The sequence below is a fragment of the Phoca vitulina genome, unplaced genomic scaffold, assembly GCF_004348235.1.
Source record: "Phoca vitulina isolate PV1807 unplaced genomic scaffold, GSC_HSeal_1.0 scaffold22, whole genome shotgun sequence".
NCBI classification, from domain to species: Eukaryota; Metazoa; Chordata; class Mammalia; order Carnivora; family Phocidae; genus Phoca; species Phoca vitulina.
Genome location: NW_022589725.1, coordinates 10,149,490 through 10,288,548, shown reverse-complemented (window position 1 = coordinate 10,288,548; position 139,059 = coordinate 10,149,490). Strand labels below are relative to the sequence as shown.

The window sequence follows — 139,059 nt, the reverse complement described above, 5'->3', positions numbered from 1 at the left end:
AGCTCGTGTTCCTTAGAAACTTTTCTAAGGCCTAAGAACTTTTCATTTTCTAAGGCCTCAGAATCCTTTTAGGCCTAAGGTGAAGGAGTTTTTCTTCAGAAGATTTGCTTGCACTTCTGTTAGGAATTTCCTAGAATAAGAGGAGGACACTGTTGTTATCCCCATTTTTATAGATGAGGAAATTGAGGCATAGAAATATGATAGAAATTAACTCAGGTCACTTATACTAGTAGTGTTGGATTAAAGGTTCTAGCATCCCAGAACTACCTTAAAATAAAATTTTAAAATAAAATGAAGTAAAATTTCTGTTGAAAGTGTTTGGGGTCACATTTAGGCCCTGCACCCACATGAAGACCAGGTTGTGGTTGACTTCTTGAGGGAGATTTTTTTTTTTTTTACCCTGTGCCAAGGTTGAAACAAACAAATGTTCTTGCTGTTTCCTTCTGTGGGGTTTATTGTTTTGTTTTCTCTCCTACTTTCTCTCCCCTTTTCTTCCCCATTTCTCTCCTCTTTCATCTCTCTCTCTCTCAAGTTTATCCTTCTACTGAGAGCACTATAGCCCAGAGATAGGCAAGTTTTTTGTAAAGGACCACATACTAGGCTTTGTGGACCTTATGGTCTCTGCTGTTGTACAAAAGCAGCCGTAGACAATATGTAAGCAAATGAGCATGTTTGTGTTCAAATAAAACTTTAAGTGTGGACACTGAAACTTGAATTCCATATAATTTTCACATGTCACAAAGTCTTTTTTTTTTTTTTTTCCACTTCTTTTTAACCATTAAAAATGTAAAAACCACTATTAGCTCACAGGCCATGCAGCAACAGGAGGCTGGCCAGATTTGGCCCACATGCCATAGTTTGTTGACCTGGGTTAGCCCTTCGGGGGTCCAGCTTTATGTGGGAATCTTCTACTGGACTCCCCACCCTTGTCTTCTGTTTTCTTTTCCCCACGTAGCATTAAGGTGAATTTTCAAGGTTATTAGGTATAGCAGATGCCTCCAGGAGAAACCCAGTTCTGTGCTCATTTACCTCTTTGGGTCACAAGTCTTGCTTTGATTTTTAACTCCTATGAAATTCCTGCTGGCTCACTTATACATTAAAACATATATTTAATATTTTATCCAGTATTTTTTGCCATTTTGCAGCCAGAGGGTTCAGAGATCTTGTTTGTCAAGTTTCTGGAAATGGAAGTTGACTTGTGCCTTGTGCGTATTTGTGAATTGACTCTTATTACAAGGCAGACTTGCTGGAAAGATGGCAGCCGGAAGTTTGCTTGTTTGGGAATTATGTGCCTAAAGTAGGGGAGAATGGGCAGCAGAGAACCAATCTGCTTCCTCAGTTCATAGTTAGAACATCAACTGTGGTGTGGTTGATTTAAAATAACAGATATTTGTAACTTATATTAGGGAGAATTGCACTTTAGAAAAGACTTTTTAATGTATCATTTGATTTTTTTTTATAAATCTCATTTGATTCTCATGACATTTGATGGGATAGGTAAGGCAGGAGTTAGCAACCTCACTTTATCGATGGGGAGACAGGCCAAGAGAGGTACCAAAGACTCAGCTGGGGAGTGTGGACCTTCTCTGCTCCAGCCCCCCTCCTGCCTCTTCTCCTCACCCACCGGGTTCTAACAGTGCTTCCTTCACGTGACCAGGAGAAGGAGCGCTCCTGGCACCAGCAGGAACTGGATAAGGCCCTGGAGAGCCTAAAGAGGGAGAAAACAGAGCTGGAAATGAGGCTGCGGGAACAGCGGGCAGAAGCCGAGGCCATCCGGACGCAGAGGGAGGAAGAACGGGCGGAGGCGGAGAGCGCCCTCTGCCAGGTGGGAAGCTGGGGAGATTGGAGCTGCGACTCCCTGTACCTCTGACCACTTCCTTTTCCACTCCCAGGGGTGCTGCTGCAGGGGGCTTCCAGAAGAGAAGTGCCTGCTCCCTTTGCTGCTAGTGAACAGGGTGGCCCCCGCGTTAGCTGCAGGGCAGACAGCATGTCACACTTCCTGAGGGAGGGCCGGTGCTCGCCACATCCTGTCAGCTCACAAACCAGGGACAATCTTGGCACTTCCTGGTTCTTAACAAGCAGGTCCAGACCTTCTTTGGCCCTCACCACCCTCCCCATTTGCTGGAGGAACCCAGAGCAGCTAGAATGTGCTTGCGGCCTAGTGGGTGAGCATGGTGACCCCGGAGGCAGCAAGCCCTTGCCTCCCTGCCCCTCCACAGATGCAGCTCGAAACAGAGAAGGAGAGGGTGTCCCTCCTGGAGACGCTGCTGCAGACCCAGAAGGAGCTGGCAGATGCCAGCCAACAGCTGGAGCGGCTGAGGCAGGACATGAAGGTTCAGAAGTTAAAGGAGCAGGTATGGAGGGCGGTCCTGGGCAGGGAGGAAGGGCGGCGTGACCAGCCCTCTGGTGCTTCTGTGCACCAGGTTCTGGGCGAGGTGCCACGCCAGGACAAACATCAAGGTGCGCACAGCAGTGAACGGGACACCCGTGGTCCCTGTCCCCAGAGAGCCCATGTTCTAGTGGCAGAGCAGACGAAAACGCGCAGATAGAGAATACATGAGCTAATCGCAGGTGGTAAGAGGTGCTGTGAGGGAGATGGGTAGGGTGAAGTAATTGAGAGTGAGTCACAGGAGGCCACTTTGAACAAGGTGGTCGGGGGTGGGGCTCACTGAGAAAGTGACATTTGGGCCGAGACATGAAGGTTGACGAGCCAGCTGCAGGCAGCAGTAGAGATGAGCTCTGACAGCATTATGCTTCAACGGGTGAGTTGTGTGATACTTGAACTGTATCTCAGTAAAGCCCTTTTATTTTTATTTTTTTAAGATTTATTTGAGAGAGACAGCATGAGCGGGGCATGGGGGGCAGAGGGAGAAAGAGAAGCAGACTCCTCACTGAGCGGGGAGCCCGATGTGGGGCTGGATCCTAGGACCCTGGGATCATGACCTGAGCCAAAGGCAGATGTTTAACCAACTGAGCCTCCCAGGTGCCCCTTAGGAAAGCCCTTTAAAAAAAAAAAAAAGAAACCAGCTCTTTGAAGAACAGTTTCAGCAGGGGAAATAGCCATCATAAGGGCAGTGGGACAGACAGAAGGGGCTCGGGGAGTGCCAGGACAGAAAGGAGGCTACATGGCTCCAGCGTGATAGGCTCAGGGGTGAGTGGAGAGGGATGCAGGAGCCCAGGAGCCCTTGGTCAGCCATGGGAGGAGCTTGGAATTTGTTCTAAGGGCATTGGGAAACTGTTGGATGGTATTTAAAAAGCAGAGTGGGACATGATTTACTACATGTATTTTAAAAAATACTTTAGCTGCTGAGTGGAGAAGTGTGTGTGTTGGGGGGGCATGCGTGCAGGGGCTGGTGGCATGGAGTGGGAATAGGGATACGCAATGGGAGCCTGCTGCAGTGGTCTGGGTGAGGGACTGCTACTCAGGGGCCCTGTTGGAGAGAGCCGGGGTGAGCCAGCACGCTTTGTGAGGGAGGAGATGGAATAGGAGGTGAGGGTTGAGGTGGCATCGTGGAAACGGGGTGGATTGCTGGGTCCTGCCTCAGCTTTTGCCGCCAACCCAGTTGAAAAGCCAGTATTTACATGCCAGAGACTTTAAGATGCAGGCCCTAGTGGGAGCATTCTTCTGCTCACTGTGGTCTTCTCCCTTTGCAGGAGACCACCGACATGCTGCAGACCCAGCTCCGGGAGGCTCGGCGGGAGCTGGAGCAGGCAGGCCAGCGGAACAGAGACGCCCTTGCTGCCCTCCAAGAAGAGTGCAGGGCCCTGCAGCAGGCTAAGATGGACCTGCAGGAGCAGGTGCCTCCTTCTCTCTCCCAGCCCTGCAGCCCTCCCCGCAGCATAGCCAGGCTCTCCCACTCCTTCTGTAGGAAAGGGGAGCCCTGGCCCTGCTTGGGAAGGAGAGGAAAACGGAAGGGTGGTTAGAGTAGAGCACATGCCCTTGGAGCCCCAGGATAGTTATCTCTCCCTGTGTGACCACAGAACGTAGATTTTTCTTAGGCAGCCCCAGTGCCCATCATTCTTCCCACCCTCCCCAGAGATCCAGTATTTTAATATACCAGGTTGCTTTTCCTACTCTCATTGCTTTTCCTTCTCAGAATCCCATATCAGCTGGTGTTCTGATTGTTTTTTTTTTTAAGATTTTATTTATTTATTTGACAGAAAGAGAGAGCACAAGCAGGGGGAGCAGCAGGCAAAGGGAAAAGCAGGCTCCCCGCTGAGCAGGGAACCCAATGCGGGGCTCGATCCCAGGACCCTAGGATCATGACCTGAGCTGAACACAGACGTTCGACCGACTGAGCCCCCCAGGCGCCCCTCTGATTGTTTATTTTAAAAAATACAATTACTATCCACTTGCCCGTCACTTATCACTTTGCCTTTGGGTGGTTATATTCAGCCAAGATATTGATTTGTGCCTGCCTTTACACAGCAGGCGTGAGGCTGGGAGACAAGGGTGAGGCTGAATGGTACTGGGGACGGGGTGCTAAGAATAGTGTGTAAGCGTTGGCAGAAACCCCCGGAGCATTGGAAATGGGCCAGTGACTGGGACCTCAAAGGACCCTGGAGCCCTGGGTGAGAAGCCTCCCCGCCGTGGGCCCCCTGTCCTTGACCCTTGTGTGTTATCTTTCCAGGTGGAGGACTTGAAGTCTCAGCTGGTTTCCAGGGATGAATCCAGGAGGCTGGTGGAGCAGGAGGTTCAGGAGAAGCTGAGGGAGGCTCAGGAGTATAGCCGAATGCAGAAGGAGCTGGAGAGAGAGAAAGCCAGGTAGGCTGGACAGGCCGTGGAGTAGGCTTTTGCCTGTCTAGCTACTGTGGTCACTGTGAGGTGGACAGTTCTTTGCTTAGGTAACCAAGCCTCTCATGTCTCCAGCCCTGGACAGTACAGGTGGCTGTGTGGAGAGGATGTGGTCCCGTAGCTTACACTTCATCCATGTAGTATATAAATACTTAGAGAACACATGTTAGGCACCAGGCAGTATGCCAGGGGTTGGGGATGGTCCCCCCGCCTTGGCAGAACTTACGGTTTTGTGGGAAAGACATTAATTAAGTAATCCCCCAGAGAAATCATTGCAGGTTATGTTACATGGTGTGGAGGGAAGAAACAGAATGCTGAAGTCAAAATGCAGGGTGGGGTTGTACTTTATTTTTATTTGTTTTTTTTAAAGATTTTATTCATTTGTCAGAGAGAGAGAGGAAGAGAGAGAGCACAAGCAGGGGGAGGGGCAGAGGGAGAAGCAGGCTCCCCGCTGAGCAAGGAGCCCGATGCAGGACTCGATCCCAGGACTCTGGGATCATAACCTGAGCCAAAGGCAGACACTTAACTGACTGAGCCACCCAGGCATCCCATGGGGTTGTACTTTAGATAAGATTTTAGGGAAGGCCTTCCTCAAGGAGGTTGCATTTAAACTGATCACTGAAGATAAACTGGAACCAGCCAGGCAAAGGGGTGAGGGAGAGCTCTGTGGCAGGAGCAGGAATCTCAGTGGGCCAGAGGCGGATCAGAACTCAGGGTATTTGGGGACACTGGAAGCACTGTGTGACCGGAGCCTGGTGAATGAGGACGGGTGCGTGACATGGCCAAGTCTGTGTCATTCAGGATTTGTGGGGCATGGCCAGGAGTACGTAGTTTAGTTTAGGTTTAGTAGGAAACCACTGGAGGGTTTTAAGCAGGGAAATTGACACGATCCAGTTTATGATGTATCAGAAGAGGTAGTCATGGGCAAGAAACCTCAGGAGTGAGATACGGCCATCCAGGTGAAGCATGGCGTGTCTTCTCAGTGATGTAAGAGCTTAAAGAGGGACAGATCCTCTTGTTGATGCAACCATAGGCAACAAGACATGTTAGGAGGTGGGTGCAGTTGTCTGCCTGAGAAATACTAAGGCTGCACCAGGGTAGGGGGAGGAGGGAAGGAGCTCAAGGGAAGGAGCTCAAGGGACGTTGAAGGAGTTGGAGTCTATTATATATGTCATCACTGATTGGACATAGGTGGGATAAAGGGAGAACTCTGTGATGTGGTCAAGGCTGCCAAGTTGGAGCACTGGGTGGATAAGGGTGCCGTTCGCTGAGCTAGGGAGCATAGTAGTGATGGCTAGGGGGAGGGAGGAGCAGAAGGGATGGGAAGCATTGGACACGTTGAATTTGAGGTATTGCATAGGTATTCTGGACTCTGCCAGAGAAGAAGAAACTGAAGCTGAAAGGAGGTATCACGTGCATGAAGTACCTGGGAGCACTTTTATTGTTATGCTGTCATGTTATTTTACTATTTCTCTCTTAAGTATTAATGCAGTGTTTAGCACAGTCAGATGAGAAAGTAGTTCTTCATTCCCTGAGAGAATGACCTTAGCCCTCTGGCCTCTCTTTAGCCTGACTCAGTCGCTGATGGAAAAGGAACAGAGGCTCCTTGTTTTACAAGAAGCTGACTCTGTTCGACAACAAGAGCTGAGCTCCCTGCGCCAGGACATGCAGGAGGCCCAGGGAGGGCAGAAAGAGCTCAGTGCCCAGGTACTCCCCGCGCCGCTCATGGGCCCTGTTCCTCGGTGGAAGCCTGCTCCTGGAGTGGAGAAGCCGGTTGCTCAGGATCCTCCCGTAAAGAGGACCGTTCTCTTATTGCGTATTAAAGGGTGTGCTGGGGCTTCAGCAGCCCTGGCAGGAGGCGCAAGTCAGAACTGGGTGGGGTGGGGGCTTGGGAACCTGACCCAGAGTTGAGAACAGCCCCTGTGAGGGGCCTGACAGCCCAGAACATGGTGCCTAGAGGGGCGGAGCTCACACGGGTCTGGGTCAAGCATGGCCACGTCTAAGTGTGCTTGGTCAGCCTGGCAAGACACAGCAGCGGGACAGGTCCTTACACAGATCAGGTAGGCAGCAGCAAGAAAACTTCAGGACCCCGTCTGCTCACAGCAGGACCCCAGACCTTGGGCACAGGAAAGCCGGAATCGGGAGGGGCAGAGAGAGCCGGTCAGAGCTGGAAGGGAGACTGGTGTGAAGGACCAGGTGCGGTCATTAGACAGTGCTGGATTTGGCTCCCAGCAGTCCCGCTTCCAGGTTGCATGAGCATCAGTTTCTTCATCCATAAGACAAGGATGACAGTTCTTAGCCATTATAGGAACATATAAAGTGTCAGAACACAGCAGGTATTCTCTATATGGTAGCCATTATCGTGACGGGTCTTACACAGGCTCAGTGTCAGGGTTTCGATTTCTGAGTTCGAGTTCTGATGGAAGCAGGGGGCTGGCATTGCTGCCAGGGGGACTAGGGCTACAGCCCATTTGCATCTCCTAGGCCCACGTGACAGGAGTCAGTTGGTGGGCATGCAGGTCAGATTGAGGGTAACACTCCTTCCAGAGCCCTCCTTTCTTTTTTAAAGATTTTATTTATTTGACAGAGAGAGACACAGCGAGAGAGGGAACACAAGCAGGGGGGGTGGGAGAGGGAGAAGCAGGCCTCCCGCCGAGCAGGGAGCCCGATGCAGGGCTCGATCCCAGGACTCTGGGACCATGACCTGAGCCGAAGGCAGACGACCAACGACTAAGCCACCCAGGTGCCCCCTTCCAGAGCCCTCCTTACCCGCTAGAGAGCTGAGCCTCCCGGCCCTGATCAAGATGGGCCCAGGGCTTGATTGGGGTGAGGCCGGGGAGGGTCCGATGAGAAGGTGTCCACTCCCGGCTCGGAATGACAACACCCCCTTCCCGGCAGGTGGAGGTCCTGAAGCAGGAGGTGAAGGAGAAGGAGGCTGACTTTCTGGCTCAGGAAGCACAGCTGCTGGAGGAGCTGGAGGCGTCTCGAGTAATAGAGCAGGAGCTGCGAGCTTCCCTGCGGGCCCTGGAAGCCAGGGCAGCCCAAGTCCAGCTCCGACTGCACAGCACAGAGAAGCAGCTAGAGGCGCTGGTGGCAGAGCGGCGGTCCGGGCACCAGGCCCAGGCCCAGCTGGCCAGCCTCTGTTCTGTCCTGCAGCAGGCCTTGGGGTTCGCTTGGTACAGCCAGCCTGAGCTGCGCGGCGGGGGAGACTCTGCTTCCCTCTGGGGCCCGGAGCCAGGTACGGCGGCCACCCATGGACTCGGGCCTTTGGGCCGAAGCCAGGCCTGGCTCCCTCGGGGGGAGAAGGTGGGGGCCCGTGGGGACTAGGGATTATTGCCTCAAGGCTAACGCCACAGACCCTGGAATTAATTCAGTCCTCTCTGAGCTTGATTTTTTGTTCTTAGAAAGAAAGAGCGTGCATGCACAAGCAGGGGAAGGGCAGAGAGAAAGGGAGAGGGAATCTTAAGCAGACTCCCCACTGAGCGCGGAGCCTGACATGGGGCTCGATCTCATGACCCTGAGATCACGCCCTGAGCTGAAATCAAGAGTGAGACGCTTAACCAACTGAGCCACCCAGGTGCCTCATCTCTCAGGATTTTTCTAAGGAATTAATGAGATTACATAAGTAAAATAGGTCACACAGTTCCTGGCATTTACTAAATGCCTAACAAATGACAGCTAGTATTACCTAATGCCCGCCATAGCTCCTGGCACATAGGAATGCAGAAAGTTCATGACGAATGAACTGCTCAGAAGGGGTTCTTTGGGGAGAGGAGGGATCCGTGGGAAGGCCAAGGCCATATCTGGGGAGGTTTGGCTATTTCCTTTCATAGTGCAGCCAAGTGAGGAGGTGTTTCCTCATTTTTTCAGACCAGAATGGAGCTAGGCTCCTCCTTAAGAAAGGGCCCCTCCTGACAGCCCTGTCAGCTGAGACGGTGGCATCTGCCCTCCAGAAGCTTCACCAAGACCTGTGCAAGACTCAGCAGGCCCGGGTACGATGCTCTGCTCTCCTTCCTTGAACTCTTCACTCCCCGGAAGAGGACTCATGAAGCAGTTTGAGCTGTTTTATTCCCAAGTTGGGATGAGTTCCATCCCCATCCTTTCCTACCTGGGCAAGCATGAGCACAGCATTTGGTTTCTTAGGCCTGGGTTTCACTAGTCAACTGAGGCAAACCATGCCTGCCTTGGGGCTGTGAGGATTGAGTGGGCGAGGGATTCGAGTGGGCTCTGAACTAGAGAAGCCTGCACAGATGGGGGATATTGTTTTGTACCGTTTTCCTCTCAGCTGCGAACTACTTATCCTTGGTGCCCATACCGCCAAGAACAACCCGACAAACAGGGACCACTGAGATGTGAGGTTGCCATTTATGAGAACATTCCAGGCCTAAGACTGAGCTAAATATCCCATAAATTGCACCTCTCGGTGTACCTATCATTCAATAAAAATTGAACACCACCTCTATGCCAGCCACTGTGAGCGGATGGTAGAGAAGGGAGAAAGACCAGATCTCCACCCTCGAGAAGGCTGAGGAAGGAAACTGCATTCTCAAATAAGCAGAACTGATAGAATTAATTGGATCAGTAACAGATGCAACTGATAATAGGAGGAAGGGACAGTTCATTCCTCCTTGGGGAGGGTCACAGGGAAGGAAGAAGGGACCTTTGAGTTGATCTTTGAAGTAGGAGTTTGGGCAGAGGAGAGGTGACCCCGGGCTAAGACTCTAGCAAGTCGTGTTTCAAAAGGCATACAGGGGTCAGACAGGGACTCTAGGCTCCAGTCAGTTGGAGCAGAGCGTGTCATGGTTCTGGGGAGCGATCGGGGAGTAGATCCGCAGGGACAGACCCCACAGAGGCTGAGAGGAAGTGGGAGGGGTGGCGCTTGGGTCTGGGGCCGGGATAGCTTTGTGGAAGATGAGGAGGTTGGAGTTTAGCCTCACCCTTGCTTTCCCAGGACGACCTGAGCGAGCAGGCTCTGAAGCTGGAACAGCGTCTCGCTGATGCAGAGGCCGAAAAAAGTCAGGTCTGCACAGAATTGCAGGATTTGCAGAGACAGCTCTCCCAGAACCAGGAAGGTGAGAAGCGCAAGGCAGGTAGGGAGATTGGAGGGAAGAGAGAGGAGAGGCCAGAAGCCCAGAAGGGGCAGCCACTCTTCACTGCTCACTCCCAACTATAGGTAGCTACCTAGAGACCTCTCCAAAGGGGTGATGACCCCTGTGAACTGTTTTTCTGCTTTGCTTGGCCTTTGAGGGCCATCCTAGAAGAAGGAATTCAGGGGGACAGAGTGGGTGAACCGAGAGAAGTTCCTGCCTAGGCTTCCCCCTTCTCTGTCTGTGTATTAAAAAACTGGCAATCTAGGGCCAGGACTGTGAGAATGTTATAAAATTCTGTGTCTTTTGTCATTTATCCACGTTACTTATTTTTGTCATCTCCAGCTATGTTGTCAAAATTATTCACCTTCAACAGCAGAAGGATCATGGGCTTGTTTGGGAGACAGCAAAGTGGGGGGACCTGGGGAAAATGCCCACCCCGCCACAGCCAAGGGCATGGGTGGTGACTACTTGGAAAAGAAAGGAGAGGGCGGGTCTTGGGGGCCAAGGCTCTGTGGTAGAAGAGAAGAGGACAACTTGGGGAGGGGGATCTGGGTCTTGAAAGTATCCCAGAGGGCTCCCTGAGAGCCACACGCACAGAGCTGGGTTCTGGTGCATTTTGCAGAAATGGGAGGCAGCCAGCAGAGCAACAGTGGTCTCTGGGAACCTCTGCAAGCCATAGAATTAGAGACTAGAAAGGCCCTCCAGCGTCATCTGGCTCCCCCCGGTCGGGAATCCGGGGTTGGAGATCTCCATGTGGTCAGGATGGGGCAGTGTTGGGAGGACAGTCAGGCAAGTGCGAGCACCGGGCGGCGGCTCCGGACGGGAGTGTGGGAGTTGCAGGAGCCCCGACAACCAGGAATAGTTGGCAGATGGGTGGCGTGGCTGTGAGACTGGATGTAATTCTCTCCTTCCTGGCCTTCTTCCCCTTTGATTCTGTTCCTCACCCTCCATCTGCCTCCATGTCCCTCTTTTCCTCCGCCCTCCACCCTGGGCCTCACTCTGCCACCTCCCCTCTTCCCAAAGAGAAATGCAAGTGGGAAGGAAAGCAGAACTCGCTGGAATCCGAGCTGACGGAGCTGCACGAAGCTGTGGCATCATTGCAGGGTCGTCTGCGGCAAGCAGAGCTGCAGGGACTGGAGGCCCAGGTGAGGTGGCCCTGCTCTGGGGCAGGAGGAGGAGGCCTCAGGGCCCAGGCTGTAACTCCAAAGCCACCTGGGCCTGTGGTCATACCCCATCCACGGGTAGTGCCCAACATCCTTCAGCAAGGGGCTGTTTCCCTGGCTGTCTCGCTGTCCTTGAGGGCCATTAGGAAGGCCCCAGTGAGTTTTCCTGAAGGGAGGCAGAAAAGTTTGTCCCTTGCCCTGAAGTACCGGAGTCTGGGATTTCTCATTTGTCTCAGGCTTTCTCCTCTGGGCCCTAGTGGAGCCGTGGAACGCGGTAGGGACGATCTTTTACTGGATCAGCTTAAGTGGAAGGAACCAGTTCTCTTTGTCCCTCCTTGACGGGGCTGGGGCTACTGAAGGGCCTGCACTGGGGTGATAGTATCCGGGAAGTGTAGCCTAAGGTGGTTTTTCGTCTTCTTTTCCAGAAGGAGCAAGGGCTCCTGCAGGCAGCCAAGGAGAACCTGACAGCACAGGTGGAACGTCTGCAGGCATCTGTGGCGGAAGCCAGGGCTCAGGCCAATGCCGCCGGGGCTCTGGAGGAGGACCTGAGAACCGCTCGCTCAGCCCTGAAACTCAAGAGCGAGGAAGCGGAGACTGAGCGTGAGCGAGCCCAGGCTCTGCAGGAACAGGGCGAGCTGAAGGTGGCCCATGGGAAGGCTCTGCAGGAGAATTTAGCTATCCTGGCCCAGACCCTATCCGAAAGGGAAGGGGAGATGGAGGCTCTGCGGGGAAATATCCAGGAACTGGAGAAGCAACGGGAGATGCAGAAGGCTGCTTTGGAAGTGCTATCTCTGGACCTGAAGAAGAGGAACCAGGAGGTGGGCGTGCAACAAGAAAAGATCCAGGAGCTGGAGAAGTGCAGGTCCGTCTTAGAGCACCTGCCCCTGGCCGTCCAAGAGCGGGAACAGAAGCTGGTCGTGCAGAGGGAGCAAATCAAAGAGCTCGAGAAGGATCGAGAGACCCAGAGGAGCATCTTGGAGCATCAGCTTCTCGAACTTGAGAAGAAGGCCCAAGTGATAGAGTCCCAGAAAGGACAGATTCAGGATCTGAAGAAGCAGCTGGTTACTCTGGAATGCCTGGCCCTGGAACTGGAGGAAAACCATCACCAAATGGAGTGCCAACAAAAGGCCATCGAGGAGCTGGAGGGCCAGAGGGAAATGCAGAGGGTGGCTCTGACCCACCTGACGCTGGACCTGGAGGAGAGGAGCCAGGAGCTGCAGGCCCAGAGCAGCCAGATCGACGAGCTGGAGAGCCACAGCACCCTGCTGGCACGAGAGCTGCAGGACAAGGACCAGGAGCTGAAGTGCCAGCGACAACAGATCGAGGAGCTGCAGAGGCAGAAGGAGCGTCTGGCTCAGGACCTGGAGAGGAGGGACCAGGACATGCTGCTCCAGACGGAGAGGATTCGGGCCCTGGAAGACCAGAGGACGCTGCAGACCAAGATCCTGGAGGAGGACCTGGGACAGATCAAGCTGTCGTTGAGGGAGCGAGGCCGGGAGCTGGCCTCCCAGAGGCCGCCAACGCCGGAGCGGGCAGAGGAGGGGAAGGGCCCGGGTAAAGCACAGCGCGGAAGCCTCGAGCACATGAAGCTGATCCTGCGGGATAAGGAGAAGGAAGTGGAGTGCCAGCAGGAGCGCCTCGGAGAGCTGAGGGAGCGCAAGGACCAGCTGGAGCAGGAGCTCCAGGACCTACACAGGAAGGCGGGTGAGACCAGCGTCCTCCTGAGCCAGCGAGAGCGGGAGCTGGTGGTCGTGCAGCGGCATCTGCAGGACGCCAGGGAACGGGCGGAGCTGAAAGAGCAGTCGCTTCAGGGTCACCTGGAAGAGGCGCAGAGGGCCCTGGCTCAGAGGGACCAGGAGCTCGAGGCCCTGCGGCACCAGCAGCAGCAGGCTCGGGAGCAAGAGGAGACGACGAAGGAGCAGGCAAGCGCGCTGCGGAGCGCCCTGGAGCGGGCCCACGCCGACCTGCAGGAGCGCCAGGGAGAGCTCGAGGGCCACAGGGAGCATGTGCGAAGGCTCCAGGACCAGCTGGCCGTGGAGGGACAGCGCGGGCAGGCCCTGGAGGAGGTGTTGGGTGCCCTCAGGGCTGAGTCTCGGGAGCAGGGGGAGGATCTGCTGGCCCTCCAGCAGCAGTGTGCCGAGCGGGCCCAGGAGCACGAGGCGGAGGTCAGGGGCCTGCGGGACCGCCTGCTGCGGGCGGAGGCCACGCTCAAGGAACGGGACCAGGAGCTGGAGGCCCTGCAGGCAGCCGGCCGCTCCTCCCAGCGGCGGGAGGAGACTGCCCGGGACCAGGCCAAGGCTCTGCAGGAGGCCCTGAGCAAGGCTCAGGCCGCCCTGCAGGAGAAGGAGCAGCGGCTGCTGGGGCAGGCGGAATTGAGCCGCAGCCTGGAGGCCAGCACGGCCACTTTGCAGGCTGCCCTGGACTCCTGCCAGGCGCAGGCCCGGCAGCTGGAGGAGGCCCTGCGGAGGCGGGAAGGCGAGATCCAGGACCGGGATCTCCAGCACCAGGAGGCCGTGCAGCAGCTCCAGTGGGCACTGGCCCAGAGGGACGAAGAGCTGAGCCATCAGAAGAGGCAGGGGCAGTTGCTAGAGCAGTCTCTGGCCCAGAGGGCCCGAGAAGATGCCATCCAAGAGAAACAGGCTCTGGGCCAGGAGAGAGAAGAGGAAGAGATGCGGGGCCTTCGCGAAAGCCTGAGGGAGTTGCAGCTGACTCTAGCCCAAAAGGAAGAGGAGATTGTGGGGCTGAGGGAGGCCCAGCAAAGGAAGAATCTGGAGGACTCACCCCACAACCACACAGCCTCCCCAGCGGAGGAGCCCTCTACAAACTTTGACACTTTAGGACCCCGGCTGCAGCACGAGCTGGAGCGACTCCAGGCAGCACTGAGGCAGACAGAGGCCAGGGAGATCGAGTGGAGGGAGAAGGCCCAGGACTTGGCGCTGTCCCTGGCCCAGAGCAAGGCTAGCGTCAGCAGCCTGCAGGAGATAGCCATGTTCTTACAGGCCTCTGTTCTGGAGCGGGACTCAGAACAGCAGAAGCTGCAGGTGAGTCACTCCACGGGTAGTACCGGCCAAGGGGGGCAGAGCCTGTCTGGCTGAGCTCAGGGGCCTCGTGCCACCCTGGGCTTGTGACGCCTCAGGGTGCCAGAGGGCGGAGATAGGTGGAATCCAGGGTATTGTGCTGATCTGAGGAGATATGGAGAGAATAAGACAGCTACAGTTCCTGCCCTCATAAAGCTTATAGTCTAGCAGATAAGCAATTAGAGTGCAGTGTCTGGTTCTAATTAGAGCCTCATTAGGGAAGTTTAGTGTGCTCTGAGCACAGAGAGGGCACCCAGCCGGCCTTTCCTAGTAGTAAATCCTGGAAGCCTTCCCAGTAAAAGCAGGGTTTAAGATTAGATCTGATTCGACCAGTAAGGAATTAGCCAAGCCCAAGTCTGGGAGGAGCTTTCTGGGGAAGAGGAAAGAGGGAGGAGAGCACGGGGCATCTGTACAAGGACTTCGGGCTGAATGGGACACAGAGGGGCAATTGGCAACAGACAAGGCAGCAGGGGCCCCATCGTTCAGGGCTTCTGAGTCGTGTCAAGGACCTGGGTGACCAGTGGGACCTGGATGAAGTGTTTGGGGCAGTGGGGGAGGGTGACACATCCGATGCAACAGTAGATCTGGGGAGACCAACAAGGACGCAGTCATCGAAGTCCCGGGACAGATGGTGACCTAAGACAGCAAGGGTGGACGGTGACGTGGGGGTAGGCCTAGAAGCTCACAGGACTCCTGGCAGTTGACTGGCTAAGAGACAGGGGAGTGAAGAAAGGGCAGAAGGAAACCAAACCCCCAGGTTTCTGCTCAATGGCAGGTTTCGGGAATACTATGGAATGGCAGTGGAGTGAGGGGCTTATGGGACCTGCAGGGGGTGACGTCCAGGGGGCAGGTCTGTAAAGTAATCTAAAGGAGAAGGATGATGCTAGGGATAGAGACTTGGGGTCCTCAGCAGTTAAGGACAGGTGCACTCCTCTAGGCGGAATATCGAGTGAGAAGAGAAGTGGACCTTAGGGTGCAGCGTTCAACCTTAAGGTCAGGGGCCATGTGTTAGTCCCTTTGCTTCTCCAGCACTGGGCACAAGGCCTGCACAGAGTAGGCAGTCAGGAAAGCAAGGTTGACTTTTGGCCATAGAGAGGCATTGTCTCTTTTGCCGAGAGGAACCCAGCCCATTTTTCCCAGGAAACTGACTCCACATCATGGGGCCTTGACCAGGGTTGAGCCCCAGAGAACCCCCTCCGTCATCTGAGACACACAGTGCTGCAGGGACTTACCTTCTGGGAGCAATATGCAGAGAAGGGGATCCATGAGTGAACTTTGGAGTCAAGTTCCTGGGTTTACAATACCATCCTACAGTCTATGGGCTGTGTGACCCTAGATAAGTGCCTTCACTTCTCTGACTCTTGGTTTCCTCTTCCATAAAATAGGGAATGACAGTACCAGCCCCATAGGGCCATTTGAGTATGAAATGAGATAATACATATAAAGTGCATAGGAAGGAAGCATTCGATAAGTAGAATTCCTTTCCTATTTCTAGGCTCATTCTTATAGGCACAGAACAAGTAAGGTCTGTTGCTGGGCAGGAGGGTTACCAAGCAGTATCGTAGCTCGGGTCAAGGTCCCCCTGCACTCCCCCCCAAACACTCAAGAACATCTTTCAGATGCAGCCCTTCATCACAGTGCTATCATTTCTTATTTTAAGCATTTTCCCTGCCATGCACGGTTACTCTTGCTTCCTTCCACAACAACCCTGAGAAGTAGGAATTATTATCTCCAGTTTATAGTTCAGAGAGGCCAAGTAATTTGTCCAAGGTCATACGGCCAGTCAGTGGCAGAACTAGATCTAGGGAGTCTGACTCCAGAACACAGCCTGTTGACTGCTGGGCGCTCCCTGTCTCCCAGATGACCTAAACCCATGTACACTCCCTTCCTCTTATCTGTCTCTTTTCTTGACCATTATCATTTATGAGACATACGGTGCCTAGAAAATATCTAGCACTGGGGTCCCCACTCATCAGGAGGGATTTAACCCCGGAGGCTTGATCTGTGCTTCATGGAGCATGTGGTCATTTTACAAATGAGGAAATTAGGTTTTGGAGCGAGCTCATATCTTCACCCAGGTCATATAGCCGGTAAGTAGTGACAGAATGCCCAGCTCTATGTGATCCCAGAGTCCATGCTCTTTCTACAACACCTCAGTGCTCCAGGTTGATGCTTAGCTTATGGAAGATCTCAAACGAGCCAGGTTTTAGTCCTAGCCCACCATGTATTTTTGAATAGACCCCTCTCTGCTTCTTTGCTTTGTCCATCTGTAAAATAAAGATTCTGCACTAGAATAGCTCAGAGTATCCAGGAACAATGACTATAACCTGATGAGAAAATTAACTGATTTTTATGAGGATGGAAGGTAGTGTGGGTCTGGATATGAGGTTGCCATGGTGTGATTTGCTCCACACCTTGATATCCCAGGATGAGTTGGAGCTCACCAAGCAGGCTCTAGAGAAGGAGCGGCTCCTCAGCCCTAGCTCAACCAGCAGAGCGGAACGGGGGCCCAGAGAAGAGGTAGGTGCACAGCTGGAAGAGGTGACCTGGGGGCCTGGTGGGAACCGTGGCCAGAAGGAAGCTTCTTTCCAGGGGCTTGTTCCCCTCCTTTGGGAATTGGGTCCCTGAAGCTCAGACCTGCCAGATTGGTCCCTTTGTCCTCTATCGGTTCCCCATCCGTCTAAGGGGCTGGCCAGGTGAGAGTCCCAGGTCTGTCCTGCAGGTGTCAGGAGTAGAGGCTGAGCCTGGTCTCGGCACGGAGGAGAGGCAGCTCTGGGGACAAAGGCTGGAACACCTGCAGGAAGCCGTGGCGCAGCTGGAGATTGACCGGAGCAGGCTCCAGCGCCACAACGTCCAGCTGCGGGTCACCTTGGAGCAGGTGAGTCCTCTCTCCTGTCCCCAGCTCCCACGTCTGGGGTCCGGTGCGCGGCACCTCCACTTCTCGTGTAGCCCCCAGGGCAGAGTGCTAACCTGTAGCCCGGGGGCCACATCCAGCACTGCCTTTTGCTGAAAAGCAGTGTTCGTGAGAGACTGCAACGGTGCAGTTGAGTAGTTGTGCCAGAGATCTGGTGGCCTGCAAAGCCCAAAATACTACAGAAAGCATTTGCTACGCCTGCTCGGAAGGCCTGAGAGGTGGGCCCTACCTCTTCGCCCCAGCAGCGTCTCTGCTCTCAGGGCTGCTCTGGCCTGCGCCCTCCTCCTCCCAGTTTAGCTTCTCGTGTTGCTGTCCCCTGCTCACACCTACACCCACAGCCGAGCACACACCGGCCTTCTCTCGCAAAAGGCAGTTCTGCTCCAGCCCCAGAGCCAAGCCAAACCCTGACTTCTCACCTGCATCCCGGCAGGTGGAGCGCGAGCGCAGGAAGCTGAAGAGGGACTCCATGCGCGCATCGAGGCCCAGCGTCCCGGAGGTCGGGGAAGCCACAGCTTCACCCCCCACACAGCAGGTTTGCCTCTTTTGCTTGATTGTAGCCTCCAGAGAGCCCACATCCGGCCACCAGAAACAGCCCCCTGCAGTGCCTGTCCCAGGCTACCCCACAGGGGGAGACGGCCATGTGAGCCGATCCGGGGAGCCCCCTCCTGGCTGGCTTCTGCGAAGCTCAGTCTGTCCCTGACCCAGGAAGGAGGCCCATCCTCAGTGGGTGGGGATGGAGTCACGGCTTGCAGCCCTACCTTCTCAGGAGCTCAGAAGGCCTTCCCTGATGTGTAACCTTCCTGCTTCCAGACCAGGGCCTCAGGCTCATCCAGGAGCGGGGCTCATCGGGCTTCTGGTCAGAATCCCAGGCGAATGGGTGTCGGATGGTGCTTGCCAGAACCTAATGTGCCTACGATCCTGATAGCAGCTTTGTGGGCCTCTCGGATCTCCTCCCTTGTAGTACTGAATTTACAAGATTAGAGTCCATGGTATTTCCTGGGACTAGACTCCCTTTTTGGGGTAAGGAATTGGGGGAAGACTCCCCAAACCAGCACTCTTTTAGCTGGGTTATGCCCATCAATAAACAGTGCTGCAGCCTGTCTGGGAGAGACTGCTTCTGGTGGCTGAGCATCTCCCAGCTCTCCGTTCCCCTTCCTTTATGAAAGCTTCCCAAGGGCAGGCACCTTGTCTTACTTCCTTTCTGCATCCCTAGCTCACAGCCCAGGGCTGGCACAGGCAGATGCGTGGCATACTTCTGTAAATGAAAAGGTGACTCAAAGAAGCCAATGCCAAAAGCCAAGCCTTTTGGATGTTCAGCATCAGGTCTCCATGGGCGTCATCCACTAGGCTGGCTTGGGCCCTCCTGGGCTTCCTTGCCCAAGGGTCAAGGTACCCTATGGAGTCCAGTCTGGTTTCGGGCACTTCTGGCCCATAGCCCTTACCTTGGCCCCCAGGATTGGGATGAGCTGGCTGAAGATGCCTATAGAACCCCCAGGGCGGGAAGGCCTATTCCAATAGGAATGGCATTTGTCTTCCATAGGATGGAAGGGGAGGACAGAAGGGCTCCTCAGATGCCAAGCACATCGCTGAACTGCAGAAAGAGGTATGTTCTAGAAGGATCAGCTTTCTAAGCCCCTTTTCCCTCCCTTGCAGTCAGGCAATAAGGCGTGAGTGTCTGCTGTGTGCTTGACCCTTTGTGCCCTTCCAGCGGGGAGACGGGAAATAGTTCCTCCCTCAGAGAACTTCAGTCTGTGTGGGAGGCAAGAAGAGCCCAGTCCCAACTCAACCTCCCATCTGCTTAGGGTGGGAGCGGGGAAGAAAGCATGCTTTAGACCCCCAGACTGCCAGGTTCCTACCTAGGAAGGAAAAGGAGAAGGAAGAGGGTTGAGGGGCAGACGGAAGATTCTGGGAGGCCAGAGGAAAGCAGACACAAGCATCCGGCCTCCTCTGCCCTCACATGCACCCTGCACGCAGGACTGTTGCCAGCACACCAGGCAGGGTAGCCGGGCACCAGCACCAAGATCCGTACCTCAGAGCTCGGCTCCAGCCGCCCCCCCCGAGAAAGCCAGGATCAAGGGCCTTCTTGCCTCATAGGCCGCACCTGAAGGCTCACCCTGTCTCTCAAGGCCCGGGAGTCATAAGAACTGTGGAATTTCTATTTCTGAGCCCGTTTCAGAAACTGACAGTCATTACTGGCAGAGCCTGACTATGCAGCTAGACCCGGCTATTAATTTGGATTCATACGAAGCAGCCCTGAGACGGGGCCCGGACTAGGGTGAGGCAAGGGAGGCACACAGGGTGAGAATTTAAGGAGATGCTCGCTGTCGACCTGGAGTCCCTCCTTCAATTTTACACCCCAGGTTCCTCTCTGCCTCACTTTAGTCCTGGCCCTGCCCTGAGCGCCCAGTAACCACCTCCTGGTAGTCTCAGTGTACTCATCCAAGAAACAAGGGCTCGTCACTGATTCTCAACCCTGGCTGCACATGAGAACCACCTGGGGAGCTTTGAAAAAATACTGATGCCCAGGGCTCACCGCAGTCTAATTAAGTCAGAGTATTTATCAAAAGCTCCCAAAGGGGCACAGTAGAGCTTCCTGCAGTGATTAAAATATTCTGTATCTTGATCGGAATAGCGGTTATAAGTGTGTATGTACATGATCAAACTCATCACAATGTGCACTTGAAATCCCGGCATTTTATTACATATAAATGATCCCTCAATAAAGTGGATGAGTAGTTCTGTTGTTGCTGTTGTTTTTAAGGTCCCTACTTGAGTCTCCTATGCAGCCAGGGTGGAGAATCACTGGATTTCCAGTGACTCCCAAGGGCCCTCGCCCCAAACACCCTAGAGCCTGATCCTGAGATTTGTGTGTGGTAGTTGATTCAAATGCTCTCTCCCAAGAGCCCCAAGAGCGGAGCAGGGGGGGACTTGGGGCAGCTTCAAGGCCCTTAATTACTCTTTCCCTCTTGGTTCCCCCCCCCCCCCAGGTGGCCCTGCTGCGAGCCCAGCTGGCCTTGGAGCGGAAGCAGAGGCAGGACTACATTGCTCGCTCGGTGCAGACCAGCCGTGAACTAGCGGGCCTGCACCACAGCCTCTCCCACTCACTGCTGGCCGTGGCCCAGGCCCCTGAGGCCACCGTCCTGGAAGCCGAGACCCGCAAGTTGGACGAGTCCCTGACTCAAAGTCTGACATCCCCAGGGCCAGTCCCGCTGTGCCCCAGCCCCGGCACTACCCAAGCCATCTCCAGATAGCAGCCACAGTGAGGGCAGGATCCGGGCCAGCCTGGGACTACACGGACGGACAAATGCTTGTCGTAGCCCAAGGAGGAGGGAAGGAAACCTGCAAGGCTGGGGAAAGGCCCCGGCTCACATGGGAATGAGGCAAGTCACAGCTGCCTGTGGCCCACAGAGTCACCTAGAGGAGTTTCGCTCTGGCCAAGGGGCGTCTGCTGCCTCTTGTCTCGAATATATTATCCCAGCACCTCACCGAATCTTTCTCCTCCCCGCCAACAATAAACCCCGCGTCTCTGCCTTTGTTCCCTGCTGCTGTCTCCACTTCGTCACTGGGCCGCCGCAGCACAGCAGGGCATCTGCGAAGGAAGGATTTGCTAAAGATTCCTGTCAGGTGGCATGAATTTGCTGTCTGCCTGCATTCTGACAGAAGGCAACAAGACAAAGCCCCCGTCCACAGGGAGCTTGAGTCCAGTTGGCAAGAACACTCATCGATGAGTCACAGACCATTCTCTGTGCTGACAAGAAGTGCATAGAAATTCCGGGGACCGAGGAAGGAAGGCATGAGCTGACCCTTGAAGGATGGAGGAGTCCGGCGGGGTTGCTAACCTTGCTGGTGAGATGGGTCGGCCTGTGGCAGAGCGTGCTGGGGCTGAGGTTGGATGGGGAGGCAGGGAGATTATAGAGGGCCTTGGAATCTAGATTTGAACTCATGGATAATGAGAACCATCATATGTTCTTGACTTAAAACAAGTTCTAGGGCTTCAAAAACACTGAGCTGACCTTTGGCTAGTCGGTCTCTGGAGTTCAGACACTCCATCTGGCCTCATCCCCCTTCTGCTCTGGGTGAATGCCCTTGGCGTCCCTTCCTGGGCATACCAACGGGGACCAACTCTGGTCCCCTGTAATCCAGCCACGTGTCAAGCCAATAAAGAGGATAGACAATGGCAGAATTCGTCACTTATGGACTGACCCTGGTGGAGGTACCCTGGACTGAACCTCGTTCACTGGCTTAAGACATGGTTGGCGACTTCTTCGAAGCCTAAGAGAACAGTTTTCTTTAAAGAAGCTGGGCTTGGCCTTCCTCTGGCCCTTCAACTGTAATCTGGAATCTCCTAAGCCTGAGGATGGAGCTAAGGCCCAGTTCAGAATGTGGGGGTTTGAGAGCAGCACTCCACTCCCCCAAACCTACTTACTCAGGGGTCAGGCCCCTCGTATTCCACTGCATCACACAGAGCGGATGGGGGGGCTGTTCACCACAGCCGAAGCTTTGTTCCAAAAACTCATGGTATGGGACTCCGCAACAGATGCTTAGTAAAAAGTTGCAGTTTAGAACCCCCTCCCCCAGAACTAGATCTGGGGCCCCAGAGATGCTGGGCTCTGGGCGCCACCTCTAGTCAGTTTCCCTGTGACTGAGAATCCTCACCTGGCCTTTTCTGTGCTCGGAGTTCTCAGGGACAAACAGGACTTCTCTTGGTTCCTTACTTTTTGGTCCTTCGCTTCCAGTTCTTTAGCTTAGAGAAGAGTGTGGACCTTCCAGACAGGACCCAACCTTGCCTAAGGGCATCGGGCCAAAGCTTCCTCTCCTTCTCCTCATCACATGCCACAGCGAGTCGGTGGTTGGGAAATGTCCCTGACCAACTAGGTCTTGTGGATGTACTTGAGGACGGTGAAGTTGGTCACTAGAACCCTGAGGGAAAAGGTCAGAGCTGAGCGCAGAGGTCTCCTTTCACAAAATTTTCTCCTCCCACCTTCTCCTCATCTGTTTTGCTAGAGGCTGGTACAGGCCAGAAAGTCCTGAGAGTAGGAGGGGACAAGAGCTGAGCCAGAGTCTGGGCCACGTTCTTGTTCCTGGGGAGTGCCTGGGTCTGGTGGGTGCAGCACCCCATTCTCTCAACAAGTCTCCGAACTTGGCGTGTTAAAACAAGGATCACCAGAGCACAACCTAATTACCTTGCCTCCTCTGCTTCCCTACTTGGGACTAACAGCAGCTTAAAGGTAGAAAAGCTGCCTAGCATGAGGTAGGGAAGGAAAAACTGGTTATATGTTAGCAAGGAGGGTGGGGAGCGCACAATCACAGGCGGTAGAGTGACGGCAAGATCAACATTTACACCAAAAAGCCAAGGGCTGTCCGCTCCAGGCCTGGCCTCCGCCAATCACACCACCTGATGAAAGTTGCCCTTGTCCGCCTTGGCTCAAGACCCCTGCAGTCCACACTACATCTGGAGGCTTCAGCAGCGCCTGGATATTCTTGCCAGCTCACGGACGTTCTCGGGTCCTTTATGTGCCCGTAGGCTCTGTTTGTTGCCCGTGTTCCCTGAACCTAAAAACGGGGCCTGGTTCATTCTGCAGAGATAGGAAGTCAGGAGGGCACTGGGGCTCACAGGCCAGCCCTGCTCACCACCCTCACCCCCCCACCCCGGGACACAGTGTGGTGCTCATCGGTGGAGGTCCCATGGCTCGAAGACTGCAGACTCCCCGAGTCCCGCGCTGTTCAGTGCAGGACTGGCGTGGGCAGGTCTTGGAGTTTTGCTGCGGCCTGGGGATCAGCTGAAATAGTTCCTCCTTGGCCTGCTGGCCTGGGTGGGGTCTCCCAGCATCGGTGCCTACGGAGAAGAGCACAGACCACTAGCCGCTTGACCTCCATGTTCTCACACAGAGGAGGCTGGACTTCATCGGAGTAGAGAAAGGAGTCAGGGAGGAGATAGAGCCCAGGAGCTCTGGGGATGGTGGTCTCCAGCTTCATGAGGAGCTTCGGGGCCCATCTGGAAGCACTGGTCAAACGAGGCAGACAGCCTGCCGGTGAAAGCGGGCTATGCAGATGCAGCGCCATGGTGAGCAACCTCAGAGCCTCTCCAGCTCTGGGGCCGTGAGAAGTACCTGTGGGCCTGGGGATACTTCACCCACAAAAGCATCAGGGCAACTCCCAGGCTAAGACTTTGCATGCAGGCCTCCTCTGAGCCCATGAACAGGTCCCTTTTCAGCCAGCTGGTTGTTGAATTGGTCTTTGGACAGGGGACACCTTCATGCGTTGTGTCCCCCCACCCCCAGCCCGCAATACCTCACCTCCTACCCCGTGACCCACTGACCACCTGTTCACTCCCCAGGCCCGGGGAAGGGAGCAGCTGAGCTCCGTGCAAACGCTAGCCCTGAAGAGCGGGGGTCTGTGGCACAAGGAGGCAGGGGCCCGGAAGAGCAGGGACAGTGGCGCACGGAGGCGGGGGGCCGGAAGAGCGGGGGCAGTGGAGCGCGGGGGTGAGGGGTCGGAAGAGCAGGGGCAGTGGCGCGTGGAGGCGGGGGGTCGGAAGAGCAGGGGCAGTGGCGGGCGGGGGCGAGGGGTCGAAAGAGCAGGGGCAGTGGCGCGCGGAGGCGGGGGATCGGAAGAACAGGCAGGGGGTGGGAAGAGCAAGGGCAGTGGCGCACCGAGGCTGGGGGCCGGAAGAGCCGGGGCTGTCAGTGTGCCGCAAGCAGCGACGTCCCCTGTGTGATCCTCCAGCACAGTGGGGAAGGAGTGCAAGCTCAGCTCTGCTCACCACACTTAGAAAGTAGACAAGGGAACATGAAGAACATAGGGTCTTATTTGGGGCCCTGGAATTTCCTCCCATCTACCCTGCTGGAACCCGGGTTTGCCTAGACCCCAATGGAGGTGAGGCTCAGAAGGGAGGCTCCTCCAGAGAAGGTAGAGCTGTACTCCCGGGTCCCATGGGTCTCACCCAGTTCGTTTATATGGGTAATCTGTCACGATGTGGACATGGTGACCTTCCTTCTTAGTCCTTTGTTAACCAATGTTAGCAGCTTCTTATATGCCTTCGTGAGGCCCGAAGCTTGACACAGGTGGGAAGGCTTGGAGGTAAAAAGGTGAATGAGTCAGGGGTCCGAGGAGAGTGCGTTTCCCCGCTAGCGGGGTGCATCGTGTCCCACTGAGAGTGGCTGCTCTCTGATCTCAGCACATGGCCTTGTGTGTGGAGGCGGGGAGGGAGATGAGAACTTGTATTCAAATTTGGTTCTTCCTAATTACCGCTAGTTGTTGAGGTGAGGGGATCAGGGAAGGCTTTTATCCGGTGCCTGATAATCCATACATCACTCTTATACCTCCTATCTTGGTTTCCTGTCATAATCTCTCCTAGATCTGAGTATTCCAGCCCTACCCGGCAGCTCCAAGAGTCTAAGGCTCGTGGCAGGCCAAGACTAGCCTCACATTCTAGCTGGCTGATTCCCTGGCCTTCTGGTGTCGCACTGTGGCTTAACAAGTTGTACTGGAGTGGATGTAACTCCCTTCTCTGTGTAAGGGCCCACCTCTTGTCTGCCCAACTCCAAATATAGAAACCTTGTGGAGAAAATGGGCTGCTTGCTGCCCCTGCCCCTAATCCAGCTCTTCATTCTCTTGGCAAATACTCATTAAACCTGCGTGTCACAAAGCTGCACAATGAGCACTGAAAAGAAGAGCTCTTCTCCAGGGAAGGCACGCCTGGACATATACAAACACTCGCAGAATGACCTGGAGGTCCAGAAGAGACTCACTGGCCGCTCGTTGAAGCCAGAGAAAGTGTCACAGAACATCTTGGTGGACGAGAGGGCTGGAGAGCCCTTTCAAAGTGTTTCCAAGCTGATTGGATGGATACCCTGGGTTTATGGGGTCCAGGGGTGCGCCTGTGGGTCCCAAGAACAATGGCAGGCTCTTGGAGCTCTAACCAGCTAAACCACTCAAGTCAGACCTTCCTGACCAGAGCAGAAGCATCAGCCACAGGTGAACATCAAGGCAGCCCATGAGCCTAAAATCCACCATGAAGGCTTCATTACTGTCCCACGCTCATGGCCAAGTGGCCAGCTGACTCAGACACCAAACACTGGGAAAGGTAGGAAGCTGTGGTCACCGACTTCACCAGCACCCCACTGTGCTGGCCACCTCCTTCACGGTCACCTGCTAAGCTCTACAGGATTCGCCCCTAGAGGCTGAGGGGAGGGAGGGGAGAGGCAACATTTGGTGTATCCTGTGGCCTCCCTGGAGGAGAAGGGGCTGATGCCCCATGGGGTTCTTCATGCCAGCCCGGTATCAGGGACCCCAACACAAAAGTCACATTGTGAATTCCTGCATGGAGGCCTTGTGGATAACCGCCTTCCCCTTGGCATTCAGCCCAGGGCCCCTCAGACAAGGGAGGGCTTGGAAATCAAGTGTAATGGGGACGGGAATAAAACAGGCAAGACTGTGTGGCAAGGCCGGTGTGGGGCACCTCTCTGAGATGGGGGCCTCTCTTGGCGCTGCAGCATTGCTGGGCAGGAGGCAGACAGGGGAAAGGAAGAGCCTCCTGGCCCCTCGTGAGAAAAGAATCTACAGGAAAACTTCGTGATGTGGTTAAAAGTACATTTCTGTCCACTCAAACTTTTTTTTTCTCCACAGATTTTGGTTTCATTTATTTAAAATGAAACCAGTGCATGCACCTGGTTACAAAATTAAGTAGAAAAGAAGGTAGCAGTTTCCCATCCAATTATTTTCCAACCTCTCTCCGGGGACAGCCAATGCTTGAAGACTCTATTTTTGTAGTGGATAATGTTATTCCTCTAAATAATATGTTTATATGATGTCATGATGGGTCCAGTACCTAGAATAACATGACGATGGGCTGGGGCACTGCTCACACCTTTGGGGATTTTTGGACTCTGGCTCCACGCTAGACCAGCCGGTATGCTGCCGCGACCTTGGGGAGGCGGGTACGTGTGCGCCTGGTCATATGAGGGTGTATGCATTTTGTTCGTGTGTGTGTGCTTATTGGGCAGACAGGGAGGTCGAATGTAGTGGATATTTGTTTTACACACCCAGCAACCGCACACCCTCATTGACTGAGGCTATTTAGTTGCCTTGAACCACCGTTTCTACAAAGAAAGCAGGACAAATGCTTCCCCCTCCCCAGTTGATGTAATAGTCTCCGCCAACAAATTGTTTTTATTTCTGAGTCTCATTATGGACTCGGGATTTTTTATGTATTCCCTGTGAGTCCATCACGACAAGTGCTATTTTTGATGTTCAGATCTTCCCAACTTTGAGGTCTGGGTTTTCCTTCTACTTTTCCTGTCCAGACTTGGAATCTTTCCACGGGAAAGAAGTGTTTAGAAAACAAAATCTGAGTTCCGGGATTGATCATTGCTACTGGTATGTTCAGGCTTTTAGACCGTTCAGATGCCAGAGCAGAAAATGTATTTGGAAAATCGTGAGTTCACGGTGGTGTTGGTTTCACAACAGTGTGTACTTAATGCCCTGGAACTGCACGCTTTAAAATGGTTAAAATGGCAAATGTTATGTATATTTTGTCACAATAAAAAATAACTTAAAAATTGAGTTTATAATGATATTTCCAGTTTGAATTTAATGTCACAGGGTTTTTACTCTACCTGTCTGACTTTGTATTTGGTTCCTAATAATATTAATATAATTACTTATTTACTTTATTCCACGATAGTCATCATACAGTTTCAAAAATAATACCAATATTATAATAAATCTACTGAATGACGTTTAAAATTTCTTTGTAGGCCTTTTTGTACACAGAATATATCCTGCAAAGGATACACAGTGTACTGAGTTCCAAAGGAACTTGAAATAATTCTTTTCTCTGGTGCTTGTGTTATTAATTTGATATACGGTTAGATCCATTTGATTTGTTCTCAACTTTAGGGTTTGCTTGTTTCCCCTTTTCATTTGATTATATTTATTGGTTATATATATATTTATTGGTGATATATATATATATATAGTGCTCTTAAGAATCTGGAATAGAATGTAGCCCTCTAATACCACCAGGAATCCAATGAGAGAAATAAGCTATAGTTTTATTTAGCAGCAGATCTGTATCTGGGGTCCCCTTTCTGACGCTCCATGGTCCCCTTGACTACCTGTCAGCTCCAGGGGGCTGAAGAGGTTGGAAAACATGCCAGCAGTAGATAACAACCTTCCCCTCACACTGCAGCTTGAGGATGACCTTCTGTTCTTCTTTGAAACTGTGCATGTTATTCTCGAACCAATATTTATCATACCAGTAATGGGACCACCTCATGAGCTGGTCTGTCCCCAAACCAAATAAGGCACCTGGGAAAGAGGATAAGACAGGAGAGAGCCACAGGGTCACAGGCTGGATCCTGTCCTGCCCCCATGTCCGCCAGTCACCCTTCAGCACTCATTTAACATCTAGTGTGATAGGCTTCCTCTTAGAGCTGGGAGAGCAGAGCTCACCTTCTCCAGGGAAGACACACTCTGAACACACAGTGTGACCCCGGAGCCCAGCAAAGAGAGCATCAACTAGCTGCTCCTCCTCATATTGGAGGAAGAGAGGACTCCCCAGGGAGACAAGAGAAGGGCATTCCAGGCTGAGGCAGCAGTGTGTGAGAAGCAGGAGGCAGCTGGTGTTTGGGGAACACCAAGAAGCCCAGTGTGTGAGCCTGGGAGAGAGGAGGGGAGGGGAGGGGGTCAGATGATGCAGGGTCTTGAAATTTTTAGACTCTATACCTCTATGAGAAATAGACCAGAATCTTTCCTAACCTGGTCACGGGTGTGCAAGGCACAGAACAGAGCCATGAGCCCCAGGAATGTGTACTGACCCTGATCAGCCAGCCAGTTGCCCTGGTTATACCTGAGGAAGGTGGGGCTGATCACCAGGAGGTGGGGAAGAAGGGAGAGGGGGCCAACCTGGGCCCCGCAGCCCACAGCCCCGTCTTACTCCCTCCTGTCCCCTTACCTGGTCTTTTCTGCCTTCCATTCCACTAGGGAACAGGACCACCTTCCAGAATCTAAGAGAATTGGGAGGTGGGGGAGTTTCAGCAGTCTGAGACCTGCGAAGGTTCTGCAGGTGCCCCTAATAAGCCAGCAGAGGGTCTCCCTGGAGCCCCTCTGTCCTCCCCTGCAGTGCCCTCCCCTGACCCCCGCACCAAGAACGTCTGGGTTCCCAGACCATCACCTCCTCACTCGGGGCATCTGAAGTCCACGCCAGACCAGAAAGCTTCAGCAGCAGCAGCACCAGCTGTCTCCAGGAGCCCCGGATGCTGGTGTTCCAGGAATAGACGAAGCGTCCTGTGGTTTGGTTCCCCGCCGTCTCAAAGCCCTGGGCACGGCCCTGGCTCATCCTGGGAGGGAGAGCAGGAACTGCCAGCACTCTGAGGGCAGCCCTGACCTTCCCATGCCCTGCCCTCTCCCCAGCACCCACCTGAAGGCTGCGGTGCACTGGTTGACGTTGTGGCTGAGGCCAGAGGCCCGCAGGGTCGTGGGGTACCCCACCAAAGCACAAGTCCCACAGTAGAGATGGAAATGGCTCACTGAGGGCCTGGGAATCACCTTGAACAGCTTCTCCCACATTTGGCCAAGCCCACTTGCTGAGTTCATGCCCTGGAAACAGCAGAAGGGAGATTGGGGGCTGGGACCTGGGTATCACCTGGTAGCGGGCGAGGCCCCGTGCTGGCGGTCAGGGGTCGAGGCCATGTAGATGAGAGGTGCGCTAAGCCAGGGCCAAGGGCAGGGGCTTGGGTGGGAAAGTGGGACATGGGCTAGGCCTTGGAAGGACAAGGGGTGGGACTGGGCTCGGGGTTCACCACTGACCAACCACCAGAGCACAGGGGTCAGGGACTCTGTCGCCCCAGTCAGGTACTCCACGGTCTTCCCATAGCATGCAGCAAACCCGTTCCCCTCTCCAACTCTGTGGTGCCGGAGGGAGGAGTTTAGCATCTCAGATGGGCAGCCACTTGTCCTGAGTTTGAGCCAAGGGCGGTTGCAGTGCAGTGGTACCAAGACCATCAGTTTCTCCTGGGGGGCCGATTCAGGTCTAGGATCCAGACACGGGGCCATCAGCCACAAGAGGAGCACCCAGAAGACCCACAGGACAAAAATCTGCCACAAGTGCTTCACGTTCGGCCACATGATGGGTCCCGTGGCAGGCAGCACACCGACTTCTCTACCTGGGACTGGGAAGGAGGAGGAACTGAGGCCCCAGCATCTCTCTGTCCCATCGGCCCCCAGGGCTCCCGAACCCTCCACACCACACCACCTCCCAGCCCATCATCTCCTGCCTCCCTATCCACTTGCTCACCTCCAAAGAGGACTGTGGCTGGCCCTGGGATGGAAGGTGCTAGGGCAGAGAGATAACATATGGTGGGTCCTGTATCCTCCCCACAGGAGGACGGCTTAGCCCTCAGGGTGCTCCTCCGCCAGTTATACCATAGACCTCATCACAAAGTACACATTGTGACCTCCATCCTGTAGCCTGCCTGGGCATAGCCGCCACCCTATCCGGTCTGCGATACACCAGCATCTACACTGAATTTAAGACCCATGAGGACAGGCACGAACCCGTCTGTCTTTTTTAGGTCTGCATCCCTAAGACTTAGAATCATTTAGTAAGTATGTATGGGATACACGAGCAGAGTTGAGAGGGAACTTAAATACTAGTTAGTGTAAGTGTGATGCCCCCTCTCCAATGGTGTGACTTCGGCTCAGACCTCTCTTCTGTTCTCCAGACCTCATACCCAACAACCTAGTGGTCTTCCGCTTAGATGTCTCAGAGACCTCTCCTGCGGAACAAGCCTGAGGCTAAACTCATGATTTTCCCTTTAAACCAATCCCTTCCCAAGACTCCTCCATCTCAATAAATGTCCCGCCAGTCACCAAGTTGCTGAAGCCAGAAACCCACGTGCTCTCCTGGAGTTCTCCTTCTCCTAGGATTTCCAAAACCATTTTCCATCCAGTTGTTTCTGTCTCCACCTTCTTCTTACCACCTTCTTCATCTCCACTGCCACCCGCTTAATTTAGTCTTCACCGGCGGAAGATACTAAAAAACAAAATGACAGGGATCCTGGGTGGCTCAGTTGGTTGAGCGTCCGACTCTTGATTTCAGCTCAGGGCATGATCTCAGGGCCATGAGATCAAGCTCCACGTCGGGCTCCATGCCCAGCTTAAGATTCTCTCTCTCCCTCTCCTTCTGCCCCTCCCTCCTCTCTCTCTCTCAAAAAAAAAAAAAAAAAGGCAAATTTTGAGTTGTTTTTAAGGTTTTAGAAAAAAAAGTTCAGAAACCATTTTTTTTTTTTTAATCAAAATGTTTTCTTCCATGGGATGAGAACAACAAAACAGTTCAATCTCAACTAATGGAAATCTGCACTGGGTATTTTATAACTTTTAAAACAATTCATCAAAAAATTTTGAGTAAGGCCTGTAGTTTAATTAATTGTATTGTACCAATGCCAGTTTCCTGGTTTGGACAATGTACTGCTGGTACAATATGGTAAGATGCTACCATTAAGGGAAACTGGGTGACAGGTACATAGGACCTCTCCTATTTTTGCAATTTCTTATGTGCCTATAGTTATGTAAAAATAAAAAGTTGTGGTTTTTTTTTTTTAAGATTTATTTATTTATTTTAGAGAGACAGAGACAGACAGCGGGGGAGGGGCAGAGGGAGAGAAAGTCCTAAGCCAACTCCTCGCTGAGTGCAGAGCCAGACTCGGGCTGGATCTCACAACCCTGAGATCATGACCTGAGTCAAAACCAAGTCGGACACTCAACCGACTGCGCCACCCAGGCGCCCCTCAAGATGAAAAGTTTTTTAAAACCCTCCAGAAAAAGATGCATAGTAAGCTTTATTGCAGTTTCCTTTATAACCAGTCATAGCTTCTTTATTCTGCTAAAACATTCAAAAAATTACCTTTGCAACCCTTTTAAAGCGTACAGTTCCGTGACATTTAGTACATTCCCAGTGCTGTACAGCCACCACCTCCATCTAGTTCTAGAACGTACTCATCCCCACAAAAGGCAGCTCCATTCCCATTAAGCAATCAATCCCCATTTTCCTCTTCTCCAGCTGCTAGCAAGGTAGGACTTTTTTAAAAGTTAAAACATCTTGGACCATTAGCTTTGCTTCTCTTTTTAACAACTTTGTTGAGGCACAATTTACGTGTCATAAAATTCACACATTTTAAGTTCAATGATTTTCTAGTAAATTTGTACAGTTGTGCAAGCATCACCACAACCCGGTTTAAAACATTTCCATCAGAGACACCTCATTCACATTTACTGTCAATCCCGCTCCTCATTCCAAGCAACCTCTCACCCACTTCCTCTATAGATTTGCCTTGTTTGATCATCTCATATAAATAGAATCACACAGTGTGTAGTTTCTTAGATCTGACTTCTTTTTCTAGCATAATGTTTTTGAGGTTTATATTGTAGCAATATTGCCTATCATTAATTCTGGCTAATTCTTAGCCATACATTTCAAATACTGCCTCTCCTTCCTTCCTTCTTACTACTTTCTCCTACTGGAACTCCTATTAGTCAGATGCTGTATTTCTTCAGTCTGAATCTCTCATAGTTATGATTTCATTTCTCTATACTATATTCAGCTCTTTCAGTTTAATATTCCTCTCTTCGACTGTCTAATTGGCTGTTTAACTCTCCCCCTGATTTTCTAACTTAAATTACTGTATTTTTCATTTCTAGAAATTCTTTTAAATTTTAATTTCTTTTCCTGTTTTTGTTTGTTTGTTTGTTTGTTTGTTTGTTTGTTTTTAAGAGAAGTGGGAGAGGGGCAGAGGGAGAGAATCTGAAGCACGCTCCATGCCAGCACGGAGCGTGATGTGGGGCTCAATCTTACAACCCTGAAATCATGACCTGAGCTGAAATCAAGAGTCAGACACTTAACCGACTGAGCCACCCAGGTGCCCCAAATTTTAATTTATTTTCAAGTCTTCCTGGTGTGATACCATTTTTACATCTTTATTGTTTCTTATATGTTGTTAATTATTCTAAACATAGTGGGGGTTTTTTTTTGTTTTTGTGGTTTGGGTTTTTTGGGGTTTTTCTGTCAGAGAGAGAGAGAGAGAGCACAAGCAGGGGGAATAGGCAGAGGGAGAAGCAGGCCCCACCCCCTGCTGAGCAAAGAGCTAGATGTAGGACTTGAGCCCAGGACCCTGAGATCATGACCTGAGCTGAAGGCAGACGCTTAACTGACTGAGCCAGCTAGGCGTCCCTCTAAACATGGTTTTTATCTGAAAGATCCATTATCTCAAGTTCACAGGAGTCTAATCATGCTGATGATGGTGTCTATTGACTCTTGCTCATGAGGGATTGTGTCCTTATATATTTTGGAAGATTAGGTCAGTTGCTCATCTTTAGCCGAGTTTTATCCTTGAGAATGCTATGTGGCTTAGGTTGAGGTGTGTTTCCTCAAAGCAGTTTCATGCGTGCTTCTGCCAGACACCCTCAACTATAAGTTGATTTCTCCACTTTGAAGCTTCCAGACTAAGCAGAGAAAATAAATCCAAACCCCAAACTTACATATGAGGACAGGCCTGTGATTACAATGTCCCAGCAATACTTTGTTTTTATGTTTTTGCCTTCCTATCAAGGACAGAAGTTGAAACAACCTCAAGCATTCTCTTTCTCTTCCTGTACAAATGGATGCTTTGTTTTGTTTTTTCTGGCCTACCCTTTTTCTATGGGCCTAGCTCTGTTAAGAAGCCATTTTTTATTGGGGCCTGGAGGTATCATCTCCTTTCCCTATATAGGTATTTATAGCCAATACCCAAAAAGGACATCCCCCATCTATTTTTGACAATGATTGTAAAGCAAGTACAATATGGTCATGGGAAGTTCAGGCCACACTGACTAAAAAATATTTTATGAAACCGTTATCTTCCCATCTATTTGATTCCAATAAAAAATATTCAGTTCCTTCCAAAGCCTTCCTAAATTAATGTAGCATCTTACCACATGATAGCTACCAACACATTACTCTCCAATGTATAAGATCTTTTGTATGAAAGTGCTTTGTGAGCTGTAAATGTCTATGTTACTATGAATTATTATGTGCTAAGAACAAAAGAAGAAAACCCAAGCTTGTAGATTACTGACACCCGGTCCCTTAGCCTCTCCCTGTCCCATCCCCCGATTCATAAAGTCAGCTCACAAGTTTATTGCTTTTTTCAACTCTTTCACTTCTAGCCCCTGGGAATTTCTCTTACTTTTTCATGAGTCAGCTGTATGTTCCAAAGGATAACTGTTATTTAGCATTTCAAGATGTTTTTCAGCAGGAAGGTTTCCAGGATTAAGTCTACATATTATTGGAACTAGAATCTTTATAATTAGCTTGCTCACTGGTCATTGTTTTATGATTTATGTAATTATTTTTTTAAGATTTTATTTATTTATTTGAGAGAGAGAGATAGCACAAGCTGGGGGAGGAGCACAGGGAGAGGGAGAAGCAGACTCCCCGCTGACTGAGCGCTGACCTGACCGACTGAGCCACCCAGGCACCCCTGCTTTATGTAATTACTTAAATGTTTTACAAACATTGAAAGAAGATCCTTCCTTATGTGGGTTGCACCACAGTGCATATAAAAAGTATTTGCTTGAGACTCTTAGCCCAGTGCTTTCCAAACAAGAGTATGCCTCAGAATCACCTGGAAAGCTTAATAAAAGAACGCTGAGCCTCATCCCCAGAGTTTCTGACTTTGTTTTTCTGGCGTGTGCCTGAGAATTGGCATTTCTAACAAGTTCTCAGGTGATGACAATGCTGTTGGTCCAGGGGACCACACTTTAAGAACCACTGTCTTGGCTTAATAGATCTATCACGAAAAGGATTTTACAGAAAAAAAAAAATGATTCCTTCATAGGGGACGCCTGGGTGGCTCAGTCAGTTAAGCGCCTGCCTTAGGCTCAGGTCATGATCCTGGGGTCCTGGGATCGAGCCCCACTTTGGGCTCCCTGCTCAGCAGGGAGTCTGCTTCTCCCTCTCCCTGCTGCTCAGCCTGCTTGTGCTCTCTCTCTCTCTCTCTCTCTCTCTCTGTGTCAAATAAATAAATAAATCTTTTAAAAAAATGATTCCTTGATTAAAATGGAAGCTCATATTCTAATTATATTTTTGCTTTCTAAAGAGAAGCTTATGTTTTCCTTCCACAACCTGCAATAGCATCCTAACTGGTATATCTACTTCTGTTCTACCCATCCCTTATCCGTTCTTCACCTAGCAACTGGCATGATCTTAAATTAATTTCCTGCTTAAATCCTTAAAATGGAATCCCATTGCATGCAGAATAAAATCCAAAATCCTCACTCATCTCACATTTTCCAGCCATTCTGGCTTTTCCTTGTTCCTAGAACTTTCCAAGTTCTATCTTGCCCCAGGACCTTTGCACTTGTAATTCCTCTTCCTAGAACACATTATTCCCTCCCACTCAGTACTTCACCTCTCTGGTTCCTTCCTTTTCTTCAAGTGTCATTTTAAATATCATTTAAATGGACCTTGGGGTCCATTCCCTGACCCTAGTATTATCAAAGTCTGTAAGAAGCTCTCTTAATTGGACTCTGAGACACACTGACACAGTTGTGTTATGATTCTTCCTTCTCAGGGGAAGCAGTGGGATTTCTACACTGTGACTATTGTTTTCAAACCAGATACACCAAGGTCTCCATATTTCTCCCAAGAGAAAAATGGTCGATCTGCACTGGGGAAGGAGAACATGTAATAACATCTGCAAATGCATTTATTTATTTAACAATTAGGAAAAGTTCATTTATCAGTGTGAAAATAAAGCGAAAGAAGACTGTGACGGGGCAGAAGGAGCCAACAAAAGGGACTGAAACCCTCTTCTCTGGCTGGGCTTGTAAGCTGCAGCTACAGGGACCAGTGACCCCCTCTGCTGGCAGCCCCATGTGCAGAGTGAACCAGTCCTGTGCACGCCCCACCTGCACAAAGGTTGAAGGATCCCACCCTGGCGGAGAAGGTTGAAGCATTGGTATAAAGCCTGACATTATGAAGAATGAAGTCTCTAACTAGTAAGCGTCTTGGTCTCCTGTCATGGCCACCTAAAAGAATTCTGGAAAGGGAAGGACCATCTAATTCTGGAATTCCTAAAACAGAAAGTCCCCCACCCCTATTGTCACTGTTACAGTTCCCTGATTATTTGCTTCACAGCACAAGGCACATTCTGCTGTTTACTTTCTTTCTTTTTCTTTCTTTCCTTTCCTTCTTTCTTTCTTTCCTTTTCTTTTTTTTCTTTCTTTCTTTTCTTTTTCTTTCTCTCTTTCTTTCTTTCTCTCTCTCTTTCTTTCTTTCTTTTCTTTCTTCTTTCTTTCTTTCTTTTTTAGTAAGCTCCATGCCCAGCGTGGAGTCCAATGCAGGACTTGAACTCACGACCCTGAGATCAAGACCTGAGCTGACATCAAGAGTCAGATGCTTGGGGCGCCTGGCTGGCTCAGTTGTTAAGCGTCTGCCTTTGGCTCAAGTCATGGTCCCAGGGTCCTGGGATCCAGCCCCACATCGGGCTCCCTGCTTGGCGGGAGGGAGAAGCCTGCTTCTCCCTCTCGCACTCCCCCTGCTTGTGTTCCCTCTCTTACTATGTCTCTATCGTCAAATAAATAAATAAAATCTTTAAAAAAAAAAAAAAAGAATCAGATGCTTAACTGACTGAGCCACCCAGGCGCCCCTGCTTTTTAATTATTTTTTTCCCAATTGTGTATATGGTAAAATACACATAACATAAAATTTAACATCTTAACCATTTTTAAGTGGAATATATATACATTTCTTGTTTACCTCTTTCTCTTTCTACCCCATACTAAAAGCTTTTTGAGGGTAGACATGAGCCCAGTCTGTTTTATTCACCATGGTATTCCCATAACCCAGGGGAGATATGAGAAACAATAAATATGTGTTGAAGGAGTGAATGGGGTCATTAAGCCTGGAGCTCCTCTAAGTAGAGAGGGTTAGGAAGAGCACCAACTGGGCACAGGCCAGAGAGTAGAGGACAATTTCAGCTAACTTTCCTGGGCGACACCAAGAATACATGCTACTCACACTTGGTGGTGGTAGCGAAAGTGCAGAAAGGACCCAGGCTCTGGAGCCAGAAAAACCAGGCCTTGAACCCCAGCTTTGCCCCATTAACCTTAGGCAAAGTCAATTCACTTCTTGGCTTCCTCATCTATAAGTGGGGTTTGAAATAGCACATACCTCCCAGGGTAGAATGGATTACAGCAGTTGGCATATTGTCAGTTTCCAGTTAACATGAGCTCGTTCTTTCTTTCCCCCACATCCCTAGCAAACTGCAGCCTGAGGGCAAAAGGGGGACTCTGACATCACTCAGCTTCTCCAGAGTCACACCGCCACAGGTCACCCAGCTCCAGTGTCCCTTCTCTTCCTGGAAGGCTTCCCTAACCCAGCACATCCATTTCTCCTACAGACTACAACAGTCCTCTGTGCCACCTTTTATCAAAGTTCTGGTCTTACATCCCTGAAATGATTTGAGCCAAGCACCTTCATGAGCCATGCTCAGAAGCACTGAGAGGCTCCCAGGGTACTTTGAGGTCCAGAAGAAATGGGCTGGAATCAACCCAACCACAACCCAGGGTATAACAGAGCAGAGTCAAGGTTGATTCCAAGGTTTTGGCCTAAGCAAACGAATGACTTGCAATAGGCATGACTAGAGAGGAGAAAGAGGATTTGTGTGTGTGAAAGACAGGAATATTATGTATCTGCTGCTGTGTTAACAAATTATCCTCAAAATTAATGGCTTAATAGAACAAAAATTTGTTTTTTCAGTTTCTGTGGGTTAGAAATTCAAGAGTGGTGTGGTGGGGTTGCCCTGCCATTAACTGGCTGTGATCTAGGGCAAGTTACTTAGCTTCTCCAGGGCAGTTTCTCTTTCAGAAAATGGAGATAAAAGTCCCACATACTTTCTACAGCAGTGATTCTCAAACTAACTGCAGGGAATCACCTGGGACCAACCCTAGAGTTTCTGATTCAGCAGGTCTGTGGTGGGGCCCAATACGCATTTTTAACCAAGTGCCCAGGTGATGACGAGCTTGCTAGTTGGAAGACACTTTGAAAGCCACTGTGCTAGGAGGTTCCATGTTGTTCCAGGCCTCTGAGGTGAAACTCTTGGCGCAGCTCCTAGGTCAAGGCAAGCGAATGCCCCGCAGAGTCGTCTCCGGGCGCCCTGTCCACAAGACAAGACCGCCCGGGCTGAGAGAGCGGTTCCCGCCACGGTGTTTACACTCTGCAGTCCTCAGCACCCGTGGGCGCGGGGGCCGGAGTGAGAATGCGAGCGCGGGGAGGGGCCAAGCGTGCGCATGGCTGCGCCTGCGTGCGGACGGGAGGGCGTGGCTCAAGCGCCGAGCCGGAAGCAGGAGGCTGCAGGGGCGGGGCGGCTGGCGTCCCCTTTCCGGCTGGTCCCCATGGAGGCGCTGGGGAAGCTCAAGCAGTTCGATGCCTACCCCAAGACTCTGGAGGACTTCCGGGTCAAGACCTGCGGGGGCGCCACGGGTAGGCCGCGGCGGGGCCGGGGTCGCGGGGGCATGGGTGTCTGAGAGCTTGGCTGGGGCGCCTGGACCCTGCCGGGCCTACGGGGGGTTGAGAGAGTGGAGCAGAGGCCCTTCTGACCCTCGCTCCCTTCCCCGCAGTGACCATTGTCAGTGGCCTTCTCATGCTGCTACTGTTTCTGTCTGAGCTGCAGTATTACCTCACCACTGAGGTAAGGGGCGGAGCCTAGTACGTGGGCGGGGCTCGGCATTCTAGGGATGGGAGTGGGGAATGAGAGGCATAGGGCCCAGGTCTTACTGAGGTGGCGCTGCTCCAGGTGCATCCTGAACTCTACGTGGACAAGTCACGGGGAGATAAACTGAAGATCAACATCGACGTATTTTTTCCGCACATGCCTTGTGCCTGTGAGTACCCACTAGGGGTGGGAGTTGCAGGTTCTCAGGTGGGCTTCCAGATTCACACCTCCAGCCTTAGGTTCTGGTCGGACCCCAGGACAGCCTCTTTCCCCTAGTCCACTGCTGCCCCAGACAATCCCAGCATCCCCTCACCCTCCAAAACCCAGATTCTCCCCTTGCCCGTAGGTTCCCAGTACCTTACCCTGACTTCCTGCTTCCAGATCTGAGCATCGATGCCATGGATGTGGCTGGGGAGCAGCAGCTGGATGTGGAACACAACCTGTTTAAGCAACGGCTAGATAAGGATGGCATCCCCGTGAGCTCAGAGGCGGAGCGTCATGGTAACTGTGGGGAGGAGGCCAGATCTCAGATCCCAGAGCTGGACATGCCCAAGCCCTTCCTTCTGGCAAGTGGGATGTGGCTGGCCAAATGACAAATGAAGCAGCTAAGACCCAGAGAAGTCAAGTAGCTTGCTTAGGGTCCCCCAGTTATTAAGAATCAGAGTGGTCTGAAATCCAGGCTTCTGGCCTATGTATTGAGTAGAGTACTCTAGTTGGCTATCATTCTCAGAGGTCTCCAATCCCTGCCTATCACAGATGAGTAACAGAAGTTTGAGGATGGGACTTATGTGCTGTTGCCTTGGCAGAACTCCTCTAGATGGACCCACATTTCTCTGGATGTTTGCTTCCCCGTCCCGTTAGCTGAATTCAGCCCTAGTGCTCTTCCCCTTTGGAATGCAGGGTGGCTTAAGGTTAAGAGTTTACATTCTTGAGTTAGATTGCCTGAATTCAGATGTAACTCTGTCTCTTGCAGTCTACGACCTCAGCTATAGAGTGGTGATAAACAGTAGTACCCACCACATGGAATTACAGGATCAAATGAAGTCTTATGTGTATGATGCCTGGTGCAGAGTGGCTGTTCACCCTAACTCCGTTTCCTGTCCCTAGGCGGCCTCCCAGTGCTTACATTAACTGTTTCCCACCATAGCAAAACCCTCCTCAAAGCTATGATTTCTCACACCTTAGAGATTGCTGTTTTCTGAGCTTTATCAGTTGTTTGTTCAACAGCTATATGTTGAACACCAGTAAAACCAGAGAATTTGCTGTAGGATTGGATATAGGGTATAAGAGAGCAGAGTCAAGGTTGATTCCAAGGTTTTGGGCCTGAGCAAATAAATGACTTGCAATAGGCATGACTAGAGAGGAGAAAAAGGATTTGTGTGTGTGAGAGACAGGGGAATATTATATATTTGCTGCTGTGTAATAGATTATCCTCAAAATTAGTGGCTTAATAGAACAAAAAATTTTTTTCAGTTTCTGTGAGTTAGGAATTCAAGAGTGGTGTGGTTGGGTGGTTCTGGCTTAGGGTCTCTCATGAGATTGCAGTCAAGCTGTTGGCTGAGGCTGCAGTCATCTGAAGGCTTGACTGGAGCTGGAGGATCTGCTTCTAAGATAGCTCACACGTATGGCTGTTGGCAGGATGCCTCAGTGCCTTCACCACATGGGCCTCTCAGTAGAGCTGCTTGAGTGTCCTCACAGCATGGCATCTGGCTTCTCCCTGTGCATGTGATCTGGGAGAACACAAGGTAGAAACTACAGCATCTTTTATGACCTAGCCTCAGAAGTTGGACACCATCATTTCTGCATTATACAAGTGGTTACACAGATCAGCCCTATTCATTATGGGAGGTGGGGACTACATAGGATGTGAATACCAGGAGGTGGTGATCACTGGGGACTTGGGGACTTGTCCCACAAGGAAGGATGAGGATTGGGAAATAGATCTCAGGTTTGAGGCATGTTAAACTTGGGATGCCCATTTTATACCCTAATGATGTTAAGGAGGCAGTTAGATGTACCAGTCTAGACATTAGAGAAGGACTGGAGATATAAATGTAGAAGTTATCAGCATGCAGATGGCATTAAAGCCATTGGACTAAAAGGGAAAACCTAGGGAGTAACTGTAAGTAGAGGAGAGGTCTAGGAACTATACCCTGAGCTCCTCCAATATTTAGAAGTCAGGAAATGAGGATCCAGGAAGGAAGATTGAGAACCATTAAGGTAGAAGAGAAACGGGAGATGTTGCAAAAGCCAAGTGGAGGAAGAGTTTCAAGAAGAGAGAGTGAGCAACTGTCAAAAGCCACTGATGGTCCTGTAAAATGAGTAAGAGTTGACCATTGCAGTTGGCAGCATGGAGGCCACTGGGGACTTTACAAAATAGTTCCGATACTGTTGAGGATGAAAATCTGATTAAAGAACAGAAAAAGAAAGAGAGAGGGGCGCCTGGGTGGCTCAGTCGTTAAGCGTCTGCCTTCGGCTCAGGTCATGATCCCAGAGTCCTGGGATCGAGTCCCGCATCGGGCTCCCTGCTCCGCGGGAAGCCTGCTTCTCCCTCTCCCACTCCCCCGCTTGTGTTCCCTCTCTCGCTGTGTCTCTCTCTGTCAAATAAATAAATAAAATCTTTAAAAAAAAAAAAAAAAAGAAAAGAAAAAGAAAGAGAGACATTGAGTGAAAATAACGCTTTCAGGTGTTTTGCCATAAGAGAGAGCAGAGAAGGGGGGTGAGGGCTGGCGGAGAATGCAGGTGGTGTGGTGGATTTGGTGGGGAGATTAAGTGCGCTCCGTTGCTTTTCTGTTCTTCGTGGAAATTGAAAGCAGGGTCATTAGCAAAGAGTGAAGAAAGGGAAGGGGATTTTGGGAGCCTAAGATGAGAGGAAAAACTATAAATTAGTCATCTCAGGGGGCACCTGGGTGGCTCAGTTGGTTAAGCATCTGCCTTCGGCTCAGGTCATGATCCCAGGGTCCTGGGATCGAGTCCTGCATGGGGCTCCCTGCTCGGCGGGGAGTCTGCTTCTCCCTCTGACCCTCCCCCCTCTCATGCTCTCTCTCTCTGTAATAAATAAATAAAATCTTAAAAAAAATTTTTTTTTTTTAATAAGTCATCTCAGAGAATAGGAAATTGAGCTGATTAGTGAAATGAAGTAGGATTGCCAGTCTTAAGGGAGGCACAGGCAAGAAGTAGGCGCAGGGAGTTGAATTTCACCAGGGTTTGGGTTTTGCTAGGCTTGTACAACAAAGAGAGCAAGGAATAGATGGGTTCTGGTTATGTGCAAGAGAATAATTAGAGCAGTGGACCGTGGAATTTATTTTCCAGCTTTGTCAAGATATAATTGAAATATAACATTATGGGGGCGCCTGGGTGGTTCAGTTGGTTAAGTATCCGACTCTTGGTCTCAGCTCAGGCCATTATCTCAGGGTTGTGGGTTCAGGTCCCACGTTGGGCTCCATGCTGGATGTGGAGCCTACTTAAAAAAAAAAAGAAAGTAGAACATTGTGTAAATTTAAGGTGTATCATGTGATGATTTGATTACATATGTGTTAGGAAATGATTACCACAACATGGTTAGCTAACAGATCCATCACTTTACATACTTACCTTGTGTGTGTGTGGTGAGAACATTTAAGATCTACTCTCTTAGCAACTTTCAAGTATACAATACAGTATTGTTAACTATAGTCACCGTCCTATACATTAGATCCCAGAACTTATTCATCTTATAACTGGAAGTTTGTACGCTTTGACCAACATCTCCCCATTTCCCCCACCTCCCTGCCCTTGGCAACCACCATTCTATTCTCTGTTTCTATGAATTAGGCTTTTTTAGATTCCACATATAAGATCATAAAGTTGTCTTTCTCTGACTTATTTTACTTGGCATAATGTCCTCAAGGTTTATCCATGTTGTTGCAAATAAAGGATTTCTTTCTTTTTATGGCTGAATGATACTCCAGTATGTATATATACACCATATTTTCTTTATCCATTCATGTGTTGACGGACACTTAGATTTGTTTCCATGTCTTGGCTTGTAAGTAATGCTGCAAAGAACATGGGACTGCAGATACCTATACGAGATGCGATTTTTTTGGGGGGGGGGATATATACCCAGAAGTGGGATTGCTAGAACATATGGTAGTTCTCTTTTTAATTTTTCAAGGAACTTCCATACTGTTCCATAGTGGCACCAATTTACATTCCCACCAGCAGTGCACAAGGGTTCTCTTTTCTCGACATTTTTGTCAATACTAGTTATTTCTTGTTCATTTTTTTTTTAAGTAGGCCCTACACCTAATGTAGGGATCAAATTCACAACCCCGAGATCAAGAGTTGCATTCTCTACTGACTGAGTCAGCCAGGCACCCCAATACTAGTTATTTCTTGTTTGTACTTTTTATTTCTGAATGGTAATAGCCATTCTAACAGGTGTGAGGTGATATGGTTTTGATTTGCATTTCCCTGATGATTAATGATGTTGAGCTCTTTTCCATTTACCTGTTGGTCATTTGTATGTGTTCTTTTGAAAAATGTTTATTCAGGTCCTTTGTCCATTTTTAATTAGATCGTTTGCATGTTTGTTTGTTTTGCTATTGAGTTGTATGAGTTACTTACATATTTTGGCTGTTAACCCCTTATCAGACATATTATTTGTGAGTATTTTCTTGTATTCCATAGGTTGCCCTGTCATTTTGTTAATTGTTCCTTTTGCTGTGCAGAAGCCTTTTATTGTGATGTAGTCCCACTTGTTTATTTTTGCTTTTGTTGCCTGTACTTTTGGTGTCGTAACCAAAAAACTGTTGCCAAGACCAATGTCAGGGAGCTCTTTCCTTATTTTCTTTTAGGAGTTTTACAGGATTAAGTCTTACATTTAAGTCTTTAATCATTTTGAGTTAATTTTGGTGAGTTGTGTAAGCTAGGGGTCCACTTTCATTTTTTGCATATGAATATCCAGTTTTCCCAGCAGCATTTATTGAAGACCGACAGTCCCTTCCCCATTTGGACCATGGAACTTAAATAAGGAGGGAAGCGAGGGCATGAGGGAGTGATAGTGTTAGTGTTGTCAAAGAATTGGTGGTTTCTGGGTACCAGAGATATTTCCCAGATGAGCTGGGAAAATAAGGATAAGTACTTGAGATTGGGATACTCGAAACTGTGGAAGGTTTGCGGTCATTGGAAATAAGGTCTAGGAGTGTGTGTGGAAATGAAGTGGGATGAGGCTGAGATGAGATGATAAAATACAACTGTGGGAAGACAGGAGGTCGGGTATTAAATATTGAAGTCTGGGGGCGCCTGGGTGGCTCAGTCGTTAAGCGTCTGCCTTCGGCTCAGGTCATGATCCCAGGGTCCTGGGATCGAGCCCCGCATTGGGCTCTCTGCTCTACGGGAAGCCTGCTTCTCCCTCTCCCACTCCCCCTGCTTGTGTTCCCTCTCTTGCTGTGTCTCTCCCTGTCAAGTAAATAAATAAAATCTTTAAAAATAAATAAATAAATAAATAAATAATAAATAAATAAATAAATATTGAAGTCTGCGGTTAGGAGGAGGTAGTTACAGGCAGGGAATCGGGCGCGGAGAGAGAGGCCTGAGCTGTAGCTTCAAGGTGAGGGGGTTAAAGGCACACACTTTGGAACTGGGGCTGAAATCTGCTGCTTACTGTGTCGCATTGGACAGAGCCACTTCTCATCTCTGAGTCTCTGAGTCTTTGCAAGTATGATGTGGATAATAATAATCCCCGCCTTCCTAGGGTCCGCGTGCAGGTGAGACATTCTGTGCATGGTGACCTATAGTCGGCTAACATTTAGCATTTGTGGTTATTGTTTCATTACTAGTACTTTTATTTAAAGAAATAATAGATGTGTGGAAGTGCTTAGCGCCTGACACATAGTGTGCACCACATAAATATTGGCTATTTTTTTTAAGATTTTATTGGAGAGAGAGGGAACGAGTGAGGGGGAGGGACAGAGGGAGAGGGACAAGCAGACTCCCCACTGAGCAAGGATCCTAACGCGGGGCTCGATCCCAGAACCCTGGGATCATGACCTGAGCCAAAGGCAGATGCTTAACCAACTGAGCCACCCAGGCGTCCCAGTATGAGCTATTATTATAGCTTTTATTATTCCCAGGCCACAGGCCAAAGGGCCTGTGAGGGGGCCAGGGGTGCAGATTTCACTCTCTCTGCTCCCAGCTGATGCCCCGGCCTCTGTCCTCCCCTTAGAGCTCGGGAAGGTGGAGGTAAAGGTGTTTGACCCTGACTCCCTGGACCCTGATCGCTGTGAGAGTTGTTACGGTGCCGAGACGGAAGACATCAGGTGAGCCGGAGCCAGGGGGCTGGGTGGGGGGCTCCCGCCGGGCACTCCGTGTCAGCCATCCTCAGCCTGTGTCGGACTCCGCAGCAGGTGGGTGAAGTTGGACCAAGAGTTGAGTGGGGATGGGGTGCGTGCCTCAGTCACTGCTCCTGCTGCAGGTGACTGGGGCTCTGTGGCCAGGCCCTGCGTGGGGCCACAGCGGGGGGCGAGGCTGGAGTGGTGCCCGCTCTGGTTCAGAAGTGGCCTCTGGAGTCCAGCTGCCTGGGTTCCACCCCTGTGTCCTTGAGCAAAGCCACATAACCTGTCTGGTGAAGGGGGTGATGGGAACACGTTTCCCGTAAACAGTCACATCAGGATTAGATGTATCCTGTATAAAAAGCACTGAGATTAAAGGCCCAGCCCAGGTAATTAGGCCTGTGATATGTGGCCACTGCTCTTATGTTCCTCGGGCCCTGGCCCCTGAGAAGCTGATTCGGCGGGTCTAGGGTAGGGCCTGGGGATACGTATTTAATATTTTTTGCACTGTGGTAAAATATATGTAACTTTTAAAACTTACCGTTTTAACCGTTTTCTCGTGTACCATTCAGTGTTGTGCAGCCGTCACTGCTCTCTGTCATCCCAAACAGAAGGGAAATACGTATTTTTAAGTCGTGCTGCCTCTGAGGGAACAGAGTTTGGGAACAGTTGGTGGCCAGGGATGAGGCCGGCAGAGGCGACGTTAGTGGACAGAACTGCTCTGTCCCCTAAGCTGCGAGCTCTGGGTCCGTGCTGTGTTGCTCTCGCCCCGCACCCCCTCTCCCGCAGGTGCTGTAACACCTGTGAGGATGTGCGGGAGGCCTACCGCCGCCGGGGCTGGGCCTTCAAGAACCCAGACACTATTGAGCAGTGCCGGCGAGAAGGCTTCAGCCAGAAGATGCAGGAGCAGAAGAACGAAGGCTGCCAAGTATACGGCTTCTTAGAAGTCAACAAGGTACGGGAGGGACTGAGGTGAGCAGGAGCAGCCCCGCTCCACGGTGAACCGAGGGCCCACTCAGGCCCTCAGGAGACCAGAGGAAGGGAGGAGACGGCTGGAGAATGAGACGGAATATCCCCTACAGGTGGCCGGAAACTTCCACTTTGCTCCCGGGAAGAGCTTCCAGCAGTCCCACGTGCACGGTGAGTGGGCCTACGTCTGCCAGGGAGTTTAGACCCCAGATGCCCTGGCGAGTTTGAGCGCCCCTCCACCTGCCCAGGGGAGCCCCCCATCTCGGGGCAGCAGTTCGGTCCGCGGTTAAGAGCATGGGCTGGGGAGCCAGACTGCCTGGGTTCAGAGTTCAGTGTCACACCTTACTGGCTGTGTGAAACTTGGAGGAACTCTCTTAATCTTTTTGGGCTCATTTCCTCCTTTATAAAATGGAGAGGCTAGTCCTTCTGTCCTAGGGGGCTTGTGCAGGTGAAGCCCGCAGCACAGAGCCCGGCTGTCTAACAGGTGAGCCGCGTGGGAGGCTCTGGGGTCAGCAGAGCTGGTTTGGAACGCAGGTTCGGCCCCTCCTGAGTTGTGTCAGATTTGGGGACTTCGGAGCCCCACTCAGTTTCTTCTCCTGTAAAATGGGGCTGCAGATGCTAGGACCTCCCTCACACGGTTGTTCCCAGGGATGAATAGATGGGATTTATTTTCATTCATGCATTCATTCACGCATCCGCTAGATATTTAGTAGTCACTGCGTGCCCCCTTCTAGTCTGGGTGCTAACAGTACAGCACCGAGCAAAACAGAGTCCTTGTCCTCAGCGTTCTAGTAAAGCAGCAGACCGTAAACAAGTATGTAAAATATATGGACTACCAGATGCTATTAAGTACTACGAACCCAAGAAAGGCAGGATAAAGATGACAGAGGCGAAGGGCTCTAGGGAGATGGTACGTGTGTGCTGTTGGGTATTGGGCAGGTGGGGAAGGCCTGATGGGGCAGCATTTGAGTAAAGACCTGAAGAAGGTGAAGGAGCTGGCCATAAGGGTGTCCGGGCAAAGGGTTTGAAGCAGAGAGAAGAGCAAATGCAAATCTCTGAGCCTAGAATGGGCTTGGCGAGTTGGAGGTGCGGTAAGAAAGCGGGGGGCTGGAGCACAGCGAGCGGGGTGGTGTGGTTAGAGATAAGGTGAGCCAGGTAACCGGCTTGGGAGGGCACCACAGGGACAAGGACTCTTACTCTGCATGAGACACAAAGCCATCGTAGGGCTCTGAGGAGGTGCTACATGATGTGACTTGACTTTGCAGAGTGGGCAGTGCTCTGCTCCGGACAAGACCGTGGGGGCAGGACAGAACCAGAGAAGCCGATGGGAGGCCGTGGCCGTGATCCATCCGGGCACAGGATGGTGGGGGCCGGGCCAGAGTGGTGGTGGAGGGGCAAGCAGGGATTGCTGATGTTTGAGGGTAATGCCGATGGGCGAGGTCAAGGACGACTCAGATGTTTTGTGGCTTAGGAGTGAGAAGGATGAAGTTGCCATTTAGGGAGAGGAGAAGATTCAGATGAACGGGTTTAGATGGCTGGACGAATAAAGCAGGAATTCGGCATCTGACATGTTCTGACCGGTGGGCTCTGGGTGTCCTTTTAGACAGCCTAGATGCAAGTAAGCAGCTGGCTGTTGGATCTGGAGGTCAGGGGAGAGGTGCGGCCCCGAGATGCATATGTGGGCGTCCTCGGATATGTAAAACCGTGGAACGGGATGTGGTCGCCCTGGAGGTGAGGGTGGGCGGGGAGGAGGAGAGCCCCACCGTCAGAGGACACGGGCGTCGGGAGAAAGCGGCGCTCATCAGACGAGAAGCCAGCCGAGAGGTGGTGTCCTGAATGCCCGGGGAGGGAGGCGTTTCCAAACCCAGACCAGATGTTTCTGAGCGTGGGGTAAGAGTTGCCCATCGGGTGTATGACCTTGACAGCTGTTTCCGTGAAGCGATAGGGAGCACCCACTGCAGGCTCAGGAAGGAAAGGGAGAAGAGTTGGAGCCAGTGAGTAAGGACCGCTCTTCTGTGGAGTTTGCTCGAAAGGGAGGAGAGTGGGCTGGAGCTGGAGGGAAAGTTTGGACTCAAGGGGGGGGGGGGGTTGCAAGATGTGTGAGGTAGCTGTTGGTTTTATGCGGAGGGGACAGTCTGCTGCAGAGCTGGCCAGTCATGCTCCGGGGCGGGTGGGACCGTTGCTGGAGTGAGGGCCTGAGAAGGAAGAAGAAGACAGAACTGAGTGCCCTAGAAGTGTAGAAAGCCCAAACTTGGCGAAAGGCAGATGAAGTCAAGACAGGTAGGATGGCAGCTGGGTGATGGGGAGATCATCGGGAAGGGCGACAGGGTTGTGGAGGAGAGAGCTGCGGCCAGAGGCTAGAGCCATTCAGTGGGGGCGTGGAAGGGCCAACCTGCGCTTCTGTGGGGATCTCGAAGTGACTGAGACAAGTAGGGAGAGTTGGTGTCGTCTGCCACGAGCTGCAAAGCTGGGGACTTTTAGGGCGGCTCTAGGGGCCGTGGTCTGGAAGTGGCATTAAGGAGCAAGGCCTCACTTCAGGCCATGGAGGAGGCTAAGTGGGGGGGAGAAATTGTCACCCCGAGGGGGCTGCGGGGAAAAGTACCTTCGAGGGAGGGCCCAGCCGCGGTTGGAACGAGACGGTGAGTGGCATGTGTAGCGGCGGAAGATGTAGGGGTTTCACTGATGAGTAACAGGGGCCCCTGGGAGGGTCTGGGAGGGATAGGAGTCAGGATCATATTAGGGGATGTACGGAGCCACAGTGTGACCGGAGTCCGGGGGTGAGAGATGAGCTGGCGGTCCTGAGCTGCCCAGGGACTGAGGTGAGCAGGAGCAGCAGCTGGCTAGAGGTAGCCCTGCTGGTCTGGAAGGCGGCGTGCGGGGCTGAGGCTGATTGCTGGGCCGGGGCAGGAGGTGGGTCCGGAGCCCCCTCTTCTGGAGGGGCCAGGGGAAGGGTGGTCTCACGGGGATGGTGGGAGACGGTCAGTGCCGAGCTGTTGGCACGGGCCCTGGTGCAGTAGGAGGTCTGGTGGCCCCCGCAGCTGCTCTGTTCCTCCACCTGGGCAGGCAGAGCAAAGGTGCTCTGTATCCCGAGAGGATGTTCAGAACACAAAGCTACAGTTGCCTGAGGCCAGAGATCTGGCTGAATGGAAGGTCTGGGAGCTAGTTTCTGACGTCTTTGTTGCTTTGGGGGGGGGGGGATTATAAAGTTTACCTCGTACTTTTCCATCTTAGATCCTATCTGGTCCTCAGGACAGCCCTTTGTAGAAATCACTGAGGCTCAGAGAGGGCAAGTGACTTGCCCAAGGTCACACAGCTTAGGGAAGTGGCTTATTGGGCTCTAAATCTTTTATTCTTCCTAGGCCACCATACTTCTGCCCCCAAGAACCCTTGCATTCCTCCCTGGCCAGGGAAGAGTTCCCCTAGGGGCGGGACCGGGAGGAGGCTTGTTAGCTGGGTCCAGACCCTGCTGCTGAGGCAGGAATATTCCAGCCTTCCTTTCTACCGTGTGTCTTACTCCGTAGTTCTTGTTGTGAAGCTCTCAATCTTTTTTTTCTTCCTCCCTTCTCTCTCCTGCCCTCCCCCATGCTGCAGTCCATGCTGTGGAGAGTAAGTGGCCCTGCCCCCAGGGAGGCCAAGCCTCTGCTTCTGGGGCAGTCTACCCCTCCCAGGACAGGGGGGAGGTTTGGATGGTCCTGGGATTGGGGTCTTACTTTTCAGGTAGGGTTCCTTGAAGCAGGAGAGATCAGGGCCAGAGGGCAGGAAGCACTGGTTCTGGAATAGACGGTACAGGGTACCCATGGCATTTCCTTTGGGGGCTCTGAGGGTGCGGGGCACAGGGGTCGGGGAAGACCGCCTTCTCAGGGCCCACGTCACCTTGGGGCTCAGCGATTGGCCCTCAGCTGTATTTAGTGAGCGACCAGAGTCAGCGGGGTTTGTTTCCTGAGGTGCAAGCAGGGACTTGGTGGGAGTGGAAACCCGGGAGACGCCCATGGAGGGCTCCCTGTATGTGTCAGGAGGGAATCGGGGTCTGTGTTCTTAAGGCCCAAGGAGGGCGTAGACTCGCACACAGGCCCAAGGCGGGCCTGACCGGGGATGAAGGGTCAGAGGAGCTGGGCAGTCACACTCCAAGAGGGGTGAGGAGGCCTGAGCAAGGACGCTCAGGGAGCCAGGAGGCCAGTCCTCTCCACCTGGTGACATCTTCTCCCTTCTCTCCTAGTCCATGACTTGCAGAGCTTCGGCCTCGACAACGTACGTACCAGCCGGAAGCCATGCAGGGCGGATGGGCGTGGGAGATGGTTGCTACCTTCGTGTTCCGTAGGGATGTCCTGGGATGAGGGAGCAGATAAAAATATACCATATTCTTTTTTTTTTTTTTTTTTTTTTGACAGAGGGGGAGAGCACAAGCAGGGGGAGCGGCAGGCAGAGGGAGAGGGAGAAGCAGGCTCCCCGGGGAGCAGGGAGCCCGATGCGGGGCTTGATCCCAGAACCCTGGGATCATGACCTGAGCCGAAGGCAGATGCTTAACCGACTGAGCCACCCAGGCGCCCCCAAAATATACCATATTCTGCCAGGGGATCAGTCTGAGGGTTAAGACCTGAGGTTTGCACAGGCCGGAGATGGGGGATGGGGCTGGACAGGAGTGTCCTGGGCAGAGGGATCCTCCGGCAACGTCAGGAGGGAGTGGAGCACTTCTCAGAACCCACAGTGGCCGGTGTGGAGGAGGAGGCTGGAGAGGTTGGCTCGGACCGGACCAGACCTCACAAGCCTCAGGCTGAGCAGCGGTTGGGTCTCCCTCCTGTGGGCAGTGGAGGCTATTGACCTTTAACCAGGGTCATGATGTAATCAGATTTGCATGTTTTTAAAAACCCCTCTAATGGCTGAGGTTAATAAAGACTGGAACGGGGCGCCTGGGTGGCTCAGTTGGTTAAGTGACTGCCTTCAGCTCAGGTCATGATCCCGGGGTCCCTGGATGGAGCCCTGGATGGAGCTCTCTCTCTCTCTTAAATAAATAAATAAAATCTTTTAAAAAAAAGTAAAAATAAAGACTGGAACAGGACAGGAGTCAGAGCTGGGACATCTGCCCGCCTCCCCCCTCAGTCCAGGCTCCCCTTGCTTGAGACTTCCAGGCAGAGCAGACACCTGCCAGCCTGTCCGTGCCCAGCCTTTACTTGCTTTGTGCTTGGATGCGGCCAGAACCTCAAACTAGAGGCCCAGAGGCTGTGGACTCTGTGAGAAAGGAGTTCCCGGATGGGGTATGGGGGGGCCTGGGTTGGTCACATTCTCCCAGGCAGGACCTCTCCCTCCCTCCCCCGTCTCCACACATGCCCTCCCCAGACCCGGGCATCCTGTCTGCTGCTGTCCTGAGGACCTTTGATAGGGTGAGGCCTGGTGGGGCCTTGAGTGCTTGAGGCTCAGGGGCTGGGGTTGCTCGCAGATCAACATGACCCATTACATCCGGCACCTGTCATTCGGGGAGGACTACCCTGGCATTGTGAACCCCCTGGACCGCACCAACGTCACCGCACCCCAAGGTACCAGCCTGGGAGGTAGCCCCCAGCTGCCAAAGCCCTGCCCAGCACCCATGCCTGGTGCTCTCCTCTCCCTGCAGCCTCCATGATGTTCCAGTACTTCGTGAAGGTGGTACCCACAGTGTACATGAAGGTAGACGGGGAGGTGAGTCTGCAGGAGCTCAGGTATCAGAGTCCCTCTTGGTGCCAAGCACTTGAGTCCTGCCGACCTGGGAAGTGGGGTGCTGCTCTTATCCCCGTATGATGGATGACAAGCCGGGGCGGGGGGAAGGTGATGTACCCTCACAGCCAGAGTGCAGGGCCCAGGCTGTCAGACTTGAAAGCACTCGCACTTTCTACTTGCCCTCACTGCCTCCATCCGTTCGTCTGGTGCTCACTGTCCCCGCGGTCTGCCCTGGGCTGGGGGCTAACCCTTCCCGGGTCCTCTCCTCCCCTTTCTGCTGTGGCCCGTGGAGCAGCATCTCGGCAGACAGGAAGTCAGGCCTGGCCTTGCCGGGAGCTCATGGTGCGGCCTTGGCGAGGTGCTTCCCATCCCTGAACCCGCGCTGAGAGGATCCACCCCTTGTAGCCGGGATCGGGACCAGAAGCCGGGGCGGTGAGGCTGAGAGTGTGTCTGGGTGGCCCCCGGGCCTTGCGGTGTTCATTAGCAACCTGGGGCCTCGTTTTCTCTCCCACACAGTCCGGGCGCTCCGGACAAGGGCAGGAGCAGGCGTAGGGCTGAGGGGGTTGGGAGCCAGGTCACAGCCTCGGCCCCGGCCCAGACTCCCTTCCTGTCCCAGGTGCTGAGGACAAATCAGTTCTCTGTGACCAGACACGAGAAGGTCGCCAATGGGCTGATGGGCGACCAGGGGCTTCCCGGAGTCTTCGTGCTGTATGAGCTGTCGCCCATGATGGTGAAGCTGACAGAGAAGCACAGGTGAGGGTGGCGGAAGGGAGGGGCCCGGGATTGCGGGGAGGAGGGGTGCCGGCTGACCCCCGCCCCATCCCTCCGCCAGGTCCTTCACGCACTTCCTGACGGGCGTGTGCGCCATCATCGGGGGCATGTTCACAGGTTAGAAGCTCCAGGGCGCCTGTCTGGGGCTGGGGCGTGGCGGGGCATGTGAAGCCCGGGCTCCCTGCCAGAGTTTTAGTTGGGGACGGAGGGGCACCTCAACGGCCAAGGGCAGATGCTGGCCTAGCCGGTTAGGGGACAAGGCTCTGGGGTCCAGCCAAGGGCCCAGCGGGGCCAGTGCCAGCCCTTGTATCTCTCCCCAGTGGCTGGACTCATCGATTCACTCATCTACCACTCGGCTCGAGCCATCCAGAAGAAAATTGATCTCGGGAAGACAACGTAGTTGTCTCCTTCCCCCTCTGTTATTCTCTTCTTCTCCTGTTTCTCTTTGGCCCTGTGGTCATTCCCAGCCTCTTCCCCACCCCACCCCCACTCAGCGCCAGTCTCAGTGCAGGTTGATAAATCTGTTGATTGTGATAGTACTTGCTGGTCTCCATGTGCTTCTTGCGTCTGGCCAGAGCCTAGAAACAACCCCTCATCACAGCTACTTACTGAAGGCAGTCAGGACTGACAGATCGGGCCAGATGCCCTCTGGGAGCCCCACGTGGACATCCCCTGGCTCATAGGGCTTTATTCAAACCAGACAGATGTCCATCCCACAGCCCTGTCCTCAGTCCCTCTTCTGCGGTGGTCTTCGGGCCTTTTGGGTTCAGCACCAGGGCTGAGATGGACCTTTCCCGTATGAGCTTCCTGGAGCCACCATGGCCCTCAGGCTCATGATGGTCTGACCCCAGGGGTGCTAGCCCTGGGTGCAGGCTGGGGCTTGCCACCTCTTCTGGGGCTTCTCCCTGCCACCCTGGGCTCAGTCTACTGAGAGGGGTCCAACCAGGTCGTGTGCAATCTCCTAGGTGGAGGCAGAACTGGAAAATGGAAGGAGGGCAGCAGTGGCCATTCTGGAGCAGGGCTGGCGTCAGACCCCCAGCTCTGGAGCTCATCAGGGCTTCCCATCACAGCCCTTAATATGTGCACAGAGCTAGGCCCAGGACCCCACCGCGGCAGCCCGGGGAAGCAGGGACGTTACGGCTGGTCAGTTCATCCGATCGTTTCTCAGGGAGTGTCTGGGTAAGACAGTAGTAGGGAGGGAAGTAGGACAGGAAGCGAAGTAGGACAATGAGAGCAAGATATCTAGAGGCAGAAAGACCTGAGCTTGAGCTCTGATGGGATCCCTCACGAGTTGTGTGACCTTGGCCAGGTCTCCTCTGTAAGTTGCAGATCAGATTGCCAGTTATAGTGAGCCTTGTTTTTTTGGTCAGCCAGAAACCATTCCTACTTGTCAAGAGTGTCCTGAATTTCCTCTAGGAACCTCCCTGTCTACCTTCTCAGCCTCTGTGTTCGGGAGGAGGTTTGATCTCCCACCCTAAGCTCCAGGGAGGCCCCAATCAGCATAGCCCACCCCCCACCCCACCCTCCCACCCCCAGTGACCCAGTGTGGGCCAGGCTCCTTCAGGACTAGGAAAGCTTTCTCCTGGATGTGAATGTGGGCAGACGTGAGGTTGGTGCTGCCATCCTGCAGTTCTGAGGGGGGACCCTGTCTACAAATGAGCTAGCCCCCAGAGGGCAGCAGAGCTGAGCCCAGAGGCGGAGAACCAGTCCTAGTGACATCGTCTGAACCCTGTGACAAGCTGCCAGCTAAACCCCGGGAATTGCAGCTATGCCGGCTCCCCAGAATCCCTTTTTGCTTAAGCCAGCTTGGGTTGGGATTTCTCTTTGCAACCAAAAGTGTGCTGATGTGCTTACTCTCAGCGTTGAAGAATAAACAAGCTAATGACGTGCGCAAAGTGCTTAGCTGTCACGGAATGGATGGCAGAAGCCATAGCAGGTTAAGTGAAAGGGACCCAGTCATTGTCAGGAGCAGGCGCAACAGGTGGGCTGCTCAGAGGGCATGACAGCTCAGTGGCCAGGACCTCCTCTTCCTTGAACTTCCTGCCAGGTCCCGTTCTTCCTCGGGGCAGCCTCCCACCCCCGGGTGACTCCCCAGCACCTGTCACCCAGGAACATTTCGGTTTTCCGCCCCCTGTATTACCACGTACAGCTACGTCCAGGCGTCAGAGGGGAGGCACAGTCAGGTTTATTCAAGGAAAGCAGTGAACTCAAACAGCTCGTGCCGGTGAGACGGACTCCCCAGGAGCGGGATTTGAGGGGCTGGGGTTCCGGGAAGAGGGTCCAGGGTCGGTTAGGGTCAGGGCCGGTGGAGGGGGCGGGAGATGACCTGGCTGATCTGGCCGGGCATGGTGTAGCCGACCAGGAGGAGGAAGACGGTGAGCAGGGCCAGCACCAGCACCGGCGCCAGATGAGGAAGAGGAAGGTCTTCAGCGGGTTCACAAACCAGCTGAAGGAGGTCTTCGGGCGGCTGCGGGGGGAGAGGGGGGAGAGGGGGGCGTTGGAACTCCGAGGAAGCCCCTGGGCCGCCCCGGCTCGAGCCCCGCCTCCCGTGCCGCCCCCTCACTTGGGCTTGCCCAAGCGCTCGGGCTCCTGCCGCCCCTTCCCCACCGGCCGCTTCTCCGCCTCCTCCGCGGTCGGCAGCTCAAACTCTGCCTCCACCTTCCCCTAGAGAAAGGGGGAACAGAGGCGGCGCTCGGAGGTGGGCTCAGGCCCGGCCCCCCCCCCCCCCCCCCCCCCCCCCCCCCCCCCCCCCCCCCGGGGGCCCGCCCCCCCCCCCCCCCCCCCCGCCGCACCCCCCGTGAGGATGTGGACGTTGCCTCCGGGGTCTGTGAACGCCAAGTCCTCCGGCCGGTCCTTCCTCCTCTTCCTCCGCCTCTTCTTGCCCGCTGGAGCCTCCCGCTGCTCCCTGGGCTCAGCCTCTGGCTCCCGCAGCTTCACCACAGGCCACCAGCCCCGCAAGCGGCGGCAGCGAAAGAGGTTGCACCTAGGCCCGGCCCCGTCGCGGGCCAGCCGCACGGAGCAGAGCTCGGGGCCCTGGGCACCCCCGCACCATGTCTGGCAGCTGCAGCTCCAGGGATCCTGCAAGTCCAGAGCCCCCTGGGTTAGGCGAGAGATCAAGGTGTGTCTGGGCCCCGGGGGAGGAGGCCGCACAGCAGGACTGTGCCTCGGGGCATCAGAAGCACAGCCCACGCGTCAGCAGCTTATCAGAGCCTGGCGAAACGGCCAAGGATGGGGCCAGAATGCCAAAGCAGGGACCACGGTGTCAGAGTCCAAAGTGACCTTGGATTGGGGACTTTGGGTGGGAATGGAGGTCACTGCTCTGGGCTAAGTTCAGTAATGAGGCCAGAAAGCCAAGATTAGCGACCTAGGGTCTGAAACCCAGGATTCAGGGCTGGGTTAGAGTAGGGAACCATGGGCCAGAGGGGCAGGGGCAACGAGGGCAGAAATTGGGGCCCGGGGATGAGGCAGGAGGAAGGCCAAGCCGTACCAAGAAAGTCGTTGGCGGAGACGCGGTCATAGTCCCAGACCTGCAGGACCAGCACCGCGGGCTGCCGGACCTCGGCCTCCTCCAGGGCGAAGGGTCCGGGCCTGCGGCGGACGCTCACCTCCCGCTCCGTGGGCAGGTAGTCGAAGCGGAACACGAAGCGCCAGTTGAAATTCCCCTCCCCAGTCAGAGAGTTGAAGTGAACGTCTGTCTCCTGCTTGTCATGCTCCAGGCCCTTCACCGGGCTGCAACCAGGGGAGAGGGGCAGGCGGAGCGCTGGGCCCGGGGCACAAGGACCCAACCCAGAACCCAGCTCTCCCCCAGCTCCCAGCACCCATCCTGGGCCTAGGAGACAGGGCTCTGGCTCAGCCCAAGGCCCCAGCGCCTGTGATCTCACCTTAGTCCACAGCCATCTGTGTGGGTGGCCCACAGGCTCACCTTGTCACATAGATGTCACTGGACAGCTCTTCAGTGAGTGGGTTCACATCATCCAAAACCACGTCCTCCGTGTTCCAGATGATGACTCTGAGCTCATAGCTGGGGGATGTAGTGGAAAAGAGTTTGCAGACTCTTGAGGGGGTCCTGACAGGGGCTGCAGGAAGCAGGAAGGACCTAGGCCATGGCCATCACGTTCACTGAGCACCTCCATGTGCCCAGCTGGGTGATCAGGATGTTTGTGGGACTTAAGGGGATCACCCCCACCACAGCAGATGGTACCAGGAATGGTCTGTTGACCAAAGCTGGGCTAACTAGTTTCTCCCATAAATTTGGAATCCGGAGCCTGAAAGGTTGAGTAACATCAGACACAGAGTTGGAGCCGCCACCAGCCAGGGTGACATGCAAGCTGCAGTTCTAGGGTACAGGGGAGAGAAAGCCAGTCTGCAGCGACATGTGGGAGGGGAGGGAGACAAAGTGGGGATGAGAGCGAGCAGTCCCTGAGGGGCAGAAGGAGGGGCTCCAGCTTTCCTGTGCTACCCCAAATAGCCCTGTCCTTGGCTGTCATGGGTTTTCCGGGCTATCTCGTTTTCTCTTGCCCACCAGCAATTTCCCCTCATTTGTTGATAGCACCGTGATTTCCTGTTGGTGAGCCCCCCCCCTCTGACCCCCACACTGGCAGTCTGTGTGATTCTAGTGGGGAAGACCCACCTCCCCCTGGCTCCAGAGGCGGCGACACCCCCTAGGCCATCACCCAGGACTGGCCAATCAGCGTATCCCAGCCCCCCAAGCACAAGGATTGGTTAAGGGATCAGCATTCGATGCAGGCTGATCCGAGGAGAGTCAGCCCCGAGACTTTTGCTCTTGCCAGTAAAGACGTGTTTATTTTTCTGCTCAAGGAGTCTAGCTGGTGAGATGTAAGCCTGGCACTGTTAGCGCAGCCACCCTGCCCCCAGACTGCAGAAGCCGCCCTGAGAGTGACAGCAAGGAAAGCGGAGCCCAGAGGGAGAAAGTGACAGATTGCGGACAACATCTGAAGTATGAATCCCCTACGCACAACTCCACTCCGACGAGCTCAAGTCCGAAGGGGGTTTATTGGTATTTAAGCTCTTTTGGTTACAAGTGACAGAGCCCCTCCTCACAATGGCTTATGAGAAGGAAGGGAAATTAATGGCTCACCTAACTGAAAAGCCTGGGTCACCAGCCTGTGCCTGTCCCAGGGGAGGAAGGGTCAGAGCGCTCACCTGATTGGCTGTCGAGGCTTGATGTCAACTGGGGGTGGGGCAGGCACATGGCGGGGGAAGATATCGATCCACATGTGAAGGGATCCCTGGGAACACAGGACCAGGCTGAAGGGTCCCACTGAGGACCCCACCTCCCCTGATAGCCTTGTGGCTAGAGGCTGTTGTCCTGACGGAGGCAAGAGCTGGGGTCAAGAGGGCACAGTCGGGGAGATCCCGGGGTGGCAGGTGGGGGGTGCGGGCGGGAAATGAAGGTAGAGTCTGAAGTGGGGGTTCCAGTGCTGAGGTTAAGGATCAGGCCCTGGAGTGGAAGGTTGAGGTCAAAAGTAAGATCTGGTGTTCCCAAGGTCCAGATCCTAGGGACCTGGTGTTGAGGTCAGATTGGGAGTGCCAGGTCTGAGCCTTGGTGGCCCCGGGGTGGGGGATCCTGCAGGGACAAAGTCAGGGGTGGAGGTATGGAGTCCAGGATGGGGGTCTAAGACTGGAGTGGGAATGCTGGGGACCAGGATCAGGAGCCAGAATCGGAAGTGGTCAGTAGAGGTCTTGGGGAAAGGGCATCCCGAGGGCCCAGGGTCCAGGAGCAGGTGGGAGTCCTGGGGTTCTGGGGTTGGGTGCTGAGCCCTCCCTCGCCTGCAGCAGCCCTGGGCTGCGGGGAGGGTAGAGGGGCCGAGTTTCCACGTGCTCAGGCACCAGCTGGATCCCAAGCTCCGGCCTCTCTTGCAGCACCAGCAGCGCGTGCGCCTCCTCGGGGACCTCCCTGGCCCCCGGGGGCCCCCCCACCTGCAACAAGAGGTACGCAAGCTTGGCTTCTGCACACTTCCCAGCTCGCCTGCCTTCCTCCCCCACCGCTCAACCGAAGTGCATAGCTGAGGGAGCTGCTGGTTGGGACGAAGCCCATGGGCTGGGAGGGCAAGTCCACAAGGCACAGAAAGTGGGGAGATGCTTCTCTAACAACTTTTCCCAGTGAAAAGCCAGCAGTCGAGGGACAGTGGGATTGGAGGGGCCACGGCTTTGCGAAGACTCTTGTTTAGGGACAGACCACCAGCCATTTATGAGGCATGAGCTCAAGTCTGCAGCCATGTCTTGTCATATGGGACCCCCTATGGGCCACCCTATGTTCTGGAAGCTTGATTAGCTATGCCTCTGAGAGGTCTGCTTTGACTCTTTGAGGATCATGCTCACCTACAAAGACCATTTTCTCCCCTCCATCCAAGAACCTCGTCCTTACTCAGCCAAACTCCCTTCCTCTGCTTGCCAAAGGAGACAGGCTTTTCTGGGGACACACTAGAGTAGGCCCCAGGGGCCCCCTGTACCTTGTTTAACCATCTTGCTCCCTCGGGGTTGTCCATCAGAGAGGGGCTGGTACCTGGGGGCAGGGTCTCGGCGGTGTTGGAAGGACTTTGCTGCCCACCTTGACAGCCCCGGCTCAGCACTCAGGGCCGGAGAGGCCACAGCGTTGGCACAGCCCCGCCAGGATCTGCGGAGGCCGGAATGCATCCCGCCAGGCATTGTACCCATCCCTGTGGGCAGAAAGAGAAAAATGCCTCAGTTGGGGTCAGCATATGGACACAGTGGGCACAGGGGCAGGGATGGGGACCCCTGAAGACATGGGATCCAGGAAGCAGATTAGTCCTCCCTTATGGTAACCATGAAAACCGAAGATGTATGCCACATACTCCAATGGAGGAAATACTGGTGTTACCTCCAATTTTGCAGCTGAGGAAACGGAGGCTCAGAGAGATCAAGTGACTTATTATAAGACCCCAAATCCTAAGCCCAGGTTTTGACCCACTATGCTATATGGTCTTGGTCATGGGGAGTTCCCCTTCTATGAAATCAAAGGATCTGGACACACCAATGGGAATGTAAACTTGAATGTCGTTGGTCAGACTCAGAATGGCTCCTGAGGGTCTGTAGGACTCACACGTCATACTGGGAGGCCAGCCCACAGTTCGCCCTGTGGTGGCCATAGAATCGGTTTTCCAGGTCAATGTGGGTCTCCCCAATGAGGTCATTAAAACCCACGAGGTCATGATCAAACACAGCCACAGTCAGCTCTGGCTCGGCAGGGAAAGAGACATCGAGCTCCAGGACCCTGGCCAGGAGGGAGAATGGCTGAGGACACCCCCATGCCCTACGAGGTGGTCTTGTGGGGGCAGGGGCTCCAGGGGTCTCAGCAGCCTCTGTCCATTCCCGCACCATCACCACGCCAGCTGCCTGAGTGGGAGCCCTGGGGCCCCCGGGGTCAGAGGGTAAAGGCGCTCCCATTCCCAAGCCCAGGGCCCAGCCTCACTCTCCAAAGACGGGATTCAGCTGCTTGGGGATGTAGCGTTCCTTGGTGTCCCGCAGCTCTCGGCCAGCACTCACCACCACGTAAGGGTCTGCCTTGCCGTTGAGGTCCGCAGGAGCCAGATTGGTGACCTAGGGCGACAGGAGGTGGGGCTGAGAGAATTGTCATGGTTGTAACCCAAGGTTACCCTTGCTGGACCAAATCTCAGAGTTAAGTGTAAGCAGCAAGTTACCAAGGAGAGATCTCCCACCATGAGGAATTAACTGAGAGGTTCGACATGACTTTTATTTTCTTTTAAATTAATTATGAAATGTTTAATGTGGAAAGATGTATAGGGCTTTAATATTCAAATCATAACTTTATTATTCACTTTTCTTTTTTACAATGATAAAGATATTTTAACTAATATAAAAATAAATCAATGACGTGTGTGCCCGGCTTAATAAAGAAAACACTACCAACAAATGGAATCCCCTTACCTGATTTAATTCCCTCTTCATCCCTGAAGTAGCCAGAACCCTTTACTTGAGGTTTAGGACTCACACAAAAAAAGTGAAAATAGTTTTACTACATGTACACACATCCCTAAGCAATATACAGCACCATTTTGCGTGTTTTTTATGTATTACACTTACTTCTCTGGTTTGATAACTACATCATTTAATAAATACATAACAAATTACTGAAGTATAATTTATATACAGCAATATATTTTTAGTGTTTACACTCCTATCTGCAGTGGTATGAGCATTCCAGTTGCTCCAAATCTTTAGCAACACTTGGTATTGTCAGTCTTTTTTATTTTAACCATTCTAGTGTATGCAGAGTGGTAGCTCACTGTGGTTTAATTTGCATTTCTCTGATGACGAGCCATGTTGAGCATCTTTGCATGTGCTTATTCACTTTGTGTATGATAACTCACTGCCCAGGGCACCTTTCATATGGAAACCCAATCCAGAGCCCATGCTCTGAACCATCTCCTCCATCTGGCTCTTCTACTCCAGGAAGTAAGTTCCTCTGTCCTAATCACTCCAGAGCCAGGTACCAGACAAGAGACAGCGAGACAGCCCCTGTACCCAAGAGCCTGCTGGAATTATTCACACTAACCAATCCTAAGTCTGCTTACCCTGCCTTGCCTTGCTTTTCCTGCAGAAACCACAACAGAGGCTCTGGCCCTTGCATTCTCCTTTGGACTTCCCTGTGTGGCCCTGTACCGCCCAGCCCACCCCCTCCTCTTGAGGACTGAAACAAACAACAGACTATCTTTCTTCTTCTTTTTTTTAGTATTTTATTTATTTGTCAGAGAGAGACAGTGAGTGAGCACACAAGCAGGGGGAGTGGCAGGCAGAGGGAGGAGGAGAAGCAGACTCCCCACTGAGCAGGGAACCCGATGCGGGACTCCATCCCAGGACCCTGGGATCACGACCCGAGCCCAAGGCAGACACCCAACTGATTGAGCCACCCAGGTGTCCCCAGACTATCTTTCAAAGGCAATCACCTCCTGATCTGTTGGCCTTGCCATACATGGATAATAACAAAATCCTGGGTACATGATTTTAAAACAGTTCCTGCTTTTAATTTTTTTCCTCTAAAACCACGTATTTTCTTGGGAAGCTCAGCACTACATTTAAAGAGGTTTTTACATTTTCTCCAGTATTTTTAGCTTTCAGTGAGCAATGCAGGCTTTAACCCTTCAGGTGTGCCCTTCGCCTTTGAGACACAGACGCTGCTGACACTGAGCTCCACTGAGTGATGTCCTCACCCCCTTACACACACACACACACACACACACACACACACACACACACACACAAACTTCAACCACTTGGCTCTTGATAGCTCTTCCAGGCTTCCTGCTGGTTTGCAGCTGTAATTCTTTCCTGATTTCACCATAAGCAGAAGCTGGATTTTTGTTGTTCCCTTTGGTTTTGGATGATTTTCAGGAAGAGAAAGGGGAAATGCCCTGTTGGTGCCAACTTCCACAAACTGGGAATCATCCAATTTGCTTACTTCACCCAAATTTAATTTTTTTAAGTTTTTATTTTAATTCCAGTTAGTTAATATACAACGTTCTGTTAGTTTCAGGTGTACAATATAGTGATTCAACACTTCCATACATTACCCGGTGCTCATCACGACAAGTGCCCTCCTTAATCCCCTTCACCTGTCTCACCCATTCCCCAACCCCCTTGCCCCCCGTAACCATCAGTTTGTTCTCTATAGTCGAGTCTGTTTGTTTCCCTTTGCTCATTTGTTTTGTTTCTTAAATTCCACATATGAGTGAAATCATGGCATTTGTCTTTCTCTGACTGACGTATTTCACTTAACATTATACTCTCTAGCTCCACCCATGAATTCATCCTAATTTGTGTTGGGAGGGGCGCCTGGGTGGCTCAGTCGGTTAGGCTACCTTTGGCTCAGGTCATGATCCCTGGGTCCTGGGATGGAGTCCCGCATCGGGCTCCCTGCTCAGCGGAGAGTCAGCTTCTCCCTCTGCCCCTCCCTCTGCTCATGCTGTGTGTGTGTCTCTCTCTCAAATAAATAAATAAAATTTTTTAAAAACATTTTTTTTGTTACAAATAATGCTAGGATGAGCAATTCTTATGTTTCCTTGTATACATATGTAAGAATTTGCCTGGGATCATATCTAGAAGTATAATTATTAGGTATTGATAATGAAAATCTTCTATTTTCCTAAATATGTCAAATTGTTCTCTCAAGCTGTTATAGCAATTTACATTCTGTGGCAGGCAGAATAGTGCGCCCCCACCACCAAGGATGTCCACCTTCGAATCCCCTGACACGGCAATGGGAACTCTGCAGATGTGGTTAAGAATCACGAGATTGACATTCCATTCTCAACCAAAGCTTCTCTTTAAATAGTTTATTATGGAAAACTGTCACACTAACTTAAAGGAAAGGGTGGGGAGATATGTAAACTGTCTGCTAAACAAGTAAATAGAAATACTGAATGTGAAAAAAAAGAATCATGAGATTATTCTAGTTTATCCAGGTAACCCAACGTAACCACAAATGTCCTTATAAGTGGAGGGGAGACAGGAGAGTCCGAGAGAGATTTGAAATTGCTACCCTGCTGGCTCTGAAGATGGAAGAAGAGGCCGTGAGCCAAGATACACAGGCAGCCCCCAGGAACTCGAAAAGGCAAGGGAATGATTCTCCCCAAGAGTCTCTAGAAGGAATGCAGCCCTGCCAACAACTTGATATAGTCCAGTAGAACGTATTTCGGATTTCTGCCCTTCGGAACTATAAGATAATACATTTCTTGGGGAAGACATTGTTTTCTATTTCCCCCAGTTGAAGCAGAAGCTGAAACAGACCATTTCCCTAAAAGGTTCCTTTCCCAGTGGGTAGACTGCCTCTGGCCCACCTTTCACTATGAGCAGAGCCCTTCCTGGACGCTGCTTCACACAAGGGTCTTGGTTGTGGCTCCCATCTTCAATAGGTTATTAGGAACCAAGGCTCAGGGTCCAGGTGTGGACAAACCTCTCAAGACAACCTGCACTTCAGGGACTGGGATTCCTGCTGCCTCTTCATCCTATGCCCATTGGGAATTCTTATTTTTCCATTCCATTGCCCATTCTTATAAGCTTAGCATTCATTTAAGGTTGTTTATCCAGCAGTTCTAGATGTATTACATCGGGAAGTTATTTCAGACCATCTAGTCTGTGATACTGCTAGAAGCAGAAGATCAAAACGACTCCTACCATCGAATTATGCACTAGGATATGCCACAGAACATTTCTTTAATTTCTGTCTTGCTCAGAATCCTTATATTTAAACCAGATAAAAGCACAGTATCTATTCTGGGGCTGGGATCGAAGGGAACAGAGCAACCCACTCATTCCTCTCAATTCCCTGAGATGCCTTTCAGGAAACTTCAGGGCCCCGCTGAGTGCTGTATGCAAACCACAGCAAGGCAAGGACCTGTATGAAGGTATTGAACAACAAGCGATTGTGAAACTTGAGATTCAGAGCTGCACTCTTCTTGGAGTTATACTCGCCATGCTACGAACTAAGGGTCTAGAACTATGAAAAAGGAGTCAGAAGACCTAAGCTCTAAATCCGGATTGTGCCATGAGCAAGCTCTGTAACCCTGGGGAGTCTCTTCACTTGTGCCTAAGATTCCCCACCTGAAAAATGAAGGAGGTAGACTCTGAGGTTCCTTCCAAATCCTTCAGTCTGTAGCTTTTCTGTATATTACCTTAGCTGGAGTCGGAGGTGGGCTGGGGTGATGGGATGCTCACCTTTACCACATGTACTCTGACCAGGAGCTTGATGGGCCGGTTCTGTGGGACTCCCCGGGAGATCTGGGGCTCAGAGAATGACACTGCCTCTGATTCAGGTAAATAAGGAAGGATCCCTGGATTTGGGGGAGACAGAAAAATCCCTGGGAAGAGAGTCTTCCTCCTACATCCCCACCTGTACTCCTTGCCTCTCTTCTTTCCCCAACATACCTTGAACTTGCCTACAGGACGTCCAGACCCTTCTTCTTCTCCATCTCCATCCTGGCCCCCTTGCCCTCGGTACAGGGGAAACACATTCAGCCAGTCTTCAAAGTGGTTAAACTCTTCCTCCAGGATGCCATTGTAGATCTGAAAGGCAAGGGCCTCAGTGACAGGCCGATGGCCAGAATCCTAGCACAATTCTCTCTCCCAGATACCCACTCACCTTCAGGGTGGCTACTGCTTTCTTCTGGGATATGGAGCCTTTGACTTCAGCCTCACCCTGACCCTGGTCTTGGGCCTCCCCATCCACAGAAATGAGGTTGACCCCGTCTGGGAATAGCAGAAATGCCACAGTTAAAAATACTGGTGTCAGAGGAAGGAGGGAGACAGAGAGCAGGAGCAAGAAAGCCAAATCTCCTACCTGACTGCCCGGGATCATCCATTTCATCCTCCTCAAAGTTGGTCTGAAATCAAAGGGCAAGTCAGAGGTTCTTCCCTTCCCCTCACCTCCTTAATCTACCCCTTGTCCAGGACAGGGAGTTGGGAAACTTCAGTTCAAGGTCCAGCTGTGTGAACCACTTGCATTTTCAAAGCTTCAGTTTGTCTAGTCCTGCGCTGCCCCAGACAGTAACCCCCAGCTATGTGTGTCTAGTGAGCACTTGAATTGAGATGTGCCGTAAGTGTAAAATACACACCAGATTTTAAAGACTTAGTATAAAATAAGAATGTCAAATATCTCATTATTAATTTTGTATAATGGTTCCTTGTTGAAATGGTATTTTAGATATATTAGGTTAAACAAAATATATTAAGATCAATTTTACCTCTTTCCTTTTACTTTTTAAAAAATCTGTCTACCTAAGAAGTTAAAATGACATATGTGGCTCACATAGTTCTGACAGCACAGCTGTAGATAATAGAGTTAGTAATTTTCAGCTTCCAGAACTGTTACAAAGATGAGAAGAGGTATCTAATGAAGAGCTCTGAAAAGCTGTGGAGCATCTCACGCCACATTTCACGAGATCCTTCTTCTTGCCATTTATCCTCCTCAACCTCCAGCTGCAGCCCGGGACCCGCCCCTGCCCCCACCTGCCCCTGGAGCTCCTGCAGCGAGGCGTAGTACTTGGACCACCAGTCAAGCTCTTCAGGATCTGGGATGTCCTCCTCCAGCTCAGGGCCTTGGTTCAGGAGGCTCCCCAAGGGGAGCTTCTTCAGAGGAGCCTAAGGGAGAGAGAACTCAGTGCCCCTAACCCAGCACCACCCTAAGCCCCGTCAGCCCCTTCTCCACCCATCTCCCATACCCCATCACCTTCAGAAGCCGTCTGGACATCCCCACTTCAGCCAAGAAGGGATCCAGGGACTTCTGTCCTGGGAGAGGGGAAATGATACCAGGAGGAGGTCACGTGAGTAGAAGTCAGACTCCCTGGAGCCATCTCAACCAGGAACCAGAGGGGCTTCTGTCTGGTGGCCCCTTACCTTGTGGTCCCTTGAGCACTAGGTCCCCTGTCTCCTCCTCTTCTCCTTCCTCCTCAGGGGGATCCTCATGACCCCAGAGTATGAATCGCACCATGTGGGAGACAATATGGGAACCGACAAGCACGGTGCGGCCAAAGGCCCGGCGCTCAATCACCAGGATGCTGAGCGGGGGCTGCAGGTAAGGCTGCTTGGGCAAGTCCTGGGGTGGGGAGAGAGGAACTGGGTCTCTGAAGGCCTGGAGAGGAGGAGAGGCAGCAGCAGGGTCTGCCTTCTCAGCTCAGCTCTGCCATAGCCTCATCGTGTCATATCTGGCAATGACGGAGCCTGTTTTCCTGGCAAAAAGGGACACAATCCTGGACTCAAAAGACTGGTGTAAATATCAAATGACATAATAGATATAAAACTACTTTGGAGCCTACAAAGCGCTAGCAAAAACATGTGGTGGTGGCGGTTGCTATTATATAAAGGACCAATGTTTAGTTTGGTAATATAGGTTTAGAGCCATAAAAATATGTATGTCCTTTATTTATTTTTTTAAGATTTATTATTATTATTTATTTGAGAGAGAGAGAGCATGAGAGGGGGGAGGGTCAGAGGGAGAAGCAGACTCCCCGCTGAGCAGGGAGCCCCATGCGGGACTCAGTGCTGGGACTCCAGGATCATGACCTGAGCCAAAGGCAGTCACTTAACCAAGTGAGCCACCCAGGCATCTTGTGTATGTCCTTTTTTTTTTTTTTTTTTAAAGATTTTATTTATTTATTTGACAGAGAGAGACACAGTGAGGGAGGGAACACAAGCAGGGGGAGTGGGAGAGGGAGAAGCAGGCTTCCCGCCGAGCAGGGAGCCCCACACAGGGCTCGATCCCAGGACCCTGGGATCATGACCTTAGCTGAAGGCAGACGCTTAACGACTGAGCCACCCAGGCGCCCCTGTGTATGTCCTTTAATACAGGAATTCTATATCTATAAGTGGATCCTAAGTGGGAGGGACAATAATTAAAATACTGTATTGTTAGATTTATTTTATATATGTGTGACAATTATCTCACAAAGGAGGAAGGAAAGAATGGCGCTATGATGGAGAAAAGTTTTACTGGAACGAAATTAGTATTAATCTGAAGTAGATTGTGAAAAATCAATCTGTATACTGCAATCCCTAGAGCAACTACTAAGTGAAAATCAACAAAGGAATTAAAGCAGTACACTAATAAATACCTATTTAATACAAAAGAAGGTGGTAAAGGAGGAACAAAAATATACATGAGACACATAGAAAACAAACAGCAAAATGGCAGATGTAAATCCAACCATTTCAATAATAACGTCAAACGTGACTTTGATGTGAAAACAAAGGCTAAAGAAATGTAGAAATAAATGAAGTTTCCTTTGCAGCCCATTAACAACTACTTAAGACAGGCAGAGTGACCTTCCTCCACACTCAACTAACTGCCTGGTTGCTAATCCTTTGCTAGAGGCAAAAGGCAACCTTAGACTGACATTAGCCTGACCTCCAGGATCCTGTAAATCTTCTTTAACATATAAAAATCCCTCGGGAAACGTCCTTTATCTCTACCTCCCAAGATATATGTTAGCCATCATCAAGCATATAGCCCACTGATACACACCTGAAGGATCTCATGACTGAAGTTGTTGGGGTTTTTTTAAGATTTTTTTTTTGGACAGAGCGAGACAGAGAGAGAGGGAACAAAAGCAGGGAGAGTGGGAGAGGGAGAAGCAGGCTTCCCGCGGAGCAGGGAGCCTGATGCGGGGCTTGATCCCAGGACCCTGGGACCATGACCTGAGCCGAAGGCAGACGCTTAACCGACTGAGCCACTCAGGTGCCCCATGACTGAGGTTGTTATTAAACAGTAATAAATGCCCTTTTCCTACAACAACTAGACCTTCAAATCCTGGAAACCTTGCTTCCGAATTCCTTCGAGATTTATGCTATCCCTAACCCCCTCCCAACTTGAAAGTCTATAATGGGGGCACCTGGGTGGCTCAGTCATTAAGCGTCTGCCTTCGGCTCAGGTCATGATCCCAGGGTCCTGGGATCCAGCCCCGCATCAGGCTCCCTGCTCCGCGGGAAGGCTGCTTCTCCCTCTCCCACTCCCCCTGCTTGTGTTCCCACTCTCACTATCTCTTTCTGTCAAATAGATAGATAAAATCTTTAAAAAAAAGGAAAGTCTATAATGGGCCACTCCTCATGCCCCATTGCAGCTCTTCCTGCCCACAGGTCCTGTCCCCACGCTTTAATAAAACCACCCTTTTCACACTGATGACGTCTCAAGAATTCTTTCTTGACTGTTCACTCCAGGACCCCAACATTTCACATCAACTTTATTAAACACTGCACTCAAAAGGGAGAGATTGTTGGGGTACCTGGGTCGCTCAGTCAGTTAGGTGTCTGACTCTTGTTTTCAGCTCAGATCATCTCAGGGTTGTGAGATCCGCGAGGGGCTCTTCGCTCAGTGTGAACTTTGTCTGAGATTCCCTCCCTCTCCTCTGCCCTTCCCCCCTCACCCCTCTTGGGCATGCCTGCACACTCTCTTTCTCTCAAATAATTTTTTTTTTTTAAAAGGCAGAGATTGTCAACTGGATTTTTTTAAAAAAGATTTTACTTATTTGAGAGAGCAAGAGAGAGAGAGCAAGAGAGAGAGTATGAGTTCAGGGGAGGGGCAGAGGGAGAGGGAAGAAACAGACTCCCTGCTGAGCAGTGAGCTAGACACTGCTCAATCCCAGGACCCTGGGATCATGATCTGACCCGAAGGCAGACGCTTAGCCGACTGAGCCATCCAGGTGCCCCAGATTATTTTTTTAAATAGATGCAACTAGGGGCGCCTGGGTGGCTCAGTCGTTAAGCGTCTGCCTTCAGCTTGGGTCATGATCCCAGGGTCCTGGGATCGAGCCCTACATCGGGCTCCCTGCTCAGCGGAAGGCCTGCTTCTCCCTCTCCCACTCCCCCTGCTTGTATTCCCTCTCTCGCTGTCTCTCTGTCAAATAAATAAATAAAATCTTTATTTAAAAAAAGACATAACTACTGGAACACCTGGGTAGCTCAGCCTGTTAAGTATCTGACTCTTGATTTCATTTCGGCTCAGGTCATGATCTCAGGGTCGAGGGATCAAGCCCAACATCAGACTCCATGCTCAGTGCTGAGTCTGCCTGAGATTCTCTCTCTCCCTCTGCCTGCCACGCTTTCTCTCTCTCAAATAAATAAATCTTTTAAAAAAAGATGCAACTACCTAATGTCTAAGAGACACTCTTCAGAAAGACACATAATATAGGTTGAAAGGAAAAGAATGAGGAAAGATACGTGATGCAAACAGTAACCATAGCGAGCTGGAGTGGCTATACTATCAGGCAAAATAGACTTTTAAGACACAAAATTTACTGGAGGCAAAAAGGGACATTTTATAATGATAAACATCAATTCATAGGAAGTTATAACAATTGTAAGCATATATGCACCTAACAACAGAACCTCAAAATATAAGAAGTAAACTGCAACAAAATTAAAGGGAGAGAAAACAAGTTAACAATAATAGTTGGAGATTTCAATAGCATATTCTCAACAATGGACGGAACTAGTCAGAAAATCCCCAGGAAGGCTTTCTTTAAGGCTTACATAATGTTATCAACCCAGCTTGACCGGACATCTGTAGAGCACTCTACCCAACAACAGAAGAATGCTCAGGCATTCTTTTCAAGTGCACAAACGGAGAGAGGGATATTCCTCCCTTTGCATGACGAGATGGGAAATGAAACACTCCCTAGAAGTTCAGTGAGCAAACTGCTTTCAGCTTCACCCGCTTACAAGCACAATCAAGTTTTCAAACTGAAAACTCCTGCATGTGAAACAGAGTCAAGAAACTGTTAAGGGTTTTGTTGTTTTTGTTCTTTGTTTGTTTGTTCTTGTGGGGTTTTACCCCATTGCAGTCTGGACAACACTTTGTCCCTGTCCCCCAGGCACAGCATTCTTCAGTGTACAAACCCTTTCACCGAGATCCTTTCCCTCACTGGCTCCTCATAGCACTCCTGTAAGGAGGCATTTGGTGTATCACCTTCAATCTTTCTTTCTTTTGTACCTGTTACTCCTTTAAACAAACAAACAAACAAACAACACTAAAACTCAACTAAGACAAGTGATCTGACAAGCTCCGACATGGCATTGTCAGAATTTGAGTCCAAAGTCCACACTATAAGAATTACAAAATACACAAAGCATGAATTTTTCTTCTTAGCCCCTGGTGTCTCAGAGACTAGATAGATTCCTTTTGACTTATACTTCATGACACTTACCTAACCCACTCATTCAACAGAGCCAAGAGAGCACCACCAGCCAGAGATTAGCAAACTATAGCCTGCAAGCCAAATCTGGCCCACTGCCTGTTTTTGTAAATAAAGTTTTATTGGAACACAGTCATACTTATTCATTTACTTGCTGTCTGTGTCTGTTTTCATGCTACTAAGTCAGAGGTGAGTAATTGCAACTGCGACTGTATGGCCTAAAATATTTACTATCTGGCTTTTTATAGAAAGTTTGTTCCCTTGATTAATCTAAGATAACTGGCTGGGAATTCACCATCCCACTGCCCTTTCACTTCTTAGTCCAGCATTTCCTGCTCCCAGCCCACGTCCTCACCACAGTCAGATGCCTGACGAGTTCAGTGAAATCGGGGTTCTCATGGTAACTGGCCAGGACCTCTGACTCCACACGTCACCCAGCCACCTCCAGCGCAACCTGGGGCTGCTCCACCTCAAACAGATGCACACGGCCAAGGCCTCTCAGACCCCAGAACAGCACCTGGGGTCAGGAAGCGAGAAATTCAGCAGCCTGCATCTGACAGAGGGCACCCAGATGTGCGTGTGGCGGGGGTGGGGGGGGAAAAGTGAGTGTGCCCAGCAATACCTCAACACGGAACTCCCTGAGCACTGGACGCACATCAGGTGGCAGGGACAGGCGTCCAGACAGGTGCTCAACCAGTGGTGTCAGGTCTACATCACTTAGCACTGAGGGCTGCAGGGGGCAAGAGATCAGAGATCAAGGAGGAAGCAGCCAAAGGAGGGAGATCTGGGCTCAGGGAGGGGACATTGAGAGCTGCCAGTGAAATCTCAATCCAGAGGAACTGGGCAAGGCTGGATGGGCAGGAAGGGAGCATCCCAGGAAACAGCCAGGTACAGGAAGGGAGGGTGGGCATCTGAGGCACAAGGATCCACCTGCAGTCTCGGGTCTCTAGGGCTGGAAACCTGGCAAGGTGAACCTACAGTGTGTCTGCTTCTAATGTTCCCTGAAGTCAGGAGGTCCAGTGAGGTGACCCCAGGACAGATTTGCAGCCTGCATTCTCTAGGGGCAAAGTACTTGGAGGGGTAACCCCAGGATATGTTCCATAGTCTCTGGAGCTGGACCACCTGAAAGAATAACAAGAGGAGTCCACAGCCTGTGCCGGCTAAGGCAGGGTACTCTGACCTCGAGCCGGCCGCTGTAGTCCAGTTCAATGAGTTCAAAGGTGGCGATGAGCTCTCCGGCTGCCCTGGGCCCCCTCCTTAGGGGGAAGAACTGCAGCTCAGGGCGTTGGTAAGGGTCCTCCATCAGCTTTACCCTTGGGGCAGCCAGTGACCTGCCCAGGAACACAGGGGGGGCCCTGTGGAGAGCAGGACAGTGAAGACAAAAGTAGAAGACACTCAGGAGCCAGGGGAGGGGGGCATCAAGATGAGGAGTGGGGGCACTCAGGGGTGGAAACACAGGTGGGGCCCAGGCCACACTCACAAACTTATTGTGGTCAAAGACATTGACGAGCACTAACGGAGGCTCCTCCCGCAGATGCTCCCTCCTCCCATCTATGATCAACTGATCAAACACCAAGAGCTCATCCCGCAGGGGGCTCAGCGTCTGCTCCAGGACCTTGGGGGCCATGCAGAGAGTGAGTCAAAGGCAGGCATCCAAAGAATCTCCCAACATACATCCCAGGTGAGCATTCTTGCCCTGAAGTAATACTTTAAGCAGCTGTTTATCACAAAAGGAGGGAAAGTGTGATAAAGATGAGAGTGCCCTTCAGACTGGGGTTAGAGCCTGCCCTCCCAGCCTGGTCCCCCTAACTGTAATCTGCCGCCCTTGGGGCGAGTTCTACAGTCAACCCCAGAAAACAATTCCTCACCCTGAAGGCCCTCCAGTTTTATACGACCCCCTAAATCAGGGCAGTCCAAACCAGTATCCTGTCCTGAAAATCCAGGGCAGGAAGAGAGACTTAGGGCCTGAGGAAATGCTCAGCCTTTACCCCACATTGTCTCCCGGAGCCCCCCCAACCCACATCCCAGTTCAGCCCTCACCCGTGTGGTCTGGCACTGGGTAGAGATGAGGACTCGAGCAAAGGGGTCTGAAAGCCGACTGTCATCTGCTGCCAACACCCCTCGGGCCTGGTACAAGTGAGCTCGGAGCTGGAAGTAGCTGAAGTCGGGTGGGGAAAAGACAAAGATGTTTGCTCAGGGGACCACTGGAGTCCCTGACCCCAGACCCCTCCCCACTGCCCCCAGCTGGGCATCTAGCCTCACACCTCGGGCAAATATCGAGCTGGGCCCTGTACTCACCATCCCGGTACAGGTGGTGTGGCAGCCCCTCGGAGGGCTCGGGCAGCAGGTCCCCGGGGGAGCTCTGAGGTGCAGCCTTGGCTTGCTTACCCAGCCCCAGCCACAGAAGGAGCTCCAGCTTGGCACAGACCTCACCAGGAGCTGCCCCAGGTGCCTACTGTAGGGAGGTGGCATGTTAGCGTCTGCCTCTTATTACCCCAGCTAGACCAGCCCCTGCTCCCCCAGGCCATGCCCATACTCTCTGTATCGATAGATCATTCCCCGATGCCAAATCCAAAGAGTACTCCCTGTACCCTACTCTTTCATCCCACTTCCTGCCCTCCATCCAGTACCCCATTACCCTGAACACTCCCATTCCCTAGTCTTCCTGCTCCAACACCGTCACTTCCTATACCAAACCCCACACCCCCAAACTGTGCGCTCCCACACCCCACACTTACCTCCTCGGTCCCCTCCGTCCCAATACATTTAGATTCCCTGTCCCCTACCCCAACAGTCGTCACAGCTCCTCAGCACTAGGGACCCCTGTTGGCATCTATTCCAGGGACACCTCAATTAGAAACATTTTGCCCCAAACCAGCTGTACTTATAAGGAACTGACTAGTCACTCTCCCATCTTCACTACCTGCCCATCTGTTGGAGCCCAGGCAGCCAAATGGCCAGTGTAGGCTCAGAGCTCTCAAAACTTGGTGTTTATCTCACATCAAAGTGGACCTAGGTAAAGGCACAACCTCTTTTGGCTTTTGGGATAACTGAAAAGGTATACTTTTAAAAATTAAAATAAAACATTTTTTAACTTTAAAAAAGTTCTTTTAATTGAAAAAAATTTTAAATAAAGTTTTTTCACTAAAAAAAGACTTTGGGGACCCCTTGTTGGGAACCACAGGCCTCTACCCTGTGCCCCTCACTTCCACCCTCAGAGCCTCACCCCACTCCAGTCTCCAGCAACCCACACCCCCTCACTGTGAGCAGTAGACTCTGGATCTTCCCACAGTCCCGGCCCCGTTCCTCCTCAACCACAGAGAACAGCACATCCTGGGCAGGGATCCGGGCCCAGGCCACGAGGCGCCGCCCACTGAGCATCCAGACCAGCACATCTGGGAAAGGTGGCTGGGGCTGCGGGCAGAGAACGGGGTCATGGAGAGAGCTGAGACCACCTGCTCCCACAGCTTCCACTGGACAGATGGACAAAATACCCAACATAGCCCTGACACAGACCCGTAAACCCCAGATCCATGTGGCCATCTGCCTCCTAGACATCTCTCCCCTGGATGCCCCACAGGCAACCTCAAAGTCCAACCTGACTTCTTTGTGTGTGTGTGTGTGTGTGTGTCTGTGTGTGTGTGTGTGTGTGTGTGTGTGTGATAAAATATGGGTAGCATAAAATTTACCACTGCAACCATTTTTAAGTGTACAGTTCAGTAGTAATTGTTGTGCATCAATCACTGTTGGGCAACCATCACCACCAGGGTATTCAGGGTAGGGAAATGGTGGCCCGGTGTTACCTCCTGGGCCAGGAAGCACAGTTTTGCCAAGAGCTTCTTGGCCAGTGCCACCTTCTCTTACACATTGCCCTGTCTCAGACCCCGTAGAAGCCTCAGTCCTTGCTTTGCCAACAGGTTCTGGAAGGGCATGAAGAAAACATGAGTGGTGGGCCCCAGCTAGGTGCCCCAGGTCCCCCTTCCCCAGACCATACCAGGCTATGCACCAGCAGTTTCCCTCGGCAGCGCTCCAGGGCATTGGGCCAGGTCATTGTCCTGCGCTCAGCACTGTGGCAGAACTGTTTGCAGCGAGCAGGGGCAGGCATGGCAGGTGGGAGTCAAAGGAGGGAACGCGGACCCTTGGGGGCCACCTCCCTCAGAGCAGGCCTCCCACCCACAGACTTCCTCACAGCCCCTCTCTCTCACGTTCCTAAGCCAACCATGGCTTCTGTATGTGGACCACTCCCCAATTCAGAGGCCAGCCTCCCCTTGGAGCCCCAGAATGCACTAGTAGGTAACTATCTACTGCCTGGCTACTCAAGGCTGGCCCAGGACCAACAGCATTACAACCACCTGGTTAGAAACACAGCACCAGCCCCACCCAGACCTGCTGCTAGAACCTGCATGCTTACTCCCTGGCGGATTCCAACGCACACTAAAGGCTCAGAAGGGCTGTGCCTGACAGTCCCCAAATTGACCAGTGGTAGCTCAAACCAAGTGCACGATTTCCAATTACCCCCCAGCCCCCAAAAACCCTGTTTTACTTCAAAACTTCAGAGAAACCCTTCACTGCTTTCTTTCACTCACATTCCACATCAATCCACTGGCATATTATTTAGGCTCTACCTTCAAAATATGTTCAGCATCTGACCACTTTTCTCCTTTCCTAGCACCGCCCGAGTCCAAGCCACCATCATTTCCCACCTAGGACTACTGCAACAGCCTCCTAGCTGTTCTTCCCATGTCTGCCGGCCACTCTTCCCCCCGCCCCCATGCCCGAATAGTCTCAATACAGCATCCAGAGTGATCTTGTCAACACTTTTCCAGACTATTTCACTCCTCTCCAGAGGTTTCTCATCTCAGAGTAAACAACAGAATTCTTCAAAAGGCCCTACATAATCAGGCTCCCTTGACCTCCCTGTCCTCACCAAATACTACTCTCCCCTCATACACAACCCAACCGTCACACAGGCTGTTCTGCTCCTCCAGGAATACACCCAGCCCATCACCACCTCCAGGCCTTTGTATTAGCTGCTCCCTCTGCTAGAATGTTTGGCCCCTGGATCTTTGCATGGCTCACTTCCTGTCTCCATTCAGGCCTCTCCTCAAATGTTACCTCCTCTTAGACCATTCCTGATCATCCCATCTAAACAGCCCCAGCCGGGGCGCCTGGGTGGCTCAGTTGGTAAAGCGACTGCCTTTGGCTCAGGTCATGATCCTGGAGTCCCTGGATCGAGTCCCGCATCGGGCTCCCTGCTCGGCAGGGGGTCTGCTTCTCCCTCTGGCCCTAACCCCTCTCATGCTCTCTGTCTCTCATTCTCTCTCTCTCAAATAAATAAATAAAATCTTTAAAAAATAAATAAATAAATAAAATAAATAAACAGCCCCGGCCACTTTCTCTATCCTCATAGTCTGCTTTATTTGTCTCTCCAAATAAAAGGTAATAGAAAGCCCCTAGGGCAGGGACTTCATTCTGATTACCACTGGACCCTCAGGCCCTGGCACCTAATTGATGCTGAAAAAATATTTCCTGGGTAAAGTAAAATGATTTTTTTAAAGATTTTATTTATTTATTTGAGAGGGAGAGAGCACAAGTAGAGGGGAGGGGCAGAGGGAGAGGGAGAAACTGACTCCCTGTGGAGCAGGGAACCCGATATGGGGCTCGATCTCAGGACCCCGGGATCATGACCTGAGTCAAAGGCAGACACTTAATGGACTGAGCCACCCAGGCACCCCAAATGATTTTTGAGACATAATATTTTGGGCCTTTTATGACCCATGATGATTTCTTAAGTTTTTATTATGGAAATTTTCAAAAATATATAAAATAAATAACTCCAAGGATTTTTCACCTAATACTGCTCCCAGAGCTTACACTTTTAGCTTACTAATGCTCTTTGCTCCCAAGACTTCCATTGGTAGAAATAATCAACAAAATAAACCTTGAGTCAAATCTTACCTTTTTTTTTTTAAAGATTTTATTTATTTATTTGAGAGAGAGAGAATGAGAGACAGAGAGCACGAGAGGGAAGAGGGTCAGAGGGAGAAGCTGACCCCCCGCTGAGCAGGGAGCCCGATGTGGGACTCGATCCCAGGACTCCAGGATCATGACCTGAGCCGAAGGCAGTAGCTTAACCAACTGAGCCACCCAGGAGCCCTGAGTCAAATCTTCTTGATAAGATTTAGATCCGTAAGATTGGATTCATGGAAATTGGATCTGATAGAAATAATAGCCACAAAAGAAAACCACACTGGCCAAAGCTATAAATAGTGAAATATGATATGGACAAATCTTTCATTGAAATTTCCTTGCCAAAGAATAATTTCAGTAATAAAATAATTTTAGTAAAGTGAAAATAGAAACAGTGTAATCGCACTGTATAGAAAATCAAGCAAGGAATTAAACTGGATTAAGGGTGGTTACTCTTTGGGAGATGTAAAGAATGTAGACAGAGAAAAGATACAGTGAAGCCCTGGGACATAATCACACAAACATTTGCAATATGTACAGTACAAGAAGAGAGAGGGAGCCAGCAAAAGAGAAGGAATGGCAAGGGAAGCAGAAGGAAAACCAGGGGCATGGAAGCCAACAGCAGAGTCTTTCAAGAGGAGGGTGGGGTCAACTGCGTCCACTGACACTGAGCAGAAAAGTGTCCACCTACAACCCACCTACAACCAGGCCCTTGACTGAGTCCTCCTTTCACCCTACCTCTGCATGCTGGAGCTCTCCAGGTCCTCAGATTTCTTTTTTCTCTGCTCCCTAGGTAATCTTATCCAGTTCCATCTATGTGTTGAAAGTCTCCCCAGAACTCAACTCATACAGCTAGCTGCCTAGCAGACATGTCTGCTTCTAAGTCTAATAGACATCTCAAAGTTAACATACCCCAAAATGAGCTTCTGATATTCCCTTTGTTCCCATCAGACTTTCTCCCTCTTGTTTTCCATCACTCAGTAAATAGCACCATCTATATAGTTGTGCAAGCCAAGATCTTGAGAGTCATTCATGACTCTGCACATTTTCCTCATCCCCTATACTTTCCATTCACAAGTCCTGAGGTGTCCAAAGTTCAAATTGCTCTTGAATCCATTCATGTCACTTTATGTCCACTGCAACCACCCTAGATTCATCATTATTGGTCACCTGGATTATCACAATGCCCTCTTTAGTAATCTCTTTGCTTCCTCTCTTATATCATCCCTCTGCCACCGACGCTTTTTAAGGATAAGTTAGAGCATATCCCTTCTCTTTTCAAAACCGTCAGTGGCTCCTGATCTAACTCAGAGAAGCCAAGGTCATTACAATGGCCAATGAGGCTTCCACATGCCTCTCCCCACCATCATCTTCCTTTCCCCCCCACACACCCTGCAGCCTCATCTACTCTGCTCACTCTGCTGCAGTCACACTGTTCCCTTCCTTCTCCTCAAACACACCCAGCATGTTTCACCACAGTGCCTTTGCTCATGCTGTCCCTTCTGCCTGGAACACCCTTACAGATACAGCTTGCGCCTTCAGTTTCTTCATGTCAACTTCACAATGGCCTCTCCTCGCCACCCTTTCTAAAATTGCAACACCTCTCTCTAATATTTCCTAGCTTTGTTTTCTCCCTAACACTATCCTTATCATAATTCTTATATGTCTTCCTTGCTGTTTACATGTTTCTTATCTGTTTGCATCCAACTCCCACCCTATCCCCCACCAGAATATAAATTTCAGGATTTTTTGTCGGCAAGAATGCTTTTTCACTGTTATTCCTGTACCTAAAACAGTGTCTGGCATGATAAGTGCCATAAATATTTACTGAATAAATGGATTAATAAATCTTTTGAGAAGAGGATCAGAAAAACACTCAAGTACCTGGAGCAGGTTATAGAATTCAAGGCAGTGAAGGTCAAAGATGGAAGTCACTAGAACAAGTACATGTGGTTACAGTAATGACCTGGTAACTGGGGACCAGTTGATGCTGCAGGAGAGAAAGTGGACAACTGCAGAGCTAATTCCTCCAGTAGGTGAGAGATGAAATCAAGATCACAGCCATGGCTATGGGAGCAGGGACCCTTCCTCTGCTGTAGCAGGAGGGAGAGTGAGCAGATGGATGCAGAGCTGGCAAGGCAGTAGACTGGATGGAGGAAGACGAGGCTCCTATTTTCTCCATGAAGAAGGAGGGGAAGTCAGTAGCTGGAACAAGTGTGGAGAAAAGAAGCAAGGGAGATTCTGAGGGGAGGGCGGGTAAGGGAGCTTAGGTCTCTAGGAGAGGGAGAAAGGGAGCCTACTGGAGGGCAGTGGCCTAACCCCCAATAATTTCCATCAAGTTCCCTTGATATAGATAATCATCTCCTTCTCATTCTTCTGTAAAAGTGCTGAGCAAACGCAGCTTCCAGCCGCCCTTGGCTCCAAACAGCCACCGCGAGCCTCCCTGACCCTGGTATTTGGCGCGGTGACCCGCCGCAGTGAGGCGGAGGCCCCCAGCTCACCTGCTCCCCGCTACCAGCTCTTCCAGCGCCTGTTTCAGCCGTGCGTAGGCGCCAGGCCCCGGCCTGCGCTGCAGAATCTCAACCTCCTGCAGCCCCTGGTCCTGCGCGCAACAGGGCCGAGGGTCAGAGTCACGAGTCCGACCTCTTTTAGAACACCCCCCCACACCCCCACCCCCCACCCCCCCCAGAGCCCGGCCCACTCACGGCCGCACCTCTGGGCCCTTTGCTTCTTTAGCCTCACCCTGTTCGTGGTTCCTTTTTTCTAGCTCTCTGCTGGCTCCACGTCTGGGGGGCTGGACCCCCAGTAGCTTTACCCACGTCCTTCGCCCGGCCCCTTCCTCGGTGTAGCAGCCCTGAAGCCCTGTCTTCCCACAATTTGTGGCCTTCTCAGTTCGCCCAGAGCTGTCCTCTTTGGCTCTCCAGCCTTGCACCTGCGAGGTGCTGGCTCCCCCGTGCTCTACCTATTAGCCTCGCCCCAGAGCTCCCTTCAAAGGCCGCCGTCTTCCCGACACCCCTACGTGCTGGCCTCTCCCTGTGGGCGCCCGCCTCGCCCTCACCAGCCTCTCGGCCACTTTCCGCACGCAGTTAGTGCTCTGCGGGCGCCCCGTGTGATCCTCCCAGCGGCTCCACACGCGCACGCACGGCTTGCGGTGACGCAGGGACAAGCACAAGTAGGGCCTGCGCGGGGCAGAGGAGAGCAGAGGGGGCGAGGGGCAGTCGTGGGCCGCTGGGGACCTCCCAACGCCCTCCTTCCAGCCACCAGGAACACTCACCCGTTGCCATCCATGGGCTCAGGCCGCTGGGCAGGGGTCCCTAGCTCCTCCTCCTCCACTGGCAACCCGAGGGCGGGGTTTGTAGTCTGGGGGCAACAGGTGAGGCTCCGAAGGGAGGGGCCGGCTTGGAGCACAGGTTACCGGGCGTGGCCCGAACTCTAAGCGGAGCGGGGTCTCCGGGGTGGCGTTTGCCGTCGGGCGCGGGACCCAGGGCAGGCCGGGCCAGGCGGAGGCAGCAGGCGCTGGCTAAATGCGCTCACCCGCGCGGCCCGGGTGTGAGATCTGCCTCAGGTCCAGCACGCGCGTGGCGACGGCCGCATCGACCAGGGGCGCGTCGTCCCTCAGCTGCAGACGGAGTCCGCGCGTCGGCGGCGGGAAGAGCTCCACGAAACTCAGCTGCTCGTTCCACTCGGGCGCCGCCGCCTCGCCGCGCACGGACGTCTCGCCCTGAGGGCCGCGGCGAAGGCCGGCGGAGAGGGGTCAGCGCGGGACCAGGGCCCGACGGGAGGGACTTACCTGCTGCCCCACGAAAGACACGCGCACGTAGGGGTCCATGAGGACGCGCTGGTCCTGCAGGGCGCGGGCCGGACTCCGCAGCAGCCCCGGGCGCAGCGCCCGCAGCCCCTCTGCGCGCTCCACGCGCACGCGCAGCCGCGCCCACGGCCTCTGGGCCGGCACCCGGCGCGGCAGGAGCAGGTTCTAGGGGAGCCGGACGCTGAGGCGGGGCGGTGCCGCCGTCTCGGCCCCTCCCCCTCTCTGCCTCCCAGAGGCCACGCCCGGTCCTCCTTTCCCCCCTCCCCCTCCCCACCCGCCCTCACCCCAGCTCACTTCTCGATGTCCGAACTGTGCCCGGGGCCCGGGGCTGGCAGCGGAGTGGGCAGGTCCCCGCGCGCCCGCACGGACAAAGTGACCTTGACGAAGCCTTTGGTCCCGGCACGGGTGTCCCGGGGATCGTGCAGCGGAGCCCATTTCTGGTAGAAGTGGTCATCTGGGGGCGGAGGGGCGAGCCACGGGTCAGGGGAGACCCGCGGGCTGCACGGGGCAGTCGTGGGGCTGCGCTGACCCGGGTTCATGTCCGACTCGGTAGGGAGGAGCGGGAGTGCCTGGAGGTCAGCCTTAGGAAGAGGCTTCTGTCTCCGAAGTTAGTATCTAGGGATCAGGGCCCAGAGGGTCAATTTCCCCTGTCGGTGCAGATGAGTCTAAAGGAGGGGAGGGTTCGGTACCTGGCTGGTCGAAGATAATGCCCAAGTCCATCCTGAAGGTGCCTATCTGGGAGGCCATGAAGGGGATGGTCTGCGAATGGAAAGCCTGGGGGAAGGTGGGGTTAGTTCTGGAACTTCGGCATCCCCCTTTCTCTGGCGGATACCTCTTATTCCTACCCGCCTCACCGTGATCTCCAGCAGCAAGTCTTGGAGGTGAAGCCGGGTCTCATGAAATTCGAACAAGAAGTACTAGGTTGAAGTGGGGTAACAAGAGAGGTGAGAGAAGGTATATGTGAAGGGTTTACGCCAGCTGGCCCCTGCCTCTTGCAAAGAGAACGCCCCCCTCCCCGTCCTGGCGCCCCTTGGCACCCTTTCCCTCACGGAGCCCCTCTTAACCTCAGGCACTTGCTCAGTTCCACCTAGGCCACGCCCCCTCCACAGACAGGGTAAATCCTGGGTCCCACCGGTTCTCTCAGGCCCCACTCTTCCTTAGTCGCACGCACCTCGTTGTAGAAGGGGCAGTTAGTCCCGCACTGCGTGGCGGTCACTCGGCGCTGCTCCCCAACACGCACTGCCACATAGGGGTTAATGTTGACTCCTACCAGCTTCTGGGCCTCGAGCACTGTGACCCCCACCTGAAGGGGGCAGGAGCAAGAGAAAAGGAAGCCATCCCTGCCAAAGTAGGGGGGAAACCCAAGTGTGTGGAGAGTGGGTGGTATTCCCCAAGGGTTCGGGCCCAGAGGGAGAAGGATACCTGGAAGTCCCGAGCTCTGGACACCTGGAAAGGATCCCCTAGGGCCAGGGCCCGAGCTCAGCTGCCTGCAGGAAGGACAAGGTCAGCTCTCACTTCACTTCCTCTCTCGGACCTCCTACACACTCTTGCTCAGCGATACGGATAAGACCTCCTCTCCCTCTGAACTTCTGGATTCTGAGTCCTTTCAGTCTGTCTGGCATCCATCTCAATATACCCAGAATTTGACTCATTCCTGGAGCCCTGAGACCATTCATTCATTCAACAGAGATTTGTTGAACACCTACTATGTGCCAACCCTATTCTAGGCCCTGGGACACTGCAGTGAACAAAAGAGACAAAATTCCTTACCCTCATCAAGCTTTCATCCCCTAAGTGGGCTCCAGAAGCCCCACGTGTGCCAGTGTAACTGTGTGTGTGAATGGGGCAGGGGGTATGTCTAGGAGTAAGTGACCCTTGGCCCCAGGATATCCACTCCTCACCCACACCTTGGGATCATGTGATTGTGAGTGTGGATGAGCACGGGCCTACATGTATAAGCGTGTGAGGTTGACACACTGGTGGGTGTGGGAGCAGGTGTGCAGTGGGTACAAGTTACCTCTTGAGGTGGCTGAACACAACACCAGAAAGCTGCACATCAGGCTCGTCCTCCAGCTCCAGCTCCAGCTCATTGTCTTCATCATCCTGCTGAGCTAGGCCTCGAGCTAGCCTGTGGCCCAATGCCACTGCCCGCCTCTCCAGCCAGGCCTTCCTGGGCCTGATAGGAAAGGCCTTCAAGGGACATGTCTGGAACCTGTCACCCATCTCTGGGCACCCCTTGACTTCCCTGACCCTAGTACTGACTTCTGACCATTAGACTGACCCCTAACCTGGGACCCCTAATTCCAGAATTGACTCCTGATTCTAGGACTGACTTCTCACCCTAAAATTGATTAAATACTGATCACAGACCCTGGGACTGACCCTGTGCCACTGACTCCTAATCCCAAGACTGACTTGGTGATCCGAGATCATCCCCACATACTTATTCCAGCTCCTGGAAGCCCACATTGGGGATGATCAGTTCTGAGCTGGAAGGAGGATAAATGAAAGGAGTGAGGGGCTGTGCGTGACCACAGAGCTGCAGCCTGGGCAGCACAGGTCCGAGGGTCACCACATCCAGCAGATCCAGAGAGGAATTAGGTCCCACTTCTCCCTTCCACGACCTGCCTGGGCTGGGACAATCTGGTCTTGCTTAGATGGCAGGAGGTTGGGGAGGGTACCTGTCCCGGATGGATGCTCCAAAATCCTCCTCTGCCCAGGCTCCAGTTGCACCCTCTGGGGGCTGATACTTCAGGTCAAGCTCCACCTGTATCTGAAACCAAACACACAGTGTGCCCCAGCGCCCCTCAAACTGCCTGGGGCTAAAAGAAGTCCAAAGACAATGCCTTTTCCTGGCCTGCATCTGTGATTAGTTTGTGGTTCCTCTCTGGTCATTAATAATATTGACAACTTATTAAGAACTTAGCATGTGCTAGTTACCTCTTGAAGGGGCCAAACACGACTACAGAATTCTCTTGTTGCTCTTGGAAATTCATGACTGTGGGCTTCACTGTTCTGCATGGTCTGGCCCCTGCCAACCTTTCCAGTCCTGTCTCATATGAGGTCTGCTCCTGCCCTGCACCCCAGTTATGCTCTCTCAGAGCACTGGGAGTTAGTTAACTCTTATCATCCTTCCATTCAAAGTTCAACCACTACTTCCTCAGGGAACCCTAGCTGACCCCCAAATAGGTTACATCCCTCTGTTATACACTTTCCCAACCCCCTACCAGCTCTTTTGTAACACCCATCAGTGACAATTTTGCATTTATTCGTGTGAATATTTGTTTAATGTTTGCCTCTCTCTTTAGATATAGAATTCTAAGAGGGCAAATCCTTATCTGGCTGTGCTCACCACTCAATCCTCATTGCCTGGCATAGCTTACAATCAGAGCTCAACAAACGACAGACTGAAAAGTTCAACATTTCCTATGACTCCACATAATGTAAATGAGGAAACAGCTTAGTGAAGCTAAATAACTTGTCCAAGTTCTCAGCTGGGAAATGGTGTATCTGAGATTGGAACCCAGGTCCATTGCTAGCAGGTTATATGACCCTCCATGAAACACCAGGAAAATCCAGCCAGGTTCATATTTGCCTCCCAAAAGAACTTAGTCTGGTCCCAGGCCAGGGAGCAGAACAGAACTTCTCTTCCGCCATTGCCACACCCCTGGTCCTCAGAGCTGAGCCTGGCCCTTAGCCCATGTAGGGGCTAGCCCGTGTAGGGGCCACAGTGAAAGGAGTCCTGGCTGGGTGGCCTTGTTATCACTCCTGTCTGGATCTCAGTTTTCCCCTCTGAAAAATGGAACTCTCTGTCTAGAGGGACTCTCAGGCTTGGGGATGGCAGGCTGAGGACTGGTGGGACTCACCGGGGTCACTCACAGATTCTCATCCACTAGGGCCTCCCATAGCACCAAATGCCCAGTACTCTGTAGCTGCTGCAGGGAGATCACCAGTGTCCCGAGAGACCTGCGGGTGTGGCAGGGAGCAGAAGAATGACCCAGGGGGATGGCCCCATGCCACGTCCAGCCCTACCTGCATCCTTGGCTCCCCCAGGCCTACTCACCTGGGGCTGAACACATGGCTGCAGTTAACCACTGCACAGACAGGCACTCCCCAACCAGCGGAGCCCCATGGTGTGGCCAATGGAACAGCTGCGGATAGGAGGAATCTTGGGATACACAACACTGGGCTGACCCTGACCGCCAGTCCAGAGCCTACCCTAACCCTGAAACAGGATCCAACCCTCCAAACTTGGAGCTAATTCTATGACTAATGTCCCAAACCTGGAACCAACTCCCCCTTCCCCAACACAGGGTTGACTCCAAACTAGGGCTGATCTGAGGGTAACTACCAGTCAAGAACTAATCCCCCCCAGTCTTGATTCTGACTGGGTCTGGCTTCTCAAGCCTGAGACTGACTCCACTTCCTGAGAATACAGCTCCCAAAACCCAGGAATATGCCCCCCAACTCATAAAGAGGGACTGGGATGGGGCACAGATCAGCTTCTCCACATCCAGGACCCAACCCCACTCACCTCACCGATATCTGCTTCTTGACCACAGTGAATTCTCCTTGTTTTTTGGGTGAAGCCTGCTCAGAATTGAAATAGTCATTTATCAGTCCCTCCCCACAAAAAAATCACACACACACACACACACACACACACACACACACACACACACACCACAGACGCCCAGCCCAGGGTCCAGTCCCCCAGGGTTCACCCTTAAAGAAAGGTAGAAGATGGACAGGGAAAGAAGCAGAGAACTGGGCTGGGGGAGGAAGGAGACAGGCTAGAGAGATGCCTAGGCACTGGACTGAGGGCCTAGGGAATGGAGAAATGGGAGCCCCCCCAGTTCCAAAATCCTTAGAGCACCCCTACAAAGCCTCACCCCAAAAGCTGAGCCTCACTTGTCGGTCATGGGTGCCTGGCAGCCCTGTCAGTCGCCGCACACATGCAGTCAGAGCCATTGCTCCAGGGCCGCTGGCTCTCCCTCTGCCCGTCTGCCCTCCTGCCCACCTGCCCACTCACCCCATTCACCTCTGATTCAACTGGACTCACCCAGCAGGTTCAGCAATCCCTGCCCTTTAGTCAAACACACAGGCAGGCCTGGAGGTCATGGGTGGAGAGGGAGCCGAAGGACTGAGAGAAGGGGGTAAGGTCCCTGTGGTCAGCTCAGTCCTCCCTGCCTGCACCAGCTTTAGCCTCCATCCTGCATGCATCCTGATGAAGTGGGAGCTGGGATAAGGTGGAGATGGAGTTAAGGAGAGAGATAGAACCCTAGTCTGTCCCCACTAGTCAATAAGACCTCAAGGGCACTGGTCTCATGATGCTCCTTAATCATCTCTCTTTCCTCAATGCCCCGCTGAGGGTCTGGTATGTGGTAGACCCTCAAAAAACTGACTAAATAAATGGATGGATTAATAAATGAATCCCCTAGCCCCCAGCATTAGTTCGGTAGGCATTCAACACATTTGAATTAATGAGTGGTTGAATGTATGTCCCTAGCTTGCACACAGCAGGTGTTCAGAACACTTCTTAATCAGGAGCCAGAGGCCCTTAACTTGGGGACTTGGGGTCTTACTAGTGGGACCAGAGATAAGCTTCAGGGGGTCTGAAAATTCTTGAAATTGTCTATAAAATATTGAACAATTGTGCGTTTTTCTGGACATAGAGCTCCTTGCTTAGGTTAGTAACCCTTAAACAGATGTGCAGTACGTTTACCGAATGAAGGAATGAATGTATATGGGAGTCTCTACCCATGTGTGATTGTAACTGTGTGTTGAGTGCATATCCTGGCCATCCATTTAATCATTCTGTTTAATGACACCTGCTATATGCAAGACTTGTGCTATGCCACCATGTAGGGGAAGGGTGCAGCCACAGAGGTGAATCAGACATGTTCTCTGTCTTCCAGTAGCTTCACAGATTCCAACACCAAACAAAGTGTAGGAAGACTGCAATTCCCATCAGACCACGATAGGGTCAGGACTCAGGAACTCAAGAGGAGGGAGGCCAGAGGCGCTTTCCCTGAAGAGACAGTGTTTAAGATGGGCTTTAGAGGGGACACCTGCCTGGCTCAGTCGTGGAGCATGTGACTCTTGATCTCAGGGTCATGAGTTCAAGGCCCCCATTGGTCATGGAGCCTAGTTAAAAAAATAAATAGGTAAAATAACATGGGCTTCGAGGACAGGAGTTGAGCAGAGAAGGACATCCAGGGGAAGGAATGCAGGGTGGGTTCCAGAACCTGCGATTTGTCATTTTGGCTTGTGTACAAGGAATGTATCAGGCAGCAGCAGAGATAAGATTAGACCTTCAGAGGAGCTGGGTCTTGCTGTGTGGCCTTGAGCCAGACATAGTCCCTCCTTGTGCTTCAGCTTCTCCAACTCAACAGAGGGGTTGGAAAGCCCTGTTCTACCTGTTTCCCAGGTGTTAGCTGCTCAAATGAGCTTTGAGGTCTACAGAACACCAGACAATCAGGCATGGGTTGTTCTGTTTTTAAGTAAGGTCCAGGTTAGACCTTAAGGCCCCAGATGTTGGGGGAAGGCTTCACCTCCCCAGTTGACAGATAGGGGCAATGGGATCCAAAGGAAGGCAGAGAGGGGACCAGAATTCTTAGCTTGCAGTGCCTTGGCCTTTCCCTCCCTTCACCCCTGAACTCTGTGGCATCTAATCAAGCAGGGTATTGATGCCACCCCTCTAGAAACTAATGTGGGCATTTCCCCTTCTTTTCTTTTTTAAGATTTTATTTATTTGAGAGGGAGAGAGAGAGCAAGCAAGAGCACAAGAGCAGGGGGAGGGAGAAGGAGACTCCCCGCTGAGCAGGGAGCCCCATGCTGGGCTTGATCCCAGGATGCTGGGATCACCACCAGAGCCAAAGGCAGACGCACTCAACCAACTGAGCCACCCAGGCATCCTGGGCACTTCCTCTTCTGGGCAGGAACACAGCCTGGCAAGTTCTCGCTCCCCCTCAACCCCTCTAAGAACTGTCACTTTCTCTTCCTAACATTCCAAAGAAGATGGGATGTGGCAGAAAGTACTGGGCTCGAGGGCAAGATTTTGGAATTCTAATCTCTATCATACACTGTGTGGACCCTAGAAACCCCTTTCCCCTTTCTGGATCTATTTACCTAGCTGTGTAATGTGCATAGAATGTACTGCCTTGCTTTTCAAAGTGTGGTCCTTAATCAGGATCAACATATGGTTGTTAAAAATGCACATTCCTGCTCCCACTCAAGAAATGCTGAAGTAGAACCTCAAAATGTACCTGGGAACCTGAATTTCTATTCTGTTGCACAGTAGGAGTGTGGGAACCTCTGGTCTCTTGGCTGTGACCATCTGGGATTCCTCATTCCATTTTCCGCAATGCAAGACGGATGGTCTGAGTGTGGGTATGGTGGTTGATGGGTACTGAATTCTCACACCACGGACCTCTGGTGAATATGGGTTTGAGAGAGGGAAGCACAGATCCCAAGGTCAGAGTTCTCTGGCCTGAGGACTAGGACGAGTGGAGGGGCCTGAAGGGTTTGCCAGGCAAAAGAAAACTAAATGTTTATTTAGAAGTGCCCTGGGTGACTCCCTGCCTCTTCTCCTTCTTCTTTCTTCTTCTTCTTCTTCTTCTTCTTCTTCTTCTTCTTCTTCTTCTTCTTCTTCTTCTTCTTCTTCTTCTTCTCCTTCTCCTTCTCCTTCTCCTCCTCCTTCTCCTCCTCCTCCTCCTCCTCCTCCTCCTCCTCCTCCTCCTCCTCCTTCTTCTTCTCCTTCTTCTCCTTCTTCTTCTTCTTCTCCTTCTTTTCTCCTTCTTCTCCTTCTTCTCCTTCTTCTCCTTCTCCTTCTCCTCCTCCTCCTCCTCCTCCTTCCTTTTTTTTTTTAAAGATTTTATTTATTCATTTGACAGAGAGAGAGCGCGCGCACAAGCAGGGGGAGCAGCAGGCAGAGGGAGAGGGAGAAGGAGGCCCCCCACTAGGTCCTGGAGGATACACTAGTGAACAAGACAAAAATCCCTGCCTTCATAAAGTTTACGTTCTGGTGGGTGTGACAGGCAATGGATATGATATGTATGTAAGTAAAATATGCAGCATCTTGGTGATATGAGCTGAGGAGAAAAACTAAGCAGGAAGAGGGATAATCTTTTATGACAAGTGCGTAAGATAGGGCGTTCTAGGAAGTGATGTGATGTCATCTCTTGCTTTAACATGGGAAAGAATAAGAGACTGCCATGGCTCCCAGGGACGTCACGACTAGCTCTGTGACGCACCCTCAGGGAGTTCCGTAGAGACCCTAGGCTCCTTTATGACGTCAGCAGCCAGGCTCAGCTACAGGGGAGAGGGCTGAATCCGGCCGGGGGGCCCGCCGGCTGCACACAGGGTCCGTGGCGTCCCGGCCGCGCACATCGGCTGAGGGAGAGCCGAGGGCCTTGGCGGCGGCGGCGGCGACTTTGGCGTCCGTGAGAGGGCGTCCCGGGGTCAGGATGCGGCGGAGCCCTCGCCCGGGCTCAGCCACGTCCCCTCACAAGCACACGCCCAACTTCTACAGCGACAACAGCAACAGCTCAGTGAGCGTCACCTCGGGGGACAGCAGCGGGCACCGGTCAGCTGGGCCGGGGCCCGGGGAGCCCGAGGGCAGAAGAGCCCGGGGCTCGAGCTGCGGTGAGCCCGCCTTGAGCGCAGGAGTGCCCGGAGGAACCACATGGGCTGGAAGCTATCGGCAGAAGCCGGCGCCTCGGAGCCACAATGGGCCGACCGCCTGTGGCGCGGCAACCGTGAGGGGCGGGGCCTCGGGTGCGGGCGGGGTCGAACCCGGGAGAGCTGAGGGAGGGGGCGGGGCCCAGGGGCGGGGCCTGGCATGGAATCGGGATTAAGTCTATCTGGACACCCCCTAGGGGGCGGGGCCTGTAGGGCGAAGAGGGGAGGCACCAAATACGATTCCCTAAGGGGCGGGACCTCGGGGTGTTGGACGGTCCTGGGAAGGGGCAGGGAAATCCTGTGATTGGACACCACTGAGGAGGCGCGGCCTCGGTGTTAGCATAAGTAGCTACAGAGAAATAGGGCAGCGCCAAGACTTGCCTGGGGGCGGGGCCTCCGTTCCGCAGGGGGACCAACGTCTTGATTTAGCAAGGGGCCTCAGAGTGCTGAGAGAGACCTAGGGTGGGGATGCGGTGGGACCAGTGCCCGTGGAGGCTGCCCCGCTTCTGGGCTGGGGAACCTGCGGCGCGGTCTCGGGGAAAGAGTAGACCTGCCTTGCGCAGGGCCCCAATGGCGCCCTTGGGCTCCCGCAGAACCGGCTGGCTCTCCCGTAGTCTCTGAGGAGCAGCTCGACCTTCTCTCAGCCCTGGATCTGAGGCAGGAGATGCCTCCACCGCGCGTGTCCAAGAAATTCTTGAGTACGGGCCAGGCCAGCCTGGAACCCCTCTGACCCTCTGGCTCCCCTCTCTGAACTCCAGTTCTCATTTCTGAGAGACCCTGCTCGTTCTGAGTCCCGATGCCATGTCAGTCTCCAGCCCTTTCCCTGAGCCCGATCCACCTTCCCTGAGCCTGAACTCATTCTCCTTGCCCCCATCTAATTCTCCTAGACCACCCCTCTCTTCCCAAGCCCCTCCTGAACCTCAAACCCCACGCTCTCTGAGCCCTTCTTCATCCCTGCCCTCCCTCAAAGCCTCCTCTCCTCTCCCCAGACCTGCTGTTGCAGGTGCTGAGCGTGTTGCTGTCCCTGGTAGGAGACGTGCTGGTCATTGTGTACAGGTCAGAGGGAGGGAATGGGGCGGGGAGCAGGGCCGGACCCGCGGAGGCTTGAGCCTGACTCAGTCAGACCCGGCTGAGTCGTGTCCGCGGATGCTGGGTCTAGGGCCCGGCGTGGGGCTGCGGGGTGCATTAGGGTCCGGGGCCTCAGTCTCCCTCTGGTTCTTCAGGGAGGTCTGTTCCATCCGCTTCCTGCTCACGGCTGTGTCACTGCTGAGCCTCTTTCTGGCAGGTGAGGGGGTGGAGAATCCCCTGGGGCCCCAGCCCTGGCTGTTTTGCAGCCAAACCCGGCACATTTTCTTCTATATCCCTCAGCCCACTCAACAACTTCAGCTGCTCACAGTCCCCTTCAGAGCCCGCTAGCCCCCTCAGACGCAGCAGCCCCCCTCAAGCCTTTTCTCTCCTCACCACCCCTTTATGCCAGGGAAACCCTCTCCCTCGGCTTGCCCTTAGACCACTCCTCTTTCTCCAGCACTCTGGTGGGGGCTGCTGTACCTGGTCCCTCCTTTGGAGAATGTGAGTCAGGGCAACTGTATCCCAGGGTGGGTGGTTGGCAGGGTATGACCCTGGAGATTGTGGGGGTCCCCTTGGCTGGTGGGAGGGGGACAGCGCTGGAGGCTCTCATCCTAAGGAAGGGATATAAACAGATCTCTGAAGGACTGTGCCCAGAGATGGTTGGGGGTCTCTGAGAGGTCCTGGCAGGTCAGGGAAGGGAGGGGGGCAGTCCTCAAAAAGAAGGCCCTTTGAGTCCAGCTGCTCCCAGGCTGATGTGGGAGAAGAGAGTGGGTGGGAGCTGAGCAGCGCTGTATTTTGTCCCTCCCTCCCTCCAATAGGAACCTAAGGAGATGCTGACTCTAAGGTGAAAGAGGGCTACTGGGGTGGGGAATTAGGGGGCTCAAAGGCGCTTCTGTGCGGGGCCTTACGGGAAGTGCCCGGGCAGACAGTGAGCCAACCGCGCGCGCCAACCTCCCGCCCGCAGCGAGTACCACGAGCGCGTGCGCTCCCAGGGGCAGCAACTGCAGCAGCTCCAGGCCGAGCTGGAGAAACTACACAAGGAGGTGTCCAGCGTTCGCGCAGCCAACAGCGAGGTGAGGCCTGCAGCCTCCTGTCTGTCCAAAGTGTCGCCGCGTGGCTCCGCACACTGCTTAGTCCAAGGTCCACCTTGGAAGCCCCTTGCGGAGCCCCGTTCCGTGGGTCCCGAGCGGTAAACCCCGCCCCAGAGCCCTGACTTGGGATTTCTCCCAGGGCCCACAAAATCCAACCCAGAGAACCGAGTCCCAGAACTCTGCCCCCCAAAAAATCTGCCTGCAAGTTCCATCCCTCCAGGACCCGCCCTCCCTCTTTTCAGAGAGTGGCCAAGATTGTATTCCAGAGGTTGAATGAAGACTTTGTGAGGAAACCCGACTATGCGCTGAGCTCTGTGGGTAAGACCCAGAGACACTGCAAGACTGAGACTCAGAGACACGGAAGGGGGCGGAGACATTGACACAGACAGACCTACGCACATGCCCGGACAAAGAGACCGACCTCGGAGACCCTGCCCCAGCTGTCTGTCAGGCCTGGGAGCCTCTGAATGATTGCTTCTCCCTGCTCCAGGGGCCTCCATCGACCTGGAAAAGACATCACACGACTATGAGGATGCGAACACTGCCTACTTCTGGAATCGCTTCAGCTTCTGGAATTACGCGCGGCCGCCAACGGTTATCCTGGAGGTGGGCCTGGAACCTGGGTCCCAGAACCAGACCAGGGGCGGGATGCTTGGGAAAGGACCGCACAGCTCCTTGGAGGTGGGACCCGGCGGAACTGAGGGCGTGGCGCTAGGCGGGGCCCTGCCTGGCAGAGGATGGGAGCGGCTGGAGGCGGGGCCTGGTGGTGCTAGGGACTGGGGCACCGAACAGGATCTGGCTGGACACACACCCGGGCTCCGGGTGGAGGACTGGGCGGGGCCGACGAAGACGTTGAGCTGAGGGGGGGCAGGGGGGCTACCTGAACCAATGCCCAGGCTGGGGAAGGGCCGAGTAGCTCTGTCGGTGGGTTCTGAAGGTCTACCTGCTCGCCTGCAGCCAGATGTGTTCCCTGGGAATTGCTGGGCTTTTGAGGGCGACCAGGGCCAGGTGGTGATCCGGCTACCGGGTCGTGTGCAACTGAGCGACATCACCCTGCAGCACCCACCACCCAGTGTGGCACACACCGGGGGAGCCAACAGCGCCCCCCGCGACTTCGCAGTCTACGTGAGTGGGGCTGAGGCTAAGGAGGTGGGGGATTTTGCCTAGAAAGTACCAGTCATGAAAATTGGTGTCACTATCTGAGTCTTCGCTTGCTTATCTATAAAATGGAGATACTACCACTCGCCTCTCAGGCCTATAGGTTATAATTACAACCATATCCAAACATTAGGTATGGCTTTATTGAGCGCTTATTCTGTGCTTTGCTTTACATGGATCATCTCCTTGCATCCAGTCAACAACCTAAGAAGTGCTATCATCTCCCCCCTCACTGATGAGGAAAGTAATGCTCAGAAAGGGGATCTTATTTGCCAAAGTCACATAGCTAACAATTGGCCAGACTAAACTGCAACCTGGTTTCTTGGAGCCCTCATCCCACACTACACTACCGTAACACCAAGAGAAATGAGAGCGTGCATACAACTACTGCCATAGTAGGTCCTCCATGAAGTTGCTTTCTCCCTCTCCCACCTGTGCCTCACTGTTCCCTCTACTCACTCTTCACCCACCAGGGCCTCCAGCTTGATGATGAGACTGAAGTTTTCTTAGGGAAATTCACCTTCAATGTGGAGAAATCAGAGATTCAGACTTTCCACCTACAGGTGTGTGTCTCTGGGGGCGAGGGTGCTAAAGGAACGGGCCAGCAAAGGAAGACTGGAGAGGAAGGCAGCCCTTGGGACAGCAGGCCTTGGCATGATCCATTTGTCTCCCCAGAATGACCCCCCAACTGCCTTTCCCAAGGTGAAGATCCAGATTCTAAGCAACTGGGGCCACCCCCGTTTCACATGCTTGTATCGGGTCCGAGCCCATGGCATGCGAACTTCAGAGGGGGCAGGAGACAGTGCCACAGGGGAACCCCATTAAACATGCTGATTGTTGAAGTAGAGTGCAGGTCTGTGTTCAAAGAAGCTGGATCCATGCTGAGGTGGGGTGGGGAGGGCTCTGGTTGCCTTTGGTATATAAATATGGTGTGTGGGGGGGTCTACTTTACAATGCACCCTCTTAATTTGGAGAAGTTCAGATCAATATGATAGCAGCTCATGTTTATGGAGTACTTACCATGTGCAAGAGATGGTGCGCTGGACATTCTACACATTATCTAACTAATCCTCATAACCCCAGAGGGGGAAACCGCCCAAGTCACAAAACACTCAAGGGAACAGTGCCACAGTGGAACCCAAATCTACCTTCTTCCAGAGGCCACCCTCTGTAACTCAGAGCTGCCAGTCAACCTGAAGCCATATTTGTGCACCTCGCTTCCTGCCCCTACCCTCTGGGAAAGTCCCCCCAACTCCTGCTAGGTGCAGGTGGAGAAGCTAACTACCCCTTTTCTTGAAGTAAACACTCAAAAACTAAGGAGTCTTGAGAACCTCTAGGAAGCATCAGAGTCAGAGGTGATGCAGGCCTGGTAGCCCCATCTCAGGCTGTCTTTACTGCAAGGCCCAGTACAAGTGGTGTAGTGTTCATCAGTCCCTGCCATCAGGGAGCCTGACGGGAGGGAGGATGCTCCAGCAAACAATTTCTTTATTGATCCAAGAATTCTTTACTCTAAGGATCAAAGTAGAATTGGAAGAATAAAAGATGGAGGAGACAGGCATCAAAAGATTAAGGAGTTCTACCTGGGCAGAGAATAGAAAAGGGGGACCAGCTTGAGCAAAGGAACATGCACCATCTTGCCTCTTAGGATCCTTCCCAGTGTGTTCATGCACTGGAAGAATATACATATAGATTATGAACAGCGGTTACATCTCTAGGAAGTGGAATGCATGAGTATGTGTTAGGGTGAAGCACATATCCATTCGTTTAAATTTTCAGGATATTACTTTTGTAATTTAAATTACTCTACTGAGGGGTGCCTGGGTGGTTCAGTTGGTTGAACATCTGCCTTCAGCTCAGGTCATGATCCCAGCATCCTGGGATCTCCCTCCTGCTTCTCCCTCTCCCTCTGCCTGCTGCTCCCCCTGCTTGTGCTCTCTGTCAAATAAATAAATACAAGATTAAAAAAATAAAATTAAATAAAATTAACTAAATAAATAACTCTACTGAGTGCTCTCAAAGCCTAAGTTTAGAAATATGAACTAATACAGCTTTTCTGGAGGACAGTTTCACAAGAGGAACCAAAAGCCTTAAAATTTTTTACATTCTTTAATCCTAGTAATTCCATTTCTAAGAATGGAGCCGAAGGATATATCAATGTAATCAAAGATAATACTTTTAAGGATATTCATCACACTGTTGTTTATAAAGAGAAAACTGGAAATAGTATATAAGAAGATAAACCAATTTTTTAAAAAAGATTTCATTTGAGAGAGAGACAGAGACAGAGAAAGAGACAACACAAGCAGAGGGAGGGGTAGAGGAAGAGGGAGAAGCAGTCTCCCCACCGAGCAGGGAGCTTGACATGGGACTCAATCCCAGGACCCCAGGATCATGACCCGAGCTGAAGGCAGACGCTTAACCAACTGAGCCACCCAGGCACCCCATACAAGAAGATAATTTATGCTACAAAAATGTGTCCAAAAGAAATGGTAACATTTAAGGGAATGTTTAATATCATGGAAATTAATGATATATGGATAATTTCTTAAAAAGCAAGCTAGATTGGTATACATAATAAACTTCCATATCAAGGGACGCCTGGGTGGCTCAGTCGGTTAAGCCTCTGCCTTCAGCTCAGGTCATGATCCCAGGGTCCTGGGATCGAGTCCCACATCGGGCTCCTTGCTCAGCAAGGAGCCTGCTTCGCCCTCTGCCTGCCTCTGTCTCTCTCTCTCTGATAAATAAATAAAATCTTTAAAAAAAAAAAAAAAAAACAAAACAAAATAAACTTCCATATCAAAAGAGTTCTATGGATCAGAAGATACTATAAATGAAAAGGCAATAACTTGGGAGGAAATATTTTCAACATGTATAAGAATAAAGGCTTAAACAACAAAAACACCTATAAATAGGCTATTCAGAAGAAATATAACTCACAAACACATGAAATGGTACCTCGCCTTCAAAATTAAATAAATTCAAGCTAAAAATGAAAGTATTTTTTGCCTGTCATGTTAACAGATAAAGGGACAAAAGACTGTTGTTATGGAGGGCAATTTACAGTATCTATTAAAAGTTTAAATATTCATATTCCTAGCATTTCTACTTCCAGGAACATCCTTCAGAAATATTGTGGTAAATGTACAAGGATATTCATTACAGCACTTTGTAATATTGTAAAATTGGAGGGGACCCAAATCTCAATAAATAAGGGATTGGCTAAATAAGCTATAAGATACTCATACACAGAATAATATATATGCATTAAAAAGAATAAGGTCACCAGTAAGTTCTAATGGGTAAGACACCCAAAATATTATAAAAACAAGGTGCAAAGAGTATGTATAATATCCTTAGGAAAAAAAAAAATGTCAGACCTAGGAAAGAAAGGAACCCTCACTTGCTCTGTTATACAGTATTTATATTTGAAATAATTTTGTACTAACTAGCAGACATTTTAAAGCATCTTAAAATAGTATGTATAGGGGGCGCCTGGGTGGCTCAGTCGTTAAGCATCTGCCTTCGGCTCGGGTCATGATCCCGGGGTCCTGGGATCGAGCCCCACGTCGGGCTCCCTGCTCTGCGGGAAGCCTGCTTCTCCCTCTCCCACTCCCCCTGCTTGTGTTCCCTCTCTCGCTGTGTCTCTCTCTGTCAAATAAATAAAATCTTTAAAAAAAAAAAAAAAAGTATGTATAATATGATCCTATTTTTATAAAATAAAAAAACATGTATACAGTTTTGCATGGTGGACTAAAAAATACGCACCGAATATTTTTTTGGCACATGGGAGTTTGGATATAATTTTTTCTGTATTTTTTTTTATATGAAAATACATATTAATTTTCTAGTAAGAAAAAAATTAGCTGTTAAAAAGATTCAGGCTTGTAGCCTATCTTTAGGATTAGAACCACCACCGCTCCCTCCTTGTCTGTGTTCCCAGCTCAGCCCTGTCCTAAGGCAGGGCAGGCTGGGTGTTTGGCTCACATTCAATCCTACAGAAGTGTCTCTAGGCTTCTGGCCTGGAATACCCAATTTCTTTGCCTAGGGCTATGATGTCAGAGGCATCCTTCACTCAGCAACCTCTAAGGGGGATAAACTGAGACTCAGGGAAAATAAACACGGCTAATAGTAAACTCCCACTCAAAAACACAGAGTGGTGGCAAAGCAGTGGTCTTCACTGATCTTTATTAAATGAAGGATTCCAGGGGCAAGCAGGAGGGATCAAGAGCAACAGCAAGAGCAAATATAAAAGTATAAAATGTAAAGTGCAGCACTGGGCAATGTGTGCAGGATTGAGCCATGCCCACAGGGACCTTGGGGACACAAGGCTGAGGACGAGCCATAGCCCACCCTCTAAGGGAATCTAGGCCTGAGGAGCCTGTGCAGGGCTCTTGGCTGGGGGTGGAAGTGGCTTGAATGGGGCCCAACCTTGGGCCTTGAAGTAGGAGACCAGTTGTGTGGGTATTTCTGCGAGCACAGTCTGTGCCAGTGTCTCCCGAGGGGCCTGCCAGAAGAAAAAGGGCAAGGTCAGTGGTGATCCATAATAGCTTCCCAAAGTTTACATTTCATACCCAAAAAAGGATACAAAGGATATAAACCCCAACACCCAACCCTGCCCCAATGCAAGGGTGAGTATCCCCACTCGAGAGAGGTGGAGGGATAAACTCCCAGCTCTGGTCTGCCCCCAGGCTTGTCCCCACTCACATTCTGGAAGCGGCGGTAGGGCACGAACTGCACTATGTCACGGGCAGCTGCCTCCCCGGAGCGTGCACGCAGGGGCCCATCATCAGCATCCAGCTGCTCCATGGCCTTGAAGTCAGCACCACCCACACCCACGATGATCACTGACATGGGCAGGTAGGAGGCACGCACCACAGCCTCACGTGTAGCCTCCACGTCTGTCACAGCGCCGTCAGTCAGCAGCAACAGCACCAAGTATTGCTGGGGATAAGTCCATTCACAAACTGAGGCAGACCTTCTAAACACCCCAGCCACACATTCCATACTGATAAGAAGTCTCTTATTACATATCCCTGAAGGGAACCCTTGACCAAGACAGCACACCACCACCACTACCTCCCATGATCCTCACCGAGGCAGTCCTCTGATGTGCAGCCTGGGTTGCCAACCTGGCCACATGGTTGATGATGGGTGCAAAGTTGGTGGGGCCATAGAGGCGAACTTGGGGCAGGGCTTGGCGGTAAGCATCCACAATGCCCTGGATGCCTAGCAAACGAAGGCAAAAAACACTGTAAAATACCAATCCTGACATCAACCCACCCTGGCCGAGGAGATTTGGGAACCTGGGTGCATTTCATTCAATCACCCCTATAACCCAAGGTACTTAACTTTATCCTACAGATGGGAGAACTAAGAACAAAGAGAAGGGCACTTGCCCTAAATCACAACTTGAGTTAAATCTGATTGAGGGGGTCCCCTGAACAAATCTAAGATAGTTAAGCATCAGATTATAACCCACTTAATAAAATAATGAATTATAATCCATTTAATAAGAATCTCTAGATAATTAATTAATGGGAAAGAAGAGGAAACTCTTAATAAATGTAGGAGGAATTACAAAATCTTTGACAATCACTGATTGCAAAGATCATCAATAGGTGCTAAAACTATAGGGTACTAGTTAATGAGTAACTGGATTTTTTTTTTTTTTTTAAGATTTATTTGACACAGAGAGACACAGTGAGAGAGGGAACACAAGCAGGGGGAGTGGGAGAGGGAGAAGCAGGCTTCCCGCGGAGCAGGGAGCCTGATGCAGGGCTCAATCCCAGGACCCTGGGATCATGACCTGAGCCGAAGGCAGACGCTTAATGACTGAGCCACCCAGGCGCCCCTGAGTAACTAGATATGGATATAGCCTCATGCTATCTTCCCCAAAGATACTTATTAATTACAAATAGCGGACAAACCTGGTAGACTCTACCTTAACCAAGTGATCAAAGTTAACATGACTGGTAATAGGATAAATCAACATCAGGGCCTCCTGACATGGGGTACTGAGAGAACACGTAGCATCGCTTCTGTAATATGCCCACCAAAAGTGCATAATCTGAATCTAATCATAAAGAAATAACAGGTAAACCCAAACTGCAGGACATTCTACAAATTATCTAGCCTGTAATCTTAAAAAATGTCAATATCATGAAAGACAAGAACAACTCTGGAAGACAAAATAAACAAATGCATTATGTGATCTGAGATTTTCTTTTACTGTAAAAGACAACTGGCAAAATGAATAAATCCTAGATTGGATAATGGTATTGATGTTAATCTCCTGATTTTGAGAACTGTACTGCAATTACATAAAAGAATGTCTTTGATTTTAGGAAACATACACTGAAATATTTAAGGGATGAAGGGTGCAAAGTTGGTGGAGGGAGGGAGAGGAAGGGAGATGGAGAATCTGAGTGACAGAGAAGAAGGTAAACAATAGCCCCTGTGACCCAGGCCCTGACCCCTGAGCTCCAATGACCTAAATCCCCTATAACTACTCTCACAACTTTTCTCTAAGTCTGAACTCAGGTCAAAAACCCAGGTCAGATCAGGTCAAGTTTTCCCCTTTAGTTTGTTGCCCACGTGGGGGTAACTAGGGAATCATGAGGTTTGGCCATCTCTAGACAAAAGAGCTTGGGCAAAAAGCACCCTGAAAAGAGCCGCACCAAGGCTTCCACTGATGCCCAGACCGGTACCAGTGAGCTTCCAGGCAAAGATAATGATAACAGCTACCATTTTTTAGAGAGTGCTTAGTATGTGCCAGGCTTACTGCTTCAAAGTTTATATTAAATACTCAATATCCTACGGTATTTATCGTTTTTATGAAGCCAAAGCTTCACACTGGTCCCAAGTCACATGGTTTTAGAAAGAGGCAAGATAAAGATTTGAGACCTAGATTTGAGTCCAGAGACCTAGCTCTAAAATCCACTCCTCTGGGGGCGCCTGGGTGGCTCAGTCGTTAAGTGTCTGCCTTCGGCTCAGGTCATGATCCCAGGGTCCTGCTCCGCGGGAAGCCTGCTTCTCCCTCTCCCACTCCCCCTGCTTGTGTTCCCTCTCTGGCTGTCTTTCTCTCTGTCAAATAAATAAAACCTTTAACATAAAATAAAATAAATAAAATAAAATAAAATAAAATAATAAAATAAAAATAAAATAAAATAAATAAAATAAAATAATAAAATAAAATAAAATCCACTCCTCTGGACAATGGAGTCAGGTATCTGCCCCATTACCCCCACACTCCCTTGTCTGCATAGGCTTGGCCTTCTAGGTGTGGACAGATCTGCCTTACGGTGGAGGTTGAAGGAACTTACCTGGGCAGTAGGGGTTACTGGGGTTGAAGTTCAAGGCAAATTCATGCGAGACCTGAGGGCAAGAATGAAAATGAGGTTCTTTCTCCATGACCATCTATGTGCAAAGAAAAAGGACACTATGGTATATTCCAAGCATTGTATAGGAGCTATGTAGTCCTGAACATTTATTTATTTATTTATTATTTTTTTATTTTTTTTTAAAGATTTTATTTATTTATTTGACAGAGAGAGAGAGAGCGAGAAAGGGAACACAAGCAGGGGGAGTGGGAGAGGGAGAAGCAGGCTTCCCGCAGAGCAGGGAGCCCGACGCGGGGCTCAATCTCAGGACCCTGGGATCATGACCTGAGCCAAAGGCAGACGCTTAACGACTGAGCCACCCAGGCGCCCCTGAACATTTATTATACACATGCCTGTAGGGATGCATCCCTGCATCTCCACATCCACATGTTGGGTGCCACACAGCAAGTCGACCACATCCCCCCAAATCAGGACCCTGACACTGAAAATAGGAGTTGGGGAGGCAAAAAGAGTGCTCACCTGCCAATCGGGGGGTACCTGGGCCCCAAATCCAAATGCTGGGAATAGCTTGTCCCTGTGGGAAGACAGTGAGTTGGAGAAGAGACAGGAGGGGACTGTGAGCCCAGAGGCTTAAGCATCTGCAGGGAGGGGGATGGGCAAGAGAAAAGTTACTCACGAGTCATAGTCCTGAATCACACTGCCCACACTCCACAGTGCTGTCAGGTACTCGTTGACCCCTGTTGGGCTCAGGTAGTGCAGGGAGTCCGGGGAGGAAGGATCTCCATTGGAGCCTGTGAAGTCAATGCCTACCTAGGAGGGGAGGTGGGGAGCTGAAGACCACTCTGAGACCCAGATCTGTTCTCTTATCCCTGATAAAGCAACTTACAGTGAAGTTGATTTGACAGCCTCCCATCACATAGTCCAGGAATGAATACTGTGTTTCTACCTGCAGATGAAACCAGGATCATGGCTGGGGTGAAGGGGTTGGGGCCATGGAGCACACGGGTCAGAGCCTGGGTCACATGGGCTATTGCCTCACCTGGCAAATCTTGACACAAACAGTCCCAGAGTTCTTGTAGCTTTTCTTTTTCTGCTGTTTCTCAGGGTGGATACATTCAAACTCAGCCTGGTGAGGAAAGAAAAATTAGGGTAGGAAACTCCCAGAGCATCAGCTGGAACTGGCCTGCCCTCCCTCTCCCCCTGGGGCTGCACTCCTTTAGGCCCACCTTAATACCCCTGAGCAGGGCTGGCACTCACCGGAACTGCTTGCAGCTGGGCCAAGCTGGTGTAGAAGGTACCAATGAGATCATGTGAACCATCACTGTCATAGTCTGAGCATCGCACCTGTGTGTGTCAGGGGAGTGGGGGAAGGTGTGTATGTGTATACAGAGACCAGGGGTAGGGGGCAGGTGAGAATAAATCCCTCCCCATGTCCAGTCAGGAGGCAAACTCCTCACCTGGATGGGTGTGCTGGGGTCTCCCCCACAGAAATGCTGAAGGGGAACAGAGAAGCGCTTCCATGTAGGGTTCAAGTTGTTCTTGATTACCTGAAGGTGGAGAGCAAGGCCTCTAGTGAGCTCTGGGCTGGCATATGGGGAGCTGTCATCCTTCTCTATCCATATGCAGTCTCTTTCTCCCTGTTCCAAACCTTGGTAATCACAAGCCCCAGGAGAGTCTCTCCTACCCCATTCCACCCAATCCCAGGGGTCTCACACCTCAGATCTGTATGCCAGGTGCCATTTCCCATCACCCTGACAGAAGAACTCCAAGAACGGGTCCGATTTCCCCAGGAAGTCCTGTCAATGCCACAGAGACCCCAGTATAAGACTCAGGGAGAGATAACCATTTTGCCAGTCCCCAGCCCCACCCCCCCCTTAGTTCTTAAACCCCCAGGAACACCATCCCTGCCCCTTAATTCTTAAACCCCCTGGGCTTCCTTCCAGACACACCTTCTTATCTAGGTTTCTGGCCTCCACCTCCATGGTCACTATACGATTATCCTTCATCTCTTGAGCAGATACCTAGGAAGGGGAGGCAGGAGACTGTATCCCCTCATGAGTTCCTCATTGATGTAACCCTCCTCCCCTACAGAGTTCTTCCTTACCGTGATGGTCCCCCGCCCAGCAGGTTTTCCAGGCTTCAGCATCAAGGGTAGAGTTATTATCCCGCTGGACACAATCTGGGGCAAAGCAGGGGTGGGTGGGGGAGCAAAATCTCAGGCAGGGTTAGGTCTTGCTTGGCCCCCACCTCCACATTCCAGACAGTCTGGGCTGTTAGGGCTCTTACTGAACATATGTCTAAAGTATTTTAATCCCTAGCCCTACATACCTGTCCTAGGGAACACTCAGCCCCTCCTAGGAAGTCATCATCCCCCAGCTCAGGTGTCTTGTTGTCTATGTCATAAACGCCAAATCGGAGCTTCTGGACTGTTTCAAAGTGGTACTCAAGCTGCAGAGTCTTGGAGAACTCAGGGCTCGAGCAGTTCCGTACTCGCTCAGTTCGGCCAAGCTGTGGGCAGAGGCCAGTACCATCACAATCACACACCCTCTACCCTCAAAACAGTTCTAACCGTCCTCCACAACTTTAACCCCCAAGGCCCTTCTCACCTCAGCCCAGCTGCCCCCTCCCACATCCTGTAAAAGGACGCAGAGTGGGTCAGACTTGGAGCCGATGTCCTTGTCAATGAGGTGGTCACAGGAAATGGATAGTTGAACCAAGGTCACGCAGTGGGCCATCTGGGAAAGAAAGGACCTGAGTCAAGCATTGAGGACCCTTCTCTACCCTTCCCTGACTATATGTCCCAGCTTGGGAAGGCCAGCAGGCTTCCCCCAGGCAGGGCTGAGCCTGTATCCAGCTCCATGACACTGAAGGAAGAGAAGGCCTTAAAGCCTCCATATTCCTCTAATCCCCCCAGGTGAGCTCAATGGGACAGGACATGGTGAGTACAACCAACCCTGATATGATGGGAAGATGCAGAAAAAGTATATTGGCCTTCATCAACAACTTTGAGCCCAAACTGGTCCTCACCCCAAAAATCCCTATAATGTTCCCAAGACCCAGAATCCAACCCTGATCTTCTGAGACCAATGAATCTCACTCTGACCCTTTACTGGCCCCAGATCAGACCCTAATCAAAATTCTAATCCCAACATGACCATGATCCAGATCCAACTCCCCAAAAAAGTTTCTTCCTCCAATGATTTCTCACTAACTCTCAGGCCCTGCATCTTGAGGTGGTGTTAGGATCCCAACTGATTCTCCTAGTGGGTAATCAGCTACTCATGGCCAACTCACTAGTCTCACTGCCACTACCCAGTCCAAGCCACTGGGCTTATCGCATTAGCCTCTTTAACTGGTCTCCCTTATCCTACACCATCCCCACCTCCACCTCCATCCTCACACCAACAGACTATTCCCAATACAGCAACCAGGGTGATCCTGTTAAAACGTAGATCAGGGTATGCTACACATCTGCCCAAACCCTCTAATGATTTCCCATTACTTAGAAAAAAATGCAAACTCTACCATGGTCTCCAAGGTTTTGAAAGATCTAGATCTCTCTAACCTGATTTCCTAACACCTCTCTTGCTCACTCCATTCTGAACACACAGGTCTGCTTGCCTGCCATTCCTCAAAGAAGCTTGTTTCTTCCCTCATATGATCCACATGGCTTGCTGTTTCCTCACTCCAAGTCTTTATTCAAATTCATCTTCTTATGAAGAAAAGGCTCTCCTTTTCTAGGTACTTAACATTTCAACCTTACTACTACTGAGCATCACATACCCGTTTCCTGCTTTTTCTTTTTAGCATTTATCATTGATTGTCTAATATATAACCTCTCTTCCCCACTAGAATGTAAACTGAAGGAATGTAAATGTGAGGGAAGGGATATTTGTCTGTTCTGTTTATTGCTCTATGCCAAGCACCTAGATAATATTTGCTGAATGAAATCCAAAAGGCCATCTGCAGCCTCAGCTCCCAGACCAGCCATCTCCAAACTGGCAATCAAGGAGCACCAACTTTTCCAATTTACTCATCTCCTCGGCTGAAACACTATCTTCTTGCATGGATCACCATAACTCCCATGTAACCCCTCCTCCTACAGTCCCCATAACAATTACCCTCAGACTCCTTACTATCCCTGCGTCCCGCTGACCCATACACCTGCAGACTGTCTGTACCAAAAGTGCAGATGACGTCAGATGTCTCACCCAGCTTCACTCAGCACTCCAGGTTTCCCAGCGCTATACCCCAGGATGCCTCCAGCCTTAGCCTCCCCTAAACTGACCCTCAGTCAATCCTTCCCCCAACCTAGCCCACAGTTAGTGCTGTTCCCATCTTGGCGCCTCATGGTCTCCATCTGGAGTGCTATTATCAACCAACATTGGAATGACTCTTACACTTTGGCTTGCTTCACATACTGCCTGTTCTTAGCACCTCAGTCTCTGCTTGAAAGCATCCAATGATGGAAAATCCACCACTCTTCTAATCCATTTAGATAGTCCTGCTCCATAAAGTCCTACCCAAACCAACTCAAGTCTGTTGGAATTCTCATTTCTACACATTTGTCCTATTTCTCCCCAGTCTAATCTTCCACAAGGAAAGCCTTATTCCATCTCCCTCTGAGAACCCATCTGATACTTGGAAGCAGTGAAATCCCCAGCTAAAATCTGGAAAAAGAGCCCCAGTTCTTTTCAGTGTTGCCCCTAGAATGTGGCCTGTAGACTCTGACCTGCCTGACCATCCCCCCTTTGGAAGTTCCCTACGAACAGATCCAGAGAAAAACACATACTCCCAAAGGAGTGGGACCACAACTTCCCCAAGTCACAATCTGACTCCATGCTTCTCACTTCACATGTTCTCTGAGGCAGTGTTTGCACAGAACAGAAACAAACGAAGAATGTTCATTTCATTATTGCTGAAACCAGTAAAACACCTGAGAACACTTAAAGGTCTATCTATTGGGTACTAAGTAAATTATGGTACATTAAAACAATGGAATGCTGAGTAGCAGGTAAAATACAAGGCAGAACTATATTATATTGGTATTATATGAAAAAATAAAGTCACAAAAAATGGTAAGAAAAGTATGACTCCATTTTAAACTTCAACTGTATGTGTATATACAATAGATTTGAATAGGTACACAAAATAAATATACAGAAAAATGGAAGGCACACCAAAAATTGCAACTCGGAGGTACACCTCAGGGAAGGGGAATGAAGGTGAGGATTTTATAATCTCTATATACTTCTGTATTATTTCAATATTTTATAGTTTATTTTGTGTTTTTTAAAGGACTTCATTAGCTTTTTCCCCCAATCCACAACTCAAGTCCTCTTGACTATTCAAAGCCCTCTGGTTTAACAACCCCTATCTAACTTCAGGGCTCAATGTCTCTTGCCTCCTCACTGGCTTCTCCTCCTTAACAATGCCTCAGCTAGTCTTCCTTGTGTCAGCTTCCAGAGTTTCTACCTTAACTAGAAGTCCTGCACAGACACCCATGGCCCTTAGGTTCAGAGCCAAACTCCTCAGCAAGGCCACCTTGTGGCACAACTCCAGAGAGTACATCTGCACAGAATTCAGTAGTTGTGTAATATGGTGACCCTGCATCCCTAATTCAACCTTCAAAGCCCTTCCCAGTCTGCTCTACCTCCTGCTATTCCACCACCCAACCAACTAGTCATCCAAAGCTATTTCTGGTTCCTGGAACATGCACACGCTGATACCTCTGACTTTCCTGTCTAACAAATGCCTTGTCATCCAAAGTTCTGCTATATTATTGCTTTATGAAGCCTCGCCCACAATCCCCAAGTAAAATTTATTGTTTCTCCTCTAGATGATTACATGGTTTCCTCATCATCTTCCTTCAAACACACACAGACACACTTCTGTGTTTATTAGCCAAACAGAAACTAGACCATACCATTTCTCTGTTTAAAACTCTGGGATGGCATCCCCAAACACTCAAAAGTCCAAAGTTCTTACTGTGGTCTACAAGGCCTTCCCTGAAAGACCTGACACTTAACTAATCACCTAGCCACACAAGTATGTTCCAGCCAGGTTTCATTTCTGACCCACATACACACAACATCAATCTCATTCCCTGTATCAGAGCTTCTGCACTGTCTTCATCCATAGACACCCGAGAAAGTAAGCTGTATTAGAGTAGGAACCATGTCTGGTTTGCTTAATCTCTCTATCTCCAGTATCTATAACAGTACCTACCCAATAGCAGGTACTCAGTAAATTAAATATTAGTGATATAACATTGAAACTGCCATATCAAAATTTTGACTTTTGTCTACCTTCATAATCCATGGGCTCCTTGGAACTAGGGCTGGGTATTATTTCTGTATCCCTAGTATCAGTGCTTAGTAGGTAGTTAGTACCCATAACCATTTGCTGAATAAACGGTAACATTTGCTTTTGCTCAACTCAAACTTTGAGGCCTTTTCCATTTGAAATACTGTCCCAGCAGTAAGTCTTCTCTATCCTTATCTTATACAACTGAGCTTTAAAATTTAAATTCAGGACTCCTGGAACTCAATATTAAGTGACAAATTTAAAATGGGCAAAAAAATTTTGATCAGATACTTCATAAAAGAAAATAGATGAATTGGAAATATGCAAAGGAAGAGTGATCAACAGCACTAGTCATCAGGGAAATGCAAATTAAAACCACAAGATACTATCACATACCCACCACAATGGCTAAAAGTAAAAAAACTGACAATGCCAAATATTGGCAAGGGCATGGAAATCTCATACATTGTTAGTGAAAGCATTAAATATACCACTTTGGAAACTGTCTGGCAGCTTATTAGAAAACCAAACACACATCTAGTCCAAGAGCAATTCCACTCCTAGATTTTTATCCGAAAGAAAACATTATGTCCACAAAAAGATTTGTACAAGAATGTTCATAGCAGCTTTATTCATAATAGCCAAAAATTTGAAACAGCTCAAGTGTCCATCAATATGAGAATGAATAAACCATCATGTTTATACATGTATTAGAAAACTGCTTGGTAACAAAAAGAAACAAACTATTAATATCTGCAACATGGATGAATCTGAAGCATAAAATACACAGATTCCACTTATAAAGTTTTAAGACAGGCAAAACTAATCTACAGTGAAAAAAATTCAGAATACTGGTTGTTCCTCCCATGTCCCCCAGGGGAGGGGCAGGTATCAACTGAGAAGCAACAGGAGATAACTCTAGGGGGAATGGAAAAGTTCCTTATCTTGATAGGAATGTGAGTCATGAATGCATTTTTCATTTTCATCTAATGGTACACTTAAGGTGTATACATCTTATTGTATGTAAATGTTACCACCTCCCCCTGCCCAACAAGCCTGTATGAAATAATGAACGCAAGACATGTTGAAATATTTATGGGTGAAGTGTGATGTTTGCAATTTCTTGAAATGCACCAAAAAAATAAAATGGATGGTTATGTGGTAAAACAAATATAGGAGCATTTAAATTGTAGAATCTATTTCCTGTATAATTTTTTTAACTTTTCTGTACACTCAAAGTTTTCACAATAAAATGCTGCGGAAAAATTTAAGTGGAGGACTCAAAGTGGAGAACTCTGGGTTTATCCTTGACACTTTGTTGAGAACTACAAAAGTATTAGCAGTAATTATCTGTGGTGGTGAGGTTACAGGCAACAACGGGAGCTGCTGCCTTTTCCCTCACTCTGACTTCTCAGAAGATCCCAGACAGAGAGGCTTTTGATCTGGGGAAGACACACGGGCAGTGGGCCAGGCGCTTCTTCTGGTGCTAGGCCTCAATTTCTGGTAGACAAGAGCATTCTTTCCCAGTCTATTACCATGTCTACCCTCTCTTTCCCCACGATTGGTCCTGTTCTATCCTTTCTCAGTTTCTTCTTGGACCAGACTAAAACCCCAACCAGAATGTTGTGGGCCTACATGTGCATACGGGACTGGATTCCATTTCTAAGAGACCAGAACTTCCTGTGCTACCAGTTTTATTCCCAATCTCCTTGCTTTGCTTCTCATTGGAATTAGCAATTCTTTATAAGCAAATCTTTACAATATGTACTTTTCTATCCTTTGAGTCATAGTCCCTTTAAATTATCTAATGCCTGGGATTATTAATCTCTCCCAAATCCTGTTGATCTCCTTTAGAATTTATTTCTAAGCCTACCTCTGTTTAGAAATCTTACAGAATTAAAATTCCTAGTTCATGTCACTCTTCTGTCCTATATCCTTTGAACAGCTACATCCTTAAGCCAGACTCATTTACTTTTCACCTAGTGCCATCATAATTAATCTCATGGGGGCTTTTACTCCAATTTTACAAAACCATATTAAATATCACATTTAAGTGAGTCAATAAAAGTATCAGAAATTTTCTCACTTATTTCTGTAAGAGAGGTCTGGCTAATATTTGCCAGGTGTGTGCGCGCTCTCTTCTGAACCAGCATATCTTGCCTGGATGCCTGTAAGTCTCCTAACTGGTCTCTTCATTTCCATTCTCAGTTCAACAAAGTCACAGACCTTCTCTGACTCCAAACCAACAAAACTCAGCTTCTCATAAACCTATCAAAATGTGCAACTTGTTTATCTATTACCTCTAGTAGACTATAAATTCAACAAGAGAAGGGACCAGAGATCTGTCTTGCTCCCATTCTAGTGACTCACACATAGCAGGTGCTTTGTAAATATTTGTTGAATTACTGCTAGGAAAGGAATGATAATCCAAGGATCTTCGAAATGACCCAAATCTAGTCCTAGCCTGCTGCTGAAGCCATCAGGGGAGAAATGAGCTTTTTAGGAACACTCAACACAGAAGACTAGCTTATTTCTATGTGCTCCCAACACCCCCAACCTTTCCACTTGGTGCTAGTCAGGAATTGCAAACAGAAGCCACCAAGTATATAGCACCAATCTTTTCTGCCTTTGCTTTCTAACACTTGAAGCTTTGTTCCCTTCTGCTCTCCCTTGTAGGTTGCTTTCCTCTGCTCTTCTCCATTGTTAGAAATAAAAAGGAACCGAGTGATCCTTTAAATCCAAGTCCCTCAATTCAAGTCAGAGAGATAAAATGTGATTTAGCTAAGGCCACATACATGGCTAAACAAAATGAGGACCAAAACTCAAATATTCTGACTCCTATCTCGTCTAGAACTTTGGACTATAGTCATACCCTCCTCTCCTGAAGAAGTTTCCTTCTTATATCCAACAGCAACGTGATGTAGTGGGCAAGAGTATGGGTCCTGTGGTGAAGTGACCAGGCTCCAAATACTGGCCTCATGTCTCTCCCTAGCCACAATGAGATACTACTACACACCCACCAAAACGATGTCCTACCTATGTAATTTAGGCAAAATACTAAGCCTTAGGTTCCTCAAAACTGGGGGATATTATCTTTTTTTGGAAGATTCATATAATGTATGCAAGGTGCTTAGCACAGTCTAGAACTATTATTACCAATTAGTGTTAGCTATTATCATCATTCTTCAAGCCTAGCTCTCATATGCTCTTTTTCACAATATCTCCATCACTCAACAATTTCTCACTCTGGACTACTATACTCAATCCACACCACAACTATACTGTCAATTTTTCCAGCTCCTCACCTGTCTGTAAAATAACATCCTTAGAACAAACACTGCTTCAGCATCTCCTATTTCGCACAGCATAGACCTAAGCACATGATAGCAATTCAAAGCACCTCGAGGGAGGCTTGCAGCAGTGTGCTGGAGCAGGCTTGTATGGTTTTACAAGAGACAAGTGTTAAATATTAAGTAATTTTGTAAATGAATTTGGTAAAGTTTTAAGCCACAGAAATTGGGCAAATGATAAAATCAGAGCTTTCCTTCCCACAGCTAGCTGGTTTACCATTGTTGATAGGGAAACCCACTCTGCCAAAAGGGAGTGACTTGTCCATTTTCTAGGGCATCCCCTCCCCTGCCTTGGAGATTCTAATTCTGGTCTTCATAAATCCATGAACACATCTCTTCTCCTGGATCCAATTCAGTGCCAGTCAAGCTGAAACTCATTGGTCTTTCATGCTCAGGTATTACACTGCCCTCTTCCCTTCCCAAAAGCCTAACAAAGAAAGGAACCAGCCTTCAATCCCATTTCCAGGCTTTGAAGAGGAAGAATACAGCACCACAATGTCCGGGTGCCAGGATCACTCCTTCAACAAACCAAAGCCATGATCACACTCCTGTTGCCTACCTTGGCATGCTGGAGCAGCTCAGATGCTCGATCAAGTCTTGAAAGCCAATCAGGAAATTCTCCACAGGCTCCCAATGGGCAGAGCACCACCCATGGAATACTCTTTTCCCTTCAGATTGAAAAGATGAACTACGCCCATCACCACTGTTCCTTTCCTTCTCTGCCTCAAGGGACATGGGTAAGGTCGACAAGTTTTTCTTTACCCCTGCTTATCCCCTTATAACTCAGAGATTCCCCAAATTTAAATTAGCAGCCCCAAAGACAGTCCTCACAGGTCACAAACTGAACCAAATATGTAAATCCTTACTATAAAACTATATTCTTTTTTCACACATATGACTACAGGCTATAAAAATTGTGTTTAAACTAAAATTTTAAGCAATAATTTAGTTTAGATCCACATTAATACTAAGTAGTCTGGCTGCTACTGTATTTGGCAATTCTAGAACGCTTAAAATGTGAATGTCACACAAAAAGTGAAAAGCAGGAAAATATGGTACAGTAAATGGTCACAGGGTGTCCCATCCCGCTATATTCTGTGAAGGTCAAAAAAGTTTGGAAGTCAAACTACAACATCCCCAGAAGACTTACCCAAAGTTGAACAACCTGTGTCCAACTCTTCAAAGAGAACCTAGCTTGAGGAGCAAATTGGATATGGGGAAAGAAGCAAACTGAAGAAGAACATATGGCCTTCAAGCAAGACAGGACAGTATCGGAGTGAGAGTTCTTCTCTGCCCTAGGACTCTGAATGTGTTTACACGAAGCCTCCACCCACCTACTTCAAAATAAACATCGGAGTACTGGAGCAAGACCAGAATCCCTTCCCCAGCAGGCTCAAGACCGCTGACAGAAGAGTGCTGCCAGTGGCCTCCCACATCTCCCAGAAGTAAGGGACAGGCAATGGTTGAAGGAGGGGCTCTGCCTCTGGAGTCAGGCAGGCAGCCTATGACTGAATAATCTCGGTTTACCCTTACTATTAATGAGACTTTGAGCAAGTTACTTTGCTTCTCTTCCCCTGGATTTCCCCACTTGTAAGGTGGGGAAAATAATAATAGTGTCAATTTTACAGGGTTATTGTGAGGATAAAATGAGGCCAACCATGCAACCAGGCAAAGTATCCCCTCCCTGACACTAACAGAGTAAGTGCCCAATAATGTGTTAACTGCTCCTCTTCTCAGGGCTCATAAATGGATCCTTTGTACCATTATCTAACTTGTTGGTTCATGGGACAACCAAGAAAAATGCCTCTGGTCTACCTGCTCCGGAGGACCTAACTGGAGGGAATGAAGAACCTCCCTACTTTTCTCTCCTAATGAAATTCTCAAGCTGCAGTGTGAGACTGTCCAACTCAGAAAAAGCAGCAGAGCAGTAACCAGACCAAAATTTTGAGTTCCACTGGCCTTTCTGTAGTTTAAGGTTCAAATTACCTACAAACTTCCAGAAAGAAACAGAATGGCTGGGTTCAAAGAATCACAGAACCTTGAAACTGGGCATAATAAGATTATCTCGTTTAATCTTACCTAAAACACTGAGGCCAGAGAAAGGAAATGACTAATCCTGGGACATACAGTAACTAATGAACCACAACTCTTAAGAATATGATTTCTATTCCATCCATTTTAGCAACAGCTCACACCTTGTAATCCAATCTGAAATCCACCTGGCCACTACACATGAGCAGTGAGGCTCATGTGGCCTCTTCCCATGACCTATACCAACTAGCCTTATACTAGATGGAAAAGAATTCTGCATCCACCACGTTTCCCCTATTTGTCCGTCAGGGCAGGAACAGAGGAACTGCTAGACTCCACCACATTTATAGGACTAGAATTTAAGTTTATTCAAAGGAATAAACCTTAAATAACAAGCACAAACTCTGCAAAGTAGAGCTCAGCTGAGGAAAATGGGATTTTTATCAAAATTTTCAGAGAGTATCTACCAGGCAGCCAATTCTGCCCCCAGTCTGCCCTGCTGGAATCCACAGTCCGTTAATCTACCTTCTTTAAAGAGCCTAGTAGGGTGTATAAGACAACAGTACTGGACCACCTTCCTGAGCATCTCCTGGGCAAGGACATCAGCAAGAGCTTGTGCATTTCCAGTGTGCAATGTAATCTATGGCATAAAGAAGCCAAGTGAAAAGCAGCAGACCGGAGCCTTGGGAAAAGAAACCTACCTATTGTTCATAGTGCAAGTCCCTCTTGCACCATGCAAGTTCACAGTGCCAACTACCCATTTCATAGTGCAAGGAATAAATCCACTTGGGATACATAGGAAGTCTTAAAATGGGTTGTTCTTCAGAATTTGTACGTTAGGGAAGTTGAGAAAAGAGAGGGCTTTAATAAGGAAATTGCATTACAGACACACAATGACTTGCCCACTTGCCATTGCAAATGGGGTGCAGGGCGGGGGCCGGCGGGGGATGGGGAAAATTCTAGTTCTGCTGCTGGATTCTGGTGGATTAATAATTTCACAATATAAGACCCTTTAGCCAGTGAAAAAGGTAACTGTAGTCCATGAAAACGGTAACTGAGGTAAGTTAACTGCTTCAAAAGAACTGCCAACATAACAGGAATGGGGAAGGTTAGGAGGAATGCAATAAAATTCAAATACTCAAAAGTAAAGAAACAGCTGAAAGAGGCAACACAGCTAAGAGAAATGACGGGATAACTTTTCTCATATTCTAAATCTGTACTGTCCAGAAGGATGGCCTCCTACCCACAAGTGGATATTGAGCACTTGAAATATGCTTAGTTCAAATCACAATGTGCTGTAAAGTATAAATTGAAAACAGTACCCAAAAAATCTCAGTCATTTTTATAGAGTATATACTGAAATAGTAACATTTCAGATATACTGGGCTAAAATTTATTAATTTCACTTGGGTTTTTTTTGCCTTTTTCATAGCTACTAGAAAAATTTAAATAACTTAAGTGACTCTTATTTCTATTGGTCAGTGTTGCCTAGCGTGGTGATCTCCAAAGACCAGATATGGAAGAGTAAATTTTCTGTTGCTCTGTGAATCTAGAATTGTGCTGTTCAATATAGCAGCCACTAGCCGGCTTTTTAAATTTAATAGTAGCTACAGTGGTGAGGCGCCTGGGTGGCTCAGTCAGTTAAGCATCCAACTCTTGACTTCAGCTCAGGTCATGATCTCAGGGTCATGAGATTGAGCCCCACTTCGGGCTCCATGCTCAGCGTGGAGTCTACTTGAGATTCTCTCTCTGGCCCTCCGCACACCCCCCCTCGCCCCGCTCACAAGCTCTCTCAAAATAAATAAAATCTTAAAAAAAAATTCTCTTGGAACAGCACTGGTGTAGAAAAACAAGAACAAAGAGGTGGACATTTAATATAGAAAAGCTGAAACTCTATTAAATCAATGCAAAACTAGAAAAGAACCAATTTCAGATAGTGGACTGTGTAAGTGATGAAATGGATGGAGAAATTCACTTAATTCTGAAGCATTTATGAATGTCTTATTAGGCCATCTGTTTGTAAGAAGTGGTAATATGGCAGCTAATCAAAGGGTTATTAAAAAGATAAAACATTCTATCCCTCTGGTAGGTCAGGACACCCCAGTACAACCTTCACCTGCCTGCCTTACTCACCATTCAGCTCAGTCACGCCACTCAGGCTCACTGTTATAGCACAATTTTAAGAGCTTCCAGGACAAACACATTTTAGATAGTGCCACTGTGTTCCCTCACACTATTAAACATCTCATTTTACTAAATTAACATATTGTGTCCCCAAGAATCTTGGTTAGAGATCATGCCTTTCCTCAGCTTACACACAAGGCTTCCATTATACTTCCATCATACTTGTTCAGCAACTATACAGGAAACCCTTATCCATCCAGTTCCTGTAGGTTATGAGTGTACCTCATACATGCACAAGTACAACAGAGCACTTACTTGTATAATTTAAAACCTTAGGTCTTTAAAAACAAGCATCTTATTTTGCTTCCTTTTCTATCACAGAGTGGAAGTGCTGGGTGTGTAACACTGCTCAAAAAATTTAGTTAACATGGGTTACTGCTATGGCAAAGCTGATTATCCATGTAAAACTGTCTTAAAAGCTTGGAGGCAACAGACATTTCCAATTCCAACCTGTCAATTCAGTGGTCACAGAAGTAAAGATAATTGACAATATCTACTTCAGAAAATAAGAGCTGCATTAGTCTTTCCACTTTAGCCAGATTTAGAGCAGAGGGACCTGCTGGTCCCATAGGCCCGTACCACAGAAGGGAGTTATGTATAAAGGACATAACCATCTCTGTACAGCAACACCGTATGTGGGGGAGTGTAGTGGAGGATAGCATTAACTCACTCCCAAGTGGAACAAAAGAAAAATGAAAGCAGCAACAGCACCAGTTAGTATGATTTAAGACCCCTTAAGTAGCTGAATATCTTTACCCTTAAGCCTTCCCCACTCTGCAAGGACTAACAGGTGACTTAAGGTAGCACAATGTGGCCGTTACATCTGGCATGTAACACACATGCTTAAGTGATAAATCTTATTCACTAATCAAGAACTGTGAGTGAGCTCACATTCCTCCGCCCACCCCACCCCGAGTTAGGCGGCTAGGCTACAGAAATAGCAGTGAGAAACTCATAGCCCTGGTTACCAACAGACTTACTATTATAAGCAGGGAAAAGGGGAAAAACTGGCAGCATCAGCACGGAGAGGGAATGAAACACTAAGGGGCAGCCTGTTTGAATATAGCACAGCTCACTCCTGGGAGTGTTTTATGCTTCTTCAATATCTGACTGTCCATATTGAATTATGTTCTCTTGCTGGTTATGGCTCTATTTTTCCCCAATAGTCACCTCCTCCTCCTCTCAACATGAAATAGCAAGCCACTGGCTCACCAGGAAAAATGACCTCAAATATTAAGCTACTAAAATCAGAATCCACTTGTCTGGTACAGCTGGGATGCCAATTCCAATGTCTGCTGTGTCATTTAACCCACAACTGGTGTTTCCTTAGTCTCTAGGACTTAACTATCAACATTTTCACTAGGGGAAGGTCCCTGGGCCTCTCGGAATTAAAAGATAATGGGTAGGGGCACCTGGGTGGCTCAGATGGTTAACCATCTGCCTTCGGCTCAGGTCATGATCCCAGGGTCCTGGGATCAAGCCCCACGTCTGGCTCCTGGCTTGGCGGGGAGCCTGCTTCTCCCTCTCCCTCTGCCTCTCCCCCTGCTCATGCTCTATCTCTGTGTCTCAAATGAATAAATTAAAAAAAAAAAAATCTTTAAAAGATAATGATTAATGAGATTTTCCCCAGCACTATTTGCTGCCCCCAGATTTTTAGAGTGCTGCCCTTCTGCCCCTGGGGCTAGAATGCTTTCACCAAGTGGCTTTTTTGCCCCTTCTGGACTCTTCAGTAGTAGAGCAGTATGTAGAAAAGCAGTGCCACCTTAGTTGCTCGTTGTTAGTTATGTTGATCCAGAAAAGGAGCCATATTCTAAGATGCTTGTGAGATCCTCTGGCACAAAGTAGCACAAGGCAACAAGAATAAATCCAGTAACAGCACAATAAAGAATTAACATTTACATGAACAGGCACCATTAAGAGATGAACTTGCTCATACTGTCGGACAGAAGGGTTTTTCCAGAAAAGTCACTACAGCATCAGAGAACTGTGCCACCACCAGAATACACTCATTCCAGAAATTTTAGAGTAAGTCAATGTGATCTATCAGATTTTATACTGAAAAGACAAAACTGCAATCAAGCAATTTTTTCAGTCGTAAGTTTGGACTCTATCATATCCTATAAAAGCTCTACTTTTGGGGGGTAAGGAGAATGGTGGCGATGCTCATAACTGATAAACCATTTCTTGTTGTAAAACACTGGAAAGCAGACAACAATGAATTAAAGTGAGAGTTTTCTCCTGAGCAAGAAAACAAAACATATTATTAGCATACAGTCTATCCTTTTAAGATGGTAAAGGCCATTCTGGGTATCTGTAGGCAGCTGATTTCACTCTGCGATTTTTCAAATGCTTAGTCAAACCTTCATAATTTTAGAACAGTTCAGCAACCACCTGGAATTAAGTATGTTTAAGTCTAAACCCCTCTAAAACAACCTGGGTATTGAAACTCAAATACAGGCTAAAAACTCATGATAGAGATAAAAGTTATATATATTTTTCAAGAGCTTTGGTCAAAAGGAATAGCCCACTAATTTCTCTGCAACTCCAATCCAGGTTTTTTTAAAAAGGACTCTGGAGTTCATGGAAACTTTTCATTTGCTACTTTTTTTTTTTAGCAGTTGAACAAATGTGGAAGGGACAAAACCAGAACATTAATGTCAGAAAGCAGCAGTATTTTTGATTCCTCTCCCCACTTCCCCACCTCAAAATACATACTAATGCAAGAGTAAGTAAACAAAAAAGAAAAAGCTCTAATTAGAAGTATGTGCAATTGACAATGTATTCTGAAGATTTCTTTTCCCATTTCTTAAAGTAATCAGTTTTTTAAAAAGACAATTCAAAGCCTCCTTTAAGACACCTTCTGTAAAAAGGAGCACCTGGTTTCTGGTTCTTTCTGAGTCCACATAACGAAGTGGCTTGCTAGCAAAGCATACAAGATAAAAGTCTGAAAAGGTGGATACCACAGATTTGACCTAGAATCAAGTTTCCTCCCTGCCGTTCCAGGTATCTTCTTTCCACACTTGAGCATTAGCAGACAAGGATAGCAACAATGGTTACCTCCAAGATCACCAAATCCACCTTTCCAAAGGCACAAAATATTTGTAGGAGTTAAAAAACAACAACAACAACAAAAAACCTGATGGTATAGCTCAGTAGAGTACTCTTGTGTAAAGCATTAAAAGCATCAGCCTCTTTTATTTTGTGACAAGTTTATTGAACAGTATTCAAGACTTCATCTTTATAAACAAAAACCTCTGCTGAATGATGCCACGGCAGTATTTGCTGGCAATGTTGTGGCCATATTGGCAATGAATCATTTTATTGTGTTTGGTTTCTAATGCTTGGACTACTATAGAACTGCCAGTAAAACTAAATGTGGTAATTTTGCAAGAGTGGGAAATAAGTTTTAAAAGTGATCACTGCTAGAAATTCTTTACAGATTTAACTAGCAGCAACTTTATGGTTTCTTTACTCATTAAGTGTTCTTGAAATTGATGAGTGGATTTATTTTTAAACATTTGACCCACACCTGTACACAATGACAGAATCCAATAAAAAGGACTTTGAGTTTGATTAAGGCTTTCATGGATCCTTATTTTATCCAAGGTATGTTTGCTTATGTCCATATACAGCCCTAGATTTTCATCCAGTGGGTTAAGACTGACCTAATTACACTGAACATTACTCTCTGAAATTTTGAATAAAAATTTCCCTAATGAAATTTTCACGGTTGATGCTTTGACAACTTGGAGCACAAAGCTAGGACCTACATTTCACTTAATAGTGTTGCATTTTTTTTTTTTAAGCCACTAATAATTGTACATCCAAACTACAGTATTAAACACAGAATACACCTCCAAATTTTGCTTGTGAACTAAATGTTTCACTGAAGTTCAGAAAAAGTTTACAAATTTGCTTATTTATAAAATACATTTCGTAGATATCTCTAATCCTTTGAACTAAAAAAATCCAAAAACACCCCGGCAAGGGGGTGGGAGGAATTAAACCTAATGGAAAAGATTCTCTTCCATTCATGTCAGTCACCAAAGACAAAATTTACACATAAAATTGAAAATATCATGATAGTGTTTACAAATGCACACAACTTTGAGCAAAGCTTTACAAATCCTTCATACCATACAAAGCAAATGAGAAAATAAATTCATTTTCACCCCAAACCTAGTTTTTCTGAGAAAGTTTGCAGGAAGAGAGGTATGAGTGATTGCACAGAACGTATTTTCAAGAATTTTTTTTAAACTCAAACTCCAATGCCCATAACAAGATGAACAGTACGCTTAGCAGTTAGCACTCTATTAATAAGTCTCAGATACACAAAAATCAAGTTCCAGAGGGCAAAGCATTTAATTACATTTCACAACGAGAGAAGCACTGTTGTGACTCAACCAAATATGAAACATAGTTCTCTCCAAATTCTACACAAACCACTATTTTCTTAATTTATTTAATTTGATGAACAATGAAATCAAGTTTTCCTTTTCAGCATTTATCTAAGATGTAGAAATAACAAAGTAGTTGCAATAAAGTATATGAAATATTTAATAAGATTGTACGAACATATAACCAAAATAAACTGTGAAAAAAGATAAAAGGCTTTCATCTTCAAACAACCCATTTTTCTAAAATGAAAATAGTCAGCTCTCCAATGGGAAAATAATCTGCAGTTGAAATAAGACTCCCAAGCAGCGCTGAAGTTTTCTGCACTTGGTCTTTGGAATGAGAAATGATTACTTAACAGAAAACTTAATTGAACAGCATATATAAACATCATATTGCTTTTTTAGTTGAGGAGGCAATATCTAGTGATCTGTCAAAGCAAATTTGTATTCATGAATTGTCAAAAGACCCACAACACAGCCATGTCTTCTTTGAAAGTCTAAACAATCCTTTCCCTAAACAAAAAATCCTGTACTGTCAATCCTCTAAGATTGTAGTGATGAAAAGGCTTTCCAAATCTTATCACGCAATGAAACTGCTGCCACTCTTAACTCTAAATTACACGAGACGCTGTATTTCAGTGTTCCACTAACTTGCAACACCAAAAAGGCACTATTTTCTTTAATAGGAAATACTTCTTTTAAAAGGCTGACCCCTTTGTAAGTACATTGATTTGCAGGAAATGTTGGGGATATTTCAAACCAAGACAGAGGCCCATGTAAAAGACAAAATTTGTTTTTCATGATATCTCACCAATCTCCCATTCCATATGTTTATAATATAATGTGACACATCGTTAGAGCATTTTAACTAAGAAGGAAAGTAACCATAAGTAGAGCCTTTTGTAGCAGTGAGCAGGATGTTGTAAGGCAAATGTTTTCATGACAGGGACACTTACCAACCAGAACCCATGTGGTCCTCCTGCCTTAGTGTCCTGAATACCAAAGAAGAGTATGAAAGGGCAAGGAGTCTCAATTCTCTCCCCTCTGGCAGCTGCACTTGTACTCTGTATGAATAATTTTTATGAACAGGCTCCTGATCAAACAACTAGACCAAAAAGCCTCCAAGTAACAGGATTAAATGCACATCTATGGAACAGCTTATGAATCTTTTATTCTATAACACTACTGCTAACAAAGCTAACAATTTCAACTTCAGTTTTTAAAAAACCTAGATATAATGCTCTTTCTTATAAATGGACCCTCTTTGTTTAGTTACAGGCCAAAATTTCACACAAATTTGGGACAGAAGGAAATTGCCAGAACATTAGTCCATCATGGACAGGACTTCAAATCTGGCATCTTAAACAATGATTAGAAGTGGTTTCTGGTTTTCAATGCCATCTAAACAACATGAACAATTTTTAAACTGACTAGACTAAAACATGGCGGTCAAACCAAAAAGGCTCTGGTAGGTAGAGGACTCCATATTTTATTTTTGTGGCAAAAGTACTTATTTCACACAGTTTTAAGTGTGACATTAGAAATCAAAGTTCAAGGTTATAGGACAAACCAAGTGTGGAGTTTTATATTAAAACAACAACAACAACAACAAAACAGTTCTGCTCATTTACAAATGAGTCAATTAGGCAAACAAAAAAGCAGCAACTTCAGAAGCAGGACTGTCTATACAGCAAGAACCCTCAAGAAGCAATAAAGGTACATACAGTGAATCTGTATACAGAGATTTTATTCAATTTTAAAAGAAAATGAGGACTTTAGACAAAGCTTTGACCCTATAACAAAGCAAATCTGTCCAGCTTTAAACCAAATTCCAAGAGTAGCCAACTTCTATTTTTCAGCAGCTGGCAAGAGCACCCTTAATGAGCTCTATTGACATTTCTATTTTCTTCATCCCATATGGTATAAAACAAAACCAATCTAAACTCCTTGATAAGCTTTATGTGGTCATTTGTGTTTTACAAATGGTTTCTCTAATGGTACGCCAAAATCATTTTTGTGTTCTCTCCAGACAGCTTTACTGTAACATACAGCAGTATTTATCCTGGTAGTGAGTCTTCTGTAAACAGTCAACCAATGCTCTATGTTATAGAAACCAATCTATATGCAATTGAAACAATCCACAGGTTCTAACCTGGAAATACTAGGAAAACAATCTGGATGCATTAATCACAGCACTATGAAAATCTACCCTATAAAGAATTGATGTGAACAGCTACCCTAAGACAAGTTTTACTTTCCTTGAGCCTATAGGTCTGTCATTTAAGTCAATGACAGCAGCTGTGGCTTCATCCCGAGATTCGAAGGCCACCATGGCTTCGCCTGTGGGCATACCTTTTTCATTGTATTTTAAACACACTGAGCCTGGGATCACTTGATAGCCATAAAAGAAATCTAAAATCTCATCAATAGACACAGTGAAGGGCATATTCTGCACTTTAATTACTGTTGGTCCTGGTTTTCCAGAACTAGATCCAAAGCCAGGGGGACCACCAATGTGAATTGGGCCAGGGCCAGGCCCAGGGCCAGGCCCAAAGGCTGGTGGCCCACTCAAATGCCCAGGGGCACTTCCAAGACCAGGAGGGCCACTTCCAAAGCCAGGGGGGCCACCTAAACTACCAGGGCCATTTCCAAAATTCTGAGGGCCTCCTCCAAATCCTGGCCCACTTAAATTATTTGGTCCACCTCCAAAACCTGGAACATCCAGTCCTAGACCAGGCAAACCACTATTTCCAACTGAAGGCATACCAGGCCTAGCATCACCAAAGGCCCCTCCTAATCCTGGAGGAGGGAGTGGTGGCCCAAAGGCATTCGACCCACCAAAATTACCAGGAAAGTTAAATGGAGGCCCATTGCTGGCCTCCTTAGATCCTACAGTCAGGAAGGCATGCTCTTCACCTCCTGCACCGGGCATTCCTGCACCGGGCATTCCCGCACCAGGCATTCCCGCACCAGGCATTCCCGCACCGGGCATTCCCGCACTGGGCATTCCTGCACTGGGCATTCCCGCACCGGGCATTCCTGCACTGGGCATTCCCGCACTGGGCATTCCCACACTGGGCATTCCTGGAACTGGAGGATTACCTGGCACAGGCATCTTTAACCCTTTTTTTCCTTGGGCAGGGGGATTTTTTTCAATCTCTCTCATATCTTCTAGAGTAACTACATGAACAAAAGCTTCTCTCCCATTAAGTTTTTTACGGTGTAAGCGTTCAGACTTACGTGCATCATCTTCATTTTTAAACTGAACCAATGCCTGTCCTAGACCTTGCCCATTGTTATCAACAAGAACATGTACAGCATTTTCATCCACTGGGATTCCTTCTAGGAACTGAAGAACATCCATCTTGGTAATGCTGAATGGTATATTTGTTATGTGAGCACAGACTTTGGCAGAGCTGACATCCCCCTCCGGATTTAACATCATTTCCCTCTGGTCATAGCTGAAGTTCTGCAATCTTTTACGAATCATATCTATCTTTTCTAGCATACCTTTCTTAGTAATTGGATGAACTTGAATAAAGCGATTGCCCATGTACTGTTTATGACGACAGAGAGCAGCCTTATAGTCAGCCTCATTCCTGAATTCTACGAAGCCTTCACCAGTTGCTTTCCCATTGGGTCCATAAGCAATATAAATACTATCTTCCACAATATCCAACTTTTTAAAAAAATCAATGACATGTTTGTTTTCCGCTTCAAATGGTAGCCCTTTCAAGTAAACACAAAAACCAGCCTCATGTGGTGATCTTGACCTTGACCTTTTCTGCCCACTGGGCGATTTTGACCTGGGAAGTGTCTGAGGAGGGGGATGGGTTTGTCCAGAAGGTCCTATACTTTGCTTAAAAGTGATATGGCCTCCAGCAGCTACCCACTGTCTCTCTGTGGCAGGACTAACTTCCACATAGCGTTGAATCATCAGCATTCTGTTTCGTTTCAAAGCTTCAAATGTATCTTGAGGGGAGAGAAACTTAACCAATCCATTCCCATTATTTCGACCTACATGATCTTTCAACAAATGCACTGCATCAACACGGAGCCCATGGAAAAAATCCCTGACATCATTTTCCATTGCAGAAAAGGGCATTCCATGCACACTGACATACAGATCATCGGGGTTGATGGGAAGCGGTTTCACACTGCTTTGAGAGTTCATCTGGATAGGGTTAACAGGATTCAATGGACCCAGAAACACAGGGTTCAAGTTATTGTTCAGATTCATAGGTGCTCCAGAGCCATTCATTCCAGCAGGTAGAGGTGCCACAGGTGGCGGGTTCAAGGGTGGCATGCCAGACATGGGTGGCAGTGGGGTCATGGGTGGCACAGAAGGGACTGGGGGAATAGGGGGCACAGGAGGCACGGGAGGCAATGTAGGTACCGGAGGAGGAACTGGTATTGGGGGAATGGACGGCATTGGTGGCAAAGATGGCATCGCTGGGATTGGAGGAATTGGTGGTGGTGGGACTGTGTTCATTGGAGACGCTGTGCTCGGAATGGTTGAGCTAAACGTTGGGCTCCCAAATGAAGCCCCCATATTTGGAGGAGCCGTTCCTATGCTGGCTGTGGAAAATGTCTGTATGTTTTTGTTGCTTTCATGAACAGATGTGGCGGCAGTAACTACACTGGGTGAAGGATTATTAAAGTTAGGTACTGTTGTAGGCAAGTTTACCCTGCCACTCATTCCTGAGCTAGGTGGCGGTCCTGATCTACTAGCATTTGCTGGTGGTATATCTAAGTTGGCAGTTTCAAAACGCCTACGACTCAGTTCAATCATATTCTGCATTTCCGTTTTACTACTCAACAAAAGTGTTACTTTTGACCCTTTAATTGTACCACCTGTGCGCATCATACCAAGCCTTGCATCTTCATCAGTGGCAAAAACGATGAAAGCCTCACCCAGTTCACCCCCTACAATATGCACGCCCCCATCAGGGATGGTCAATCCAGAGAAGAAGTGGCGAATGTCCATGGTCCCCGCCACAATTGGGAGACCTTGCAAACGGATGACCACAGCCATGCTGCGCTGAAACCACACACACCTGCAGATGAGAAAAGGCAACGGCCAGGTCAGACTCCTGTTTATCACACCAAGTTTTTAACTACAAGAATGACCAGCTACCATATTAGGCCCTCAAATATACCCTCAAACTATCACAAGCAATGCAGGTTTTTTTTTAATTTGAATATCCTAAAAACTGAACATTATGTGCCATTTACAATGTAAAACCTAGACAATTTCAACTTCCAAAAGGCATTAATTCTGTAAACAATTAGAAGTTCAGTCCCATGACTCAAGAGTTTCAGGGAAAAAAAGCCACCATAAGAAGTAGAATCACCAATTGCATCATTCAGACCACTAATTATTCAGTAAGATTTAAAAGAAATGTGTAAGTCAAATCAGGACACAAAGTTGAACAATCTGCAGGGGAAAAACATGCAAAGGATGTATCAAAGTTAGTATTTAAAAGTGGCTTAGCATTTTCCTTATAAACATGACAACTTTGTAGAATTATCAGTGTCATTTTATATGACTCAATCTCAAAATGCAAAAAAGAAAGAGAAACCTGGAATACTAATGAATTACAAATAATACTTAACACTAAAGTAGACTCAAGTCTCAAAAGAGAATGGACTCCATATTCAACCTAAAACTCTTCAATCTGCATTACAGCTCTATTTATTAAAGAAAACTATATATGGAATTATTTATTACAGACAAGGTTAATACATACAAAGAATCCAAAAGAAATACTGAATAAAATAGCCAAAATCTTAGTTATCTATATTCATCACGCCAAAAAGTAGAACCTGGTTGCAGTGCCATTCACCATAGCTGTTTTAATTAAAACTCAGATCCAAGGACTTATTTCCAAACTCACCATTAAAAAAAAGAAACAACACACACATACACACTGAAAAAAGTCTCGTTTTTCCCAAAGAAGGCTGATAACGAAAAAAGGGTATTTTTTGGTTTTGCTTTTGTTTTAAAAAGAACAAGGGTATGAACTTTATTCAGTGACTGTTATAGTCTTTACTCAACATAACTCCTGTGGTATTTCTGGGAGCTCACTGGTCTCCTTAAATAAAGTCTCATTCTGAACTTTTTCTTTTTGAGAAGTTTCTCCCCGATTTAAATAAAATTTCAGTATTTCAGTTCTTATGGCTTCCAAGAGCAAATGCAAGGGAAGCCCTTTGTAAAGTGATATAAAACAAATTCTTGGGACTGGAAAAAATATTAATTTGAAATTTATGTGATCAACAACATGGGGTGTTTTCCAAGCCATCTTAAAAATCAACTTTTAGGGACGCCTGGGTGGCTCAGTCAGTTAAGCGGCTGCCTTTGGCTCAGGTCATGATCCCAGGCTCCTGGGATAGAGTCCTGCATTGGGCTCCTTGCTCAGCAGGGAGGCCTGCTTCTCCCTCTGCCTGCCGCTCTCCCTGCTTGTGCTCTCTCTCTCTCTGACAAATAAAATTAAAAAAAAAAAAAAATCAACTTTTAAATATAAACCTCTTAAACCAGTTCTGTGACTTCAGAAAAATTATAAATGATTTGAGCTTTGGTTTTATCACTTCCCAAACAGGAACATTAAAAGAGCTACTGCAAGCTCTAAGAATCCTCTAACTCCATGAAAGCAGTTTTTCAATGTTAAATATTGTGTGAATATTAATTTGATAAAACAAAATCTGTAATTATATCTCAACAAATATGACTGCTGTACACAAAACAGAAATGTACTGTTTGGCTTTGATAGTTTTCTCACACACATACACAAAAATAAAAGCCACTTTCAAATTTAATGAAGAAAGATGGACTGGCAAACAGAAAATGCTCTTTGTGAGACCATTATAAAACACTAGAAATTTGGGGGAGGAGGGAAGCTTTTCCTTTTTGGTTTGCAAGAGTCAACAAGAAAAATTAATACTAAAAAAAAATAAATCACACCAACAAACTCTTTTCTTCTTATTTACGACTATTTAGCAGTCTATATGGAAGCTCATCAAGAAGATTTCAAGACATTAAATCAAATTCTCATTCCCTACTGTCTGTAGCATATTGGCTACATGCAAAATTAAGACAGCATTCCTGTTCAACTTCAAAAAAATGCTTGATCACTTAATCACTCAATCATAGGTAAGTAATCTAGGCACCCAAACACTTGAGAGATAGAGAGATGTTAGTTTGCACTGGGACAGTAAAATGGGAATTTAATATAGTCCCAAGAACACAAAAATTAAACACAGGGCTAAAGAGACATACACAGTAATTCTTCAAAACACCATCTGCTACTAAGAGAAGGGCTTTAGTGGAAGTCTGCACAAGGTACAAATGAAAACATGATATTGAAAAATCTGCCCAGATTACCAGCTAGAAAAGGGCTGAGGATTAAACCAAAGAACACAAGAGTTATTCATAAAGCCATCTAAAGAGAAAAAGGTTTTAGGTTCTGAAAAAATATGAAATAAGATATGCTATTCTTCTACTAAGTGCCTGTTTGACAGGTAAGTCATTTCAACTATCTTGAGCCTACCTTTGTTATTTAACAAGAGGGTTAGATTCCAATCACTAAAGTTCCATCTAAAGTCAAAATAGGTACTCTAAAACGTATGACCCATTATCTACACCTTTACCTCTAAGGAATATTAAAAAACCATACCAATAACAAGCACCTATATTTGTAATGAGTCTGGAATGCTACCCTGAGGAAAAAAAACAGCTTACTGCCTAATCAGGAATTCAGCAGAAGAAATGCATCCATATAAAACTGAACCCCGAAGAAAGCAACAACTGTTCAAGGCACCCAGTCCACCCCACCCCCATCCCTCAGATAAGACTGTTAAAAAAAAGAAAAAGAAAATCCCCCACAATTCAGTCAGTTACTACACATATTTTCATGTTACTAAATAAGCTGTCTCATTTTATTTTGTATAAAAACAAACCCTCTATTCAAAATCTCTTACCTGATAAAACAAGAGATGTATTTTCTTAACAAGAAGTAGAGGCCAAGTCAATCCTGTGGGCAACCAATTAAAACCAACTTTTAGACTGCAATAGAGAATAAACGGAGGCAAAAATCAATGCAGGAAACACAAAACAACACGCACAGGCCACACTGAACTGTATATTATGAAGGCGAGTCTGAAACCACCACAGAGTACTTCATTAGAATGAATATTAAAAAAACAGAACGAAAGAAAGAAAGAAACACATGTACCAAAATCCCACACATACTTGTTACTTGGTTTCAAATTGCTTTCAAATTTGAGTATCTCTCAAAACATTATATATTTATATACATCAAGAATGTGCCATAACTTAGTCCAAGAATGAATCAATTAAAAACTAAAACAGTCATAAAGCTCAGCTTCACACCTCGTAATTACTTTTTTCACTTGATGATTAAACCAGTCCAGAAAATTCCATTAATACAAGTCCAACTACAACCTATTTCCTCAGGTCCCACCAAACACTTGATGAAAAGCGCAAGTTCACACATAAACAGTTCCAAGACAAATGACAAAGTCATCAATTCAAGGGTTCTTATGGAAATTCTTGCAATTGCTCTTTCAAAATATTTTCCTTTGTACCAAAATAGCATCAAGCACTGAGAAACATAAATGAAGTGAAAGTTCAGGCTATAATGATTAATTCCTATTTAAAACCACTGGGGTTCGAAATCTTAGGGAAAAGTGCTTTCTTTACCTTCTAACACCAAACTGTTCCAAGAAACTTGTAAAAAAAAAATTCCCTAAAAATGTCTGGCATATTAAGAAGACTCCCCAAAGTAAAAACGAGTCACTCATCTCTTACTGGAATTACTCCCAAATTGGTGAGGTTGTGAACAATTCACAAGCAATATATAAGACCAAATAATTAAACAACTACATTCAAAAAGATCATTTTTTAATTCAGAGAAACAGAAGAAAATCATCACTGTTAAGTATAAAGATTACCAACAGAACACTACTTAGAATGATGCTCATTTTTAACTATCTTTCAAGTTCGAGATACCACCTGTGAGCTTAATAGTCATCACCAAAAAGTAAAACATATTAAAAAATTTCGGTGTTACTCCAATTTTTTTCTAAAGGACAAGCTAAACATCTTCTAGACAACTACTCAAATTACTGAAGAGTGAGACTGTTTTGTCACAAAAGCTATGCACATATGTCATAAGCAATGCTTTCAAAAGCCCAGAGCACTGTATTAATTTTTTATGTGTTGTACAAATCAGTTCTAATTAGGTCTAAAGAGTTTTAAAACTATTTAAAAGCCACACCTAGAAGTTTATCTGACAGGTCACAAAGGGAAACATGAAACACACAAAAAAGCCTGCTTTTAGGTAAAGGCTATGCTCAATGAGGAAGAGCATGAATTTTGTAATATTTTCTAAATGTACAAGTTTGACTCTATAACCAACAGAACCACAGTAATTTTCTAGTTAAGCATTTATGATTAACAGATGATCCCCCACTGGAGATTACAATTCAAAAGGTCTGGTATGGGGCCAGGATATGTGCCCTGAAGGTAAGACAAACAGGTTCCTCAGCCTCTTCCCTTCCAGACCCAAGAAGCCTCCAAATGTCCATCTGGATACGAACAAGTTTAGAGTCAGCCAGTTACACCCAAAGGCAACACACTAGACCTACTATCAAAAATTTCTAAACGGTTGCCAGAAATTACTATAACAAGAAGGAAAATCTCATTCCACAAGAAAAAGTTGACATTCCAGCTGAATTCGGCAAATGCCTCAAATTTTACGTTGTTCAATTTAAAGTACAAAATCAATCTAGAAATAAACTCATGAATCTTTTCTATTTAAGCAAAGGGGAAGAAGGCCCACATCAACCCATACCAAAGAAAAGTACACAGAAAGTTCAGGCTAGAAGCTAGAACTTCGTAACTCTTGGTGTTACACTTCTCCCTTCAAATGGACAAAGTAAATAGAAACTGAGAACTGTAGTAGTACTTTTGTTTTCAACACCTCACTTTGTAAAGAGCACAATAATTTGATAGAGGCACCACTGTTCTCCAGGAACTACTCATTCCTGTGTTCTAAATGTCAGCTAGCAACAGAATGCAGGATCCCAAAATGAAAAATCCATTCCAACCACATTAAGACTTGGTGAATTTTAGAAGGGTAAGACTGAAACAGTTCTATGCAACAAAAACAATCTAAAACACATGTTTTACCTATTTGTAAAGCATAAAGGTACAAAGGAGAAAATGGGCCTGATTTGCTATTAAATTCACTGATATATTTCAGAAGATCTAAAACAAAAGGTTGCTCTAGTATACTTTTCCACTTTGTTAGGACTTAGTCCTAACATAGTGGCTTTGCTTCAGCTATAGAAATACCAGATACATGAACAGATTACAAATATCTGCTATGAACATTCAGCATATTATTATGACACGGCGTATTATTTACTAGTCATTTCAATCACTTGGAATTTCAGAGTAAAATGTCTGACAACAATCCTCTTTTATCAGGAAGCCAAAGCACAAATCAGTTGCACTTAACCGTTTCCACTCTTCATCTGGTGATAAACATCAAAAAGTGAATTTTAACTTTGTTGTCAGTCTTTAATCAACAATAACCAGGGTACAGCAGAGCTAAGTTCTTTAGATTAAAAAAATACAAAAACCAGCACCCCTCAAATATTCACCTCAGAGAACCAATCATAATGGGCACAATGCTATAAGCCGCATAATCATATTATGGTAGGCATTATGGAAAAAAACACAGCTTCATCCACTTGATTTTGTCCCCATCCCCAAATGAATCACATTTCAGATTCTGGGATCATTCTTAATGAAACAATTCTTCTGACACTGAGGGACATAAATCCTTTAGACAGCTCATTATTCAACTTTCCCATTAACCTCCAGAGAGTTCTCAAAAGTGGCAAACCAAAAGACATTTCTAAGTAAGATATATATTCTTCCTGCCAAAAAGACTATAATATTAAGTTATTTTTCAATCCCCCCCCCAAATGCCAACAAATATGTTCATTATCTTGATTTAAACTTAAAAGCAACAGTATCACTTCTAACCTAGCCAACCATATTCACCCTCACTGTTGGTCTTAAGACTTAAAAGGTTGCTTGAAACTTAATGAAATAAACTCGCTGCAAACCAAAATGTATGAGTGGTGGTAGTAAAATCTGATAAACTATAAATTAGATCAAGTTATTTTTCTGCTTAGTTGACCTAAACATTTAACAACATTCATTTATACTACGAACATTTATTAAGCACTTGTGGCCGGGACAGGAGATATAGAAATGGACGACAGTCCCTAGATTTTAGAGAGAGATATCTAAGAGCATCTTTTGTGCAATTACTGACACTTAGAAATTCTTTCTACAACATCTATAGAAGAAAATATTCATCTAAACCGAAAGATGGAGTGGCTCTCTACAAAATGGAATAAAAACGTTTTGAACATTGTCACTGGATTCCAGCACCTGGAACACACTGGTCCACAAAATCAAGTTTCACATCTAAAAACTGTACCAACAACCCCCAAACTCTCAATATGCAATCATCAAAACATTTGGCATGTCACAAGAAAGTGAAAGAAGCCAGAAGTATGCCGATATTAGCACATAACAATAGGTTCCAAGTAACTACCACAATGGTTTCTAAAGCTTCACATTTTTCACCTAACAGATATGAACACAAACACAAATTACGCATTACAATCCATAAACAAAATAAGTATTTAATCGAGCATATAAAGATGATATAAAATGCATTCCGTTTCGTTAAAAAAATTTCCAGCAATAATACTGAGCATGTCCTCAACCTTTATATAAACACGCCAAACATTTCATTTTCTAAAAAAAATTACCATAAAATTATTTTAACCACCTGTAACAGTTCTTCCCAACTTTTTAATATTCTTGGAAAATGCCTGAACACAATTACTTCCCACTAAATCCAGAAATGGTCTATTCGGTCAAAACCACCAAAGTTCAAAAACGAGTACAACCAGTCTTGTATTACGTTTCTATAAAACAAAACAAACAAAATCAGCCCGTATGTCCAGACTTGTAGGACATTTTTGAACAGCAAATGCTCTGAAATACATCAACAATATAAACTAGGTAACAAAGTCCAATGCAATTCATTTTACTAATACTGCATTTTACAAAAACTACACGATTTTAAACCATTCAAGCAAGAAGCTCTAAGAACACTCCAGTCACAAGTCCCTCCTTCAACAATCCCTCAGCTGCAATTACATTTTTTCTCAGGTTATACTGACTGAAATTACACTATTCTTGAATAATACAGAATGGTTCCTGACAACTACCACAATTTACATTAAATCATCTCTGGAAATCCAGGAGTCAAGGACAGTTTGAGTCCAGAAACCTCTCCTACGGAGCCTTCAGGTCAGGGTACAAAACTCCCAGCATGTTTTGTGCTGAATAACCCAAAGTTATCTTCACCGGAGCCGCTGATATTTTTCACTATAAAGTACACATTACATGCACACATGAAGTCCATGCATTTACAATCTGGCAGCTAAGCCTCCTGCACTGGTGTCCATCCCCGACACTAACTGCAGATTCTCAAAGCCCCACCCACCTATTTCACGTGGCTGCCAACTAAAATCTCCAGCCTCCACTAAAGAAAACTCCGTTCACTGATCAAAAGCACCCACCCTCCACCTCTTATTGAGCCTGCTCCTCTTTCAGTGCTGGAGGCTCTCTCCCAAGGGATATGTAAAGGTGCTGCTTTTTGCAGCTCCTTCCCTGCTTGGGGATCAAGGGCCTGGCATCTTACTACTGTTCTCAGAGGTTTGGGAGGCGTACTCACCCCCCTTCTCACAACAGAGGCCGGCTTCTCAAATCGCCGACACCCTCGAGGATAAACCCCGCCCAGCGCTGAGCCTTGGAAGCATTTCCCTGCAAGCCCCTCCACCTTCAGACCACGAAGGCGGCCAGTTCTCAGACTTCCTTCCTAGACTCACAGGAGTGTACCGACTGCAGCTTCCTCCCCACAGGTGTGTCCAGACTCTAGTCCCCTTTTCCTGTTAGGCCAGAGGAGCCTCCTTTCCACTTCGGATGGAGGGAGTGTCTTCACTACGTTTATCTCCTCACTACGGGCCACAGAGATGTAGTTACAATCTCTGTCCCTTTTGGGAAGCATAGAAAATCTCGCTCATTCGGGATGTAGGTGTGTTTTTACTGCAATCCCCGTTAGTTCGCAGGCCGCTGGGCCACCCAGCTGTGGCCTCCTCCCTCTCAGACCACGGGGGCATCCTCCCTTTGGCCTCGTCCCCACTTCGGTATGCAGGCTCATCCTCTCTTGCGTCCTTCCTGCATCCTCTCAGGCTTCAAAGGCGCAAGCGGCTCCCCAGGCCCCCCCGCAGCCATGCCGCGACCCTTTTGTGTGGGGCGCTTGCTGCGGCGGGCTCGGAGGCCTCCGAAAGCCCCGCCCCGGGCTACCAAGGGGCGGCTCGAGCCCCGCACAGCCCCGCCCGTTCCGGGCTGCGGGAGTCTTACCGGGGAGAGCTGCGCGGCACCCGAACCCAGACCCGAGTTACCCCCCGCGCGAGTGCCTCCGCCCCGCGGCCGACAGCCCCAGCCCGAACGGCTTCCCGGAGCCCACAGCAGCCACCACCTCTTTCGCCGCTTCACAAAATGGCCGACAGCCCGCTCAGCACCTCCGCGTTCCAGAAGGGGAGGGACGGAATGGAGACGTCACGGGGCGGGGTGGCGCAAGCGCGCTGAGGTTCTTGGGCGATCTCCCGGAAGTTGCGGGTATTTGTGGCGAGAGGAACTTTGAGTCTGTGCGTGCGACGTTTGCGCACTAACCCCGCCTAAGGAGAGTGACGCTGCGGCGTGGGTTGGGTTAAGAGTGTGTGGTTCGAACCCTCACTGCGGGACTTTGTGCAAGTTACTTTTCTTCAGTCTTATGCGAAAGGGAATAAATAGTCCCTTCTTCGCGTGATTGTTTTGAGGATGAAATGGACCACAAAGTAGTGCACGGTTCTGTTGATGATGCCCTGGCAGAACCGAAACCTGCTATTTTTTCCCATTTAAAAATTTCAGTCCAGGGGCGCCTGGGTGGGTCAGTCGTTAAGCGTCTGCCTTCGGCTCAGGTCATGGTCCCAGGGTCCTGGGATCGAGCCCCGCATGGGGCTCTCTGCTCCGTGGGAAGCCTGCTTCTCCCTCTCCCACTCCCCCTGCTTGTTTCCTCTCTCGCTGTGTCTCTCTCTCTGTCAAATAAATAAATAAAATCTTTAAATAAATAAATAAATAAATAAAAATTTCAGTCCAGGAGCCTTACCCACCAGTCCTCATTTTTTTTAAAGATTTTATTTATTTATTTGAGAGACAGAGACATAGCGAGAGAGGGAACACAAACGGGGAGTGGGAGAGGGAGAAGCAGGCTTCCCGCTGAGCAGGGAGCCCGATGCAGTGCTCCATCTCAGGACCCTGGGATCAGGACCTGAGCTGAAGGCTGACGCTTAACGACTGAGCCACCCAGGCACCCCAAGACTGACTTTAAACTGAACAATTTTCCCCCCCGCTCTTCCTCATTCTTAAAGCTTCTCTCTTCCCTTCACTTGTTTTTCTGTGGAATGCTTTGTTCCAGGAACTCCGCATCAATGTTGACATCTTGCTTACCTCAAAGTATACTTAGGAATGAGACTCAGATGGCCATTGCCAGCATTAGTCATGAAACCACTTTGAAGACATAACCAATAGGGCTGGCAGTACTACCAGATTTCTATCCAAACCGCCCAGACCTTGTATTTTCCTATAAACCCCTCAGCCTTTTACACAGAGCGAGTCTGCAGTTTTGAAGGCATTAGCTTGCTGCAGCCTCTTTTGCCTGGAAGTAATAAAACCGTCTTTCCTCTTAACCCCAAATCTCTACCTTTGCGTTCTATCTCAGCTCTGGAGCACAGAGCCCGGTTTTGAACAACATGATGACTATCACCAAAATTGAACTAATCTTCCAAATCAGAAAGTGAGGAGACAACTGAGCAAGAAAATCAGGGACTAAGTTCCCACAACAAGTTTTTGGGAAGACTTGTGTGGTAGACTTGTCTGGTGCTAGCCCCGTATGCCAAAAACAGCAAATTAGAAAACCAGGCCACTTTTTTTTTTTTTTTTTTAAGATTTTATTTATTTGACACAGAGAGAGAGAGAGCACAAGCAGGGGGAGCGGCAGGCAGAGGGAGAAGGAGAAGCAGTCTTCCTGCTGAGCAAGAGCCCGACGCGGGGCTCGATCCCAGGACCCTGGGATCAGGACCTAAGCTGAAGATAGACGCTTAACTGACTGAGGCACCCAGGCGCCCCCCAGGCCACCTTTTTAAACTGAACCTATACTTTGTTATATATACTCTTTGCAGGTATAGTATAGTGCACTGAAAACAAAACCTACTAAATGCAATGTTGTATGCAAGATTGGCTCCTGGAATAGAAAAGGGGCATTAGTGAGAAAACTGGTGAAATCGGAATTAAATCTGAAGTTTAGTTAATACTAATGTACAGATGTTAATCTCTTAGTTTTGACAAATATACCATGGGAGTTTTATATTAGATGTTAAAATTAGAAGAAATTGGGTGATGGACATCTAACTCTGTACTATCTTTGCAAATTTTACATCTAAAATTACTCAAATTAAAAAAATTGTTTAAAAACCTCCTCCCCCTATCCATCTGCATTTACCATACTTCTAGCTAGTAGCTTTCAAACTTTTTTGACCATCACTCACATAATACATTTGCAACCAGGTATACACATTCAAATATAAAATCAAAATAAAATGCTTAAGGGGTGCCTGGCTGGCTCAGTCAGTGGAACATGTGACTCTTGATCTCAGGGTTGAAGGTTGGAGCCCCACATGGATGTAGAGATTATTTAAAAATAAATAAGTAAGGGGTGCCTGGGTGGCTCAGTGGGTTAAGTGTCTGACTCTTGATCTCAAGGTCAGAGGTTTGGGCTCCACACTGGGTGTACAGCCTACTTATTCATAGATAAATAAATAAATAAGCAAGCAAAATACTTAAAATATGTGTGATATACTCTATTTTTTTCTCTTGCTTTTTTTAGTGCTGGTAACTATTCACCTATAGTGTCAGACCCACAAATGGAAAAACTACTCTAGCTATATTAGCCTGTTGGTTTCTCAAACACATCATGCCTTTTTAAACCTCAGGCCCTTTATTCTTCCAGCTCCTTTTCATTTCTCATTCATCTCTAGTTCTTTCCATGGCTGGAAATCACGTTTTTGCTTATGTAACGCCTCCTTAAAAAGTCATTTATGGGAATCAAGTGGAGTGGTAGTTTGTTCCTGATTCCCAACCACAGGTTGGAATTTTCTCTGAGACTTTCATAAAGTCACAAATTAAATACAGGAAGGTGATTTTATTTCTCTGGTCTGCAAATTAACAATTTTTAAAAAGAAACAAAGTATTAGAATAGTGGGTGGAGTCATATAGATATTTCTAGCTCCATTAGGTCAAAAAAAATAAGGGGGGACAAGAACAGGAGACAAGCCTTCTAAGAAACTTGCTGTCAGTCTATAATCAACATGAAGAGGTGGGCTTTGGAGCCAAAAAAGAAATTAAATAGTAGTTGATTATGCTTGTTCCTGAAGGAATTAGTCTTGCTGACCAGTAGTAAGCAACAATTCAAATGTCCACATAGAGCACTGAGGTCTCTGAACAAAGAACCTTCTTCCAGTTCCTCTGGCTTTCCCCACCAAGAACATCCATTCACCATAAGACCAGAGAAGGACTCCTGGAGAGAAATGGTGAGTGTCCCCCCCTAAAGGAGCTGAGGCTCAGGAAAGATAGTTTTCTTGTGTTTCTATCTTAGGCTGATGGTGGGCTGATGCTGAGGTCAACTGGGCTACACCAATTTTGGTTTGAACATGAAACATCCACTGGATATAACAAGGTATCCAGATGGGCAGGGGTTGGTGAGGCAGGAGAAGCGAGGTCAGCACAAAGTCAGAGGCCCACTCTTCTAATGTTGGGTCCACTTGATGCTCTTGAGGTCAATGCCATCCTGCACCATCTCCCAGAGAGGGCTGCCGAAAGAAAGAGACATTGGGTGATTAAGGGCTTAGACAGGAAACAACCGACACTGGTCTCTGACCCCTGAGCCCTGAATTCTCTTCATCCATTCTTGTCTCTCCACTTTCTTGCCCTGAGAGACCCAACATAGTGGTTAGCAAGTCTTTCCCAGCTCTCTCCCTTTTTTTAAAGATTTTATTTATTTATTTGAGAGAGAGAGTGAGAACACGAGCAGGGGGGAGGGGGAGAGGGAAAAGCAGACTTCCCACTTAGCAGGGAGCCAGATGTGGGACTTGATCCCAGGACCCTGGGATCGTGACCTGAGCCGAAGGCAGATGCTTAACCTACTGAGCCACCCAGGCGCCCTCCCAGCTATCTTTAAATCCTTGTCAGCTTTAGCCTCTCCACAGCTGCCAACAAACAATAACTGGATAGCCCAGGCTCAGCTCCAGTGGGGCCAAGCCAGTGGCATCAGGTTGTGGTCATATTCAAGAAGCTCTCATCCCATTCATGACAGACTATGGACACAGTTTCCCTGGTAGTACCAAGACCCTTGGAACCTGTGTAAGCAGCAAGTTTCAGCCTCTCAACTCATCCCTATCACACATGGACCACTTTTCACACTTCTTTATGGGTTTTGCTCTACTTCTCTGTTAGGTCTAGAGCTTAGCCATAATTACCTAGGTATGTAGCACCCTTAACCAATTCCTATCAGCCTCATCTCCCCAGAGTTGGACTGTGCTTCCAACATCCCTGGTTCCAATTCAAAAGTACCTTTTGGATATTAGAACTGAGCATCCCATCTCACACAAGAACTGCTGCTGATAAATCTGCTAAGCTCTGACTCCCTTCAGCTTGAATGCCTTAGATAATATTCCCAGACCAGATATTACTTCAATGTGTTATGAATATGGGATTCTGGTTTGGATTTCCCCAGTTAATATTCTTCTACCCAATTTCATTCTGTTCTTGGCTTATCCCTCTCCTTTATGCCATGCATTCCCAGCATGCCTTTCTATGTATGACATTTTCCATGGCTCTTAAAATTAGCCATCTCCTTTCTGTCCTTTCTCTTTAGAGGTCACTTATTGTCATAGACTCACATTGTAAAGCTTTAGCTGGGGGCTAATCAGACCAGGCTGAATTCAGTTTGTAAAGATCAGAAGAAACAGGGTGAAGATGCTGAAGCCACAGATAAGAAGAATAAGGCTTTGCAGCATGGTCAGTAGAAATGCCCTTTGAGTGTGCCAAAGAGTACCAAAAAGCCAAGCCAAGGAGGAATCTTGAGCCTAAGAAAACTAAGCAAGCTGTAGATATTTAAGCAATACAACTAGACCCTGGGAAGGAAAATCCAGAGCCCAGAAAGGCCTAGGAAAGTTCATAAAGGGAAGAAGGGCATATACCCGAACTTCCTCACTCTCAATAACTAGACCAAGAGAATCCTGAAAGTTGAATTTAACCAGGATGGAGCCAGACTCTGAAAAATTCCAGAGGCCTCAATGTCCCCAAGAAGTAGAGCTCTATGGCTATTAAGGGAAGCCCCGGTGGCAAATGGCTGACAAAGCATCTCTTGACCTTGCTTATAAAGCACCTTCACAAAGAACATTCTGAAGAATAGTTCTTAATCTTTTGAGAATTTGATGAAAACTATGAACTTTCTTTCAAAGAAAATGCAAAACAACACAATATTTAGCATACAATTTCAGGGCTATCATGTACCTCCCAAAGTCTAGCCACACAACCCAAATTAAGAATCCCTATCTTAAAGAGAGTTTTTCTCTACTTAGTCTAAAAATCGCTAATTTTGTATTGATATTAATACTATAATAATGAAAAACATCTGAATTTACATAGTTCTTTAGTTTTTAAAAACACTTTGTCCTATTCCGAAAACAAGTAGCCAAGGAGATCCACTATCTGGCTTTGTGGAACTTTTATTTATGTATATAAGTATGTATGTATGTATTTATTTTTAAGTAAGCTCCATGCCAAATGTGGGGCCTGAACTCACGACCCCGAGATCAAGAATCACATGCTCTACCGACTAAGCCAGCCAGGGGCCCCAACTCTGTGGAACTTCTAAATCCTAAAATCCAAGTATTCTCAAAGGTTGGTTTCTGGCAGTGTGAATACATAGCCGGAGGACAAGAGAGGAGCCAGCACTACAATTTCTTCCAAAGGCTCTCTGGTGCATAGTGCATACCTCATTTCTCGAAGACGCTTCACATGGTGAATGCACTTCTCTACTGTGTAGTCCACTTCCTCCTCTGTAGTGAAACGGCCAATGCCAAATCTGAAAAAAGGCACAAGAGAAGAGCTCTGCATCTGAACTCTGGCACCAGGGTAAATTCATTCAGCAAATACTCAATGAGGATCTATTCCACAAAAGACATGGAAAGAACATAGCCAGAGTTTCTCAGAACATCGGTCTGTGGATCACCCACAATAGCGTCACCAGAGAAGTTTCTTATACCTCCTCCAGTCCTAGTGAATCAAAATCTCTGAGTGTGGGACTCAGAAATCTTCACAAACTTCCCAAGTGATACTCAACGAAGTCTGAGAACCACTGCTCTAGAAACTTTCAAGAAGAAGCAAGAAGGGATAAGGAAAACAAGTCTGAGGAGACTATAATAGGAGATGAATAATACAAAAGAGGATGCTTTTCATAAATGTTGCAGCTCAACTGACTGACCTGATAGAAGAGTGAGCTAAATCCTCATCAGTGCCAATTGCTCGAAGGACATAAGAGGGCTCCAGGGATGCAGAGGTGCAGGCACTGAGAAAGACAAGGACCTTGTTCAGTTCATCATCGACATCTGCTTTTAGTCACAAACCCCTAGTCTTTTTTATTTTATTTTTTTTAAAGATTTTATTTATCAGTTTGAGAGAGAGAAAATGAGAGACAGAGAGCATGAGAGGTAGGAGGGTCAGAGGGAGAAGCAGACTCCCTGCTGAGTAGGGAGCCCAATGCAGGACTCAATCCCGGGACTCCAGGATTATGACCTGAGCCGAAGGCAGTCGCTTAACCAACTGAGCCACCCAGGTGCCCCCACAAACCCCTAGTCTTGCTCCCACCCCCAGGTCCCTGAAGTCATTACATGGAGATAAAAGAGACATTCTAATCTGGGAGAGCTAAAGGGCCCAATGCTGCCTGCATTTTCTGGAATGTGAACCTAGCTCCTCTGGCCCTTATGGAGGATATCCTTCTTGGGCAAGGACATTACCAAAGTATGAAAGAACATGATACCACATGAGCTGCGTCTGACAACCAGGAGCAGCAGAGAACCAAGTGCTCACTCCCCTACGATTGAACACACCATCAGTACCAGCCTAGATGGCAGCTAAACCTTTGGTGGCCTTTGGAGCATCCTTCAATTCTGGAGGTCTGCAACAGAACAGCTAGTATAACACTAGAACAGATGCACGCATCTCCTGGGGCCACAAAAGGCCAAAATTCTACCCCAGGAAGCCTTCTTAAGGTGGCAAACTTCAGCCAGTGCCAAGCCAGCTAAAAAATCAGCACTTACAAAATGACCTTTACACTTAACCAAGAGCTCTTGTGCCTGTCATCTCCACACTAAGAAGCTTAATAATCTGTTATGCCACTTAGGGGCCAGGCTAATGAGCCCTATCATAGTTCCTGTCTATCCAGTCCAACTCACCTCCCTGAGGATAAGGCGACATCCTTCAGTGCCATCAGCAGACTCTCCCCTTCCACATATGCAAAGGAGAGGTTGATACAGCCTGGAGAGAGAATCACTGTAAGAGGAGGTTCAAAGTCTTAGGTTCTTCCAGAATGGGGATAGAAAGGGCATGTCCATACCTGGGTAATGGTGCTCAGGGTCCCCATTCATCACCACGTCCGGAAGGCTCTTCATTATCTTCTGTGTCAGCCGCTCTGCTAACTTTGAGATCCACTTATGGTCATACTGAGGAGCAGGCAAGGGAGGACTAAGCATAGTGACCATTAACACCTCAGAAACATACAAGATGAGGAGCCCTATTCCTGTGCTCAGAAGTGACTGTGCATCAGGCCCACCTATCATCCTGTGTTACTCATGGAGACCACTGTATGCCCAGTACTGAGCACAGCACCTGGCACGCAAAGGTGCTCAATAACCGGACACATGGTAAAAATGAAGGGGGGGAAATTGGAGGGGGAGACGAACCATGAGAGACTATGGACTCTGAGAAACAAACTGAGGGTTTTAGAGGGGAGGGGGTGGGGGGATGGGTTAGCCCGGTGTGGGTATTAAGGAGGGCACGTATTGCAAGGAGTACTGGGTGTTACACGCAAACAATGAATCATGGAACACTACATCAAAAACTAATGAAGTAGTGTATGGTGACTAACATAATAAAATTAAATTAAATTAAAAAAAATACAAATAACTGGACACATGGTTCCAATAAGCTAGAAATAAATGAGCCGATAACTACTAAAAGGACCTGGATTTTGGAGCCCATAACACCTCCCTCAGAACAAGATGCCAGCAGCACTGGGACAAGGATGGGTTTCCTAACCCTCCTCTTCTAGCAGAGGTCTGACTCAGTTGTGCTGAGAAGCCTCAATAGGAGACCCGAACAGGGGAAGAAGTTGCAGAAGGGAATTGCCCTCCCCATACCTCCATCTCTTGCTGTGCCACCTCACATGCGGCCCCCAGCCCCACCACCAAGGGTGTGGGCACTGTCCCAGACCGCATACCCCGCTCCTGCCCCCCTCCACTCTGCAGGGCCTCCACACGCACACGGGGCCGGCGGCGAATGTAGATGGCACCAACCCCTGGGAAACAAAGTTTGTTACAAAAGAGAAAAAAAATGCAGATGAAACAAAGTATCACTTTCAAAAGGGGTCAAAATATTCTTTCAACTTTTCTGTAAGCTTGAAATTCTTCAAAATAAAAAGAAATGGAGGAAAAGGAGAAACAGCAGTAAAAGCATAATATTTATAAAAATTATTGGGGCGCCTGGGTGGCTCAGTTGTTAAGCGTCTGCCTTCAGCTCAGGTCATGATCCCGGGGTCCTGGGATCGAGCCCCACATCAGACTCCCTGCTCAGCGGGAAGCCTGCTTCTCCCTCTCCCTCTCCCCCTGCTTGTGTTCCCTCTCTCCCTGTGTCTCTCTCTGTCAAATAAATAAATAAAATCTTAAAAAAAAAAAAAATTTAACATCAGGAAGGTAAGTACTAGGAGTAATAACCGAATGGTTTAAACTAGCTCCCTATGCATGTCTGAAATGACATCATGCAATGTATCATTCATTATTCATAAGAGCAAAATATCAGAAACAACTCAGATATTCATCATCAGGGGAATGGGCAAATAAATTATGATATAGTCCACACAATGAAATACAAAGCTGGTGTATAAAAGAAAGAGGAAGCTCCTTC

At 48.9% G+C, this 139,059-nt stretch overlaps 7 protein-coding genes and 1 pseudogene across 25 annotated transcripts in view; 3 read left to right on the top strand and 5 right to left on the bottom strand.

Moving 5' to 3' along the window:
* CEP250 (centrosomal protein 250) overlaps window positions 1-26,710 on the top strand; it is a 53,476-nt gene extending 26,766 nt beyond the window's left edge. For 3 of the 7 annotated variants that reach the window (XM_032419424.1, XM_032419423.1, XM_032419422.1), the window contains exons 19-33: window positions 1,658-1,825; window positions 2,220-2,354; window positions 3,655-3,798; window positions 4,632-4,765; window positions 6,364-6,502; window positions 7,694-8,033; window positions 8,666-8,787; window positions 9,747-9,867; window positions 10,909-11,030; window positions 11,474-14,089; window positions 16,553-16,645; window positions 16,848-17,003; window positions 17,470-17,571; window positions 18,580-18,642; window positions 20,027-23,530. In XM_032419424.1, the coding sequence (XP_032275315.1) occupies window positions 1,658-1,825; window positions 2,220-2,354; window positions 3,655-3,798; window positions 4,632-4,765; window positions 6,364-6,502; window positions 7,694-8,033; window positions 8,666-8,787; window positions 9,747-9,867; window positions 10,909-11,030; window positions 11,474-14,089; window positions 16,553-16,645; window positions 16,848-17,003; window positions 17,470-17,571; window positions 18,580-18,642; window positions 20,027-20,290 (4,719 nt within the window). In that variant the 3' untranslated portion in view covers window positions 20,291-23,530. Of the gene's footprint in view, window positions 1-1,657; window positions 1,826-2,219; window positions 2,355-3,654; window positions 3,799-4,631; window positions 4,766-6,363; window positions 6,503-7,693; window positions 8,034-8,665; window positions 8,788-9,746; window positions 9,868-10,908; window positions 11,031-11,473; window positions 14,090-16,552; window positions 16,646-16,847; window positions 17,004-17,469; window positions 17,572-18,579; window positions 18,643-20,026; window positions 23,535-24,396 lie in introns of those variants that run through there. The other 4 variants (XR_004301206.1, XM_032419427.1, XM_032419425.1 and 1 more) reach the window with 4 other exon arrangements.
* A 421-nt stretch (window positions 26,711-27,131) lies between these two features.
* CUNH20orf173 (chromosome unknown C20orf173 homolog) lies at window positions 27,132-29,168 on the bottom strand. Its single transcript, XM_032419934.1, has 4 exons — window positions 28,851-29,168; window positions 28,462-28,640; window positions 28,216-28,381; window positions 27,132-27,350 (listed from the first exon to the last, which is right to left on the bottom strand). The coding sequence occupies exons 1-4, from the start codon at window positions 29,166-29,168 to the stop codon at window positions 27,315-27,317; spliced, it is 699 nt and encodes a 232-aa protein (XP_032275825.1). The 3' UTR covers window positions 27,132-27,314.
* An 8,238-nt stretch (window positions 29,169-37,406) lies between these two features.
* Window positions 37,407-53,037, top strand: ERGIC3 (ERGIC and golgi 3). 4 transcript variants are annotated; one of them, XM_032419380.1, is made up of 14 exons: window positions 37,407-37,560; window positions 37,698-37,768; window positions 37,874-37,961; window positions 38,174-38,293; window positions 44,001-44,094; window positions 44,896-45,061; window positions 45,189-45,246; window positions 48,667-48,681; window positions 49,292-49,323; window positions 50,510-50,606; window positions 50,684-50,748; window positions 51,383-51,519; window positions 51,599-51,654; window positions 51,858-53,033. In XM_032419380.1, the coding sequence occupies exons 1-14, from the start codon at window positions 37,473-37,475 to the stop codon at window positions 51,935-51,937; spliced, it is 1,167 nt and encodes a 388-aa protein (XP_032275271.1). In that variant the 5' UTR covers window positions 37,407-37,472; the 3' UTR covers window positions 51,938-53,033. The 4 variants fall into 4 exon arrangements, 3 of the variants coding, with proteins under 3 accessions (XP_032275271.1, XP_032275272.1, XP_032275273.1); XM_032419381.1 differs by lacking the exon at window positions 48,667-48,681 and having other exon boundaries at window positions 51,858-53,034; XM_032419382.1 differs by lacking the exon at window positions 37,698-37,768 and having other exon boundaries at window positions 37,414-37,560; window positions 51,858-53,037.
* A 35-nt stretch (window positions 53,038-53,072) lies between these two features.
* Window positions 53,073-80,648, bottom strand: LOC116641921 (fer-1-like protein 4). Its single transcript, XM_032419933.1, is given in 40 exon segments — window positions 53,073-53,928; window positions 53,931-54,004; window positions 54,101-54,195; window positions 54,328-54,579; window positions 54,581-54,615; window positions 55,025-55,266; window positions 55,460-55,558; window positions 56,701-56,786; window positions 57,328-57,477; window positions 57,936-57,938; window positions 58,064-58,217; window positions 58,622-58,792; window positions 58,991-59,118; window positions 63,253-63,353; window positions 63,356-63,368; window positions 63,463-63,600; window positions 63,677-63,783; window positions 63,875-63,917; window positions 64,543-64,674; window positions 64,763-64,821; window positions 64,930-65,128; window positions 69,574-69,735; window positions 69,841-69,948; window positions 70,399-70,573; window positions 70,703-70,833; window positions 71,259-71,386; window positions 71,520-71,670; window positions 72,480-72,632; window positions 73,022-73,138; window positions 73,213-73,296; window positions 77,686-77,790; window positions 78,247-78,367; window positions 78,463-78,548; window positions 78,979-79,161; window positions 79,362-79,450; window positions 79,686-79,770; window positions 79,851-79,913; window positions 80,168-80,299; window positions 80,419-80,474; window positions 80,633-80,648. Coding segments are annotated over 40 exon segments (4,521 nt in total). The 3' UTR covers window positions 53,073-53,833.
* A 334-nt stretch (window positions 80,649-80,982) lies between these two features.
* Window positions 80,983-90,416, bottom strand: LOC116641596 (annotated as a pseudogene).
* On the top strand, window positions 87,362-91,929 carry SPAG4 (sperm associated antigen 4). 2 transcript variants are annotated; one of them, XM_032419383.1, is made up of 12 exons: window positions 87,362-87,774; window positions 88,272-88,376; window positions 88,668-88,734; window positions 88,902-88,963; window positions 89,204-89,247; window positions 89,565-89,590; window positions 89,711-89,819; window positions 90,080-90,155; window positions 90,328-90,443; window positions 90,795-90,962; window positions 91,469-91,558; window positions 91,671-91,929. In XM_032419383.1, exons 1-12 carry the CDS (start codon window positions 87,465-87,467, stop codon window positions 91,818-91,820), a joined length of 1,323 nt encoding a protein of 440 aa, XP_032275274.1. In that variant the 5' UTR covers window positions 87,362-87,464; the 3' UTR covers window positions 91,821-91,929. The 2 variants fall into 2 exon arrangements, with proteins under 2 accessions (XP_032275274.1, XP_032275275.1); XM_032419384.1 differs by having other exon boundaries at window positions 87,683-87,755.
* A 3,234-nt stretch (window positions 91,930-95,163) lies between these two features.
* LOC116641535 (RNA-binding protein 12) lies at window positions 95,164-130,334 on the bottom strand. 8 transcript variants are annotated; one of them, XM_032419277.1, is made up of 16 exons: window positions 130,259-130,331; window positions 100,942-101,070; window positions 100,664-100,843; window positions 100,440-100,514; window positions 100,285-100,356; window positions 100,051-100,131; window positions 99,793-99,882; window positions 99,593-99,679; window positions 99,375-99,461; window positions 99,222-99,281; window positions 99,012-99,145; window positions 98,855-98,909; window positions 98,318-98,369; window positions 96,088-96,221; window positions 95,700-95,936; window positions 95,164-95,499 (listed from the first exon to the last, which is right to left on the bottom strand). In XM_032419277.1, exons 2-16 carry the CDS (start codon window positions 101,068-101,070, stop codon window positions 95,359-95,361), a joined length of 1,614 nt encoding a protein of 537 aa, XP_032275168.1. In that variant the 5' UTR covers window positions 130,259-130,331; the 3' UTR covers window positions 95,164-95,358. The 8 variants fall into 8 exon arrangements, with proteins under 8 accessions (XP_032275168.1, XP_032275165.1, XP_032275166.1 ...); XM_032419274.1 differs by having other exon boundaries at window positions 130,141-130,314; XM_032419275.1 differs by having other exon boundaries at window positions 130,182-130,314.
* A 2,672-nt stretch (window positions 130,335-133,006) lies between these two features.
* NFS1 (NFS1 cysteine desulfurase) overlaps window positions 133,007-139,059 on the bottom strand; it is a 23,336-nt gene continuing 17,283 nt past the window's right edge. For both annotated transcript variants that reach the window (XM_032419722.1, XM_032419723.1), the window contains 6 exons: window positions 138,297-138,454; window positions 137,495-137,600; window positions 137,334-137,415; window positions 136,364-136,447; window positions 135,875-135,964; window positions 133,007-133,685 (listed from right to left, as the gene is read on the bottom strand). In XM_032419722.1, the coding sequence (XP_032275613.1) occupies window positions 133,622-133,685; window positions 135,875-135,964; window positions 136,364-136,447; window positions 137,334-137,415; window positions 137,495-137,600; window positions 138,297-138,454 (584 nt within the window). In that variant the 3' untranslated portion in view covers window positions 133,007-133,621. The remainder of the gene's footprint in view (window positions 133,686-135,874; window positions 135,965-136,363; window positions 136,448-137,333; window positions 137,416-137,494; window positions 137,601-138,296; window positions 138,455-139,059) is intronic.

Excerpts from the sequence above, each read along its gene's own strand:
- CUNH20orf173 (XM_032419934.1), bottom strand. The coding sequence starts at position 29,168 with ATGTGGCCGAACGTGAAGCACTTGTGGCAGATTTTTGTCCTGTGGGTC. Across the intron at positions 28,382-28,461 it reads CAGTGCACCGCAGCCTTCAG|GATGAGCCAGGGCCGTGCCC; the intron begins GTGGGTGCTGGG and ends TCTCCCTCCCAG. Across the intron at positions 27,351-28,215 it reads CAGATGCCCCGAGTGAGGAG|GTGCCTTATTTGGTTTGGGG; the intron begins GTGATGGTCTGG and ends CCTCTTTCCCAG.
- ERGIC3 (XM_032419380.1), top strand. The coding sequence starts at position 37,473 with ATGGAGGCGCTGGGGAAGCTCAAGCAGTTCGATGCCTACCCCAAGACT. Across the intron at positions 37,769-37,873 it reads AGTATTACCTCACCACTGAG|GTGCATCCTGAACTCTACGT; the intron begins GTAAGGGGCGGA and ends GCGCTGCTCCAG. Across the intron at positions 45,062-45,188 it reads GCTTCTTAGAAGTCAACAAG|GTGGCCGGAAACTTCCACTT; the intron begins GTACGGGAGGGA and ends TATCCCCTACAG.
- LOC116641535 (XM_032419272.1), bottom strand. The coding sequence starts at position 121,638 with ATGGCTGTGGTCATCCGTTTGCAAGGTCTCCCAATTGTGGCGGGGACC.
- SPAG4 (XM_032419383.1), top strand. The coding sequence starts at position 87,465 with ATGCGGCGGAGCCCTCGCCCGGGCTCAGCCACGTCCCCTCACAAGCAC. Across the intron at positions 89,248-89,564 it reads TGGTCCCTCCTTTGGAGAAT|GAACCTAAGGAGATGCTGAC; the intron begins GTGAGTCAGGGC and ends TCCCTCCAATAG. Across the intron at positions 90,156-90,327 it reads CTATGCGCTGAGCTCTGTGG|GGGCCTCCATCGACCTGGAA; the intron begins GTAAGACCCAGA and ends TCCCTGCTCCAG.